The 144,179-nt window shown below is 47.8% G+C and overlaps 1 protein-coding gene, 1 long non-coding RNA gene and 1 pseudogene across 4 annotated transcripts; all 3 read right to left on the reverse strand.

Moving 5' to 3' along the window:
* Nucleotides 1-10,646: 10,646 nt before the first annotated feature.
* Nucleotides 10,647-76,280, reverse strand: LOC146041660 (protein TFG pseudogene; annotated as a pseudogene).
* A 2,655-nt stretch (nucleotides 76,281-78,935) lies between these two features.
* On the reverse strand, nucleotides 78,936-85,011 carry LOC146043146 (uncharacterized). The gene is made up of 3 exons (XR_014464141.1): nucleotides 84,835-85,011; nucleotides 82,062-82,204; nucleotides 78,936-80,905 (listed from the first exon to the last, which is right to left on the reverse strand). It is a non-coding gene; the product is annotated as an uncharacterized LOC146043146 (long non-coding RNA).
* Nucleotides 85,012-138,682: 53,671 nt separating this feature from the next.
* Nucleotides 138,683-143,737, reverse strand: LOC146043147 (uncharacterized). 3 transcript variants are annotated; one of them, XM_083163591.1, is made up of 5 exons: nucleotides 143,543-143,737; nucleotides 140,394-140,509; nucleotides 139,727-139,797; nucleotides 139,043-139,187; nucleotides 138,683-138,963 (listed from the first exon to the last, which is right to left on the reverse strand). In XM_083163591.1, the coding sequence occupies exons 3-5, from the start codon at nucleotides 139,745-139,747 to the stop codon at nucleotides 138,764-138,766; spliced, it is 366 nt and encodes a 121-aa protein (XP_083019717.1). In that variant the 5' UTR covers nucleotides 139,748-139,797; nucleotides 140,394-140,509; nucleotides 143,543-143,737; the 3' UTR covers nucleotides 138,683-138,763. The 3 variants fall into 3 exon arrangements, with proteins under 3 accessions (XP_083019717.1, XP_083019715.1, XP_083019716.1); XM_083163589.1 differs by having other exon boundaries at nucleotides 139,727-139,918; XM_083163590.1 differs by lacking the exons at nucleotides 140,394-140,509; nucleotides 143,543-143,737 and adding an exon at nucleotides 140,163-140,355 and having other exon boundaries at nucleotides 139,727-139,918.
* Between the last annotated feature and the right edge of the window lie 442 nt (nucleotides 143,738-144,179).

Genomic DNA, 144,179 nt, shown 5'->3' on the forward strand with positions numbered 1-144,179 from the left:
ACTTGTGCAGAAAGAATTAGATTTGGGTGGGGTTTTACTTCAAAGTGACATCTATATTGCAGTGTAAGAATAAAGCAGTCAGTATTTACCCTGCACAGAAACAAAATAACTCACCCAAATCGAATTCTCTCTTCACATGTTACATCTGCCCCCCTGCAGTGCACATGGTTTTGTCCATTTGAGAAGGAATTTGCCTTTGCAAGTATACCAGAATAAGGGCCTATAGCCCAATAAAACGTGTTAACAATTTAAGCCTCTGGGGGGTACATTTAAAGATGGGATGTTGCCCATAGTAATCAATCTTATTCTATCTACTATCTTCTAGATGGTGCTAAATAAATAAATAGAATCTGATTGGTTGCCATAAACAACATCCCATCTTCAATAGAAACTCCCATCTTAGTAAAGAGAGGAATAGGTTGAGATGGGGAGGCATAGGGTGATAGGGGGAGACAGGGAGGAATAGGTGGAGATGGGGAGGCATAGGGTGATAGGGGGAGACAGGGAGGAATAGGTGGAGATGGGGAGGCATAGGGTGATAGGGGGAGACAGGGAGGAATAGGTGGAGATGGGGAGGCATAGGGTGATAGGGGGAGACAGGGAGGAATAGGTGGAGATGGGGAGGCATAAGGTGATAGGGGGAGACAGGGAGGAATAGGTGGAGATGGGGAGGCATAGGGTGATAGGGGGAGTCAGGGAGGAATAGGTGGAGATGGGGAGGCATAAGGTGATAGGGGGAGACAGGGAGGAATAGGTGGAGATGGGGAGGCATAAGGTGATAGGGGGAGTAATAGTGGAGACAGGGAGGAATAGGTGGAGATGAGGAGGCATAGGGTGATAGGGGGAGACAGGGAGGAATAGGTGGAGATGGGGAGGCATAGGGTGATAGGGAGAGACAGGGAGGAATAGGTGGAGATGGGGAGGCATAGGGTGATAGGGGGAGACAGGGAGGAATCGGTGGAGATGGGGAGGCATAGGGTGATAGGGGGAGACAGGGAGGAATAGGTGGAGATGGGGAGGCATAGGGTGATAGGGGGAGACAGGGAGGAATAGGTGGAGATGGGGAGGCATAAGGTGATAGGGGGAGACAGGGAGGAATAGGTGGAGATGGGGAGGCATAAGGTGATAGGGGGAGTAATAGGGGAGACAGGGAGGAATAGGTGGAGATGAGGAGGCATAGGGTGATAGGGGGAGACAGGGAGGAATAGGTGGAGATGGGGAGGCATAGGGTGATAGGGGGAGACAGGGAGGAATAGGTGGAGATGGGGAGGCATAGGGTGATAGGGGGAGACAGGGAGGAATCGGTGGAGATGGGGAGGCATAGGGTGTTAGGGGGAGACAGGGAGGAATAGGTGGAGATGGGGAGGCATAGGGTGATAGGGGGAGACAGGGAGGAATAGGTGGAGATGGGGAGGCATAAGGTGATAGGGGGAGACAGGGAGGAATAGGTGGAGATGGGGAGGCATAAGGTGATAGGGGGAGTAATAGGGGAGATAGGGAGGAATAGGTGGAGATGAGGAGGCATAGGGTGATAGGGGGAGACAGGGAGGAATAGGTGGAGATGGGGAGGCATAGGGTGAAAGGGGGAGACAGGGAGGAATAGGTGGAGATGGGGAGGCATAGGGTGATAGGGGGAGACAGGGAGGAATAGGTGGAGATTCGGAGGCATAGGGTGATAGGGGGAGACAGGGAGGAATAGGTGGAGATGGGGAGGCATAGGGTGATAGGGGGAGATAGGGAGGAATAGGTGGAGATGGGGAGGCATAAGGTGATAGGGGGAGTAATAGGGGGAAACAGGAAGGAATAGGTGGAGATGGGGAGGCATAGGGTGATAGGGGGAGTAATAGGGGAGACAGGGAGGAATAGGTGGAGATGAGGAGGCATTGGGTGATAGGGGGAGACAGGGAGGAATAGGTGGAGATGGGGAGGCATAGGGTGATAGGGGGAGACAGGGAGGAATAGGTGGAGATGGGGAGGCATAGGGTGATAGGGGGAGTAATAAGGGGAGACAGGGAGGAATGGGTGGAGATGGGGAGGCATAGGGGGAGAGAGGGATGAATAGGTGGAGATGGGGAAGCATAGCTTGATAGGGGGAGTAATGGGGGGAGACATGGAAGAATAGGTGGAGAAGGGGAGGCATAGAGTGATAGGGGAGTAATAAGTGGAGACAGGGAGGAATAGGTGGAGATGGGGAAGCATAGAGTGATTGGGGGAGTAATAGGGGGAGAGAGGGAGGAATAGGTGGAGATGGGGAAGCATAGGGTGATAGGGGGAGTAATAGGGGGAAACAGGAAGGAATAGGTGGAGATGGGGAGGCATAGGGTGATAGTGGGAGTAATAGGGGAGACAGGGAGGAATAGGTGGAGATGGGGAGGCATAGGGTGATAGGAGGAGTAATAGTCTCCTAACTGGTCTTCCCAAGAACAGACTCTCACCACTGCAATCCATGCTAAATGCTGCTGCTAGGCTGATCTTCCTTGCAAGACGCTCATCGTCTGCTGATCCGCTCTGCCAGTCCCTCCATTGGTTGCCTGTATCTTACCGTATTCAATATAAAACACTTCTACTCGCATATAAAGCTATTAATCATACTGCACCAGCATATATCTCTGCACTTATCACAAAATATCTCCCATCTGGACCACTCCGCTCTGCACAAGATCTGCGTCTCTCTTCTGCACGGATCACTTGCTCCCATTCACTATTACAGGACTTTCATTGGGCTGCTCCCATCCTATGGAATGCCCTTCCATGCACAATAAGACTCTCCGCTAGCCGCCAAACTTTCAAGTGTTCCCTGAAAACTCACCTCTTCGGGCAAGCCTAATATGTCAGGACTCCTGGGTTTTGTGAGTCCGCTTGCGGGCCAGGAGCTAACTGGCACTGGGTTAGAAGGTAGCAGGTTTAATATAAGTCTTACGCATAGGCCAAGATGAATAATACCTCATTATTGAAGTAACACAGTCTCAGGTATTAATACTTAGAAACATGGAATAAGTCTATGAACAGTAGTACACACTGGGAGATCACTGGAGCATCCAACCTGGAGATACACGGGTGCTGGGAAACATGATACAGGTACACACTGAGAGATCACTGGAATGTCCAACCTGAAGATACAAGGGTACTGTGAAGCTGGTACAGGTATACACTGGGAGATCACTGAAGAAGCAGACCAGAGGCAGAGGAGCTGATGTCCGAACACACTGGAGGACCAGGTGATCAGCAGGGCTGGAGACTCACGTATACGGCAGCGCCGGTGCAGGTACACACTGGGAGATCAGCGGAACAACAGAGCTGGAGACACACGGATGCGGCAGCGCCGGTGCAGGTGCACACTGGGAGATCAGCGGAGCAGCAGAGCTGGAGACACACGGATGCGGCAGCGCCGGTGAAGGTACACACTGGGAGATCAGCGCAACAGCAGAGCTGGAGACAAACGGATGCGGCAGCGCCGGTGCAGGTACACACTGGGAGATCAGCAGAGCGGGCAGGCTTGGAAGCACACAGGTATAGGGCTCTAGTGCAGGTGCTCACTGGGAGATAGTTAGAGCACAATCTTGGAAGCACACAGGTGCGGAGACGCTGGTGCAGGTACTCACAGGGAGATCTTGGAAGCAGGGGCTCAGAAGCACACAGGTGTGGAAACGCCTGTGTCGGTACACACTGGAAGATCTTGGATGTAGGAGCTCAGAAGCACACAGGTGTGGAAACGCTGGTGCTGGTGCACACTGGGAGATCTTGGAAGCAGGAGCTCAGAAGCACAGGTCGCAGGTAACCTCCTGGGAGAGATAGCGAAGCACTGGCGTCTGCTGAGTGTCAGGTGAGGGATTAAATCCCCCGGGCTTGCTCCTGGCCTGGACAGAGAGAAAGCCATTGGGCAGCCACGGAAAGATGGCGGCACACTATGAGACACAGGGCCAAGCCAACATGGCGCCCGGGAATGGAGACCCATGATACTAGGCAGGAGATGAGAGGCACGGCCACTAGGACACACCAGCAGAACTCCTCTGGCTGGTACCAACATGAAGGGACCAAAGACCCCGATGGTGGGCCCTGACCGGTAAGCGCCGCTTGTGTCCAGTGGTCGTGACATATCATATTTAAGTTCTACACACATAACCCTCTGAGGCACTTATGTATTATTTAGCTTCCCTTCTGGACTTGTAACTTGGTGGGACTGCTATGATATTACTGGTGCCTGTCCTTGTGTTTCCCTCCTATATCCCTATAGATTGTAAGCTTGCATCAGGGCTCTCCTACCTCCAAATCTATCTGTTGTTACACAGTTTGTTTTATCACTGTCTACTATTGTAGAGCGCAACTGAATCTGCTGTGCTATATAAGAAACTAAATAAATAAATAATAGGGGGAGACAGGGATGAATAGGTGGAGATGGGGACGCATAGGGTGATAGGGGGGATACTAGGGGGAGACATGGAGGAATAGGTGGAGATGGGGAGGCATAGGGTGATAGGGGGAGTAATAAGGGGAGACAGGGAAGAATGGGTGGAGAAGGGGAGGCATAGGGTGATAGTGGGAGACAGGGACGAATAGGTGGAGATGGGGAAGCATAGGGTGATAGGGGGAATAATAGGGGGAGACATGGAGGAATAGGTGGAGATGGGGAGGCATAGGGTGATAGGGGGAGTAATAAGGGGAGACAGGGAGGAATAGGTGGAGATGGGATGGCATAAGGTAATAGGGGGAGACAGGGAAGAATATGTGGAGATGAGGAGGCATAGGGTGATAGGGGAGTAATAAGTGGAGACAGGGAGGAATAGGTGGAGATGGGGAGGCATAGGGTGATAGGGGGAGTAATAGGAGAGACAGGGAGGAATAGGTGGAGATGGGGAGGCATAGGGTAATAGAGGGAGACAGGGACGAATAGGTGGAGATGGTGAAGCATAGGGTGATAGGGGAGATATGGAGGAATAGGTGGAGATGGGGAGGCATAAGGTGATAGGGGGAGTAATAAGGGGAGACAGGGAAGAATAGGTGGAGATGGGGAGGCAAAGGGTGATAGGGGGGGTAATAAGGTGGAGATGGGGAGAAATTAGGTGATGGGGGGAGTAATAAGGGGATATATGGAGGAATAGGTGGAGATGGGGAGGCATAGGGGGATTATTAAGGGGAAACAGGATTAGGGAAGCCAATCCTGGGGCATTTATAAATTCCCGGGATCCAGTGATTGACCTTAATAAAAACTAAAAGGTTATACGTATGTAGCAGAGGGGTGGGGACACAGGCTATAGGACACCTGGCAGTGATGCAGCAGCTCCAGTGTCCTGATCGCTAATAACAACAGCGGTATCCTGGCTGCCACACACAGGCAGAGGAAGCAACAGCAGCAGCAGGGGCGGGCTGGGCCGGGGGGCAGAGTGCCATATGCCCCCCGGGCCGCTTACCCACCCACTGGCTGCGGGCCGTGCTGCGGCTGGATCAGCTTCTCCAGCCCTCCTGCACTGGCCGCGGCTTACAGAACACGGCCGCGGCTACAGGAAAATGGCCGCCGGCCCCCTGCACTGAGGACATGTTCTCAGTGCAGGAGGCCGGCGGCCATTTTCCTGTAGCCGCGGCCGTGTTCTGGAAGCCGCGGCCAGCGCAGGAGGGCTGGAGAAGCTGATCCAGCCGCAGCACGGCCCGCAGCTAGCGAGTGGGTAAGCGCTCTCCCCCCCCCCCTCCCTCACCCCAGCATATGTGTTTCTGTCACTGTGGGGGCATATCTGGCACTGTGTGGGGGCATATCTGGCACTGTGTGGGGGCATATCTGGCACTGTGTGGGGGCATATCTGGCACTGTGTGGGGGCATATCTGGCACTGTGGGGGGCATATCTGGTACTGTGGGGGCATATATGTATTTGGCACTGTGGGGGCATATGTGTATCTGGCACAGTGGGGCATATGTGTATTTGGCACTGTGGGGGCATATGTGTATCTGGCACTGTGGGGGCATATGTGTATTTGGCACTGTGGGGGCATATGTGTATCTGGCACTGTGGGGGCATATGTGTATTTGGCACTGTGGGGGCATATGTGTATCTGGCACTGTGGGGCATATGTGTATTTGGCACTGTGGGGGCATATCTGGCACTGTGGGGGCATATGTGTATCTGGCACTGTGGGGGCATATGTGTATCTGGCACTGTGGGGACATATGTGTATCTGGCACTGTGGGGGCATATGTGTCTGGCACTGTGGGGGCATATGTGTATTTGGCACTGTGGGGGCATATGTGTCTCTGGCACTGTGGGGGCATATCTGGCACTGTGGGGGCATATGTGTCTTTGGCACTGTGGGGGAATATGTGTCTCTGGCACTGAGGGGGCATATGTGTCTGGCACTGTGGGGGCATATGTGTCTCTGGCACTGTGGGGGCATATGTGTCTTTGGCACTGTGGGGGCATATGTGTCTTTGGCACTGTGGGGGAATATGTGTCTCTGGCACTGTGGGGGCATATGTGTCTCTGGCACTGTGGGGGCATATGTGTCTCTGGCACTGTGGGGGCATATGTGTCTCTGGCACTCTGGGGGCATATCTGGCACTGTGGAGGAATATGCGTATTTGGCACTGTGGCAGAATATCTGGCACTGTGGCGGCATTTGTGTCTGGCACTGTGGGGGCATATGTGTATTTGGTACTGTGGCGGAATATCTTGCACTGTGGGGGCATATCTGGCACTGTGGACATCACATTGTGCGGTGTAATGGGCATCATGGTATGGGGCGTAATGGACATTACGGTGTGGGGAGCATTGGGTAATTGCCATCACAGTATGGGGTGTAATGGGCATCAAGGTGTGCAGCATAATGTGTAATTAGCATCACAGTGTGCGGTGTATTGAGTAATTAGCATCGCAGTGTTGGGCGTAATGTGTAACTGGCATCATGGTGTTCAGCATAATGTGTAATTGGCATTACGGCATGTGGCTTTATGTGTAATGGGTATTACAAGGTTCGCTAAAATGTGCAATCTGCAGGTACACAATACAATCATGGTACAGGCAACGCCCCTTATGATAGGCCACGCCCCTAATTTTTCGGCGCGCCTACGGCGCGCAAAAGCATTCCTTCCGACGGTGACTTGGCTGATTATGGGCCAGTGCTCTGGACTTGCCCCCTAGGCTAAAAGTTGCCAGCCAGCCCCTGAGCAGCAGGCTGGGGAGATAGAGCAGGAGGAGGAGAGAGCCCTAACCTGGCTACTGGCAGGCGAGTTTCCAGCGGTGGCAGAGCCGTCAGAAGTTGAGAGTGGTGGCGTGGACACTAGGCTGCGCAGCATGACCTCTGACCGTAGAGCCGCTGGGCGGGTATTGGGAATAGCCAGGCAGCATCTGAGTGAGTGCTCAGATGCTGCCTGGCATTTGACTGCGCATGCGCAGTCTAATCCCGAAGTCACGGGATTGGAAACTTCAATCCTGGGATTCAAATACCGGCACTTTGGGGGCCAAATCCCAGGATCTCGCCAATCCTGGGATTGTCCACCCTAGACAGGAGTATTATGGGAAGACATGACGAGGTGGAGATGGGGAGGCACAGGGTGATAGGGGGAGTATTAAGGGGAGACAGAAGGATTAGGGGAAGACAGGTAGGATGAGGTGGAGATGTGAGGTGATAGTGGGAATAATAGGAGAGACAGGAGGAATAGGGGAAGACAGGGAGGAATAGGTGGGGAGACATAGAGTGATAGGGGGAGTAATAGAGGAGATCAGAGGGGGAGACAATCTGAGACTGTCTACGCAGTGATAGTAGAGACAGACAATCACTGTCCCTGCCGCTCTATAACACATAGGCCTGCTCTCCTGTAAGACACAACCAGGGCAAGCTCTCCTGTAGGACACCCATGGCCTGCTCTCCTGTAGGACACAACCAGGGCCTGCTCTCCTGTAGGACACAACCAGGGCCTACTCTCCTGTAGGACACCATCAGGGCCTGCTCTCCTGTAGGACACAACCAGGGCCTGCTCTCCTGTAGGACACAACCAGGGACTGCTCTCTTGTAGGACACAACTAGGGCCTGCACCCCTGTAGGACACAACCGCGGCCTACTCTGCTGTAGGAAACAACCGCGGCCTGCTCTCCTGTAGGACACAACCAGGGCCTGCTCTCCTGCAGGACAAAACCAGGGTCGTCTCTCCTGCAGGACACAACCAGGGCCTGCTCTCCTGCAGAGAATAACCGTGGCCTGCTCTCCTGTAGGACACAACCAGGGCCTGCTCTCCTGTAGGACACAACCAGGGACAAGGAATAAATATTCCCGGCTTTGTGAAGTGGCCATTGTGCCTGCCGATGACTAAAAACGCTGCATTGTCCCGAGGCTGAATCACAATGAGCTGGATCATTTACATGTGAAGGATAAGCCTTGTGAGCCCACTGCTGAATTCCCATCCAGCCTCGCTAATTGCTCCTTACATGAATCTTCTCAATGGAAACTCCTTAACTTGTCCTCAGATTCCTCCTAATTAAGCACATATTCATCCTGCCGGGAGCACAGGTGCACAGCGGCCACTTTACATACAAGTTCCGCCTTCCCGAGCACATAGGCACTCATGTGTACCGGCATGCATAGATATTAGGACACATTAACCCTGGTGCTGCCTGAGGGGATATGGAGACCAGTAATGTGGCTGCAGGAATAAATGTTATTATATGCAAGTGTTGTTTCAGGCCTGGATTCTCCTTATCTTCTACCTTCCTGGCAGCCATCATTGAAGGTCATATTTATAGCCCCCACTACCACCTGGCAGAGCACAGAATAGATTAGGTATACCTCAGAGAAGGGGGTCAAGCTGTGCTGAGGTCATGGCTGTGTTGTGGGGCCAGGACTGGCGGAATAGGCAGAACCCCCAGCGAGGCATATTATGGTTCCTGTCACCCATAATGAGTGTTTTCACTATCTGACTCTATAGGTGACAAAGGTGGAAATGTACTAAGATGGGAGTTCTATGTCACATGTGATGTTGCTATGGGCAACCAATCAGATACTTTCTATTATCTTCTAGAAGGTGCTAAATAGGATACAAGCTAGGGGCTCTATTGCCAATGCAAAAAGGGCTGGGGAAAATGGACACCCCTGTTAAGTTCCTCTTGAGAGAGGAAATGATGAAGATACAAAGCCGTTAACTGACAACCTAGCAGTAGGGGAAAAATGTAAAAGTTGTACCCATCTTACATATTATGGTCCAAAACCCATAGATCTCATGACCTCCCACAGATACATCCACTCAACAGAATCAAATGCCTTCCTAGCATCAAGCGAAACAATAACTGAATAAGTTTCACATTCATACAAAGCCTGAAGGTGCATATATAGTTTCCTAAGCTTAATACTAGTCGATCTTCCTGCTATAAAGTCAGATTGATCTGAATGCACAATAGAGGAAATTGCTGCATTCAATCGCATAGCCAGCACCTTGGCCAGATTTTTTGCATTTAGTTCATACTTGCCTACCCTCCCGCATTTAGCGGGAGTCTCCTGGTTTTGCAATCCTCCTCCCGCTCCCCCGCAAATCCCTCGCTTCCTCCCGGTTTTTGGCCGATCCACCCCAAGAAATTGACTGCGCATGCGCGAACATGTTTCCGGGGGGGGGGGGGGGGCCTGAATGCGCGACGTCATAACATCATTGATTAACCCGGCTACCGCGGGGCTGTGTGGGTAGCCGTGGTGCGTGCGGCTGAAACGAGCGGCAGCAGCAGCGTGAGCCGGGAAGCGCACGGAGAGGAGCAGCAGCATTAGACTTTGGCAGTGATTGAGCCGGGCAGCGGGGGCCGGGAGCAGCAGTAAGTATAACTGTCTGACTCCATAGTCTCTCTCCCCCACCCAGGGCTGTCCTCCCTCTCCTCCGCGCTGCCCTGTCATCGTACTGTAGTTTAATTATAGACAGGCAGCGGCGTCTTCCTGGACCCCCCCTCCTATCAGTGTGTGTGACTGCTGTGAGCACCAATGCCACCCCCTGCCCTGTCTCCCCTGCTACAGGAAGTTCAAGTCACATGTCATGCAATGGAGGAGCCCAGCAGAGGAGAGCAGTAACCACACACCGCAGGAGCACAGACTCGGTCAGCACTCAGCAGGGGCTCAGGTAAGGTGTCAGTAATGTTTGCTGTGGGAAATGGGGGTCAGTAATGTTTGCTGTGGGAAGGGGGGGTCAGTAATGTTTGATTGGGGGGGGGGGTTGTCAATAATGTTTACTGGGGGGGTTGTCAGCAATGTTTACTTGGAGGGGTTGTCAGCAATGTTTACTGGGGGGGGGGGGGGGTTTGTCAGCAATGTTTACTTGGGGGGGGTTTGTCAGCAATGTTTACTGGGGGGGGTTGTCAGCAATGTTTACTGGGAGGGGTTGTCAGCAATGTTTACTGGGGGGGTTGTCAGCAATGTTTACTGGGGGGGTTGTCAGCAATGTTTATTTGGGGGGGTTGTCAGCAATGTTTACTTGGGGGGGTTGTCAGCAATGTTTACTTGGGGGGGGTTGTCAGCAATGTTTACTTGGGGGGGTTGTCAGCAATGTTTACTTGGGGGGGTTGTCAGCAATGTTTACTTGGGGGGGTTGTCGGTAATGTTTGCTGGGGGGGGGGGTTGTCAGTAATGTTTGCTGGGGGGTTTCAGTAAAGTTTGCTGAGGGGGGGGTTGTCAGTAATGTTTGATTGGGGGGCAGTAAATCTTGCTGGGGAAGAGGGATCAGTAATGTTTGCTGGTGGGTTGTAAGTAGTGTTTGCTGGGGGTTTCAGTAAAATTTGCTTGGGGGGGGGGGGGGGTTTGTCAGTAATGTTTGCCAGAGGGGTTGGTAATGTTTGCTAGCGGGGCCTGTCAGTTATGTAAATCCAAATGCACACACCACCTCTCCTCCTCTGCACTCATGTGTATGTAGTCAGCAGGGTCTGCATGGCACTGGTGGTTGTGGCGGTGTCACACTGAGCCTGGGCACACTTCCCTGTGCTGCTGCTTGCACTGGAGAAGTTGTGATGAACTTTTGCTATGGGCGGAATGTATTAAAATACATCGCCTTACCACCGCAGCGATGCTATGGCATATGTATTAACATATGTGATTAGCATCGCAATGCGGGTCTCTGTCACCTCCCTGGGCTCTCCTCACTCCCCCCATGGCTGGAAGCCTAAGCAGGCTGTCCCTGGTGCCTCCTTCTCCCCCCTGCAGCCAGAAGGACCTCTGGCTGCGTTGTTAGGGGGAGGAGGAGTTTACCTTCCGGGTCCAGGATTCCTGGAGGAAGGTACGCCAGAGGGAGGGGGGTCGACATATGCAGCAGAGGGCGGCGGGTTGCGACTGGCGGCAATAAGAAGCCCATAGGCTTCTATAGGGTATCGCCACCCAAAGGTGGCAATACCTTGGCCGGCGAGAACACAAGTCTTTTTTTTAAATATTTTATTAGGTTTCAAAGATCAGATCATTAAAACAAGCCAAAAAAGTGGGGCTGCAATTAGCTTTGTTCACTTCTCTAACAAGGCTGGCTAGTGTCACACATTTTTTTTTACTTTCTCCAGTTATACAGCATTAAAAAGCAAAGACTGCTCTTTAGCTGCTCCCTGAAGTAGCATTAATTGTAAGCTTAATATTAGTGTCTGTTGGGAAGGAAATATATCTAGCAGCCTATGCCTTGGCAATGATATTGGATTTATCAGTATCCAGGTCCTGGTTAGGCATATTCCTGACCAAATGGATGACAATTACGGGCATATGGGTTAGGCCCACTTGGAGGGAGAGTTACAGTGCTACCAAGGGGTGGAGTATGCCTAGGCTGATAGTTCCCTGGCTGGCTTTGTGCCATGCCAGGTTGGAAAGCAGGTGGGACGTTATGACTGGCAGGCTGAAAGGCTTGTGTAGTGTAAGTCTGTGGTGGGTAGTAGTAGTTTATGTATAAGGTGCCACAAAGTGTCCTCAGCGCCGTACATAGCAATAGTACATAGTGGGTAGGAACCAGATGGGTACTGTTGAGACGTTTGTGAAGGTAGTTGCTGTAACTGGCCTTGAAATCCAAAGGCAGGAGCCTGTGCAGCCTGCTGACTATAGCCCTGAAAATGCTGATTGTAACAGGATACTGCATGTCCATACTGCTGCTGGGGCTGAGCTTGAGGCTGGGGTTGACCTTGAACTGATGGATATACAGGCTGCTGTGGATACTGTTGATACATTTGGCCTTCCATCTGACCTGGCTGCTGAGCTCCAGGCTATGGCTGTTGCTGAGGCTGGACCCCTGGAGGATGAGCAGAGGAGGAGGAGGCAATACGATCAGGTGTGCTTGAGCGTTCCTCTACTGGAGCGCTGGGAGGCCCAGTAACTTGGTCCTCTGTTAGTCCAAAAGCAGACATGACATTTTTATTGATTTACTATATTCTTGAGGGGATCAAAAGCAGACCTGCTGGTAGCCATAACCTGATTAGACGGCTTAACAGAGGAGTCTGGAGCAGTGGGTTCACAACCATCCACAGATTCAGTGTCCTGCAAGCTGCTTGGAATCCCAGGTTCCATAGGAGGCGCTAAACAATCCAGCAGATGGTTGACTTTGTTACGCAGTTCTATGAGATCTCGGCATAGATACTTCACCTGACTGGATTCTAAAGGACGTGGTTGTCCATTAACAAATAGAGTCAGTTTCAATATCCTACTACACTGTATAGCAAATGATAAGTCAGAGCTGACTTGTGTGTGTATGTATGTAATGTATGTATGTGTGTATATATATATATACATACATACATATACATACACTCTGCAATGTACTTTAAAAAGCAACCTGCCCTGGTGCCTTCTGAAAGGCCCACAGACATGCAATATGGCGAAGGCGGCACTCAGAGACTTCTTTAATGCAAATTCCGTACCGCCTTCGCCATATTGTGTATATATATATATATGTGTGTGTATGTGTGTATATATATATATATATATATATATATATATATATATATATCTATATCTCTATTACCAACCACTGCAGGACACACCCCTGGGTGGAAATAGACACGCTCATGTGTCACTAGACACGCCCTTTGGTTGAAACATGACACACCCCTTCAATGGTGCAACGTTGCGCTCGGTGCATTTTGCTAGCATCTAAAATCTCCCTCATTTTGATTTTGAAAAGTAGGCAAGTATGATTTAGTTGGAATAAGGGATATTGGCCTGTAAGAATCTGGGAGGACAGGATCCGTTCCTGGTTTAGGTATTACAATAACTAGGTGATTCATCGAGCCCTGCGGGCGCTCTTCACACCGGCGTAAGGGGCTGCTCCTCCTTAATTTGTGAATGTTTGTATTGTGTGATATATGGTTAGAATTGTATGAAAGATGCCTGTATTGCAACTTGAGTTATAGGTGAAATGTGTTACATAGAGCATATGATGTGGAAGGGGGTGTGTATTGTTTTGTTTAATTAAAAAGCGGTTGTTTAGGTGTGTGTGTGTGTGTGTGTGCAATAGTATAGTAGGGTGTTTTTGGGTCAGCGGCTCCCCACTGGCGGAGGTCACGACACAGGAAAACAGGAGGCTGGGTAGTGATAGGGGTATGTGGGTATAAGGGGGACTTTCCAACTGCTTTGGGGCTCATTTACATTTGGGTATAAGTAATTTTACAAGATTCCTCTCAAATGCAGCAGTACACACCCACGATTCTAGGTGCCACGTTCACAATCTCTTTTCACAATCTCTCCTTATATGGAACTAGACACACCCTTTGGGTGGAGCCTGACACGCCCCCTCAATGGGGCGCTGTGCAAAATTGTCCTGCTAACTATAATCTCCCTGAAATTAGTTTTCAAAAGTAGGCAAGTATGTTTTGAGTCAGCGGCTCCCCACTGGCGGAGGTCACGACACAGGAAAACAGGAGGCTGGGTAGTGATAGGGGTGTGTGGGCATAAGGGGGACTAAAGAGGAGGGTGGGGGACACTGTGCAGCTTCTGCCAGTGGGTGAGGGTCCAGCGTGGCTGCACAGGAGTACAGGACGGTGGCCCTGAGTCAGTGTCTGACTGAATAGGCCGTGGGTCAATCAGAACTCGGTGGCGGGACTTCCGGGTGTGGGGGCGGAGCTATGCTCCGTGTCCCGGCACCTTAAAAAAATGTGAAACTTGATCGGTTCTCCTTTGTCATTGATGTAGGGAAACCATCTGGTCCTCTCACATCACTGGCAAAAGTATTCAACATCGGCCCTAAACCATCGATGATTTGAAATCATTGATGGTCGATGGGCATCCCTAGAACTGGTGGGGGACAGTATGCAGCTCCCGACAGTGGGTTAGCATCTCCTCATTGATAAAAGTTGTGGTGCTGGTGCAGAGGACCGGGGGACACTTCTGGCAGTGGGGGAACCTGCAGCTCGGCAGCTAGGGCCGGATTTCCCACCTAGGGGCGGCACCTGCTTGTGGCGGTACAGGATTCCCCATTCTCACGGGGGTATGTGAAATGATGGAGCGGGGTTCCGCTGGGGGGGAATTGCTGGAAGGGGGTCTGCAAATTGCGGGAAGGGGGGGTCCGCAAATTGCGGGAGGGGGGCTGTGGGGGTCAGTGAATTGTGGGATGGGGGGTTGTGGGGGTCCGTGAATCGCGGGAGGGGAGCGGGGTGGCGTGAATCAAGGGAGGGGGGGCGTGGGGGTCCGCGAATCGCAGGAGGGGGGCGCGATGGGTCATGAATCGCGGGAGGGGGATCGTGGGGGGGTCGCGAATCGCGGGAGGGGGGCACAGGAGGTGCCGGGGGGGTCCGTGAATTGCGGGAAGGTGTCAGCAAATCGTGGGAGGAGGGTGTGGGGGTGCCACGGGGGGTGCCGTGAATCACGGGAGGGGGCGGGGGTCCGCAAATCACGCGGGGGGGCTAGAATCGCATGAGGGGGCGCGAATCTCGAGAGGGGGGCCGCAAATCGCAGGAGGGGGGGGTGCCGCGAATCACGGGGGGGGGGGGGGGCGCGGGGGGGCCCCGCGGATCGCGGGAGGGGGGGGTCGCTGGGGGTGCCGCAAATCGCGGGAGGGGGGGAGTTGTGGGGGGCAAATCGCAGGAGGTCGCGGGGGCTCCGCAAATTGCGGGAGGGGTGGGGTCGCGGGGGTCCAGAGAATCGCGGGATCAGGGGGTCATGGCTGGGCGGGGGGGGGGAGGTGATGTGAAGGGGTTGGGGTGAGTAGAACACTGGTCTTTTCCTTAGGGGGGGGGGGGGGGGCGGGTTTGTGTATAACGCTGGGCGGGAACGTTATACACATAGAACATTAGTCTTTTCCCTAGGGGGGCGGGTTTGTGTATCCCGCTGGGCGGGAACATTATATACACAGGGGATGAGTGACAGATCTGGCTAAATATATAAGAGATGATTGCCTCTGCCATTGAGGAAGGAAAAATGTCATTCGCAAATATACCATTGAACAATTTGGTACTTGTGTATTAGCACGGCGTCCGATTTTACTACGTACGCAAACGTAGTGAAATCGCATCACATGCCGTTATGGTATGGCATGCGATACGATGCGATTTTGACGCTTATAATGGCATTTAATGTAGTATAGCATAAAATGACATATTGGGTGAGATTTAATAGGATGAGAGATTCAAAAAGTGAGAGATTTGGTAAGAAATCTCCAGTTTTTCTAAAACAGCAATCATTTACACTGCAAAACCAGTTTGATTTTGCAGCAAATGCAGTAAATGATTGTCGTTTTGAAAAAAACTGGAGATTTCTTACCAAATCTCTCACTTTCTGAATCTCTCATCCTATTAAATCTCACCCAGAATGTCATTTATTAAGGCCCCCTTCCCAGTACTGACGTGATCCCAAAGCATGGCGAGCGCAGCGAGCCCCACGAGGGGCGACGGTAGGCGTCCGACCGACCGACCTTTTCATACCCTCACTATCCACGTCGGCGTGGAGTTGATTTTATATAGTGTGGCGAGCGCAGCGAGCCACTGAGCCTGAAGCGTGACGAGCGCAGCGAGCCCCGCGAGGGGACGTGCATTATGTTACATGTATTACGCGTCCCCTCACAGGGCTCACTGCGCTCGCCACGCTTCGGGCTCGGTGGCTCTCTACGCTCACCACACTATATAAAATCAACTCCATGCCGACGTGGATAGTGGGGGTATGAAAAGGTCGGTCGGACGCGTACCGCCGCCCCTCGCGGGGCTCGCTGCGCTCGCCACGCTTCAGGATGACGTGGATAGTGGGGGGGGGGAAATAAATGACATTATACAGTATGTCATTTTACCATAGGGTGATAGGGGGAGTAATAGAGGGAGACATGGAGGAATAGATGGAGAAGGGGAGGCATAGAGTGATAGAGGGAGTCATAAGGGGAGATGGGGAGGCATAGGGTTATAGGGGAGTAATAAGTGGAGACAGGGAGGAATAGGTGGAGATGGGGAGGCATAGGGTGATAGGTGGATTAATAAGGGGAGACAGGGAGGAATAGGTGGAGATGGGGAGGCATAGGGTGATTGGGGGAGTAATAGGGGGAGAGAGGGAGGAATAGGTGGAGATGGGGAGGCATAGGGTGATTGGGGGAGTAATAGGGGGAGAGAGGGAGGAATATGTGGAGATGGGGAAGCATAGGGTGATAGGGGGAGTAATAGTCTCCTAACTGGTCTTCCCAAGAACAGACTCTCACCACTACAATCCATGCTAAATGCTGCTGCTAGGCTGATCTTCCTTGCAAGACGCTCATCGTCTGCTGATCCGCTCTGCCAGTCCCTCCATTGGTTGCCTGTATCTTACCGTATTCAATATAAAACACTTCTACTCGCATATAAAGCTATTACCATACTGCACTAGCATATATCTCCTTACTTATCACAAAATATCTCCCATCTCGACCACTCAGCTCTGCCCAAGATCTGCGTCTCTCTTCTGCACGGATCACTAGCTCCCATTCACTATTACAGGACTTTCATTGGGCTGCTCCCATGCTATGAAATGCCTTTCAATGCACAGTAAGACTCTCCACTAGCCTCCAAACTTTCATGGGTTCCCTGAAATCTCACCTCTTCAGGCAAGCCTATCATATTTAAGTTCTACACGCATAACCCTCTGAGGCACTTATGTATTATTTAGCTTCCCTTCTGGACTTGTAACTTGGTGGGACTGCTATGCTATTACTGGTGCCTGTCCTTGTGTTTGCCTCCTATATCCCTATAGATTGTAAGCTTGCAGCAGGGCCCTCCTACCTCCAAGTCTGTCTGTTGTTACCCAGTTTATTTTATCACTGTCTACTATTGTAAAGCGCAACGGAATCTGCTGCGCTATATAAGACGCTGTAACGGAATCTGCTGCGCTATATAAGACGCTGTAACGGAATCTGCTGCGCTATATAAGATGCTGTAATAGAATCTGCTGCGCTATATAAGACACTGTAACGGAATCTGCTGCGCTATATAAGACGCTGTAACGGAATCTGCTGCGCTATATAAGACGCTGTAACGGAATCTGCTGCGCTATATAAGACGCTGTAATGGAATCTGCTGCGCTATATAAGATGCTGTAATAGAATCTGCTGCGCTATATAAGACACTGTAACGGAATCTGCTGCGCTATATAAGACACTAACGGAATCTGCTGCGCTATATATGACGCTGTAACGGAATCTGCTGCGCTATATATGACGCTGTAACGGAATCTGCTGCGCTATATAAGATGCTGTAACGGAATCTGCTGCGCTATATAAGACACTGTAACGGAATCTGCTGCGCTATATAAGACGCTGTAAAGGAATCTGCTGCGTTATATAAGACACTGTAACGGAATCTGCTGCGCTATATAAGTCACTAACGGAATCTGCTGCGCTATATAAGACACTGTAACGGAATTTGCTGCGCTATATAAGACACTGTAATGGAATCTGCTGCACTATACTGTATAAGACACTGTAACGGAATCTGCTGCGCTATATAAGACACTGTAACGGAATCTGCTGTGCTATGTAAGACACTGTAACGGAATCTGCTGTGCTATATAAGATGCTGTAACGGAATCTGCTGCGCTATATAAATCACTGTAACGGAATCTGCTGCACTATATAAGACACTGTAACGGAATCTGCTGCGCTATATAATACACTGTAATGGGATCTGCTGCGCTATATAAGACGCTGTAACGGAATCTGCTGCGCTATATAAGACACTGTAACGGAATCTGCTGCGCTATATAAGACACTGTAACGGAATCTGCTGCGCTATATAAGACGCTGTAACGGAATCTGCTGTGCTATATAAGATGCTGTAACGGAATCTGCTGCGCTATATAAGACACTGTAACGGAATCTGCTGCACTATATAAGACACTGTAACGGAATCTGCTGCGCTATATAATACACTGTAATGGGATCTGCTGCGCTATATAAGACGCTGTAACGGAATCTGCTGCGCTATTTAAGACACTGTAACGGAATCTGCTGCGCTATATAAGACACTGTAACGGATTCTGCTGCGCTATATAAGAAACTGTAAATAAATAAATAAAAAATAGGGGGAGACAGGGAGGAATAGGTGGAGATGGGGAAGCATAGGGTGATAGGGGGAGTAAAAAGGGGAGACAGGGAGGAATAGGTGGAGATGGGGAGGCATAGGGTGATAGGGGGAATAATAGGGGGAGACAGGGAGGAATAGGTGGAGATGGGGAGGCATAGGGTGATAGGGGGAGTAATAAGGGGAGACAGGGAGGAATGGGTGGAGATGGGGAAGCATAGGGTGATATTGGGAGACAGGGAAGAATTTGTGGAGATGAGGAGGCATAGGGTGATAGGGGAGTAATAAGTGGAGACATGGAGGATTAGGTGGAGATGGTGAAGCATAGGGTGATAGGGGGTAGTAATAGGGGGAGACATGGAGGAATAGGTGGAGATGAGGATGCATAGAGTGATATGGGGAGACAGGGACGAATAGGTGGAGATGGGGAGGCATAGGGTGATTGGGGGAGTAATAGGGGGAGAGAGGGAAGAATAGGTGGAGATGGGGAGGCATAGGGGGATTATTAAGGGGAGACAGGAGTAGGGAAGCCAATCCTGGGGCATTTATAAATTCCCAGGATCCAGTGATTGGCCTTAATAAAAACAAAAAGGTTATACGTATGTAGCAGAGGGGTGGGGACACAGGCTGTAGGACACCTGGCAGCGATGCAGCAGCTCCAGTGTCCTGATCGCTAATAACAACAGCGGTATCCTGGCTCCCACACACAGGCAGAGGAAGCAACAGCAGCAGGCTGGGGAGATAGAGCAGGAGGAGGAGAGAGCCCTAACCTGGCTACTGGCAGGCGAGTCTCCAGCGGTGGCAGAGCCGTCAGAAGTTGAGAGTGGTGGCGCGGACACTAGGCTGCGCAGCATGACCTCTGACCGTAGAGCTGCTGGGAGGGCATTGGGAATAGCCAGGCAGCATCTGAGTGAGTGCTCAGATGCTGCCCGGCATTAGACTGCGCATGCGCAGTCTAATCCCGAAATCACGGGATTGGAAACTTTGATCCTGGGATTCAAATACTGGCACTTTGGGGGCCAAATCCCAGGATAACGCCAATCCTGGGATTGCCCACCCTAGACAGGAGTATTAGGGGAAGACATGACGAGGTGGAGATGGGGAGGCACAGGGTGATAGGAGGAGTATTAAGGGGAGACAAAAGGATTAGGGGAAGACAGGGAGGATGAGGTGGAGATGGGGAGGCAAAGGGTGATAGTGGGAATAATAGGAGAGACAGGAGGAATAGGGGAAGACAGGGAGGAATAGGTGGGGAGACATAGAGTGATAGGGGGAGTAATAGAGGAGATCAGAGGGGGATACACTCTGAGACTGTCTACGCAGTGATAGTAGAGACAGACAATCACTGACCCTGCTGCTCTATAACACATAGGCCTGCTCTCCTGTAGGACACAACCAGGGCCTGCTCTACTGTAGGAAACAACCAGGGCCTGCTCTCCTGTTGGACACAATCAGGGCCTACTCTTCTGTAGGACACCATCAGGGCCTGCTCTCCTGTAGGACACAACCAGGGCCTGCTCTCCTGTAGGACACAACCACGGCCTGCTCTCCTGTAGGACACAACCAGGGCCTGCTCTCCTGTAGGAAACAACCGCGGCCTGCTCTCCTGTAAGACACAACCAGGGCCTGCTCTCCTGCAGAGAATAACCGCGGCATGCTCTCCTGTAGGACACAACCAGGGCCTGCTCTCCTGTAGGACACAACCAGGGCCTGCTCTCCTGCAGCGAATAACCGTGGCCTGCTCACCTGTAGGACACAACCAGGGCCTGCTCTCCTGTAGGACACCATCAGGGCCTGCTCTCCTGTAGGACACAACCAGGGCCTGCTCTCCTGTAGGAAACAACCGCAGCCTGCTCTCCTGTAGGACACAACCGGGGCCTGCTCTCCTGCAGGACACAACCAGGGCCTGCTCTCCTGTAGGACACCATCAGGGCCTGCTCTCCTGTAGGACACAACCAGGGCCTGCTCTCCTGTAGGAAACAACCGCGGCCTGCTCTCCTGTAGGACACAACCAGGGCCTGCTCTCCTGTAGGACACAACCAGGGCCTGCTCTCCTGCAGGACACAACCGCGGCCTGCTCTCCTGTAGGAAACAACCAGGGCCTGCTCTGATTTGATTGGTTGCCCATAGCAACATCCCATGTTAGTAAATTTCTCATAGTGTGTTTTATGAATAGCATCTAGCATATATTAAGAATTATGGGCCTGATTCAGCTTTGTTAGCCAAGCAAAAATGCACTCACATAGGCAAGCAAGTGTAGAGAGAGTTAGATTTGGGTGGTGTGTGTTCAAGTTGAAATCTAAATTGCAGTGTAAAGGCGCTGTACTGGCAAAGTATACTTCAACGATTTTGCACAATTTCATTAAATTTCAAACTTTTGGGCTCATATATCATTTGTAAAGTGGCATTTTGTATGTGTTTTTTATCCGATATGGTCCGTGAGTGTTGGATCGGAGCCCCTAGATCAATTATACTGCATCAGTGATTTATCAAAATTGCATGGAATCGGATGGAAAATGGACCGCATATTTGTTCTACCGATGTATCACCTGCTGGACACAGCCATCAGTGGAAGCAGCGGCAGCATGAGGCATCAAGACGCACAGCTGGAGAGAAGACAGCGCTAGATATATCGGATTGTGCCCCGCAAAAAGTATGTATTTATTAACACAGGCCTCCAATATACATAAGCACATCGGCCACCAATGTACATAAGCACACCGGCCACCAATGTACATAAGCACACCGGCCACCAATGTACATAAGCACACCGGCCACCAATGTACATAAGCACACCAGCCACCAATGTTCATAAGCACATTGGGCACCAATGTACATAAGCACACCGGTCACCAATGTACATAAGCACACCGGCCACCAATGTACATAAATCACAACGGCCACCAATGTACATAAATCACACCGGCCACCAATGTACATAAATCACACCGGCCACCAATGTACATAAGCACACCAGCCACCACTGTACATAAGCACACCGGGCCACCAACGTACATAAATCACACCAGCCACCAATGTACATAAGCACACCGGCCACCAATGTACATTAATCACACCGGCCACCAATGTACATAAATCACACCGGCCACCAATGGACATAAATCACACCGGCCACCAATGGACATAAATCACACTGGCCACCAATGAACATAAATCACACCGGCCACCAATGTACATAAATCACACCGGCCACCAATGTACATAATCACACCGGCCACCAATGTACATAAGCACACCGGCCACCAATGTACATAATCACACCGGCCACCAATGTACATAAGCACACCGGCCACCAATGTACGTAAGCACACCGTCCACTAATGTACGTAAGCACACCGGCCACCAATGTACGTAAGCACACCGGCCACCAATGTACATAAGCACACCGGCCACCAATGTACATAAGCACACCGGTCACCAATGTACATAAGCACACCGGCCACCAATGTACATAAGCACACCGGCCACCAATGTACATAAGCACACCGGCCACCAATGTACATAAGGACACCGGTCACCAATGTACATAAGCACACCGGCCACCAATGTTCATAAGCACACCGGCCACCAATGTACATAATCACACCGGCCACCAATGTACATAAATCACACCGGCCACCAATGTACATAAATCACACTGGCCACCAATGTACATAAGCACACCGCCCACCAATGTACATAAGCACACCGCCCACCAACAGATACTGTACATATTACAGATACAAATTATATTACAGATACAAATTATATTACAGATACATATTACAGATACATATTATACTGTATGTACAGTATCTGTACATTTTTACAGATACATTATTACAGATGCATTGTTACAGATGGATTATTACACATACATTACAGATGCATTATTACAGATACAGATACATTATTACAGATGCATTATTACAGATACTGTACATTATTACAGATACATTATTACAGATGCATTATTCCAGATGGATTATTACAGATACATTATTACAGATTCATTATTACAGATGCATTATTACAGATGCATTATTACAGATACAGATACATAATTACAGATAAATTATTCCAGATGCATTATTACGGATGCATTATTACAGATAGAGATATATTACTACAGATACATTATTACAGATACTGTACATTATTACAGATGCATTATAACAGATACAGATACATTATTACAGATGCATTATTCCAGATGGATTATTACACATACATTACAGATGCATTATTACAGATACAGATACATTATTACAGATGCATTATTACAGATACTGTACATTATTACAGATACTGTACATTATTTACAGATGCATTATTACAGATACATTATTACAGATACATTATTACAGATGCATTATTACAGATACTGTACATTATTACAGATACTGTACATTATTACAGATGGATTATTACAGATACATTATTACAGATACATTATTACAGATGCATTATTACAGATACTGTACATTATTACAGATACTGTACATTATTACAGATGGATTATTACAGATAAATTATTACAGATACATTATTACAGATACTGTACATTATTACAGATGCATTATTACAGATGCATTATTACAGATACTGTACATTATCACAGATAAATTATTCCAGATGCATTATTCCAGATGCATTATTACAGATAGAGATATATTACTACAGATACATTATTACAGATGCATTATTACAGATACTGTACATTATTACAGATGCATTATTCCAGATGCATTATTCCAGATACATTATTCCAGATGCGTTATTCCAGATGCATTATTACAAATACATTATTACAGATACCTTATTACAGATACAGATACATTGGGGGAAATTTACTAAGAATACGAATACAAATAATTGTATTCGTATTCTTGCTATGAATGAATACGACTGCATTCCTCGTATGCAAAGTCCTGTTCCGGAGGGGGATATACAAAGCAGTCATATACGACTGCTTTGTAACCCTCCGATGTCGTATTAATTCGTATTTGCTGGCCGTATACACGGCCGCTAATACGAATTAGTGGAGGTAGTCTGCACGGATCAGTCAGATCCGTGCAGGCTGCAAGGTGTAAAAAAAATAGAAACAAACATAAATAAATTTAAAAAACAGCGTGGGGTCCCCCCACAGCCATAACCAGCACCAGGCTGAAAGAGCCAGGGCCGTTAATTAAAAATCAGGGAACCCGACAAATAGGGGTTCCCCGACTTTTAACAACCAGCCCCAGGCTCCAGGTCCGGGGCAGGTTCCCAATATACGGGGGACAAAATTAGTAGGGGTCCCCCGTATTTTAAGAACCAGCCCAGGCACAACCAGCCAGCAGGGTAATGCCACAGCCGGGGGACACTTATTATATAAGGTACCGCGGCCAAAGCATTAACCCCCTGACCAGTCAGCCTGGCCAGGGGTCCTGGGGGAGTGGGGACCCCCCCCCCAATAAAGCCCCCACCCCTCCAGGACTTACCTGACCAGGCTGAAGCCTGGTGCTGTCCCCGGTGGCCCTGTGCGGTGGCCACCGGGCTGATAAAATGGTGTAAAAAAAAAGATTAAAAACTAATGTCTTATATCGTGGAACTATGAGTCCCAGCAAGCCTCCCCCACATGCTGGGACTTGGAGAACCACAAGTCCCAGCAGCGGGCCCATTAAAGGGCCCGTTGTGTCTTGTAGATCCACAGTATAAGAAATAGTTAAATAAACACACTGACACCCCAATCTTTCTCGGTTCCTGATTGGCCGCTAGGCGGCCAATAGAAATCATTCTGAGTAGTGGCGGGGAAATATGAATATCTCTGCGTCTCTGAGTGTCCGAGCGGAGCGGGTACCACTTGTGACGGAACAGGGCCACGCCCCTGTCCGCTATGTGTTTTTCTTCCGCCTCTTTCTGCGCTTCAGCAAGAGGATTGTAAAAATATCACTGACTGTATTTGCTTCTGGGCTTTATTCCCCAGGCTTCTGTATACCGGGGTCATCACAAGACTGTGTTCTCTATAGCAATAGAATGTGACTTATTATATACCAGATGTATCGGGAAATAGTCCCTTGTTTTTATAAGTGTTGCGCCTATCAGGGCATATACCCCTGAGCCTGATAGGTGTCTGGCATAGTATGTACGGGTTATTGCATGTGTGTGATTTCTTCCTGTCCCCCCATGGCCACAAACCCCCCTGCATAGGAAACAGCAGTCAGCTGAGGGGGCTGTGACATCACAAATGACTACAAGGGGTTAACATGATTCATTATACGACCAGAAGGTGGACCTCCCCCTTATCAGCATAATTACCTGGCCTTTGTTCTAAGGGGAATCATTGCAGAATACATGTCTCCAAAACCACAGGGGGGCTCCATATAGCTCTGAGACACGTTCTAAAGAGCAGGATTGAAATCCCTCCAATCAGGACACTCCGTGAGGTCACCAGGGGAACGGAGCATTCTGGGAGGGCGGAAGTTTTGAAGAGGGCACGCACCAGGGTTGGAGGTTGTTGTTGAGCTGAGAAACTGCAGAGGACACAGGTGGCTGCCAGGACTCAAGCCTGTCCACCTGGGAGATGGGAACACAGCCAAGCATATTGCCCCACCAGAGCAATCACATGCCCCGGGCTTAGGTGTTCTACTTTCTGCATCCATCCAGGATCCCTGACCCGGCGAGGCAGGATCCCAGGGGAGGAAACTGAGGTCCCTCCAGACCCCACCAGAACATCAGCAGTGGGCAGTCGGCCCTGGCGCAGTGGATCCCATACCACAGCCAGCGGTTGCATCCAGCGTGCCAGCACCCCGACGGCACCAACAGGCCAAGTGGCTGGGATTCATCACCTGCAGGACCGGCAGCGGGCATCGGCCCTGGCTCAGTGGAGCCCATACATCCGCCGGGGTTTTGCATCCCCCTCACCGAGGCTCCACCAGCCTCAGCTCAGAGACTGCCCAAGGTGACTATTGACTGTGGAAGGGAAGGGGAAGTGTTCATCTTTGTGTGGTTCTGATATAGTTAGTGTGTGCTGTGTATATTGTAGGCTACTTGTATTGTATAGTATTAGTGGTGGGGTTATGGTTTTCATATGTATTGATAATATGAAATAAAGGTGCGTTTTGTACCTTCGCTTTTGTGGCCTTACTGTGTGATCCACGAACCGAGGTCCTCCCGGGACTGTGCACTGCTGTAAACAATGCCTTTCTCAAGGCAGATATGAGCGCTAGGTCCCTACGTGCACCCATGAGCCCGGGAGTCCTCACACCACTGCAGCCGGGAGCAGCGCGACTTGAAGAGAAGATGCCAGGATGGTCGCCAGAGGACCAGGTGATTAGGATTTCCTTCCACGGGTACCCCTTTGGATTACAACGGATCCTGGACCCCGGACTCTTCAGCCCTGGAGCCCCGGACCCAGACCAGCCCCGGAGCCAAGGCCCCGGAACCAAGCCACCAGACCGGACTCAGGGACCTACTGACGGGCTCAAGATAGGTAAGTATCAGTATGTGTGTAATGTATGTATTAAACTTTTATTTTTCTGAGGTGTCAGTGTGTTTATTTAACTATTTATTGTACTGTGGAACTACAAGACCCAGCGGGCCCTTTAATGCCCCGCATGCTGGAACTTGTGGTTCTCCAAGTCCCAGCATGCGGGGGAGGCTTGCTGGGACTCATAGTTCCACGGTATAAGACATTAGTCTTTAATTTTTTTTTTACACCATTTTATCAGCCCGGTGGCCACCGCACAGGGCCACTGGGGACAGCACCAGGCTTCAGCCTGGTCAGGTAAGTTCTGGAGGGGGGGACCCCTTTATTGGGGGGTCCCCACTCCCCCAGGACCCCTGGCCAGGCTGACCGGTCAGGGGGTTAATGCTTTGGCCGCGGGACCTTATATAATAAGTGTCCCCCGGCTGTGGCATTACCCTGCTGGCTGGTTGTGCCTGGGGCTGGTTCTTAAAATACGGGGGACCCCTACTCATTTTGTCCCCCGTATTTTGGGAACCAGCCCCGGACCTGGAGCCTGGGACTGGTTGTTAAAAGTCGGGGAACACCTATTTGTCGGGTTCCCTGATTTTTAATTACCGGCCCCGGCTCTTTCAGCCTGGTGCTGGTTACAGCTGTGGGAGGACCCCACGCTGATTTTTTTCATTTATTTTTTTTTATATTTTTTTTACACTGAAGTTGCACGGATCTGACTGATCCGTGCAGGCTTCTGCCAAATACGACAGGAAAATAAAGTGTATTTTCCTGCCGTATATTCGTGGCAGTTTTACACTAATTAGCAGCCGTATTTTCAATACGGCTGCTTAGTAAATCAGGAACCACCATTCTTTTGAATGGTGATTCCTGTCGTATTCTATCGAAGGTGTAGACATTCGTATTTGTAAATACAAATATGAATGTCCCATCAATATGAATACGAATATTTGTATTTTTGGCATAGTAAATGCCAAAAATACGAATACACCTAAAAAAATCGTATTTTCGTAGGAAAATACCATTTTTTTCTACTAAGTCATCTTAGTAAATTTCCCCCATTATTCCAGATGCATTATTCCAGATGCATTATTCCAGATACATTATTCCAGATACATTATTACAGATACATTATTACAGATACATCATTCCAGATAGAGATACGTTACAGATGCATTATTACATATACTGTAAATTATTACAGATACATTATTACAGATACATTATTACAGATAGAGATATATTATTACAGATACATTATTACAGATAGAGATATATTGCAGATACATTATTACAGATGCATTATTACATATACATTATTACAGATGATTTATTACAGCTACTGTACATTATTACAGATACTTTATTCCAGATGCATTATTACAGATACATTATTCCAGATGCATTATTACAGATAGAGATGCATTATTACAGATACATTATTCCAGATGCATTATTACAGATGCATTGTTACAGATACATTATTATGGATAGAGATACATTACTCCAGATGCATTATTCCAGATGCATTATTCCAGATGCATGGTTACAGATGCATTATTTCGGATGCATTATTACAGATGCATTATTACAGATACAGATACATTATTACAGATGCATTATTACAGATGGATTATGACACATACATTATTACAGATACATTATTACAGATACTGATACATTATTACAGATACATTATTACAGATACTGTACATTATTACAGATACATTATTACAGATGCTTTATTCCAGATACATTATTACAGATGCATTATTACAGATACTGTACATTATTACAGATGCATTATTACAGATACTGTACATTATTCCAGATGCATTATTACAGATACATTTTAATACAGATGCAGATACATTATTCCAGATGCATTATTCCAGATGGATTATTACAGATACATTATTACAGATACATTATTATGGATGCATTATTACAGATACAAATACATTATTACAGATACAGATACATTATTACAGATGCATTATTACAGATGGATTATGACACATACATTATTACAGATACATTATTACAGATACTGATACATTATTACAGATACATTATTACAGATACTGTACATTATTACAGATACATTATTACAGATGCTTTATTCCAGATACATTATTACAGATGCATTATTACAGATACTGTACATTATTACAGATGCATTATTACAGATACTGTACATTATTCCAGATGCATTATTACAGATACATTTTAATACAGATGCAGATACATTATTCCAGATGCATTATTCCAGATGGATTATTACAGATACATTATTACAGATACATTATTATGGATGCATTATTACAGATACAAATACATTATTACAGATGCAGATACATTATTACAGATGCATTATTCCAGATGGATTATTACAAGTACATTATTACAGATACATTATTCTGGATGCATTATTACAGATACTGTACATTTTTACAGATACATTATTACAGATGCATTATTACAGATACAGATACATTATTACAGATGGATTATTACAGATACATTATTACAGATGCATTATTACAGATACTGTACATTATTACAGATACATTATTACAGATACTGTACATTATTACAGATACAGATACATTATTACAGATACATTATTACAGATGCATTATTACAGATACTGTACATTATTACAGATGCATTATTACAGATACATTATTACAGATGCATTATTCCAGATACAGATACATTATTCCAGATGCATTATTACAGATACAGATACATTATTACAGATGCATTATTCCAGATGGATTATTACAGATACATTATTACAGATACATTATTATGGATGCATTATTACAGATAGAGATGCATTATTACAGATACATTATTACAGATGCATTATTACAGATGCAGATACATTATTACAGATGCATTATTACAGATGGATTATTACAGATACATTATTATGGATGCATTATTACAGATAGAGATGCATTATTACAGATACATTATTACAGATGCATTATTACAGATACAGATACATTTTAATACAGATGCAGATACATTATTACAGATGCATTATTACAGATGCATTATGACAGATACATTATTACAGATGCATTATGACAGATACATTATTACAGATGCATTATTACAGATACATTATTACAGATGCATTATGACAGATACATTATTACAGATGCATTATGACAGATACATTATTACAGATACATTATTACAGATACATTATTACAGATACTGTACATTATTACAGATACGTTATTCCAGATGCATTATTACAGATACATTATTACAGATGCATTATTACAGGTTTATTTCCCAGTCCTGAGCTGTTTGACAGCGTCTCGTACAATGCTATTGAGAATTCAGTATCTCACCCAGTGCCGTCTCCGTCAGAGAGATGTACGGTATGAATAATAAATATCCCAACATCATTACCCGTAATGTGTGTGGGACTCACACTGCTCCATCCACTCTTCATTAAATCAAACATGGAAATTAGCTTCAACCTGTAAACCCGCCTGCCTGTCTGCCAACAGCTCCAATCAGTGGCCAAGACAAAACCGTTTGGATAAATAGATGGAAAGATAGATAGACCTCTTCAGGCAAGCCTATCATATTTATATTCTACATGCATAACCCTCCGAGGCACTTATGTATTATATAGCTTCCCTTCTGGACTTGTTACTGCTATGCTATTACTGGTGCCTGTCCTTGTGTTTCCCTCCTATATCCATATAGATTGTAAGCTTGCAGCAGGGCCCTCCTACCTCCAAGTCTGTCTGTTGTTGCCCAGTTTGTCTTATCACTGTCTACTATTGTAAAGCGCAAGGGAATCTGCTGCGCTATATAAGAACCTGTAATGGAATCTGCTGCGCTATATAAGGCGCTGTAACGGAATCTCCTGCGCTATATAAGACGCTGTAACGGAATCTGCTGCGCTATATAAGACGCTGTAATGGAATCTGCTGCGCTATATAAGATGCTGTAATAGAATCTGCTGCGCTATATAAGACACTGTAACGGAATCTGCCGCGCTATATAAGACGCTGTAATGGAATCTGCTACGCTATATAAGACGCTGTAACGGAATCTGCTGCGCTATATAAGACGCTGTAACGGAATCTGCTGCACTATATAAGACGCTGTAACAGAATCTGCTGCGCTATATAAGACGCTGTAACGGAATCTGCCGCGCTATATAAGATGCTGTAACGGAATCTGCTGCGCTATATAAGACACTGTAACGGAATCTGCTGCGCTATATAAGACACTGTAACGGAATCTGCTGCGCTATATAAGACACTGTAACTGAATCTGCTGCGCTATACAAGACACTGTAACGGAATCTGCTGCGCTATATAAGACACTGTAACGGAATCTGCTGCGCTATATAAGACACTGTAACGGAATCTGCTGCGCTATATAAGACACTGTAACGGAATCTGCTGCGCTATATAAGACACTGTAACGGAATCTGCAGCACTATATAAGACACTGCTGTAACGGAATCTGCTGCGCTATATAAGACACTGCTGTAACGGAATCTGCTGCGCTATATAAGATGCTGTAACGGAATCTGCTGCGCTATATAAGACGCTGTAACAGAATGTGCTGCGCTATATAAGACGCTGTAACGTAATATGCTGCGCTATATAAGACACTGTAACGGAATCTGCTGCGCTATATAAGACGCTGTAACGGAATCTGCTGCGCTATATAAGACGCTGTAACGGAATCTGCTGCGCTATATAAGACGCTGTAACGGAATCTGCTGCGCTATATAAGACGCTGTAACGGAATCTGCTGCGCTATATAATACACTGTAACAGAATCTGCTGCGCTATATAAGACGCTGTAACAGAATCTGCTGCGCTATATAATACACTGTAACGGAATCTGCTGCACTATATAAGACACTGTAACAGAATCTGCTGCGCTATATAAGTTACTGTAATGTAATACTGTATGCTGCGCTATATAAGACGCTGTAACGGAATCTGCTGCGCTATATAAGACGCTGTAAATAAATAAATAATAAATAAATAGATAGATCGTTAGAGAGATAGATTCTAGAGGATAAAAGCTACAATCTGATTGGTTGATATGGATAACATCAAATAAAATAATGTGTCTGCACTAATAAATTAAGAGAAGAACCAGGACTGACAAGAAAGGAATCTCTCACACTGTATTAAATATATAAATAATATTTATTTCACACAATATAATAAACGATATAATAGATTGTGTGCATAATGCTAGTATAACTTAGATGTATCAAGCTTCAACAAGTGATAAAATGGAGAGTGATAAAGTAGCAGCCAATCAGCCCCTAACTGTAATTTTTCAAACCCAGCCTGTGACATGGCAGTTAGAAGCTGATTGGCTGGTTGTTTATCACTCTCCATTTTATCACTTTTTGAATCTTGATATAGAGGTGGATCAAAATATAAAAAGTTATTTGCACACTTCATCAATTATATACTATACTATTTCTGAAAGTGCCCAAATATCTCATCCGATCTGAACAACAGCCAGTGTCCTTAATAGTAGCTAATCTCGCTCTCCTCTTCCGTAAGCCAGGAGTGTCCAGGCGGACTTTACTTCTCCCAGGAATGTGTTGGAAATACAAAGTGCCACCGCCACCAGGCTGCAGAGCGTCATGCGGCTGCTTTGCAACAGTTCTGTGCGACTTTCTCTGGATCTCCGTATGTCCGTGCGTGCTGCTGCAGATATTAGTCCAGGCTCCGCCCACAGGGGTGCAGAAACAATAGATAAGTCCACAGTATCAATACTGACGTGTTTAACCCCCGATTGAAGCTTTATGAAAGGGTACCAGCCTCCTCCATTTGAACCCTTTTTATACCTTTAAGTATTCATCTATTGGTTGAATCATTACTTTCATTAGTCAATGTAGCTGTTGCAGTTAATCCTTGTATTGGATTTTATCCACATCTTATCAGGGCAGCCAGTACCAGGAGATTGTGGAGGGGCCAGCAGCCATGCCGCAAAATGGGGTGGAGCCAAGGTGGGATCATCAAGGCCGTGCCCCTTACTGTGTAATGCTGGTATTACAGGCATTGCAAAGCAGGGAAGGGGGGTTGGGAGGGCAGGGACACGATGACACAGTTTGCGTCAGCTGATCACAGAGGACCCCCCACCGAGGGGGGGTTGCGGGAGGCTGCCGCCATTGCAGAGGATTTTTATTACCTTTTTGAGGGGCTGGGAGGTGGATCTGATCTCGGGAGCCTCCCGGCCATTCTAGGAGGGTAGACAATCCTGCTCTTTTAGATCCACTAACTGTATAAGAGATGTACTTATTGGGTTTAGCAAGAATTTAGTGCTATGGATAACATGTCTTCCTTCCAAAAACTCACACTTTAGTAAATTAGTTTACAAGAAGACTGGGGACAACTGCCACCTTAGTGACTGGGATTCTAGTTTCTTAGTGTATAACTAGTCCGCGCGGTGGTAGTGGGGAGCATTGTGACATACGCCCTGGCAATAAGCAGGTAAACCCCTTGACAATGAGCATGTTACCCCTGGAAATTATCATGAAACCCTCTGGCAACAAGCATGTAACCCCCTGCCAACAAGCAAGAAACCCTTGACAACGAGCATGTATCCCCTGGCAACAAGCATGTAACCCTCTGGCAACAAGAAACCCTTGACAAGGAGCATGTAACCCCTGTAAATTAGCAAGAAACCCCTGTCAATGAGCATGTAACCCCTGGCAATGAGCTTGTTACTCCTGTTAATGAGTGAGTAACCTCTGGCAATGAACATGTAACCACTGGCAATTAGCAGGTAACCCTCTGTCATCATGCATGTTACCTCCTGGCAACAAGCAAGAAACCCTTGACAATGAGCATGTAACCCCTGGCAATGAGCATGTAACCCCTGGCAACGAGCATGTAACCACTGGAAATGAGCAAGAAACCCCTGTCAATAAGCATGTAATCCCTGTCGATGAGCATGTAACCCTATGGCAATGAGCATGTGACCCCATGGCAACGAGCTTGTAACTCCTGATAACCCCTGACAATGAGCATGCAGGTAAAAAACATAAGTAATATGTGAGGGGGGGGGGTGGGTTTGCATCATAAAGTTTTCTGGCTGCAGGTTGCAAAATATATAGTTACGTCACTGCATACATAAGCAAACAGATATATGGAAAAAGAATTGCTAAGTGAGATATGAAATGAATCAGTGTTTCCCCAAACTTGTCACCTTACCGTATAATAGAGCATTTCAGTGATATCGCTAGTAGTAACACATCCTCCTTATTCTTCTCCCCAGTGTTTCCTCCATGGGTGGAGAGTGATGATGTTATCGCTGAGTTGTGCTTGTGCCTCCATTGAACTGATAGACTCTCATGAGCAGGGGAGGTCTACTATTCCGGGAGTCTCCCTGACGATCGTACAAAATAAATGAATGCTACCAAGGTAGACATTGGCAGCCATTGATTACGGAAATGGTCCCTTGGTCCTTCATGAGGAGAGTCTCCATTACCTCTCCGACCTCTTTCTCCTGCATTGGACTCTAAGCTCTCATCCACAATTTCTTTTACAGTTTAGATAAAGCGAGGGCTGCCTAAGCCAGAGCGTACTTAAGAGGATTACATTTTTTGGGTTGGCAGGAAAGAGTTAATGACTGCTAGTTGCCTAAAGTTAGTTTCAGTTTTGTGGTTAGACTATGGGAGAGCTTAGGGGCGTGAGCTTAGGAGAGGGGTATATAGGCAGGTCCTTACAGGAAATGCTTCCTCTTGGAAAAGTTCTTCAGCCAGCAGCATGCATGCAGACACAGCCCAGCAGCATGCAGTCACAGCCCAGCAGCATGCAGTCATGCCCAGCAGCATGCAGTCAGATCCCAGCAGCATGCAGTCACAGCCCAGCAGCTTCTCCTCAAAGCTAAGTGCCTGCCTGTGCAGCTGATATTTATCCCCCGTGGCCATGCAGTCAGAGCCCAGCAGCAGGCAGTCAGAGCCCAGCAGCATGCAGTCAGAGCCCAGCAGCATGCAGTCAGAGCCCAGCAGCATGCAGTCAGAGCCCAGCAGCAATCAGTCACAGCCCAGCAGCATGCAGTCACAGCCCAGCAGCTTCTCCTCAAAGCTAAGTGCCTGCCTGTGCAGCTGATATTTATCCCCGTGGCCAAGCAGTGCTGTTATCCAGCGTGTCCCATCCCCAGCACTCAGGCCCCCTCCCTGCCTGTTTTCTGGATACCACCTTCCCTTCCAGGGATAGTGTGCCTCCTCCCCCCCCCCCCCACCTCATTACAGCATGTCCCGTCTCCCCCCAAATCCGCACCCTTTCCCTAGCCCACAGCATGCTGCCCCCCCCCCCCCCCCCCTGCCGGATACTACCAGGGCCCGATCCGGGCACCCGGATCCGGCACAGCCACTGCTGCCTCCCGTCGGCGCCATCCCCCCACCCCTTCCCTTGTGCCTCTCGCGGGCCCTCTCTTACCGCCCGCCACTTTCCTCGGTCCCCCTACCTCGTCCCCGCCTGGCGCCGGCATCCACGTGTGGCTGGCGCCCCTGTACAGCCAGTCAGCACTGGGCTATGACGCGACGGGCGGCATTTCCGCCCGCGCGTCTATGCCCGACCCCGGCACCACCCGACCCCGGCAACCCCATCCCACCGCACTCCGCACATCTCCCACCCGGTGCCAAGTCAGGGGGGGCGCAGCGTTTAACGCCGCCACGCAAGATGGCGGCTCCCGGGTGCACGGTCACCCACAGGTACCCCCGTTCCAGGCCCGCCCCCACCCCCATCTGCCGCCATAAAATAAGGGGCCTCATTCAGCCCTGGTTGGGGCCGTGCCGGGTCAGCCATCCAGCACCCCCTTTCACCCCAGCAGCGAATTCCCTGTGGTACAGGCCCCTCCCGGGCCTGGGGTCGGGTATCCCCACCCGTCCTTCCCACAAAGGGGACCGCTTATCTCACCGGTGCCTGCGAGCACCGGTGACCGCTCCACCACTGCCCGCGGGGTCCAGGGGGTGGCGGACTTTGCGGCCCCCTACCTCGCGCCCTGGCCCCCTGCCGGGCAACCGTGGTGCCAGCCCCCACTCCACGCCAGGCCCCAGCGGGCTTGGCGCGGGATACCTCTGGCTCCCGGATTGCTCAGGCTGGTGTCCGCCCAGTCCCAGTGCTTGCCAATTTTGCCACACCCCTGGGCCATACCCGGCCCAGGGATACGGGCAGGGGGACTGGTCCCAATCCAGCCCTTCCTCCTGGCGGGCCTTACCCTCCCAGCAGCATACGCTCCCGGTGGCCAGGACACCTATTTCGCCCGTCCAATTTCCCGCGCTTCCCCACTCCCCACCCCCTCCCCTCCCCAGCCCACATGGACATTCAATTCCCACCTGTGACCATGCTATAAAAGGGCAGGGTAGGCCACCGTCGCCCTTGCCACCATTGGGGAAATGGCAACCGACCATCGATGGTGGATGACAGCCGATGGGTGTTACATATCGATGGTCGGCCATTGCCACGTAGACGGAATGCAGTGCGGGCTTCACAGGTGCCTGCTCGGAGCTTCCCTCCGCAGCCAAGGCAAAGGCCGGTACAAAAACTATTTTATGCTTGACATCGATGGGGGGGAAGCCATCTGGCTCTTCCACATCGTGTCCAAACTAGTTGACATCGGCCATAAACCATCTATGTTTTTCCAAACTTCAAAGACCATCCATATGGGGCCCCACCAGGCCTTGGCAACGCCCAAAATATTGGTGACAGCCCCATCGGCCGGCCTATAACCTCTCTCCTGGAAATAGCTCAGATCGAGGGCGCGTTAGCTTAGCATGAGGGGGTAGCGGGGCCGGCGCTTGCATTTTCAATATTGGTATGGGTTGGTCCTCATGGCCAGGGGGTTCCTCCCCTCGTTGTCAGTGTATAGTGTTGTTGGCCAGCTGTGCCACGCATACATTACTGTGGCAACACCCCCCCCCCCTTCATTAGTCGCGCGCATCCCCGTTTGTGGGAACCTGGTTCGTTACTTTAGCAGGGTTTAACATTTTCTTTTGTTTACTCCGAGGTGTTACCCAGGATCCGGTGGAGTCTCTGGATCCCTGCCGTCAGCCGGGTTGGATGCAGTCCCGACGCCCCCCCACCACGTGCTGTCAAGAGAGAAACTGGTTTCCGTGCAGGCTTCACTCACGCATCGGCCAGGGGGAAGCGGAATTCCTCCTCTAGGTATTCAGACAGTGCCAGCTCTTCAAAAAAGGCCCTGGATATTATCCTGGGTTTTTGGTGCTGATCCACTTTTGGCGTCGCCGCCGCAAGCATTGCGGCGGCTGCAGTATTTAGTGCTGAAATTGCCTGTGCGGGCAGCTACCTGCGCAGCGGCCAGCAGGCTTCCTGACTCTTCCGTTCAGGCAATGGGGACGATGGAAGTCCGCTGCAATTAGGATTTATTTAAGGTAGATAAGATTTGGATGTAGTGCGCCTGTGGCGCTGACCCAAAAACGCTGTTTACCCGCTGGTTTTGGAACAGCTAGTGTTCCGGAATCAGGGGTGTGAAGGACTTTCTTGCATTTTTTACCTCCGTGGGTCCTTATTAATTTCAATTCGGCCCACCTCCCCTTCCGGGACACACGAGAGGTTTTTATCAAGTTTTCGACTTCACTTGGGTCCATTGTACTAACTTACCTTGTCATACTAATCAATGCAATGTATATTTCTAACGGTTAGGAACTTTTTCTTTCAGACTCCCCTTCAATAAGGATAGGGGGTTTTGTTGAGGTATAGTTCAGTTTTAGTTTAGGATAATGGACACTTAGGTAGGTCTTCGTGGGTGGCATGCGGCGGCTCTTAGAGCTCATCTAGTTAATCTCTTAAGAGCCTGGCGGTGGCGGTAGGGCGTCACGGTCCAGCGGTCACTTGTGGCATGAGAGGGCGCTGGGAGGCACTACCCCCGGAAAAGACGGCGGGGTGTCCTGCCTTTGCGGGGGGGCGCTGTGGGCACTTCGTCAGCGGAGTGTCCACACCAGCCAGAGAAGGGGTGGTGAGACTTCCCAGCGTTAGGTTGTGCCTTAGTCGGATGGGGCCGTCTCAGTCGTCCCCATGTTAATATCAGTCAGTTGGGGCGTTTAAGTCGCCGCCATTTTTGATGTGACTAGAGCTGGGCGCCGTGACGCCTTATTGCCAGCCCTTTACGAAGAAGGGTCATACCACATAATAAATATACTATGCCCTTTAAATCTAATTGCTTTGGTGTCCGTGTCATTATTGTGTCAGAGTCAGTTATTCTTTAGTTAAGCTAGCTTAAAGTGTATGCTAAGGTTCAAGCCAAATAAATGTATAGACGCCTTAGATAAAGCGAGGGCTGCCTAAGCCAGAGCGTACTTAAGAGGATTACATTTTTTGGGTTGGCAGGAAAGAGTTAATGACTGCTAGTTGCCTAAAGTTAGTTTCAGTTTTGTGGTTAGACTATGGGAGAGCTTAGGGGCGTGAGCTTAGGAGAGGGGTAAATAGGCAGGTCCTTACAGGAAATGCTTCCTCTTGGAAAAGTTCTTCAGCCACACCCACCCTCCCTTGCCTTTGGCATTTCAAATTTATAGTCAATTCATTGGTACATTTACCATTATCAGAACTGGGGCGGTAGGGCGTCACGGTCCAGCGGTCACTTGTGGCATGAGAGGGCGCTGGGAGGCACTACCCCCGGAAAAGACGGCGGGGTGTCCTGCCTTTGCGGGGGGGCGCTGTGGGCACTTCGTCAGCGGAGTGTCCACACCAGCCAGAGAAGGGGTGGTGAGACTTCCCAGCGTTAGGTTGTGCCTTAGTCGGATGGGGCCGTCTCAGTCGTCCCCATGTTAATATCAGTCAGTTGGGGCGTTTAAGTCGCCGCCATTTTTGATGTGACTAGAGCTGGGCGCCGTGACGCCTTATTGCCAGCCCTTTACGAAGAAGGGTCATACCACATAATAAATATACTATGCCCTTTAAATCTAATTGCTTTGGTGTCCGTGTCATTATTGTGTCAGAGTCAGTTATTCTTTAGTTAAGCTAGCTTAAAGTGTATGCTAAGGTTCAAGCCAAATAAATGTATAGACGCCTTATTAAAATCCCAAACTTAGATGTCCAACGTCACTGGAATTACATTTATATATAGATATTGATGTTGACGAGGAGTCCTACTGTACATTCAGGGGATATTTAATAAAATAAGGAAAAACAATTCACATAAAAGAGATTATTTGAGTTCAGTAAAACCAAATAACTTCTGACACAGCGACCCCTAAAGTCTTACTGTGACTATGACAATAGAGAATGATATTGGAGCTGTTTTCTAGACTATAATAACATTGTAGAATACGCAATTAGTATGTACTTGGAGAGTGGTTGGTACATCCCGTTCTGGCTCTGTACACGGGAACAGAAAAGCTGCATCTGCTACAGTACATTGTAGCGCTTCATGAACAGATCAGAGACATAAGCCCTGTACACACTGGGCGACTTTCATGTGAAAGCCATCTGCATGAAATCCTCCCAGTGTGTATGGGACAGCGATGAGCGGTGATGAGGTTGGCTTTGCAGAGCGCTGCCCCCAAGCTGGCAGCGCCGTACAGGGGTAAAGCGGCTCAGTGTGTATGAGTGGCTTTCCCCCCAGCGATGATAGCGTTCATTGCTGTCCATACACGCTGGGCATAATAGCCCACTGTGTATGAACGGGATGCAGTTCAAATCCCGGTGGTCGGAATCTCAGTGTTCAAAATCCCGAAGCCAGAATCCCGACCGCCGAAATCCTGACACTTCCTCCCTCCGTGGGTGTCCACGACACCCATAGAGGGAAAACAAATTAGTGTGCCCGCTGCAAGCCCGCAAAGGGGGGGCATCCACGTCCCCCCCTTGTCGGGATTTCGGCATTCGGGATTCCGGCATCGGGATTTTGAACGCCGGGATTACGACTGCTGGGATTTCATATCAATCCCGTATGAACCTTTAGGGGTAATGATGATTGTAAGCCTGTGAGCAGGGCCCTCCTACCTCTATATGAGATGGTTTCTGCATCCCATCAGGACTGTGCTGTAATCTGGAGGGACTGCCATGCTATGGAATCCTATCCTTATGTATCCCTCCTATTATCCCTATAGACTGTAAGCCTGTGAGCAGGGCCCTCCTACCTCTATATGAGATGGTTTCTGCATCCCATCAGGACTGTCCTGTAATCTAGTGGGACTGCCATGCTATGGAATCCTATCCTTATGTATCCCTCCTATTATCCCTATAGACTGTAAGCCTGCGAGCAGGGCCACTCCTACCTCTATATGAGATGGTTTCTGTATCCCATCAGGACTGTCCTGTAATCTGCTGGGACTGCCATGCTATGGAATCCTATCCTTATGTATCCCTCATATTATCCCTATAGACTGTAAGCCTGTGAGCAGGGCCCTCCTACCTCTATATGAGATGGTTTCTGCATCCCATCAGGACTGTCCTGTAATCTGGTGGGACTGCCATGCTATGGAATCCTATCCTTATGTATCCTCCTATTATCCCTATAGACTGTAAGCTTGTGAGCAGGGCCCTCCTACCTCTATATCAGATGGTTCCTGCATCCCATCAGGACTGTCCTGTAATCTGGTGGGACTGCCATGCTATGGAATCCTATCCTTATGTATCCCTCCTATTATCCCTATAGACTGTAAGCCTGCGAGCAGGGCCCTCCTACCTCTATATGAGATGGTTTCTGCATCCCATCAGGACTGTCCTGTAATCTGGTGGGACTGCCGTGCTATGGAATCCTATCCTTATGTATCCCTCTTATTATCCCTATAGACTGTAAGCCTGCGAGCAGGGCCCTCCTACCTCTATATGAGATGGCTTCTGCATCCCATCAGGACTGTCCTGTAATCTGGTGGGACTGCCATGCTATGGAATCCTATCCTTAAGTATCCCTCCTATTATCCCTATAGACTGTAAGCCTGTGAGCAGGACCCTCCTACCTCTATATGAGATGGTTTCTGCATCCCATCAGGACTGTGCTGTAATCTGGAGGGACTGCCATGCTATGGAATCCTATCCTTATGTATCCCTCCTATTATCCCTATAGACTGTAAGCCTGCGAGCAGGGCCCTCCTACCTCTATATGAGATGGTTTCTGCATCCCATCAGGACTGTCCTGTAATCTGGTGGGACTGCCATGCTATGGAATCCTATCCTTAAGTATCCCTCCTATTATCCCTATAGACTGTAAGCCTGTGAGCAGGACCCTCCTACCTCTATATGAGATGGTTTCTGCATCCCATCAGGACTGTCCTGTAATCTGTGGGACTGCCGTGCTATGGAATCCTATCCTATGTATCCCTCCTATTATCCCTATAGACTGTAAGCCTGTGAGCAGGGCCCTCCTTCCTCTATATGAGATGGTTTCTGCATCCCATCAGGACTGTCCTGTAATCTGCTGGGACTGCCATGCTATGGAATCCTATCCTTATGTATCCCTCCTATTATCCCTATAGACTGTAAGCCTGTGAGCAGGGCCCTCCTACCTCTATATGAGATGGTTTCTGTATCCATCAGGACTGTCCTGTAATCTGGTGGGACTGCCATGCTATGGGAATCCTATCCTTATGTATCCCTCCTATTATCCCTGAAGACTGTAAGCCTGCGAGCAGGGCCCTCCCTACCTCTATATGAGATGGTTTCTGTATCCCATCAGGACTGTCCTGTAATCTGGTGGGACTGCCATGCTATGGAATCCTATCCTTATGTATCCATCCTATTATCCCTATAGACTGTAAGCCTGCGAGCAGGGCCCTCCTACCTCTATATGAGATGGTTTCTGCATCCCATCAGGACTGTCCTGTAATCTGTGGACTGCCATGCTATGGAATCCTATCCTTATGTATCCCTCCTATTATCTCTATAGACTGTAAACCTGCGAGCAGGGCCCTCCTTCCTCTATATGAGATGGTTTCTGCATCCCATCAGGACTGTCCTGTAATCTGGTGGGACTGCCGTGCTATGGAATCCTATCCTTATGTATCCCTCCTATTATCCCTATAGACTGTAAGCCTGTGAGCAGGGCCCTCCTACCTCTATATGAGATGGTTTCTGCATCCCATCAGGACTGTCCTGTAATTCTGTGGGACTGCCATGCTATGGAATCCTATCCTTATGTATCCCTCCTATTATCCCTATAGACTGTAAACCTGCGAGCAGGGCCCTCCTTCCTCTATATGAGATGGTTTCTGCATCCCATCAGGACTGTCCTGTAATCTGGTGGGACTGCCGTGCTATGGAATCCTATCCTTATGTATCCCTCCTATTATCCCTATAGACTGTAAGCTTGTGAGCAGGCCCTCCTACCTCTATATGAGATGGTTTCTGCATCCCATCAGGACTGTCCTGTAATCTGGTGGGACTGCCATGCTATGGAATCCTATCCTTATGTATCCCTCCTATTATCACTATAGACTGTAAGCCTGCGAGCAGGGCCCTCCTACCTCTATATGAGATGGTTTCTGCATCCCATCAGGACTGTCCTGTAATCTGGTGGGACTGCCATGCTATGGAATCCTATCCTTATGTATCCATCCTATTATCCCTATAGACTGTAAGCCTGTGAGCAGGGCCCACCTACCTCTATATGAGATGGTTTCTGCATCCATCAGGACTGTCCTGTAATCTGGTGGGACTGCCATGCTATGGAATCCTATCCTTATGTATCCCTCCTATTATCCCTATAGACTGTAAACCTGTGAGCAGGGCCCTCCTACCTCTATATGAGATGGTTTCTGTATCCCATCAGGACTGTCTGTAATCTGCTGGACTGCCATGCTATGGAATCCTATCCTTATGTATCCCTCCTATTATCCCTATAGACTGTAAGCCTGCGAGGCAGGGCCCTCCTACCTCTATATGAGATGGTTTCTGCATCCCATCAGGACTGTCCTGTAATCTGGTGGACTGCCATGCTATGGAATCCTATCCTTATGTATCCCTCCTATTATCCCTATAGACTGTAAGCCTGCGAGCAGGGCCCTCCTACCTCTATATGAGATGGTTTCTTCATCCCATCATGACTGTCCTGTAATCTGTGGGACTGCCATGCTATGGAATCCTATCCTTATGCATCCCTCCTATTATCCCTATAGACTGTAAGCTTGCGAGCAGGGCCCTCCTTCCTCCTATGTCAGTTTGTTACTACCCAGTTTGTTTAAACACTGTTGTCTTCAATTGTAAATGGAATTTGCTGTGCTATAAAGAAAATGTACATAAATAAATTAATTAATAAATAAAAGCTATATTAATGGAGAGATAGATAGAGTAGCTTTATATAATCTAATAGGTAGCCACCTATTTCTATAATTAATATAATTCTATTATTTATTTATTTATTATGTAATATATACCAGACAACACACAATCACCCATCACCCCCTTACAATCTGCCCCAACCTTTATCCAATTCCCCCGTCATCATCCTATGCTGCTTTCAGACCTCATAACTGGCTTTGACCCTGTATTTGAAAAAATGGGTCTGCCAGGTAAAACCCCTTTTACACCGCATCTCTTAAACGGTATATTACCGTGTAAGTGGCGTTTTTTTGACACTGGCAGACCCGTTTTTGGAAGCTTTCCAAATACAGGGTCAAAGCCAGTGCGGTGTTCAGCGCCCCCCCCCCCCCCCCCCCCGCGGTTTAACACACACACACAAACGCCCCCCCCCGCGGGTTAACACACACACAAACCCCCCCCCTGCAGCCCCCCCCCGTGCAGCCGGTACCTCCTGCGATGCGACGCGTTGAGGATCCCGGAAGTATGGACGGATGCCTTGCACTTGTAAAAAAAAGTGTCTTTCGGAAAATGGCTGCCCCATAGAATAACCTGTTTAAAAAAACTGTCTTGTCGTATGGGGGCAGCCATTTTCCGAAAGTCACTTTTCTTATAAGAGGGGGGTGTTAACCGCGCGCGGCAGGGGGGGGGGGGATTTTACCGGCTCAGGGGGCGAAGCGGGGGCGAAGCACAGTGAATATTTAATGAGCACTCATTAAATATTCACTGCGCTGGGTCCTCTCATTGGCTGGGTCACAAATACCGTTTCAGACCTGATTTTGATGCCAAAATACAGGGTCTGAAACGGGTAGGACCCTCCATTTTAACCGTTTTAAAAAACCTGCTTTTTTAAAACGGTAAAGTGGTTGTGCACCTTTCAGACCACACAGATTACCATTTTAAAACGGCTAAATACCGTTTTTTAAGTGCGGTCTGAAAGGGGCACTACTGTCCCATAATCCAGGTTACCCTCATTCTCCTTATTAACACCCACAAGTCATTGTTAACCTCTCATCTTGATGGATCCCTCAATCATTCGGAATCCTTCCTGCTTAAATCACTGTTAACCCCTCCGCCATTACTACTGAATAAGTGCCTGCATTGTGCTGCATTGTTATAGTATCTGGTTCTCATTAACCTGTCATCCTACTGATAATGGTGCATTCTTCATGTCTAGCAACTCCTCCATTATCTCATAATGACAGTGGCTTTCCTGCCGCCTAGACGGATCCATCGCACTATGTATGTGTATGTGATTGGAGATAATTGTGTATCGTGACACAGCGAGGTAACAAGAACATACAGTATTATGTATACATGTGTGGCACCCTGCAGCGGGTCCCACTAAAATGGTCCTATGAAGGGGACTCATCCACAGAGAGGGGGTTAATTAAACTCCCCATCACTGCGGGCGCCGGAGGAAAAGATGCGGGACTTACCGAAGCGGAAGGAGAGAAGGAGACCGGCGGGGATGGGAATAAGCTGCGGCGCAAGAAGGCTGGAGAGACTGGAAGCAGAGGAGTTCAGGGGTCGCAAGGAGGCGAGTGAGAGAGCCACACGAGGAGTCGGAGACCGGCACTGTCCGGCGGGACAGAGGGGAGAGACTGGAGGCGTATGTGGGCGTCCAAGGCGACTTGCGTCGCGGCGGGTACAGTGTGTCCTTGGCGCCGCCTGATCAGCGCAGCTGGAGAGGGGGCAAAGAGCGCAGCAGACCCGGCACCTGGAGGGGTTGATCGTGGCTGCATCCCCAGGGGCAGGATAGCCCCGGCACCAGATTGAGCCACAGCACAGCGGGAGAGGGCTGCGAGGGAGGACAGCGGTGATCGGCAGCAGGGGGCTGTGTGAAGTGGCAGCTGAGCCGCATGAAGGAGAGGAGAGGACTCTGTGGCGCAGCAGAGAGACAGCTTGTGCCGGAGATCGGAGAGGGAAGAACAGAGACCAGCGTTGAGAGAAAAGAGCAGCTGCACAGAGTCGGCTGGCCGGGTTTCAGAGGCGGGATCGTGACGGGCGGGAGCCTGCAACTGGCTCCAGACGAGCAGGTACCATTCCGGACACTCTCCCTCAAACAGACTCCCACTATCCCTGCCAACGCAGGCAGGCCCTCGCCCCGCCAGGTATAGTAGAATACCCACGAGATGGTGTTGGGACTGATTTACTGTTCCTAACACCTGAAGGGGGCAGTACTTCCTTACCCCCGCCAAGTGGTTAATGCACCCCTCAAGCCCCAGCGCATCATCAGGCACAACCACAGCTCCATCAGGAGTGGAGCACCACGTATCCTCTGGTGTAGGGGACGGACACAGAGGGGCAATAGGGACTCCCAGGTCCCGTGTATATATTGAAGACATTTGGGATTACTCCCATCAGGGTGAGGTGGGCTACCTACTGCCCCCCTTAGTGCCTGTAAGTACAGCATTAACGTGTAGCCACAGGGTTTTCCCGGTTACTGAAGACCTTTTCCTCCGTACTACACTCCCAGACTCAGGCTATTGATCCGTAGGAAGGCCTGCGCAAAGCAAGACTCAGGCTATTGAAGGCCGGGGTTCTCCCTGAGAGACACTTTCCCCGGGGAGTGGAACATTTATCCCTGTGCATAGGCCGAGTCCTAGACTCGGGTTCAGAACAGTCAACGGGCATCGATACCTTTAGCTACATTTGGTAGATCCTGCATACGTTGGTGCCATTAGGATAAGTTGTTGACTGTTTGAGATGTTAGTGATAATGACGGTGTTAGTTTACCCTGTATTAGTTGCAAGCTAAGTATTGTCAGATGCATGTGTCAATATCCTGACTTATGTTCCAGTATTTGAGTAATGTCCGATATATGGAATTGTGTCCAGTGAGTAGCCGTCACATTTCTTCTGTTAAACTGCAAAAAAATAAAAGCAGCTTCCTTCAACCGCATCCGACGCTATCTCTAATTATTGCCTTCCCAATACCCCGGATAAAGATCCGAACCTGACCGTGCACTTCACACATGTATACAGTATATATATATCTATACAAACTAAGGTGTATGGATCTGGCACGGTGCCTCACTGGACTTGGCACACCACTTTATTCTCCCATTATGGTGGATGGTATGGCATGACATGATGCCTGTCGGCATATGTCGGCTTAAAAACATGAGCATTTTATGTTGACATTTTGACTGTCGACCATCCCATTGTCTATCTAATGCTTGTGTCGACCTTCCGACCCTGTAGTTCTTAGTCATGTTGACCTATCTCAGGTCTTGACCCTAGGCCTGTTGACCTTCAGTGGTCGACACAATGCATGTCGTCCCAAATCAGGTCGACCAAGTGACCATATCCCAATTTTAGATAGGTATTAAACAAATCGGTACTTGTTTCCTAGCACGGCACCCATCGCATCGTATACAATAAGACTAAATATGGTATACAATGCGATGCGATATTGTACAATAAAATATCGTATCGTATCGTATGCCATAAAATGGCATACAATGCGATGGTATATGTTTTTTTATTGTACAACCACCCTGATGGGTCCTTACAATGTTAAATGCCCCCCCCCCCCCATTGTCAATGCCACCCCCAGGATCAACGGCAACCCGAAGCGTGGCGAGCGCAGTGAGTCTGCGAGGGGTGGCGGTACGTGTCCTCTGACCTTTTCATACCCCACTATCCACGTCGGCGTTGAATTGATTTTAGATAGTGTGGGGAGCGCAGCGAGCCACCGAGCCCGAAGTGTGGCGAGTGCAGCGTGCCCCGTGAGGGCACGCGCAATACATCTAAAGTAATATGCGTCCCCTTGTGGGGCTCGCTGCGCTCGCCACGCTTCGGGTTGGCGTTGATCCTGGGGGTGGCGTTGACAATGGGGGGTATTCAACATTGTAAGGACCCATCAGGGTGGTTGTACTATAAAAAATCGTATACCATCGCATCGCATGCATCGTATCATACCTCCCAACAGTCCCGATTTTATCGGGACAGTCCCGATTGTCAGGGCCTGTCCCGATGTCCCACCCGCGGGCGGCAGTGTCCCGCGGTGTGGGGGGGCTGTTGGGAGTCCCCCCTGTCAGCTGCTAAGCAGCGGGGAATAAACGCTGTGCGCATGCGCACAGCGTCTATTCCCGCAGCCAGGGGACTGGGGGCATGGCTAGAGGCTCACAGAGCCTCTGGGTCATGCCCCCATAGCGGCAAAATGGGGGCGTGGCCACGCGGAAGAGCCGCAAGTATAGGCCACGCCCCCAAATTAGGCCACACCCCCGAAAATTTCGGCGCGCCTCCGGCTTCCAAAACATCGAAAGTTGGGAGGTATGTCGTATGCGGCAATATGGCATGCGATGCGATCGCATAAGATGCCATAAGATGAAAATATTGGGCACCGTGCTAGGAAACAAGTTCCGACAAATCTGAAATAATAATATACAGTATTCAAAGGCCTCTTGATTGGTTATACCAGTACTCCTGCTCATTAATGCTAATTCATCCTCAGCCAATCAACCTTTCACATAAACACCATATAGACGTGGTCAAGAGGTTCAGATCAAATACCAGCATGGGGAAGAAATGTGATCTAAGTAAACTTTGAATATCTCAGAGACTGCTGATGTCAGAGCGCAAAACCAAAAACATTAATTTACAAAGTAAAACACTTGGTGAATGAGAGATCTGTGGAGAATGAGAAGACAGATGGATGGTAATCATGTGTTATACCTAGGGTTGCCACCTCTCCAGGATATCCGGGATTCTCCCGGATCCGGTGGCAACCCTCAAGGAGGCTTTTTCAGTTTCCCTGATTCCGGGATTCTCCCGGAATTCGGGTACTTGAAAAAGCCTCCATGCTCTCCTCCGCCACTCGCCGCCGACAGCATGCTGCGTAGAGACAGTTCCGCGCGAGATGATGTCATCATCATCTCACAAGCCTGTCTGCAGGCCTGCCGCCTTCCACCCACCGCAATCCGCCCTCCGCTCACCGCTGGTGTCGTCTGCCAGCCCAGCCAGCAAGCCAGCCCAGCCAGCCAACCAACAAGCCAGCCCAGCCAGCAAGCCAGCCCAGCCAGCCTTAGGTAATTTTTTTAACATCCAGCATGTTTTATATATATATATATATATATATATATATATATATATATATATATATATATATATATATATATATATATATATTATTTATATATAGATTATGGGAGTGTATTGCAGCTGTCGCTGAAGTAGTTGCAATAGACATAGGGGTCTATTCTATGTACCCTGGAGAGAGATAAGGTGAAAGAGACAAAGTCTCAGCCAACTGCCATGTTGCAGTCTGTGTTTGGAAAATAGCAGCTAAACTAGAAGCTGGTTGGCTGGTACTTTATCACTCTCCAAGTCTTAGTACATAGACCCCTTAATCTCTCACACTTCCCAACTTAATCACTCATACTTCCCAACAGACACTCGCGCTTCAGGCTGTGCAGACTCCCAACTGCCACCCCCTGCCCCGGGCAGGACACTAGAACATGCCCTAAAACTGGGACGTTCCCGTGGAAAAAGGGACAGTTGGGTGGTATGCTTTAGGCCAGAGGTTCTCAAACTGTGGGTCCTGACCCCAAAGTGGGTCCCAACCTTCTCAGCATGGGGTCGCGACTCCATGTTGCTGACCATCAGGCTGATGACTTTTCTAATCTCAGTCAGTGATTCAAGGAGTCTCAAAAATCTGTAGAATTGTCTGTTATGTTAGACTCCTCCCATCATTTTGTGTCTCCACAATGCTGCCATGTATGTGCTGTCTGCTGACCACACATGTGATGTGATGACCTTCTGCAGTAACTTGCTGGGGTCGCATAATTATTTTTATTGTCTGATGGGGTCCCTGAGCAAAATAGTTTGAGGACCCCTGCTTTAGGCCATACACAGATGTAGGACCTACCATGGGTACTTGTGCGTGCCTTCTTGGTGGTGGTAGTCTAAGTGGTATTACACCATCTGTGGGTGTCTCTGTCCTCGGACAACAGGAGACAGGCATTGACAGTCTAAGCATATAGGCCCTTATTCTGGTTGGAGTGGTAATGTCCGCGTGCGTTCGTGCCGCCGATGTTTTGTGTCTGCGCATGTGCAGAGGCGTCTCTGCGCATGTGCGAATGGAACGCACGTCCAAATTCCGCATGAAATGTGTACACTACGAACAGGGGGTGGAGAGGGGCGTGAAGGGCTGTTTGGGCTCATTACCATATGTTTACACCCCGCGTTTCATGGGCGTTCCCATGCAAATGCTGGGCGTACATATGGTAATGTGGCCGTGACTCACGTGTAGGGGGCGGACATATGACAGTGTCGGATGTCAGCTGCCCGCCCAGATCCCTGCTTTTGCACGGAGAAATGCCTGTGTGGTCTTAGGTTGCAGGAGCTGGTGGACCACTCGGTCCTGCATTCGATGGTCTGCGACCATCGAATGATGGGGGAGGTTCCAAGAGATGGAGGAGGTGTATCCGTGAGAAATCCACTCGTGCTCCGTGCGGTCAGCGGCTTACCGCATTCGGACGGAGTGAGCGATCCGTGCGAAAGGCGGGGTTTAGGAAGCACGGTCTTGCCCGCATAGTCGGCTCCGTCCGCACCGACCAGAATAAGGCCCATAGTCACTGGCGCTACAACAGCAAAGGATGCTAACCAGGTGTTTCTGGAGAAGAGTGATTGAAAGTGATAATGCCAATCAGCTCCTAACTGTCTTGTTATTATTTATTATTATTACTTATTAACAGTTTCTTATATAGCGCACACATATTCCGCACAGAGAATATTTGAACTATCACATCAGTCCCTGCCCCAGTGGAGCTTACAATCTATATTCCCTACCACATGTACACGCACACACAGACATTCTAGGGTTAATTTTGTTGGGAGCCAATTAGCCTACCAGTATATTTTTGGAGTGTGGGAGGAAACCAGAGTTCCCAGAGGAAACCCACGCAAGTACGGGGAGAATATACAAACTCTGCACAGTTAGGGCCATGGTGGGGATAGAACCCATGACCTCAGTGCTGTGAGGCAGTAACCATTACACCGTCCGTACTGCCCCAGATATATAAAACATGGTGGGGATAGAAAGTATTGAACCCATGACCTCAGCTCAGTGAGGCAGTAATGCTTACCATTACACCATCCGTACTGCCCCGTATATATAACACATGGTGGGGATAGAACCCATGACCTCAGTGCTGTGAGGCAGTAATGTAACCATTACACTGTCCGTACTGCCCCGTATATATAACACATGGTGGGAATATAACCCATGACCTCAGTGCTGTGAGGCAGTAATATAACCATTACACCATCCGTACTGCCCCGTATATATAACACATGGTGGGAATAGAACCCATGACCTCAGTGCTGTGAGGCAGTAATATAACCATTACACCATCCGTACTGCCCCGTATATATAACACATGGTGGGGATAGAACCCATGACCTCAGCGCTGTGAGGCAGTAATGCTAACCATTACACCATCCGTACTGCCCGTATATATAACATATGGTGGGGATAGAACCCATGACCTCAGTGCTGTAAGGCAGTAATGTAACCATTACACCATCCGTACTGCCCCGTATATATAACACATGGTGGGAATAGAACCCATGACCTCAGCACTGTGAGGCAGTAATGTAACCATTACACTGTCCGTACTGCCCCGTATATATATAACACATGGTGGGAATAGAACCCATGACCTCAGTGTTGTGAGGCAGTAATGTAACCATTACACTGTCCGTACTGCCCCGTTTATATACTGTAACACATGGTGGGAATAGAACCCATGACCTCAGTGCTGTGAGGCAGTAATGTAACCATTACACCATCCGTACTGCCCCGTATATATAACACATGGTGGGAATAGAACCCATGACCTCAGCGCTGTGATGCAGTAATGTAACCATTGCACCATCCGTACTGCCCCGTATATATAACACATGGTGGGGATAGAACCCATGACCTCATTGCTTTCGAGGCAGTAATGCTGACCATTACACCATCCGTACTGCCCCGTATATATAACACATGGTGGGAATAGAACCCATGACCTCAGTGCTGTGAGGCAGTAATGCTAACCATTACACCGTCCGTACTGCCCAGTATATATAACACATGGTGGGGATAGAACCCATGACCTCAGCACTGTGAGGCAGTAATGTAACCATTACACCGTCCGTACTGCCCAGTATATATAACACATGGTGGGGATAGAACCCATGACCTCAGCACTGTGATGCAGTAATGTAACCATTACACCGTCCGTACTGCCCAGTATATATAACACATGGTGGGGATAGAACCCATGACCTCAGCACTGTGAGGCAGTAATGTAACCATTACACCATCCGTACTGCCCGTATATATAACACATGGTGGGGATAGAACCCATGACCTCAGTGCTGTGACGAAGTAATGTAACCATTACACCATCCGTACTGCCCCGTATATATAACACATGGTGGGAATAGAACCCATGACCTCATTGCTTTCGAGGCAGTAATGCTAACCATTACACCGTCCGTACTGCTCCGTATATATAACACATGGTGGGGATAGAACCCATGACCTCAGCACTGTGATGCAGTAATGTAACCATTGCACCATCCGTACTGCCCCATATGTATAACACATGGTGGGAATAGAACCCATGACCTCAGTGCTGTGACGCAGTAATGTAACCATTACACCATCCGTACTTCCCCATATATATAACACATGGTGAGGATAGAACCCATGACCTCAGTGCTGTGAGGCAGTAATGTAACCATTACACCATCCGTACTGCCCCGTATATATATAACACATGGTGGGAATAGAACCCATGACCTCAGTGCTGTGAGGCAGTAATGCTATAACCATTACACCATCCGTACTGCCCCGTATATATAACACATGGTGGGGATAGAACCCATGACCTCAGTGCTGTGACGCAGTAATGTAACCATTACACCATCCGTACTGCCCCATATATATAACACATGGTGAGGATAGAACCCATGACCTCAGTGCTGTGAGGCAGTAATGTAACCATTACACCATCCGTACTGCCCTGTATATATAACACATGGTGGGAATAGAACCCATGACCTCAGCGCTGTGAGGCAGTAATGTAACCATTACACCATCCGTACTGCCCTGTATATATAACACATGGTGGGGATAGAACCCATGACCTCAGTGCTGTGAGGCAGTTATGCTAACCATTACACCGTCCGTACTGCCCCGTATATATAAATACATGGTGGGGATAGAACCCATCACCTCAGTGCTGTGAGGCAGTAATACTAACCATTACACCGTCCGTACTGCCCCGTATATATAACACATGGTGGGGATAGAACCCATGACCTCAGCGCTGTGAGGCAGTAATGCTAACCATTACACCATCCGTACTGCCCCGTATATATAACACATGGTGGGAATAGAACCCATGACCTCAGTGCTGTGAGGTAGTAATGTAACCATTACACCGTCCGTACTGCCCTGTATATATAACACATGGTGGGGATAGAACCCATGACCTCAGTGCTGTGAGGCAGTAATGCTAACTATTACACCATCTTTACTGCCCCGTATATATAACACATGGTGGGAATAGAACCCATGACCTCAGTGCTGTGAGACAGTAATGCTAACCATTACACCGTCCGTACTGCCCCGTATATATAACACATGGTGGGGATAGAACCCATGACCTCAGCGCTGTGAGGCAGTAATGCTAACCATTACACCATCCGTACTGCCCCGTATATATAACACATGGTGGGAATAGAACCCATGACCTCAGTGCTGTGAGGTAGTAATGTAACCATTACACCGTCCGTACTGCCCTGTATATATAACACATGGTGGGGATAGAACCCATTACCTCAGTGCTGTGAGGCAGTAATGCTAACTATTACACCATCTTTACTGCCCCGTATATATAACACATGGTGGGAATAGAACCCATGACCTCAGTGCTGTGAGACAGTAATGCTAACCATTACACCGTCCGTACTGCCCCGTATATATAACACATGGTGGGGATAGAACCCATGACGTCAGCGCTGTGATGCAGTAATGTAACCATTACACCATCCGTACTGCCCCGTATATATAACACATGGTGGGAATAGAACCCATGACCTCAGTGCTGTGAGACAGTAATGCTAACCATTACACCGTCCGTACTGCCCCGTATATATAACACATGGTGGGGATAGAACCCATGACCTCAGCGCTGTGATGCAGTAATGTAACCATTACACCATCCGTACTGCCCCGTATATATAACACATGGTGGGAATAGAACCCATGACCTCAGCGCTGTGAGGCAGTAATGCTGACCATTACACCGTCCGTACTGCCCCGTATATATAACACATGGTGGAATAGAACCCTTGAGGCAGTAATGCTAACCATTACACCATGTAACCATTACACCATGTAACCTAACCGTTACAGGTTGGGTTTGAAAAATGACAGTTAGCAGCTAATTGGCTGGTGCATTATCACTGTTGATTTTATCTCTCCTCCAGGCTTAATACATCTGCCCCAGTATTAGCTATCTAATGGCCACTCATTGCCTCTAGCTCTTCTTGACCTCTGCGGAATTGAACAAATATATTCTGAGACAATGGACCCCCTAGTTCTTCACCACAGCGACCGAGCCTGTTTTTCCTCCTACCAATCAAACCACAGATTTTGCTTCTCTAATTCTACTTTCTGTATCTATGCATGGGGCTCAGTTCTAGGCCTGATGTCCTCCTCTATCACTTCTCTTCCCTTGGGTTTCAGTATCACCGCTATGTGGATGATACCCAAATGTATCTATCCTCCCTGGATCTTCGTCTTCTGCGTTGGCTCATGTTACTGTTTTTCTGACATTTAATCCTGGATGTCCTCTCACCACCTCAAACAATCTTTCAGAAACTGTGCTGTTAATGTTTCCAGAGGCAAACAGAACGTACTTATTTAACCACACTATTTCTGTCCATAACACGACAGCGCACCCCAACCAAGCTCATCACTAGACATCAGTCTAGTATCCATACTTGCCTACTTTTTAAAACTAGTTTCAAGGAGATTATAGTTGGTAATAGAATTTTGGGTACTTGTGTATTATCAGGGCGCCCAAGATTTCCATCGTAGGGCATCCTATTGATCGTATCGCGTACTGCCGCCCCTCGCGGGCTCGCTATGCTCGCCACGCTCGGGTTGGCGTTGATAGTGGGGGTGGCATTAACAATGGGGGTGCATTTGACATAGTAGTCACCCATCAGGGTGCAATGCGATATTTTATTGTACAGTGCGGGTGTTTGGACCCAAAAATCGGGTCCCTTTGCATCCCATGGCATACCTTAATTAGTGGTATGCGATGCGATGGGCGCCCTGATAATACACAAGTACCGGATTTTGCAAAGGGCTTCATTGTGGGGGCGTGTCATGCTCCTCCCAAAGGGCGTGTCTAGTTCCATATATGGAGTGATTGGGAAACGAGATTGTGAACGTGGCACCTAGAAGCGTGGCTGTGTACTGCTACATCTGAGAGGAATCTTTTATTATGACTTATATACAAATGTAGATGAGCCCCAAAAGCAGTTAGTAAGAGATTCTATACTTGGTAATGTGCTGGGAAATGGTGCTGATGATTCAATGTAAATTTATCTGTCTCTCATTCCTTTTTCCCCCCCAAAAATGTAACAGTGTAATGTGCTCTAGAATGCACACATAGGTCACAGAAGTTACTGCAATAAACCCTATGTTATTTGTCAAAATAAACCATTTCTGCCATATTCCAAGGTCTGAGGGAGACCTTAAGTGACAACCCAAAGTCAGCCTGAGGAAGAGCGCAGGACAAGGGGTACTCAAAATCTACCTTGCAATAAACCCTGTTTATGCAGCTGAGTATTACCCTTACAATCCAGATTAAGGAGCATACACCCTGGGTGACTTTGAGCTGAAAGCCGCCCAGTGTGTATGCCCCAGAGGTGAGCTGTGAGCATTGTTGCCCAATCCCGCATCATCGCCGGGAAAGCCGTTCATCTGCTGGTTATACCTTTCAGGACGGCTTTGCATAGCTCTGCGCTATGTAACGCCATCCTCCCCCCACCATCAGTGCCGGGCAGGGTGTATGCACTTATTTAATCCACATGCAACGCTGCGAAATTGGCAGCATTGCATGTGGACCAGAATAAGGTCTACAGAGCATAAAATCAGAGAGTAACACCCCAGGCAGGGAATAGGTACTGCAGGGGTGCAGGGTGCTAGAATGGTCACTACCACTTTGCACCCCGTGACAGGACAAATGATCCTTTTTTCTGTGGCTGTTCCACTCTACATGTTAGTTGTCTGCACTATACCGGGTCCATTACAAAATACTGTACTTCTACTAATTTACAAAGCTATAGAATTATCTACCAACGCAGTACATCAATCCTTTGATAAAGCAGCGTGAATGAAACGCGTCAGTAGGCAACCAATGCGACCTTACCCTTCTTTTACATTGTCTCACTATCATCACTGTGACCCGGAGCAGTCACCACCACCTAGAAGTTACCAGCGAAAGAACTTGGATGTTACGATGGAAGATCACATTTGAGGAACAAAAAGCAAACTGAACTTTCCGACTTGGATACATAGCGATTCCACTGTGGTAAATATACCTTAAAGGGACTGGTGGCCTTACTATTAATGGGCAACGTTATAGGAATGGATTATTGATAAGTGTACAGAGACTTTTAATGCATACCTTATGTTTGGGGGATTTTACATTTTATTGTTATCTTGAACATTCATTAAATAATTGTTATTTGAAACAATTGGGTTGGGTTATCGCCACTTTATCGTCTGCTTGGTGTTTCTGTTTATGTGGGACTGACACCCCCCCCCCCCCCCAGTTCAGTTCCATTAGCTGCTCCAATGCTCCAGCTGCCTGCGGAACACCCTCCCTTGTACTAGGATACATTTCCTGATGCCTCCGGACCTTCCGTGGACAAGCGGCACCTGCTCAGCCTTCCTGAGACCCAGTGTCCCCCATGTGCACAGCTTCATGATGGGAGACTGTACATTTATTACTACAGTATAGCTTCTAAATATTAAATGAGGTGATGTTGCCCATAGCAACCAAGCGGATCCTGTTTATCATTTTATAGGATGAGATTAAGAAATTGATTGCTATGGCAACATCACCTCTTTTCATTTTGGAAATCTATAGTAAATATACCCGAATGACCCCCAGAACCATACTGCAACACGACTGGATCATCCCATAGCCCCACTCCCCATCCAGTTCTATTGAAGATGGGTTGTTGCCCCTAGCAATGTATCAGATTCTACAGCTTATTTATTAAGCACCAAGATCATAGATACAATCTGATTGGTTGCTATGGGCAACATCCCATCTTCAGTAAAACTCCCATTTTAGTAAATTTACCTCTAAGGGTATTTACTAAGATGGCAGTTCTATTTCACATTGGATGTTGCTATGGGCAACCAATCAGAATCTACTTCTTATTTATTTAGCGCCTTCTAGAAGATAATAGTATCTGACTGGTTGCCCATAGCGACAGCTCATCTCCCATTTTAGTAAATTTCCCCCTATGTCTCTGCCCAAGGACTAGCTATCCTTTGGTGCCGATCCAAACCTGCGCGTAGATTTTGGCCCCCTGCGTTCGATGGGTGGCGCTGCTCACTAGGCTCCAATTAAACGCAGCCTAGTGAGCAGGGCTGAATTACCTCTTTGTCACCAGCCAATCAGCTCCTACCTGACATTTCACAGACTGGGTTTGAAAAATGTCAGGTAGGAGCTGATTGGTTGGTGGTTTATCACTCTCCATGGCGCAGTAGATCTCGGCCCATGCCCTATTGTATGAATAATATATATTAGCGTATAGTGATAGATACATTGATCACCAGATATTCAGTACAGATCATGTATACAGCACTCATTCCCTCTATATACAATAATAGTATCGGCATAGACAGGTTGTATGGCTGCACAGATCGGCGATGGAACCCATGATTTATCATAGCTGCAAGGCAATCCATTCACATGCGCCAATTGTGCATATAAAGCAGGATCAGCCAATGTACACTGCTGTCTAGACACTTCCCAGTCTCCTCAATAGGGACAGGAGCCATATTGGGTTCCCTGCATTAATCTGGATTATTCATTGTAAAATTGTATATGATCAGGAATGGATACAAATTAGGTAATAGAACATTAACACATTTGCAGATTTTTTTTCTCCTTAGACTTATACTGTATATAAATGATGGGGGGTTATTGGAAAAATGGACAGACAGACAATTTCATTTGTATCTTCAAAAAGACTGACAGCAGAATACACAAATCTCACTGGGTCTATAACCAGATGTGGCGGTTCTGTAATTATTCAATGGTACCGTCCCCAATTTCTATAATAAATATATATATATATATATATATATATATATATATATATATATATATATATATATATAATATATATATATATATATATCTCAATCAATAAGTAAAATTTTAAATTAGTTACATTTCTCCAACACCTGAAACACTAATATAAAATTTGGGTACTTGTGTATTTTGGCGGCGCCCATCGCATCGCATACCATAACGCATGCGATGGTATGCGATGTGACGCAATTTCGTTGGTTAGTGTACGATGGCATACAATTTTCAAATTGTATGCCATTGTACATGGCATACAATGCCATACGATGCGATGCGATTAAACATTGTATAAGCACCCTAGTGGGTGCTTATACAATGTTAAGCACCCTAATGGGTGCTTACAATGTTAAATGCACCCCCACGCCACCCCCCCACTATAAACGTGAACCCGAAGCTTGGCGAGCGCAGAGATCCCGCGAGGGGCGGCGGTACGCGTCCTACGACCTTTTCATACCCCCACTATCCACGTCGGCGTGGAGTTGAGAATAGATTAGCGTGGCGAGCGCAGCGAGCCACCGAGCCCGAAGCGTGGCGAGCGGACGCGGATACCTGTGAAGCCCGCGAAGGGACGCGTTTACCTGTGAAGGTATCCGCGTCCCCTCGCGGGGCTCGCTGCGCTCGCCACGCTTCGGGCTCGGTGGACACACAATCTATTCTCGACTCCACGCCGACGTGGATAGTGGGGGTATGAAAAGGTCATAGGATGCGTACCGACGCCCCTCGCGGGCTCGCTACGCTCGCCACGCTTCGGGTTCACGTTTATAGTGGGGGGGTGGCGTGGGGGTGCATTTAACATTGTAAGCACCCATTAGGGTGCTTATACGATTTTTCATCGTATAGGGGGTCAAAATTGTGTCGCATCGCATGCCATCGGGTACATGGCATGCGATGCGACGCGTTCATCGAACGATGCTGAAATCGGGCGCCGCCAAAATACACAAGTACCAAAATTTGCAATCTGTATTTGTATCTGTCATAGGATAATAGGGTAATATTGCACATTGCCAGACAAATATATATATATATATATATATATATATATATATATATGTATGTATTAAATATAGGTATAGTATATACAGTGTATATATATATATATATATATATATATACATACACACACACACACACACACACACACACACACATACAGTATATAGTATTTTATTTTCATTCCCAATCTTTATCACATGGTTGAGTTTTTGAAACTGGAGGTGCGAGGCATGCTGGGAATTGCGATGAGATATTATGAGGTCAGGCTGCAATGTACCGAGCTGGTATTTTTGTATACGCCCCAGGGGTACTTTGCGCAGCTCTCTCTCTCTCTCTCAAAAAAAAAAGGAAACAGTGGAATATATTCCCTGGAACCATTGTATGCATGTGTTTCTTCCCTAATTGCCGGGATAAATGATTCACATTAACTCTGCCCCTTTAATTGCCTGAAAAGGGGGTGGAGCTCCAGCAAGTACCATGCAAATCAATGCAAGTATTAATCATCTGCAAAGTGCACAGGAGGCTACATGCTGCTGGTAGGATAGTCACATAAGCAGCCGGCAAATCCCAGGTCCGAAACTTCCTGTCCATGGAGCTGACTGTATCCTATCACGGTTGTGTCTATATGCCCTTCGTGGAAAGGAGGTGATCCTTTTGGTGAAGGGAAAATAGCTAAATCACTACAGAGCAGGCTTATTCCCCTTCACCGTAAGGACTTTTATGCCCCTAGTGGTCAGATCCTGCATACGAAGGGAAATTAGCCACCTCTATAAAGAAAATGCTATATTCCCTTCGCCATAAGGATATTATGAGCCAAAAGGTGTTAAGACCTTATGGTGAAGGGCATATAGCCAGCTTTACAGTGATAATGCTATATTCCCTTCGCCATAAGGATATTATGGACCAAAGGATTTTAAAACCTTATTGTGAAGGGCATATAGCCAGCTTTACAGTGATAATGCTATATTCCCTTCGCCATAAGGATATTATGGACCAAAGGATGTTAAGACCTTATGGTGAAGGGCATATAGCCAGCTTTACAGTGATAATGCTATATTCCCTTCGCCATAAGGATATTATGGACCAAAGGATTTTAAAACCTTATTGTGAAGGGCATATAGCCAGCTTTACAGTGATAATGCTATATTCCCTTCGCCATAAGGATATTATGGACCAAAGGATGTTAAGACCTTATGGTGAAGGGCATATAGCCAGCTGTACAGTGATAATGCTATATTCCCTTCGCCATAAGGATATTATGGACCAAAGGATTTTAAGACCTTATGGTGAAGGGCATATAGCCAGCTTTACAGTGATAATGCTATATTCCCTTCGCCATAAGAATATTATGGACCAAAGGATGTTAAGACCTTATGGTGAAGGGCATATAGCCAGCTTTACAGTGATAATGATATATTCCCTTCGCCATAAGGATATTATGGACCAAAGGATGTTAAGACCTTATGGTGAAGGGCATATAGCCAGCTGTACAGTGATAATGCTATATTCCCTTCGCCATAAGGATATTATGGACCAAAAGATGTTAAGACCTTATGGTGAAGGGCATATAGCCAGCTTTACAGTGATAATGCTATATTCCCTTCGCCATAAGGATATTATGGACCAAAGGATGTTAAGACCTTATGGTGAAGGGCATATAGCCAGCTTTACAGTGATAATGCTATATTCCCTTCACCATAAGGATATTATGAGCCAAAAGATGTTAAGACCTTATGGTGAAGGGCATATAGCCAGCTTTACAGTGATAATGCTATATTCCCTTCGCCATAAGGATATTATGGACCAAAAGATGTTAAGACCTTATGGTGAAGGGCATATAGCCAGCTTTACAGTGATAATGCTATATTCCCTTCACCATAAGAACATTATGGACCAAAGGATGTTAAGACCTTATGGTGAAGGGCATATAGCCAGCATTACAGTGATAATGCTATATTCCCTTCGCCATAAGGATATTATGGACCAAAGGATGTTAAGACCTTATGGTGAAGGATATATAGCCAGCATTACAGTGATAATGCTATATTCCCTTCGCCATAAGGATATTATGGACCAAAGGATGTTAAGACCTTATGGTGAAGGGCATATAGCCAGCTTTTCAGTGATAATGCTATATTCCCTTCACCATAAGAACATTATGGACCAAAGGATGTTAAGACCTTATGGTGAAGGGCATATAGCCAGCTTTACGGTGATAATGCTATATTCCCTTCGCCATAAGGATATTATGGACCAAAGGATGTTAAGACCTTATGGTGAAGGGCATATAGCCAGCTTTACAGTGATAATGCTATATTCCCTTCGCCATAAGGATATTATGGACCAAAGGATTTTAAAACCTTATTGTGAAGGGCATATAGCCAGCTTTACAGTGATAATGCTATATTCCCTTCGCCATAAGGATATTATGGACCAAAGGATGTTAAGACCTTATGGTGAAGGGCATATAGCCAGCTTTACAGTGATAATGCTATATTCCCTTCGCCATAAGGATATTATGGACCAAAGGATGTTAAGACCTTATGGTGAAGGGCATATAGCCAGCTTTACAGTGATAATGCTATATTCCCTTCGCCATAAGGATATTATGGACCAAAAGATGTTAAGACCTTATGGTGAAGGGCATATAGCCAGCTTTACAGTGATAATGCTATATTCCCTTCGCCATAAGGATATTATGGACCAAAGGATTTTAAAACCTTATTGTGAAGGGCATATAGCCAGCTTTACAGTGATAATGCTATATTCCCTTCGCCATAAGGATATTATGGACCAAAAGATGTTAAGACCTTATGGTGAAGGGCATATAGCCAGCTTTACAGTGATAATGCTATATTCCCTTCGCCATAAGGATATTATGGACCAAAGGATGTTAAGACCTTATGGTGAAGGGCATATAGCCAGCTGTACAGTGATAATGCTATATTCCCTTCGCCATAAGGATATTATGGACCAAAGGATTTTAAGACCTTATGGTGAAGGGCATATAGCCAGCTTTACAGTGATAATGCTATATTCCCTTCGCCATAAGGATATTATGGACCAAAGGATGTTAAGACCTTATGGTGAAGGGCATATAGCCAGCTTTACAGTGATAATGATATATTCCCTTCGCCATAAGGATATTATGGACCAAAGGATGTTAAGACCTTATGGTGAAGGGCATATAGCCAGCTGTACAGTGATAATGCTATATTCCCTTCGCCATAAGGATATTATGGACCAAAAGATGTTAAGACCTTATGGTGAAGGGCATATAGCCAGCTTTACAGTGATAATGCTATATTCCCTTCGCCATAAGGACATTATGGACCAAAAGATGTTAAGACCTTATGGTGAAGGGCATATAGTCAGCTTTACAGTGATAATGCTATATTCCCTTCGCCATAAGGATATTATGGACCAAAGGATGTTAAGACCTTATGGTGAAGGGCATATAGCCAGCTTTACAGTGATAATGCTATATTCCCTTCACCATAAGGATATTATGAGCCAAAAGATGTTAAGACCTTATGGTGAAGGGCATATAGCCAGCTTTACAGTGATAATGCTATATTCCCTTCGCCATAAGGATATTATGGACCAAAAGATGTTAAGACCTTATGGTGAAGGGCATATAGCCAGCTTTACAGTGATAATGCTATATTCCCTTCACCATAAGAACATTATGGACCAAAGGATGTTAAGACCTTATGGTGAAGGGCATATAGCCAGCATTACAGTGATAATGCTATATTCCCTTCGCCATAAGGATATTATGGACCAAAGGATGTTAAGACCTTATGGTGAAGGATATATAGCCAGCATTACAGTGATAATGCTATATTCCCTTCGCCATAAGGATATTATGGACCAAAGGATGTTAAGACCTTATGGTGAAGGGCATATAGCCAGCTTTACAGTGATAATGCTATATTCCCTTCACCATAAGAACATTATGGACCAAAGGATGTTAAGACCTTATGGTGAAGGGCATATAGCCAGCTTTACGGTGATAATGCTATATTCCCTTCGCCATAAGGATATTATGGACCAAAGGATGTTAAGACCTTATGGTGAAGGGCATATAGCCAGCTTTACAGTGATAATGCTATATTCCCTTCACCATAAGGATATTATGGACCAAAGGATGTTAAGACCTTATGGTGAAGGGCATATAGCCAGCTTTACAGTGATAATGCTATATTCCCTTCGCCATAAGGACATTATGGACCAAAAGATGTTAAGACCTTATGGTGAAGGGCATATAGCCAGCTTTACAGTGATAATGCTATATTCCCTTCGCCATAAGGATATTATGGACCAAAGGATGTTAAGACCTTATGGTGAAGGGCATATAGCCAGCTTTACAGTGATAATGCTATTTTTCCTTCACCGTAAGGACCTTTATGGTCCCATAGATGTAATGTGCTTATGGTGAAGGGAAATAGGCCAGCTTTCTAGTAATAATGCTATTTTATGGTGAAGGGTATTTAGCCAGCCTTACTTTGTGTATGCTATTTCCCTTCACCATAAGGACCCATAGATGTAAGGTCTTTATGGTGATGGGGAATAGGCCACCTTTATAGTGATACTGCTATTTTCCCTACACCATAAGGTAGGGCTCGACAAATTTCTCTAAAATCTAGGAGCCAGCATGAAAGTGTAGGAGCCAGACACACTAAAACACTAAATCACCCCCCCCCCCCAAAAAATGTGCTTCATTCTAGAAATCATTTATAGCTTATCTCAATAATTTAGTTGACATTGCCTATTCTGTTACCGACATTAATAAATGCTTGTTTGACTACTAGGGAGTATTGGCCAGGGGAGGATTTAAAAGGCAGACCGCCATACAGCGTACTCATGGAGGCTGTTGTGATGGCGCTGGGTTCCACAGCTGTGACTGCCGCACTGTGAGGGTGGCATATGAGGGCTGGTAGTGGCCGCAGCCAGGAGAATGACAGCAGCAGCGCATGATGGACTCCGGCTACTAACACCGGCTGTGCACAGGGCGATCACCCCGACTCCGGCGGCAGACAGGGCGCAGCTACAGATGACCCACTGCCAGGAAACCAGCCACGGTGGGACCAAATCTCCCGAACTATACATCACTTCCCCATCACTGCATTGCTGACATCCAGTTGTGCCAGAGGGACGCTGCCACACTGCATCCATTGCCCAAATAACTTTCCTTACTTTCTGGACTCTCTCCTGCACCTGATCCCTCTTTCTGTGTTCCCTGCATACATTGTTAAATGATTGTCCCTACTTTTTGGATACTCTGGTCGGTCTTCCCTAATGGTTATCCCTACTTTCTGGGTACCCTTCTACAACCTGATCCCTTTCTCACATTGTCCCTTAATAATTATCCCCTTTCTGGGCACCCTCCTTCCACCCTGCCCCCTGTGGGCAGCTTCTGCCTGGTCACCCCTTGCCCTCCAGGGTCTCATTGGCCGATGCATTGTGCACAGAGCAGGGGCAGCATCTGCCATGACACAAGCAGATAAAAGCCAGGGATGGGACAACCTCAACGGCACGCATTGTGTCTCTCCCCGCTCACCTTCTCCAGTAGGGGTGCAGGAGGAGAGAGCCTCCCACCGCCGATGCCCGGCACACATTCATTTTCTGCAACCTTATCTGGCAAGCTCCCTGGGATTACTGGGCTACCCGGCCCCTCCATCTACGGTGCTCATCTTCCATGCAGAGCACCAGCCTTCCATACTGCGAGACGAGCGCTACCTCTACTGCCCGGCCCCTCCGCCAGCACGGTCATGGATGACACATCACCGCTTGATGCTATTCGCCAGCAGCAGGGACCTCCGCAATAGCGAGCCGCCTGCCCTTGCACCTCGTCATCATCCTCCGGGTGCTTCTGCAGGAGAGTGTGCTGGCTGGAGGTTCAGAAGAGCCGCGCCAAGACATCATCGGCTTACGGAAATTGGGGGGGGGCTTCACAGCGTGTGGCAGACCCCAGCATCTGAGTGCAGAATGTTGCTCAGAAGGATCTCCTACCCACATACATGCCAGGAGGAGTTCACCTACGAAGGGGCTACTATTGTCCGCTGGACCAGTAACAATGGGTATGTGGTCTACAATGTTATAAAAGGAGCGTAGAGGCACTGCCACGTCATATGACCTATCTCATCAGCAGGCCACAGCACCCACAGGATCTGGTCGCCGGGAAGGAAAATCTGGTCACCATGGCGACCTGGCTCCCGGAGTTTGTCGAGCCCAGCCTTAAGGACCTTTACGGTCTCATAGATGTTAGGTCCTTATGGATGGGCCCAGGAAATGCAGACAGGCACTTGCCTTCTGGGGGTGGGCAGCTGATGTCACATACATTAGCCACCTCCCCATTCTCGGACCCAAATGCCGCAAGTCTAGGTCAGTCCAGATTGACTTTGGTTTGCGAGCAGGGGAAAAAGTAATTAGATGGTTGGCAGCCATGGTAGTTAAGCTACCCTACGAATGGATGTTAATGCAAAACATCCATTCGCAAAGCGGCGGGGATGAGTGGATTGTGGCAGTCAGCGTTGGAAGACTCGCCATGCAGCGAATTCTCACTGCTTAGCGAGTCAATCAGAATCATTTCATTTTAAAAGTTACATTTTATTTAGTACTAGGTGATTCATTGCGCCCTACGGGCGCTCTTCACACCGTCGTTAGGGGCTGCTCCCCCTTAATTTGTGAACATTTGTATATGAGAAAGATGGTTAGAATTGTATGACAGATGGCCTGTATTGCAACTTGACTTATAGGTGAAATGTGTTACATAGAGAGTATATGATGTGGAAGGGGGGGTGTATTGTTTTGTTTCATTAAAAAGCGGTTACAGAGTAAGATGTACATTGATAGTGTGGATAGTACATTAACATTTGTGGGTGTGGGGGGGGGGGGCTTACGGTTCAGGAGAGCAGGAAGCTGGGTAGTGATAGGGGTGTGTGAGTATACGGGGGACTAAAGAGGGGCTTAGGGGTGCCGTGAATTGCGGGAGGGGCGCGGGGGTGCCATGAATCAAGGGAGGGAGGGGGTGCAGGTGTCCGCGAATCGCGGCAGAGGGCGGGGGTCCGCAAAGCGTGGGAGGGGGCGTGAATCGCGCGAGGGGGGGTTGCGAATTGCGGGAGGGGGGTGACATGAATCGCGCGAGGGGGGGGGTGCGCGAGGGGTCCGTGAATTGCGGGAGGGGGGGGCAGGGGTGGCGCGATGAATCACCTAGTTGGTTATATATTCTTGTAGAAGGATGGTAGGATGTTACTGTCATTCAGAATGCATTTACATAAACAGTAATAGTAGCAGTAAAAGATTTGACTTAAAAAAACCTACAGTAAAACAGAACAGGTGTTATATATTATACAAAGAATTGGTTGATGATGTGTAGGTTGACGTGCACATAGTTGTCACTGGAAAAAAATTGCTACAAGAAAAAATCAACACAGAAAGGTTAACACATGTAAATGTTGACATAAGTGTGGCACTTCATTGTTGTCCATGTCGACACATGGGAATAAATATGAAAACATTAAAAAAAGAAAAATAAATCTTCAAAAACTCATGTCAACCTTTTTCATTGTCGACCATAGCCGTGTCAGTGTTTTGCATGTGCCATTTAATCCTGGGGTTGCCGTGAATCGCACACGGGGGGGAGGGAGGAGGTGAGGGGTGTCCGCGAATCACGGGAGGAGGGGTCGTGGGTGGATGCCGTGAATTGCGGGAGGGGGGGGTCGTGGGGGGGGGGTGTGGGTGCCGCAAATTGTGGGAGTTGCAGTTAATCGTGGGAGGGTGGGTTGCGGGGGCGGGGGGTTGCCGCAATGACAGGAGGGGGGGTCAGGGGGGGGAATCACGGTAGGGGGGGTTGCGGGGGGTACCGCGAACTGCGGGAGGGGGGGTCCCGGGGGGTTGGCGCGAATCGTGGGAGGAGGGGTCGCGGGGTGCCGCGAATCGCAGGAGGGGGGTGTCACCGGGTGGGGCTGCAAATCGCGGGAGTCGCGTGGGGTGCCACGAATTGCGGGGGTGTGCTGCGAATCGCGGGAGGGGGGTCACGGGGGGGTGCCGCGAATCGCTACAAGAAAAAATCAACACAGAAAGGTCAACAAATGTAAATGTTGACATAAGTGTGGCACTTCATTGGTGTCCATGTTGAGACATGAGAATGAATAAGAAAACATTCAAAAAGTGAAAAATAAATCTTCAAAAACTCATGTCAACCTTTTTCATTGTCGACCATAGCCAAGTCAGTGTTTTGCATGTTCTATTTAATCGTGGGGTTGCCGTGAATGGAGGGGGGGAAGGAGGTGGAGGGTGTCCGCGAATTGCGTGGGGGGTGCCGCGAATTGCGGGAGGGGGGGTCGTGGGGGTTGGGTGATGCGAATTGCGGGAGGGGGGGTACCGCGAATTGCAAGAGGGGGTCGCTGGGGTGCCGCAAATCGCCACAAGAAAAAATCAACACAGAAAGGTCAAATGTTGACATAAGTGTGGCACTTCATTGGTGTCCATGTCGACACATGAGAATGAATATGAAAACATTGAAAAAGTGAAAAATAAATCTTGTCAACCTTTTTCATTGTCGACCATAGCCATGTCAGTGTTTTGCATGTGCCATTTAATCGTGGGGATGCCGGGGGGGGGGGGGGGGCGCTCACCTGGTGTGTCTGGTGAGTAGCTGTGTCTTTGCTGTGTAACATGGAGAGGCAGAGGGTGTCTGGCACTGTCTGTGGGCTCGCTGGGCTGGTTCTGTCATGTGAGTCAGTCATGTGAGTCAGAGGCTCCACCCAGCGTTATAGCTCCAGACACACTTTGAGTGACAGATGTAGCCAAATATATAAGAGATTACAGGACTTTCAGTGCACCCATATCTCTACTTACTATTCTTGTATGGGTATTTTAGGACAGTGGGTAGCACTTTTAAATTAAATTATAAGGCATTGCTCCTTCGAATATATATTGCGCAACGGAATATGCTGCGCTATATAAGAAACTGTAAATAAATTATATATATATATATATATATAATGTGGAGTGAAGAGGGTCTCTTGTATGATAAATTTTAAACTTTAAAACTGGAGCAGGATTCATTCTTGTATCGGTGTCTTTTGCAGCCTGCCTGTACACCCAGCACCATGCGCCAATACATCTGCTGCCTGTACACCCAGCACCATGCGCCAATACATCTGCTGCCTGTACACCCAGCACAATGCGCCAATACATCTGCTGCCTGTACACCCAGCACCATGCGCCAATACATCTGCTGCCTGTACACCCAGCACAATGCGCCAATACATCTGCTGCCTGTACACCCAGCACCATGCGCCAATACATCTGCTGCCTGTACACCCAGCACCATGCGCCAATACATCTGCTGCCTGTACACCCAGCACAATGCGCCAATACATCTGCTGCCTGTACACCCAGCACCATGCGCCAATACATCTGCTGCCTGTACACCCAGCACAATGCGCCAATACATCTGCTGCCTGTACACCCAGCACCATGCGCCAATACATCTGCTGCCTGTACACCCAGCACCATGCGCCAATACATCTGCTGCCTGTACACCCAGCACAATGCGCCAATACATCTGCTGCCTGTACACCCAGCACCATGCGCCAATACATCTGCTGCCTGTACACCCAGCACCATGCGCCAATACATCTGCTGCCTGTACACCCAGCACAATGCGCCAATACATCTGCTGCCTGTACACCCAGCACCATGCGCCAATACATCTGCTGCCTGTACACCCAGCACCATGCGCCAATACATCTGCTGCCTGTACACCCAGCACAATGCGCCAATACATCTGCTGCCTGTACACCCAGCACAATGAGCCAATACATCTGCTGCCTGTACACCCAGCACAATGCACCAATACATCTGCTGCCTGTACACCCAGCACAATGAGCCAATACATCTGCTGCCTGTACACCCAGCACAATGCGCCAATACATCTGCTGCCTGTACACCCAGCACCATGCGCCAATACATCTGCTGCCTGTACACCCAGCACAATGCGCCAATACATCTGCTGCCTGTACACCCAGCACCATGCGCCAATACATCTGCTGCCTGTACACCCAGCACCATGCGCCAATACATCTGCTGCCTGTACACCCAGCACAATGCGCCAATACATCTGCTGCCTGTACACCCAGCACAATGAGCCAATACATCTGCTGCCTGTACACCCAGCACAATGCACCAATACATCTGCTGCCTGTACACCCAGCACAATGCGCCAATACATCTGCTGCCTGTACACCCAGCACAATGCGCCAATACATCTGCTGCCTGTACACCCAGCACCAATACATCTGCTGCCTGCACACCCATCACAATGCACCAATACAACTGCTGCCTGTACACCCAGCACCAATACATCTGCTGCCTGTACACCCAGCACCAATACATCTGCTGCCTGCACACCCAGCACCAATACATCTGCTGCCTGCACACCCATCACAATGCACCAATACATCTGCTGCCTGTACACCCAGCGCCAATACATCTGCTGCCTGTACACCCAGCACCATGCGCCAATACATCTGCTGCCTGTACACCCAGCACAATGCACCAATACATCTGCTGCCTGTACACCCAGCACGATGCGCCAACACATAGGCTGCCTGTAGACCCAGCACCAATACATAGGCTGCCTGTAGACCCAGCACCATGCACCAATACATCTGCTGCCTGTACACCCAGCACGATGCGCCAACACATAGGCTGCCTGTAGACCCAGCACCAATACATAGGCTGCCTGTAGACCCAGCACCATGCACCAATACATCTGCTGCCTGTACACCCAGCACCAATACATAGGCTGCCTGTACACCCAGCACCATGCGCCAATACATCTGCAGATGGGAGTCCTATGATTTAGCGCCCTTCAAGATGCCTGTTATCAATTTAAAGACAACAGCATTCCGGCCAGCAGAATTCCGGCATCATGCAAGCGCAGCAAAATACAGGAGCTGGAATCCACGGCTGGCGGAAGGCAACAGCTGAAGCAGCCGCATGCTACCAATGCTCATAGCCAACAGCAATATGCACGGCCTCCGTGATCCCCCCCTCTGCATCTGTACAATTGGCAAGTAATTGTAAAGTTTTCATCCCAGACTTACGTGCTGAGACCAATCACCCCAAAGCCTGTGCACATGTGGGTTCTACCAGAGCAGGGCCATGGCCAAGTCCCTTAATGCAACACAAGACCTGGTGTGACAGTCCAAGCACAATGACCCAGTATCAAACTGTCCACAATAACTTTCTATTACATTGGCCACATGTAGAAAAACCCATCATACTATCCCAGAGTTCTCTCTAAAGGGCCCTACACACGGAGAGATTTGTGCCAGAGATTCATAATGGGAGAGTCTGTGAGAGATTTAAAACCTGTCACAGAAAGTGTTTAGGCAACATCAGGGGAATAAACAAAGTCTTCAAATTTAAATGGGTTTGAATAATGCATGGGGGATATCTATAATACAAAAATAAATAATGTAAAAAAAATTGGTGTGGGGTCCCCCTCATGTGCATTACCGCTCTGAGCTCTCTGAGCCAGACCTGGATTCTCTAATACCAAAGTCCGCCTATACTCAAGAAACCGACTCTTGAGCCGGCCCTGGTTCCCAAAATATGGGGACAAAATGAGTGAGGGTCACACATATTTTGGGGACTAGCATCCGGCTCCACAAGCAGGTGTAATGCCATAGCCAGGAGATAAGTTTGATGGGGTCCCCTGGCACAAAACATTACCCACCCTAACTAGTCAGCCCAGGCCAGGAGTTTTGGGGGAGGTGGAGTCCCCTTCTCCAGGGCACCCCAGACCTGAAGCCTGGGACTATCCCTTGCAGGGTTGATAGCTGTTTTTTTTACAGTAGGACTACAGGTCCCAGCAAGCCTGCCCCACATGCTGGTACTTGGGAGAACCACAGGCACCAGCATGTGGGGCATTAAAGGCCCACCAGCACCTATAGCCCCCTGTAAAGGAAATATTCAAATAAAAACACAAACACAGGTTTTAAAATATTTTATGAAACTGCACATTGTCTACACCCAGGGGAACCTATGCCCCCCAGGTCTTCTGCAGAGTCTTCACCTGGAGCAGCAGCCTTTTAAGCTCTTTTGCATGGCTGCTGCTTCCCAGGGCTTCAGCTTCTTCATCTGTGTTCTTCACCTGGGTGCTGCGGCCTTTTGAGCTCTTTTGCACGGCTGCCACCTCCCAGGGCTTGTTCTTCTGGAGCTCTTCTCTGCTCCTCCGCTGTCGGACTGGCTGCCTCCTGTCTGGGGCAGGCTAATACAGCCAGCTCTAGGGGGCGTGGCAATGACACAGCAAGCTGTGATTGGCTAGCCACGGCCACAACCAGGGTGAGTTTAATGAGGGTAAGGGATCTGGGTGCCGCGAGTGGGGGAGGGGGGTCTACACGAAGCGGTTTACATGCATTTTCTGAGTGATTTAGTAAAATTGCTCAGAAAATGCCTGAATGTCACCCTGCGTGTGGGGCCCATTAGACATTATCACAGACTGCTGTGGTGCAGATTATAGTTTACTAGCCAAGACCAAGCAGCCCTGTACACACGCTTAGATTTTCCCAGTTTTTGATCAATTCGATGCACGCTCCCGTTTTCTCAAAATCGAATAGAAAAATCTACTGTGCAGCCAAGGAAATCTCAAATTCGATCCAGTAAATCAAATGAGTACATTGTGCCTACATTGTGAAATCGAATCGAATGCAAAAGTACAGATCTAATGCCAAATCGAATGGGATGATCTAATGCCAGATCTAATAGGAAATCGAATCTAACATCAAATCTAAGCGTGTGTACAGGGCTTGAGACTGAGGACTGTTTCTGCGCATTATAGCAACTTACACATAAGCCAGGGCTTGACAAATTTTTCTAAAATTTAGGATCCAGGACAAAAATTTAGGAGCCAAAGTAAATAATATGCAGATGGGGAGGCAGGGGCACTTGAATAAAGACACAGGCAGATTTACCAACGTTTCGAGACAGCTAGGTCCCTTTATCAAGGTGCATGTTTCACAATCGAGTGCCGCCGCCTCCCCATCTGTGTATATTTCTGGCTGCTAGCATAGCTAGCACGGAGCGCACCGGTTCCCGTCTTACTCCCTAGGGGGGAGAGCTTGCCTGCATTCATCTGGGGAGTGCCGTCCCAGGACATTATATATAGTAAAAAGTATTTAAAACCCGGCGACTATAGCAATAAATATAAAAAGAGTAGTATAAATATATACAGATTAAAAAATATTTATTTTATATAAATGGACACTATAAAAATACAATACAATAAATGGGATCAATCCTCTTAAGTATTAAAGTTGGAATTGTTGTACAAAGGAGGAGGAAGGAAGGAAAGGAAAAAAAATTCAGATATTAGCAGCAAAGAGGATATAAAAAGATTGCTCGTAAATGCAGAAGAGATACAAACATGTACAGTTAAAAGCAAGGTATTAGTGACATATAAAATGATGAATATGAAGAATAAATGGAGTGGCTTAGCATTTATTCTTCATATTCGTTGTTTTACCTCAGAGGCAGACACCCAGAGCCAGCAGCCGCCGATGTGCAGGAGGAAGCGCACATAGCTGCAGCAAATAGTGGAGCAGCCGCTGTACATATAACTTCCCACGGCGTCCCCACCGCCGGGTAGAGCAAAGGATCTCCGGCAGGTGCGGGAAGGGAGGAAGCGGCAAGGAGCTGGGCTTACCTCACGCGGCTGCAGTGTCAAGTCTCACTGTCGAGACCCGGGCACAGCGAAGCCGCACACAGCGACAGCTCCATGAGACAGGTCAGCAGTGGATCCCCAGCAACCGGTCCGCAGGTGAAGGGAGAAAGATATCTCTGATATATATGCTGAGAGGAGGTGGCTTAGGCAGGCAAGAGACGAGCTAGGACACGCCGCTGTGTCCTATCTCCCTCCTGAGCAGACGGCAGGTCAGAATTTAGTCACCAGACAGGAAAGACCTATTTGAGCAATTTCATAACTTATCCTGAGAGGAAGCTTGTCAATCAGCCATCATTAATTCATTTCATGTGTATGTTTTAAACAATTTTTCGGTACTTGTTTCCTAGCACGGCCACACCGATTTACATCGGGGTGGTCGTGTCGGAAAAATCGGGTCGATCGCATCGCATGCGATTTGGTCGCATGCGATGCGATCGTCACGACCGACCGATTTTGGACCCGATTTTTTTTTTTTAATTAAATGTAAATCGGGTCCCTGGGACCCGATTTTACATTGGATTCAATGTAAAATATTCCCAACCCCCCCAAATGTCACGACGTACACCCCACCCCACGATAGACGCCAACCCGAAGCGTGGCGAGCGCAGCGAGCCCGCGAGGGGCGGCGGTGCGCGTCCTCCGACCTTTTTATTCCCCTACTATCCACGTCGGCGTGGAGTTGAGAATAGAATAGTGTGGCGAGCGCAGCGAGCCACCGAGACCGAAGCGTGCCCCGCGAGGGGACGCGGATACCTTCACAGGTAAACGCGTCCCTTCGCGGACTTCACAGGTGTCCGCGTCGCCACGGACACCTGTGAAGCCCGCGAGGGGACGCGTTTACCTGTGAAGGTATCCGCGTCCCCTCGCTGCGCTCGCCACACTATTCTATTCTCAACTCCACGCCGACGTGGATAGTAGGGGAATGAAAAGGTCGGAGGACGCGCACCGCCGCCGCTCGCCACGCTTCGGGTTGGCGTCTATCGTGGGGTGACGACGGGGACATCTAAAATGTGAAATGGGTCATATTGGCCCATTTCACATTTTTTCAGGATTTCAATGTTCAAAAAATCTTTTAACATTGAAGCCTATGTAAAAATCGGGGGCATCGCGTCGGGACCTATGTTAATGGTCCCGACCGACGCGATGCCCCCGATATTTTACCTTTCCCGACACGATTTCAATGTTAAAATATTTTTTAACATTGAAGCCTATGGGGAAATCGCGGGCATCGCGTCGGGACCATTGTTAACGGTCCCGACCGACGCGATGCCCCCGATATTTTGTCCTAGCCGGCCAAATGGACCTGATTTCAAAGGAAATCGGGTCCATCTTATGGATCGTGTACCTTAACTAAAGGTACACGATCCATAAGATATGTGGCCGTGCTAGGAAACAAGTACCAATTTTTCTTACATAAAATTTTCATTATACTTGTTGTGTAGTTTGTATGCATTGTAGCTAAGCGCTGCTATCATTATATATTTTTCCATGTTTTATCTCATAGGGATTGACTATCCCCATAACCTAGCAGCTGCTTTTGAGGACCAACCTATATCACAGGCGCCGTTATCTTTTTCTTCAATAGATTAAGATCCTTTTTCCTTGTGCTCATTACAAACATGGGGTCCTATTCCACTCGTTCTGGATTGGGACATATTATGCTTCTGATAAGATTGAGAGACAAAGAGGGTGTCGGGGAAAGAGAGTTAGAGGGGTGGTTAGAGAGGGCTTCCAGTGATCGTGAAAACCCAAAAAAATAGTGGGTCCCTGGGAACCCTCACTTAGAAAAATTGGGGTCCTACCTGACCTTTTCTGAGTCCCAATGGAATAAAACCTCCTCTCCCATTATCCCCAGCATGGCACATGTGGGTCTGGGAAGGAAGGGGGGGGGGGGGGGGGGGGGGGAAAGAAGGAGTATCAATTGGCCCACTCACAAAGAAAGGTACATATAATTTAGGGCATGGCTTTGTGGGGAAGGGGTGTGGCCACATAATAGTACCAATTCACTTTACACCACACACCGTAGTGCCCAATACATATCATGCCTATTATATTATGCTACACAAGTGCTCCTTACCTACAGTGCTATAGCAGCCTATTCTCTTTCATCTCCTGTATGGCACATCCGCCTCCTCTCCCCTTCCCTGCCAGCATGGCACATACCTTACACCAGCTGCCTTCCCTCCTCAGACATTAGAAGTCCCGGAGAGTGAGCCTCAGTGACCCCCCCACAGCACTGCATTCTGTACCACAGGGATCCTCTTTAGATGTAGCAGGCATCAAGCACCCCTAGATTGGCCAGCCCGCACCAGGCCTCCAGGAAGTGGGGCCTATTCTACAGAAGCAGCTCTGCTGTGTACACGGGGCTGAGTCCGGCTGGGGAGAGCGCAGGGCGGCTGCGGGGTTGCAGTGTGCAAGGAGAGGCAGGTCAAGATTTAGAGGTCAGGCCATCCCTAGGCACAATATTTTTGCCCCCCCCTCCTCCCTTTTCAGAGTCAGTTATAGGGCACATTGAGTAATAGAGAGCGAAGGAGGAGTGAAAGAGAGTTGGCCCGAGGAGACAGTCAGAAGAAAAGTTTTTTTGTAAAAACTTTCCATTCGAATCCTTTTCTCTGATATTGTCCTGGTGACATAGCTCACATTGGGATGTAACAGGGTCCATCGGAGCCAGGCACCCACGCTAAAACTTTGAGAGGTAGGCTCCTCCCATCGGAATCCCACAATGCTCAACTTCAAGAGCACACTAGGATACATAAACTCAGTACAACGCCTGAACATCTTTTATGCACAATAACATTTTAAACATAACCAATATAACATGACAACACATGAAATGGTCTTACTTACTGAGCGTAAGGGAGGGATCGCGGTGTCACCAGGACAATATCAGAGAAAAGGATTCGAACAGTAAGTTCTTACAAAAATCCCTTTTTTCTCTTCAATTGTCCTGGTGACAGCTCACATTGGGACGTTCAAGAGCAGGTCCTTTGGGAGGGTACGCTCAGGTTTGCAGTTCTCATCACTGCGTGATGAGACGCAAACTCATGGAACCTGTAGAATTTGGTAAAAGTGTGAAGAGATGACCAAGTGGCCACCCTGCATACTTGCTCCGCTGTAGCTCCATGGTGCACCGCCCAAGGGGCTGCAACCGACCTGGTGGTATGAGTGTTTATCCTAGGAGGAACTGGTCTTCCAAATTTAATGTATGCAAATGCAATAACTGACCTCAACCACGTAGCAATGGTCTGTTTCGAAGCAGGCCAGCCTCTTTTGTGTACATCAAACAAGACCAACAAAGAATACATCTAACGGAAATCCTTCACCCTGTCCACATAAATGCGCAAAGCGCAAACATCGAAATTCCTTCGTTTGTCCCTTTTCCTAGAATCCTCCGGAGGACTGAATACCGGAAGGACAATTTCTTGGTTTAAATGAAGAGAGACAACTTTAGGCAAAAATTTAGGGACTGTACTCAATACAACCCTATCCGCATGAAAAATCAAAAATTGAGTCTTACAAGATGATGCTCCCAACTCTGAAACTAGCCTAGCCGAGGTGAAAGCCAGTAAGAAAACTAATTTCCACGTGAGAAATTTTTAAATCAGCCGACCTCAACAGTTCAAAAGGATGTTTTTAAAAAACCGCCAGCACCAGAGACAAATCCCATGGAGCCACCGGCTGTTTATAAGGGGGTTTTAATCTCATGACCCCTTGAAGAAAAGTCAGTAATGCCACCTTCTTTTGAAAGAAAATGGACAATGCCGAACTCTGCACTTTACACAACTGTAGACTCAGTCCAGAAGAAAATCCATCCTGCAAAAATTACAGTAACCTGGAAATCTTAAACCTGGAAGTGTGAGCTCTTTGTCTCTCACACCACCTAATGTATGTTTTCCATACCCTATAGTAATTGGCCAAAGACACCGGCTTCCTTGCCTTAATCATAGTTTTAATAACGGCATCCGAAAACCCCTTCTTCCTTTTTTTTTTATTATTAAAGTTTGTTATTGAGGACTGAACATAACATGGATATTGACAGTTTACAAAATAGTCATGCAGAGATGGAAACAAAAGTATTGAAAATCAATTTGGCTCAAGAACAATTGAATATGGTTTTAACAGGTATTTGACCTGTTGCTTTTGTCTATAGGTCTTTTTGGATGGATGCAACTGGAGGACCGTGCACAATCGGTTCTAGAGTCAGTTAACCTGAAGAGCAATTGGTGGATTACCTGAAAAAATTTGGGGCTCATACCATTGCGTTGAACTAAAACATTTCAATATTTGTGCCTTGAGCACAGTTGATAGTCAATAAATCCCCCCCAAATCTGAAAGAATTGTTCCGTGCGTTCTTCCTTCTGCAGAGAGGCCTCCACCCACTCCATGTGGAAAAGCTTCACCCTAAACAACTGAACCTTGGGGGGCTCTGTTTGGATACATTGGTGGAGGATACATTTACCCCTTCTTCCTTAAGATGGAGGTTTCAAAAGCCAAGCCGTCAAATTCAGCCGACCTAGGTCCTGATGAAAGAACGGGCCTTGTCTAACAGATCTGGACGTAGAGGAAGACGCAATGATGTTATCGACAACCTCAGAATGCTGGAGTACCAGGATCTCCTTGGCCAATCTGGAGCTATCATGATGACTTGAGTCCCCCGGGCAATCATTTGGAATGGCGGAAAAACGTAAGCCAACTGGACATTCCAAGGCACTGTCATCGCATCCACCGCCCACGATAGTGGATCCCTGGTCCTGGAATAGAACCTGGGTACCTGGCAATTGAACCGTGATGCCATCAAATCCACCTCTGGCAGGCCCCAGAGGTCCACAATCTCCTGGAATACTTGAGGATGCAGCACCCATTCGCCTTCTAGCAGCTCCTCCCTGCTCAGGAAGTCCGCTTCCACATTCTTTACTCCCGGGATAAACACTGCTGACAGGATCCGAGTCACTTCCAACATCGCCATCTTGCTGTGTGTGCCTCCCTGATGATTCAAATATGCCACCGCCGTGGCATTGTCTGACTTAATATGGATGGGAGAACCCTTCAACTTCTCCTCCGCCTGTGACAAGGTCTTCCATACTGCCCTTAACGCCAAGATAGTTATTGGAAGTACAGACTCCTCTCTGGACCACAGACCCTGTAATCTCAAATCCAGAGCCACCGCACCCCAGCCCCCGAGACTGGCATCGGTGGTAACCAGCAGCCACTCCCAAGTCCGTAGGGATCGGCCCCACTGGAAAGAATCCACATCCATCCACCACCTCAGAGCAGATCGTGTTTCCGGTGTCAAAACTACTTTTTCTGTCTTCATGGTTTGGTGTTTCCTGACTAAACTGCCAGAATGTTCCACTGAAACGTTCGAGAATGAAACCTGGCATATTGCAGGGTCTCGAATGTGGCCACCATCTTTTCTAATAACTTTAGGCAACCCCAAACAGAAGGATCTGGCGGCCCCAGAATTTGCCACACCAGTTGACAAATGTCCCTTGCCTTAGACTCTGGCAGAAACACCCGATGTAAATGGGTATCCAATATAACTCCCAAGAATTGGAGTCTCTGAGTGGGACACAGCTGAGATTTCTGTAGGTTTAGAATCCAGCCGTGATTTAGCAAAGACTGAATAGTGTCTGAGAGGTCCTGACGCAACCTTTCTGCAGACTCCACTTTGAACAAGAGATCGTCCAAATACGGGACAACCACAATTCCCTTTTGTCGGAGAACTGCCGTCATTACTGCCATCATTTTTGTAAATACCCTTGGGGCAGTAGCTAAACCGACAGGTAGTGCTTGAAACTGTAGGTGAAGATCCCCTATCACAAATCGCAGTAGAGACTGATGATCTGCATATATAGGCACGTGTAAAAATGCGTCTTGAATGTCCACCGACACTAGAAATTCTCCTGGTTCCAGGCTCAACAGTACCGACCTTAGAGATTACATCTTGAAATGATCTACCCATAAATGCAGATTTAAGGAGTTCAAGTTCAGAATTGGTCTGAACGTATTGTCTGGTTTGGGTACTAAGAACAGAATGGAGTAGAAATCCTTCTTTCTGTCCTCTCGCAGTACCGAGATCACCACGCCCTTTTGCAGGAGAGACTGTGCCGCCCCCAAAAGGGCTGTTCTGAGACGTACCTCCCTGGGCAATGGTGTACGCAGGAACCGCCTTGGAGGGAATCCCTTTAGGTTTATCGAAAACTTATTTTCAAAGAAGTTTCAAGCGCTGTGCAGAGAGACCAGACAGTGTTTCTCTGCACACAGGGAGCTGACAGGACGCGCTTCTGTCAGCCCCTACTGCGCTCTTAGTGTGCGGATTTATGTAGAATCCTCACACTGGGCCTTATTCTAATTCACTCTGACAAAATCCTTCTTAGATGGGCAAAACCATGTGCACTGCATGTGGGGCAGATGTTACTTGTGCAGAGAGAATTAGACTTGGGTGGGGTTTTACTTCAAAGTGAGATCTATATTGCAGTGTAAAAATAAAGCAGCCAGTATTTACCCTGCACAGAAACAAAATAACTCCCCAAATCTAATTCTCTCTGCACATTTTACATCTGCCCCCCTACAGTGCACATGGTTTTGTCCATCTAAGGATTCGGTCAGAAAGAGTGAACTAGAATAAGGCCCACTGTGCCTACCTAAACGAAGTGTAAAATTAAGAAAACAAACAAACACCTAGATACTCTAATAAAGGCTGCTCCAGCAGCCCTTTTCAGCATTGCACCCACTCCTGTGGGCACCTAAAACGAACTGTAGCATTGTGGGATTCCGATGGGAGGAGCCTACCTCTCTAAAAGCTTTAGGATAGGTGCCTGGCTCCGATGGACCCTCCTATATCCCAATGTGAGCTGTGTCACCAGGACAATTGAAGAGAAAGAAAGGACAGTGTGTATATATACTTGCTGGCTCTGCTTGTCCTCTGTCCTGTTCAGCCTCTTACCAGCGTGCAGCTCTGGCCTCCTGCAAGAGGTAGCAGGCAGGTCCTGTCGGTGCATGTCTCTGGTCTCCCATGGGGAGATGGCAAGTGGGTCCCAGCGGTGCTCGGCTGAGGGCTCCCACAAGAGGTGGCAGGTGGGTCCCGGCGGTGCATGGCTCCGGTCTTTCTCAAGAGGTCGCAGATACGAACCCTAGCTTCATGGAAAAAGAGCGATTGAGAGAAAAAGAGAGGGAGAGAAGGGGAGAGAGGTGATTCATAGAGAGGGGTGACATGAGAGGGAGGAAGATGGTGAGCTTAGAGTGGACAGGCTAAGAGGGGGTGCAGTGACAGTGGGTAAGTTGATATGGTGAGATGGTAAGTTGACAAGTGGAGACCAGAGGGAAACGGGGAAAGGAAGAAAGCAAAAAAAATAATAGGAAAGATGGGGTGGGTGGGTGAGATGACTGGGTGGAGCGACAGGGGGTCAGGTGACAAGAGAAAAGGGGTGGGAAGAGTGAAAGAGAGGAAATATATGGGACAGGAAGTGAAATGAGAGGGGGGAAGGTGACAAGGTGAGGTAACACGGCAAGAAGGCGTAAGAAGAGAGATGGTGGGCTAATGGGTGTGAGGCGAGACAGGGTGAGCTTACGGGGGTGAGGCTGACGGGGCTAAAGGGAGTGAGGCAAGAGAGAGGGGGGGTGGAGTGAAGGGGAGCTGGCGGGGTGGAGGCAAGAGGGGGAGAGCTGGCAAGAGGGTGAGCTAGTGGGTGTGAGGTTTTTGGCTAGAAGGGATGAGGCGAGAGGGTGAGGTGACGGGGCTAGAAGGGGTGAGGCGAGAGTGGGTGAGGTGACGGAGAGTTGATGGGGAGCAAGAAAGAGTGAGGTGTGGAGAGCAAAAAAGAGAAAAGAGTTGTGGTAGGGGGGGGGGTGAGAGGGCGTGAGTTGAGGTGTTGGAGTGATAGGGTTGGGAGACGGGGGCAGCCGCAGGTGAGAATTGGGGTGGGGGGTGCACAGTGCAGCCGTGGGTGAGAAGGGAGGGTGGGGGTGCAGCTGCCAGGTGGGTGAGAGAGAGGGGAAGGGGTGCAGCTGTGGGGGGAGAACCGGGGACAGGAGGGTTTAGCTGTCGGGTGGGTGACGTGGAGCGTGTGTGGTGCGGGTAAGGGCACAGGGGGGTAAATGTGTACCTGCACACTGCCAGTAATCCCCGCGCTTGAAAACATCTCTAGTCACATGGGTGTGACATCTGAGGACAGCAAGTCACATGGGGAGGACGTCATCAAAGATCCTTTCCACGAAGGGAAGCTAGACGCTACCATGATGATATGGCAGCTTTGGTGTATTGTGCTCGGGCTGAGTGCTGAAGTGTTGGGGGGGGGGCTGTCCGGGGCGCAATGCATGGGGGGAGGTCGGAGAGATGCTGGGGGAAATAGGGCACACTGAGGGAGCACAGGGGAATAACACTGCAGGGGGGGGCAGGTCAGAGAGACACTGGGGCAATAGGGCACACTGAGGGAGCATGTGAAGAGTCAGGCTGCGCGGGGGCAGGTCAGGGAGATAAAGTGTACCTGCACAGCCAGTAATCCCCACGCTTCTGCTGCTTGAAAACGTCTCTAGTCACATGGGTGTGACGTCATCTGAGGACAGTGGGTCACATGGGGAGGACGTCAAAGATTCTTTCCACGAAGGGAAACTAGCTGCTACCATTCCTGCTGGCACCAAACAAAAACTGAGGAGCTGAGCATGGAGGCAGGGTTATAGGGGAGAGGGACCAGGCATCCTGAGAAACTTTCAAAGCTTTGCTGATTGGTGCCACGGTCCTCTAGATCCACCTACAACCCCAAGGTCACCCTGTGGGAACCATGGAACCCGAAAAAGAAAAAAAGAAAAGGAGAGAAAAGGGGAATGAGCAGATGGAGTGAGGGGGTGAGATAAAGAGGGGGAGAGAGGAGAGTCAGAGAAAGGATTGAGATGAGAGGGAGGAAGGTGATGGCGAGCTTAGAGTGGATGAGGTGAGAGGGGACAGGCTAAGAGGGTCATAAGTTGAGGAGAGGGAAAAGGGGACAGGGAGAAAGTGAAAAAATAGGAAAGAAGAGGTGTGGTGAGATGAGAGGGGGTGAGCTGACGGGGGTGGAGAGACAGCAGGTAAATTGACAGAGGGTGGGTGACGGCGTGAGCTGGTGGGGAGCAAGAGAGGGCAAAAAAGAGTAAAGATATGGGGTGGGCGGAGAAGTGAAATGAGAGGGGGAAGGTGACAGGTCAAGAGGGGGATGAGGCTAGAGGGGGTGAGCTTACGGGGCTAGTGGGGGTGAGGAGACAGGGCTAGAAGGGGAGAGGGTGAGCTGACTATAGAAAAGGAGTGGGGAGAGTGAAAAAGAGGAAAGAGATGGGGTGGCTCTCTATTAAGAGTGGGCGATAGGGCACAGTGAGTAACAGAGAGAGAGAGAAGAAAGAGTGGGGGAGGTATGGGACAGTCAGAAGAAAGAGGTGACTATATATATATGCTTGTCCTCCCCGTCCTCTGTCCTGTTCAACCTCCCAGCAGCTCCGAACTCCCATGGGATGTGGTAGGTGGGTCCAGGCGGTGCGTGGCACAAGCTCCCATGGGAGATGGCAGGTGGGCCCCAGCGGTCCGTGGCTCTGGTCTCCCGCAAGAGGTGGCAGGTGCGAACCCTGGAATCATAAAAAAGATGGAATGAGAGAAAAAAAGACAGCAGGGTAGAGATGAGGCGACAGAAAAAGAAGGAATGATTGAAAAAAAAAAAAAAAAAAAGGAGAAAAGGTGAAGGAGCATAAAAGAGGACAGATTGGGGGGGGGGGGCAAGTCAGAAAGTATTGAGATGAGAGCACGGGGTGAGCCGGCGGAAGGGGTGGACAGACACGGGGTGAGCCGACGGAAGGGGTGGACAGACACGGGGTGAGCCGGCGGAAGGGGTGGACAGACACGGGGTGAGCCGGCGGAAGGGGTGGACAGACACGGGGTGAGCCGGCGGAAGGGGTGGACAGACACGGGGTGAGCCGGCGGAAGGGGTGGACAGACACGGGGTGAGCCGGCGGAAGGGGTGGACAGACACGGGGTGAGCCGGCGGAAGGGGTGGACAGACACGGGGTGAGCCGGCGGAAGGGGTGGACAGACACGGGGTGAGCCGGCGGAAGGGGTGGACAGACACGGGGTGAGCCGGCGGAAGGGGTGGACAGACACGGGGTGAGCCGACGGAAGGGGTGGACAGACACGGGGTGAGCCGACGGAAGGGGTGGACAGACACGGGGTGAGCCGACGGAAGGGGTGGACAGACACGGGGTGAGCCGACGGAAGGGGTGGACAGACACGGGGTGAGCCGACGGAAGGGGTGGACAGACACGGGGTGAGCCGACGGAAGGGGTGGACAGACACGGGGTGAGCCGGCGGAAGGGGTGGACAGACACGGGGTGAGCCGACGGAAGGGGTGGACAGACACGGGGTGAGCCGACGGAAGGGGTGGACAGACACGGGGTGAGCCGACGGAAGGGGTGGACAGACACGGGGTGAGCCGCGGCTGAGATAGTGGTGCGCAGGTGAAGCCATGGACGAGAACCGGGGGCAGCCTGGGTGGATGAGCCTGGGTGAGGAGGCGTGGCGGGAGCAGCCGCGGGTGGATGAGATTGAGAACTGAGCGGGGGGGGGGGGGGGGGGGGGGGTATGCAGCCATTGGGCGGATGAGATGGAGAAGGGGGGCACGGGTGAGAACTGATGGGGGAGGCAGGGCCAATGGCGGGTGTTGTGCGCGGCCGCCGGGCGTGTGGTGGAGGTGCAGCCGTGAGTGTGAAATGCACCCCGTAAAATGTGTACCTGCAGTGCACAGCACACAGCAATCCCCGCGCTCCTGTCGCTTCAAAGCTTCTTAGTCACATGGGTGTGACGTCATCTGAGGGCAGCGGGTCACATTGCGGACGACGTCATCAAGGATCCTTTCCACGAAGGGAAACTAGTCGCTACAGGGCAAGAGGAGAGAGAGGGTGGGCTAGTGGGTGAGCCTACTGGGCTAGAGGGGCTGAGGCGAGAGAGGGTGGGTGATGGGGCGAGTTGAACCAGGGGTGGGGGGGTGCAGTTGACAGGTGGGCGAGATAGAGGAGAAGGAGGCTGGGGTGCACAGTGCAGCCGTGGGTGAGAATGGTGAAGTTTTCAGGTGGGTGAGATGGAGAGGGGAAGGGGGGTGCACAGTGTAGCCATGGGTGAGAAGGGGTGGGTTGGGGTGCAGCCGTGGGGGAGAACCGAGGGGTGGGGGGGGGGTGCAGTTTCCAGGTGGGTGAGATGGAGAGGGGATGCTCAGTGCACCATGGGAGAGAAGGGGGGGTGCAGGCACCGATGAGAATCGGGAAGAAGGGGGGGTGCAGGCATCGGGTGGGTGACATGGAGCGCGCGTGGTGCGGGCATGCGTGGTGCGCAGCCGTCCGGTGGATGAGATAACGGGGCAGGCCCTAATTTCCCAAAGCCAGCGGCAATGCACCCCTCCCCCATACCCAGCAGGACACCCCCCCCACCCCCACCAGGACCCACCCCCCATACCCAGCGGCGGCAGGACACCCCCCACCCCCCATACCCAGCAGCAGCAGGACACCCCCCATAACCGGCAGGACACCCCCCACCATACCCAGAGGCGGCAGGACACCACCCCCCCCCAGCGGCGGCAGGACACCCCCCACCCCATTCCCAGCGGCGGCAGACACCCCATACCCCATACCCAGCAGGACACCCCATACCCATCGGCGGCAGGACACCCCCCACCCCCTCCCATACCCAGCAGGACACCCCCCACCCCCTCCCATACCCAGCAGGACACCCCCCACCCCTCCCATACCCAGCAGGACACCCCCCCCATACCCAGCGGCGGCAGGACACCCCCCACCCCCATACCCTGTGGCGGCAGGACAACCCCCCCACCAGTGTTCCCTCTAAGCTGTGCGCACGTGCGCGCGCACACACCTTGAGGAGCATGCGCACAGACATTACAACTGAGCGCACAAAGCAGAAGTGGTCCCTTTTTGTAGTTGTGGACTCAATTAATGTGTGTTTCACCCATTAACTACATTGTATACTGTATTTTGAATGTTTCAATGTTTAATATCATTTTGAAGTAAAGATAACACAAATGCTGAATGTCATTTTCCAGTTATATATAAGTGACGCACAAAAATTTTAATTTCATTCCAAAGTTGCACAGCCAAAATCTTTAGCCGCACACAGCCTTCGTAAAATTAGAGGGAACATTGCCCCCCACCCCCAGCGGCGACAGGACACCCCCCACCCCCATACCCTGTGGCGGCAGGGCACCCACTCCATACCCGGTGGCGGCAGGACACCCCCCACCCCCATACCCGGCGGCGGCAGGACCCCCCCCCCCATACCCAGCAGGACAACCCCCCCCCCCATACCCAGCAGGACACCCCCCCCCATACCCAGCAGGACACCCCCCCCCATACCCAGCAGGACACCCCCCCCCCATACCCAGCAGGACACCCCATACCCAGCAGGACACCCCATACCCAGAGGTGGCAGGACACCCCCCACCCCCCCATACCCAGCAGGACACCCCCCCCCCCACCCCCAGCGGCGACAGGACACCCCCCACCCCCAGCGGCGACAGGACACCCCACACCCCCCATACCCGGCGGCAGTACACCCCCCCATACCCAGCGGCATCAGTATACCCCTACCCTAGCGGCGGCAGGAAATCCGGGGCCTGTGCACTCTCTCCCCACCCCCATACCCGGCAGGACACCCCCCACCCCCATACCCGGCGGCGGCAGGACACTCCCCACCCCATTCCCGGCGGCGGCAGGACACCCCCTACCCCCATACCTGGCGGCGGCAGGACACCCCCCACCCCCATGCCCGGCGGCGGCAGGACACCCCCCACCCCCGGCAGGACACCCCCCACCCCCATGCCCGGCGGCGGCAGGACACCCCCCATGCCCGGCGGCGGCAGGACACCCCCCATCCCCGGCAGGACACCCCCCACCCCCATGCCCGGCGGCGGCAGGACACCCCCCACCCCCATACCCGGCGGCGGCAGGACACCCCCCACCCCCATACCCAGCGGCGGCAGGACACCCCCCACCCCCATACCCTGTGGCGGCAGGACACCCCCCACCCCCAGCGGCGAGAGGACACCCCCCACCCCCATACCCTGTGGCGGCAGGACACCCACTCCATACCCGTTGGCGGCAGGACACCCCCCACCCCCATACCCGCGCGGCGGCAGGACACCCCCCACCCCCATACCCAGCAGGATACCCCCCCCATACCAAGCAGGACACCTCCCCCCCCATACCAAGCAGGACACCACCCCCCCCCCCCCCCGCCATACCCAGCAGGACACCCCATACCCAGAGGTGGCAGGACACCCCCCACACCCAGCAGGACACCCCCCACACCCGGCGGCAGTACACCCCCCCCCCCCCCATACCCAGCGGCACCAGTATACCCCTACCCTAGCGACGGCAGGAAAGCCGGGGCCTGTGCACTCTCTCCCCCTCCACCCATGTAACACACCAGGGACATAGACGGGGGGAGGGTGTAAACGTGGGGTGCCCCAACTGTGATAAATACACTCCCAGTGTACCTGATGCCGCCGTGGGACTGAAGAAAACGCACGTGCTCTTTCCTGCAGTGCACGACGTACTCCGAGTCCTGCAGCGCCGGGAAAACTGGGCTGCGTGCTGACTCCTCCCCCTGATGACGACAGCAGTCACATGGAAGTGACGTCTTCAAACCTCCTTTCCACGAAGGGAATCTAGCCGCTACCTTAGTATATGCATCAGTAGTAAAGGGATAAGGTCATTGGGTCACCACCAAGTAGGTCAACAAGCATTAGGTTGACACCACTAGGTCGACATGCAGTAAGGTCGACAAGGTCATTAGGTCGACAGTTTTTTTTTTTTTTACTGTTTTTTTTTTAAGCGGACGTGCTGACAGGCGGGATTTCATGCCCTACCATCCACTAGGACATAAGGGTAAAAAATATGTATTTTAAAATTACAAAAAAAAAATGTCGACTTTTCACTGTCGGCCATACCCATGTCAACCTAATGATCCTGTTGACCTTGCCCATGTCGACCTAATGACCCTGTCGACCTTATGACCTAATACATGTCTACCTAGACTCATGTCGACTTTCCTGCATGTCGACCTATACACAAGTCGACATAAATGCATGTCGACCTAATGACTGTCTAACAACTTGCTGGTGACCAACTGATCCACACCCATAGTAAATGGGTATGTGGCCATTAAGTTGACAGTCAAAAGGTTGACCACTGTTTGTTAGGGATGGACTATCAAATAAAGACTGGGAATCCGCTATCAAATCTTTCGATGTGAAGGTCACTGACCATTGCATTAAAAGAATTCATTAGGGAAGACAGTTCATATGATTGGCGCATGCGCAAAAAAAAAAACCTTTTTCTTTTGCACATACAAAACAATCTTCAGCCTGGCCACGGATGCGCAGGTACTTGTGTATTATCACAGCGCCCACTACTCTATTTGCATATTGTATGGCATGCGATGCGATTTTCCTATGTAATGTATTCATTGCTCTGTGTCAGTGAATCCATTAAAAAGATAGGATGCGATAAAAAATCGCATCGCATGCCATTATTGTATGGCATGTGATGAGATATCGGTTCTGATGGAACCTAGAATAATGCCATTTAATGGTACAATGAAATATAATGTCATTTATTTAGCCCCCCCCCCCCCTATCCACGTCATCCCGAAGCGTGGCTATACTCGTCCGACCGACCTTTTCATACCCCCACTATCCACGTCAGCGTGGAGTTGATTTTATATAGTGCGGCGAGCGCAGAGAGCCACTGAGCCCCGCGAGGGGACGCGTAATACATGTAACATAAAACACGTCTGCTCGCCACACTATATAAAATCAACTCCACGCTGACGTGGATAGTGGGGGAATGAAAAGGTCGGTCGGAAGCGTACCGCCGCCGCTCGCCACGCTTCGGGATCACGTCGATACGGGGGGGCATTAATAAATGACATTATATGTCATTTAATGCTATAGTACATTAAATACCATTATAAGCGTAAAAATGCGGCATGGAGTTGAGAATAGAAAGTGTGGCGAGCGCAGCGAGGGGACGCGGATACCTGTGAAGCCCGCGAGGGGACACGGATACCTGTGAAGGTATCCGCGTCCCCTCGCGGGGCTCGCCACACTCTCTATTCTCAACTCCACGCCGACATGGATAGTGGGGGTATGAAAAGGTCGTAGGACGCGTACCACCGCCGCCCCTCGCGGGCTCGCTACGCTTCGGGTTGGCGTTGATAGTGGGGGTGATACAGTGTGAAAAATGCCATTTGGGGTGCATTTCACATGATTTGAACACATGTCCATGATTTTTGTGAAAAATGGCATCGCATCGTATGCGATCTTTTCACAAATGCATTAAAAACCCGGTAAAATCGCATCGCATGCCATTACATATGGCATGCGATGGGAGCCGTGATAGTATACAAGTACCGGGAACAATACTGTGGGCATTTGGCAACACATTTATTGGCGCATGCAGAAGAGGGTTGTATGGGTTTGGTATTGACCATTTCGACATTGACAAAAGGTTGACACATGAAACGTTTGTTACTTGGATAAGTTGACATGAGTTGTTCAGGTTTTTTTTTTGTCAATGTTGACACCTGAGCACATGAACCCCCATTAGTGTAGTGTGTACCCTCACTTCCCTCGCCATGCTTCAGGCCACTTTGCCATTCCCAATTGTAGTCTTCCTGGATGTAAAAGTATGAAACAGTAAAAGTATGAAACAGTAAAAGTATGAAACAGTAAAAGTATGAAACAGTCCAAACACTGGGAAAATCTTGAAAAACTCATGTTGACATTTTCATGTCAAGTTGACCTAGTGCATGTTAACCTGTTGTCAATGTCGACCTTGTGCATGTCGACCTTTGGTGTCAACCTATTAACTATCTATCATGCCATAGGCTTTGGGAGTGCGTCAGGGTTATAGTGCACAGGCAGAGCCGGATTAACAATGGGCCTGATGGAGCTATAGCTCCAGGCCCACTCTCCAAATAGGCCCATTTTGTAGCTGAGGGTCAGGGCTTTCCAACGCGACCAGCCCCGTGTCGCTAGCCCCTCGGGAACCTGAGATACCGCCAGGCAAAGCTGGAACGTTTTCCCCCATAGGATAACATGGGACCCGATAATTCCGACCTCCACAAGGTTCCAACGGCTGCCAGTTCCCCCTCCGTCATCACAGAAACTCGAGGTTGATCTCAGTCAAGCCCAAATCGCTGGGCCTTTAATCTGATACCTGGTCTATATGGGTTCATGGGTTCTAGAGATATTGCGGGTAAAACTTTTTTTTTTTTTTTTTCATTTCTGAAATGTAATTTCATGGCTGTTCATGTTGTTTGAGGACAGATTTCTCTGGAACCAAACGGCCCAGTTTCACGAGACCAAAATTATTTGAAGGCTACATGTAAATGGGTCAGTTGGTTCCGAAGATATAGCTGGTTGTTTAAAGGGGCGGGGTGGTTTTCTCTCCCCCTCAGACCAGAAAATGCAGGGACTAGGCTGGTGTAAAAGGGGTCAGTCCGAGAATGTCCCTGCATGATCCTGGGACCATATTCCCTGCATTTTCTGGTATGAAAGGGGTATTATTTGAAATAGCCGGGACATGCAGTGCTCTGAATACAGCCGGGCAGCCCCCTGCTCTCTGCCCGGCTGTTAATAGGTGTCATTTCTGCCCGTGGCGACTGTCCCCCAGTTACCGCGAGCATGTATTCCCACATGGCAACGAGCATGGAACCCGTGGCAATGAACATGGAACCCCTGGCAATGAACATGTAGGTAAGCAACACTGTGTAGCATAATTTTTAATAGACATTATGGTGTTTGGCATAATACGTAATGGAGATTATGGTTTGAGGCTTAACATGTAATGGGCATCATGGTGTAAATTTTTAATGTGCACCTTTGGCGTGCAATGCCCCTATTTATGAAGCATATTGTGCATTATTGCTCAATCTGTTTGGTATAGTGCAGGCATGGTGTGGTAAACTTAGGTTACCATATAAAAGGTGCTGACATATTGTCTACCAAGTTTTGGTTTTCAGTATTTTTTTATGACTGGAGTGCCGCCTCACCCCGCAAATATTTTAGGACATCAGTGTCCTGTGGGTGCACCTTTGGAGTGCACCCGCCAATATATCTCCCTGCATTTCTCTTATGCCAGCCCCCTGCCTTTTTCCAGGCATATATAATTAGTTGAAAGTATTTACACAAATACAGACACACCCATGAGCAGACCACCCAAACAGAACACTGGCCACGCCCCCCACATTATTAGGTGCTGGCCACAACATCTATTATTGCGCATAATAGGTCCTTGATCATTTTCAGCTCCAGGCCCATTTAGACCTTAATCTGGCTCTGCGCACAGGCTGTGCACAAATCAATGTAATAGAATGCAGGCCGCTGGGTGATGGAGCAAATCAATGTAATAGAATGCAGGCCGCTGGGTGAGGGAGCGCATCAATGTAATAAAATACAGGCTGCAGGGTGAGGGAGCAAATCAATGTAATAGAATGCAGGCCGCAGGGTGAGGGAGCGCTTCGGTGTGATAAAACGCAGGCTGAGGGTCAGTGTGATAGAGCCAGGGCCGGATTAACAATGGGCCTGATGGAGCTACAGCTCCAGGCCCACTCTCCAAATAGGCCCATTTTGTAGCTGAGGGCCGGGGCTTTGCAACGAGCCCAGCCCAGCCCCGGGTTGCTATCCCCTGGGAACCGAAGATACCGCCAGATAATTTATGGATATATATATATATATATATATATATATGGAGAAATAGTATGTATGAGCAGCGCTATGAAACAATAAAGTCCACAATGGGTCCAGCAGAGTAGAGTAACCTTATAACAAGGTATCTTTCAAAGTCACCAGAGTCTGTTGTTAAAAGACTGCAGCTCCCTTTAGGCACAGAGACAGCATCCAGGGTCAGGATGAATTGAACATCTAAAATACACAGAAGAGAGAAAAGGGGCGCTCTATGGTGCATGTAAACGATATTTTATTTTGAGGAAAGCACTCAAATATCAGATAAAAGCTAGTGCTCGTACCAAGATAAAAACGGCTGTGGGCTGGTTACCACAAGATACAATCATAAATACCCGGGGCACACCGCTCCTGGAGTGAAGTCCACTTGCACAGGGATGAGGAGAACCGAGGGTGCTGGTTTGCACCGCCGGGAAACCGAACCAGGGCTTGGGGATACACGCCAGTCGGGGCAGCCGGGATCAGCAAGACGCGGGTATCACAGGCCACGCCCTAACGCGTTTCGTCAGAGACTTCGTCAGAGGGCGTGGCTCTGTGAATACCCGAGTAGAATATAACAGCGTGCTCCTCCAATGAGGTAGCCGCGCGTCATATGACAGATCCAGAGCAGTGTGCCTCAGGCTTACACTGAACAATACTAAAATTACATACAGATACAATCCACATGATACAATTTAATACAATGCTACTATTCATCCTGTAGCTAAAGAAATAAAACAATACATATGTACTAACAATAGATCATTCGGAGGCACACAGCTATAAACTAAAACTTTAAGAATTATATAACTTTGACCATGATTAATGCGTAAAGAATTTTTTGCCAGTGTCAAATACATCAAAGCAGCACTTATAGTAAATTCATAAAATTGTATATAAAAATATAAATATAAATTCATTAAAAGATATATATAAAGAGATATATATAAAAAATGTACAAAACATGTAAAAAACATATTTGACATATAAAGCAGAAATTGAGAACCAAGCATAGTGAGACTAACGTATACATAATCATTGGTTAATGAACGGTGTCACCTCATAACCCTCGTTCATTCCATGTGGTACCAATGTATTTAGAGTGAGTATCCAGTACGTCTCACGTCGTATAAGTAATTTGTCCCTATCTCCCCCACGAGCTGGGGGTGGTATATGCTCAATGGCTCTAATCAGAACTCCACTGGGATCTTTATTATGGAATTCATTAAAGTGTCTCGGGACACTGTGATTAGTGACCCCATTCTTGATATTTCGTAGATGCTCCAAAGCCCTGATCTTAAAGGGTCTTTTGGTCTTACCTACGTAATGCATATCACAAGTACAAGAAAGTACATACACAACGTAGGTGGAGTTACAATTCAAGAAATGATTAGTTTTAATTTTGAGCAATTTTGGATTCAGTAGGTCAGATCCACGTGGGATATGTTTACAAATCTTACAATGACTACATGGAAAACAGCCCTTTAATTCCATAAACGTGGCAGATGGTGGTTTTACCTTTATCTCCTGTAATTGACTTTTGGAAATAAGGTTCTTGAGAGTCTTGGCTTTTTTGAAAACAACATGAGGATTGGTGGGGAGCCACTCCTTCATTATCGGATCCAATTGTAGGATATGCCAATTTTTTTCAAGTATCTGCTTAATCTCTCGGTCACTGTCATTATATTGGGTGACAAAAAGACATTCCCCACTAAATTTCTTATTAGCCACAGGGTCAGGTTGTTTGTATTCCAAGAGATTAGAGCGATCTAGTGCTCTTGCTCTATCTCTGGCCCTAATCACAACATTATCAGGGTACCCTCTTTCGTTAAACCTCTGGGTATATACAGTGGCTTGGGAGTCAAAAAGGGAAACATCAGAACAATTACGTCTTAAACGGACAAATTGTGAGAATGGTATATTCTGTTTCCAATTCTTCAAATGACAGCTTTCAAACTGCAAGTAACTATTGCAATCAACAGGTTTAAAAAATGTTGAAGTTTCAATACATTTTTTATCGGGATAATTTTCCACACTCAAAAACAAGTCAAGGAACTCAATATGCTTTTCATTAAAATTTGATGTAAACTTCAAATTATAAGAGTTACTGTTTATATCTGACACAAAGGCATTGAATGATGATACATCGCCCCTCCATACTATAATGATATCATCGATGTATCTTTTAAACATCACGATGTTTCTCATGGACGGTGGTACGTCCCAAATACCGTAAAAAATCATATATGGGTAACCCAAAAAGACACTGGGATAGACCGGTGTTTGATGAGCCTCGTGGCTTTGTACACAATAACAGGTTTGAGCGATTACGCTCAAATAACGAGAATGTCGACCGTCGCTATAATCATTTTTTAGATCAGGGTCCAAAACAAGCCCCTATACAGGATACCCCGACCCGTACACCCATAAGACTAAAAAGAAGGCTAGGGGAGGGAGGGGATCCGGAATTAATAGGAAGGGAACCAAAGATTCGAGCAATGTGATGTCGACACAACTCGATCCTGTGGTTGACCTGGAAAAAATAGGGATTTATAATCTTTCAAAGAAAGTCCTTACTAATTATGAGAAATCCCTGCTTCAGAAGGGGTTGTCATTTGCCCCGTCGGCTTTACCTAACAAAGTCGACCTACAAGTAGATTTAAATTTATTTGTGAGGAAGATGACATTAAAACGTCATTTTCTTAAAAAAGACACTGCTGATTCTTCCCCTAATATAGTTGAGACCCAGGAACAAAACTCGGGCCTTAAACTAAAATCAACATTTTACCCTGTTGAATCCCGCGGACCTTATCTAGAGATGTTCTCAGAAATTGTGAGGAAGGACTTTGATAAAATTGATAAAAATAATATTACTCAAAAAAAGTGCTCTAATCTTACGTTTAAAGAGAGACATGCACTCAAAGGTCTCATGGAAGACACGTCTGTGGTAATTAAAAACGCAGACAAAGGGGGTGGCATAGCTATCTTAGATCGCGATGCTTATATTGAGGAGGCACACAATTTATTGTCTGACCATGTATCATATAAAAAACTTGCAGGAGATCCCACCGTAATGTACCTAAGGGAATTAGAGGTCCTGTTAAATCGAGGACTGATTGATAAATCTATAAACCTTGATGAGTATAGATATCTATACAATACAACACCCAATCTTGCCACATTCTACCATCTTCCGAAATTACATAAGGATAAGAATCGTCCACCAGGACGACCGATTGTGGCAGGAATTGGGTCTTTGACTTCTCGCTTATCGGAGTTTGTAGATTCTTATATTAAGCAGTTTGTCCCACTATTGAATACCTACGTTAAGGATTCCACACACATGTTACAAATACTTCGTGATGTGGAATGGGACGATGGTTTGTGCTTTGGCACCATCGATGTCTCATCGCTTTACACAGCCATTCCACACAAAGAAGGTGTGGAGGTTGTAGAGAAGGTACTAAGAGCCAATAGTACACTTTCAGAATTAAAAATTATTTTTATCTGCGATGTTTTGATGTTTGTGCTCAAGCATAATTATTTTGAATTCCTGGGTACCTGGTACCTCCAGACTTGGGGCACGGCGATGGGGACGATTTGTGCCCCAAGTCTGGCTAACCTCTATATGGGGGATTGGGAAATGAGTGCCCTCACCCCCGATGTTATGAGAAACATCGTGATGTTTAAAAGATACATCGATGATATCATTATAGTGTGGAGGGGCGATGTATCATCATTCAATGCCTTTGTGTCAGATATAAACAGTAACTCTTATAATTTGAAGTTTACATCAAATTTTAATGAAAAGCATATTGAGTTCCTTGACTTGTTTTTGAGTGTGGAAAATTATCCCGATAAAAAATGTATTGAAACTTCAACATTTTTTAAACCTGTTGATTGCAATAGTTACTTGCAGTTTGAAAGCTGTCATTTGAAGAATTGGAAACAGAATATACCATTCTCACAATTTGTCCGTTTAAGACGTAATTGTTCCGATGTTTCCCTTTTTGACTCCCAAGCCACTGTATATACCCAGAGGTTTAACGAAAGAGGGTACCCTGATAATGTTGTGATTAGGGCCAGAGATAGAGCAAGAGCACTAGATCGCTCTAATCTCTTGGAATACAAACAACCTGACCCTGTGGCTAATAAGAAATTTAGTGGGGAATGTCTTTTTGTCACCCAATATAATGACAGTGACCGAGAGATTAAGCAGATACTTGAAAAAAATTGGCATATCCTACAATTGGATCCGATAATGAAGGAGTGGCTCCCCACCAATCCTCATGTTGTTTTCAAAAAAGCCAAGACTCTCAAGAACCTTATTTCCAAAAGTCAATTACAGGAGATAAAGGTAAAACCACCATCTGCCACGTTTATGGAATTAAAGGGCTGTTTTCCATGTAGTCATTGTAAGATTTGTAAACATATCCCACGTGGATCTGACCTACTGAATCCAAAATTGCTCAAAATTAAAACTAATCATTTCTTGAATTGTAACTCCACCTACGTTGTGTATGTACTTTCTTGTACTTGTGATATGCATTACGTAGGTAAGACCAAAAGACCCTTTAAGATCAGGGCTTTGGAGCATCTACGAAATATCAAGAATGGGGTCACTAATCACAGTGTCCCGAGACACTTTAATGAATTCCATAATAAAGATCCCAGTGGAGTTCTGATTAGAGCCATTGAGCATATACCACCCCCAGCTCGTGGGGGAGATAGGGACAAATTACTTATACGACGTGAGACGTACTGGATACTCACTCTAAATACATTGGTACCACATGGAATGAACGAGGGTTATGAGGTGACACCGTTCATTAACCAATGATTATGTATACGTTAGTCTCACTATGCTTGGTTCTCAATTTCTGCTTTATATGTCAAATATGTTTTTTACATGTTTTGTACATTTTTTATATATATCTCTTTATATATATCTTTTAATGAATTTATATTTATATTTTTATATACAATTTTATGAATTTACTATAAGTGCTGCTTTGATGTATTTGACACTGGCAAAAAATTCTTTACGCATTAATCATGGTCAAAGTTATATAATTCTTAAAGTTTTAGTTTATAGCTGTGTGCCTCCGAATGATCTATTGTTAGTACATATGTATTGTTTTATTTCTTTAGCTACAGGATGAATAGTAGCATTGTATTAAATTGTATCATGTGGATTGTATCTGTATGTAATTTTAGTATTGTTCAGTGTAAGCCTGAGGCACACTGCTCTGGATCTGTCATATGACGCGCGGCTACCTCATTGGAGGAGCACGCTGTTATATTCTACTCGGGTATTCACAGAGCCACGCCCTCTGACGAAGTCTCTGACGAAACGCGTTAGGGCGTGGCCTGTGATACCCGCGTCTTGCTGATCCCGGCTGCCCCGACTGGCGTGTATCCCCAAGCCCTGGTTCGGTTTCCCGGCGGTGCAAACCAGCACCCTCGGTTCTCCTCATCCCTGTGCAAGTGGACTTCACTCCAGGAGCGGTGTGCCCCGGGTATTTATGATTGTATCTTGTGGTAACCAGCCCACAGCCGTTTTTATCTTGGTACGAGCACTAGCTTTTATCTGATATTTGAGTGCTTTCCTCAAAATAAAATATCGTTTACATGCACCATAGAGCGCCCCTTTTCTCTCTTCTGTGTATTTTAGATATATATATATATATATATATATATATAGATAGATAGAAAAAATGGTGGCACTGGCAGGCTTGATGAAAAAAGTTTAAAGTGCTTTAATTCACATCACAGCAAAGCAAAAAACATGCAAGGTGTCCGACGTTTCGGGGGTATCTCCCCGTTTTCAAGGTGCAGAAAAAACAACAGTAAATAGTGGGATGACTCTTACCTTTATACCGTAAGAGAGTTAGAGGTGGGAGCCCTTCCCCGCGGCGGCGTCCGGCGTATGATCGGAAGTGGTCAGTACTCAGCTTCCGGCTCTTCCGCCGGGAGCGCTCGACGCAGGTATCCAAGGCAACCTGTGTAAACATATGCCGGAAGTTAATATGCTCCCTGTGTGAGAGCAATATATTTGTGACAAAATACAAAACTGGTAAAGAAGGAAAAGTGCAAATTACATATCTGATTAGGGCGCTATTATATTGAATGACGGCAGTTACTGTGTCACTATTATTAGAAACACAGGATCTAAGTCCATTCTAAGTGGACTACAAGTTAAATATATACATGGTCGACAGCCGTGTCAACATTGTTTTAGCAGAATTAAATATTAAACATCGGGGATCACGCCAGATTTTGTATCGTGGTCATTGTTCCCACAGTCCTGTTATTACTGCTTGACTATCTATTTATTAGTCAAACTATTTATTAGTCAAACATTGGGGACCAGCTGATAAAGAGATGTTGTTTTTAGATATGGGGATGGTGTCCTCAAATAGCTCCAGTCGATTAGAATACACTCCAGGGCATCCTTTCGTTCATCCCATGGGGGAAGATAGTTTTTAGTCTGAAGATCCATCTGGCCTCGGATTGCAACAGTCTAGTGTCCCTGTCGCCCCCTCGGAGTTGTGCCGGTACATGTTGTATGATAATGTGTTTAAGATCAGTTAAAGAGTGATCCATCTCGGCAAAGTGTCTAGCCACTGGATGTTCCGATGTCTTCCCTTTGATCTTGTTGATTAGTGCGGCCTTGATAGTGGACCGGTGCATAGCTGCCCTTTCTTTAAAGGGCCTTATGGTTTTACCCACATATCCCTTATCGCACGGGCAGGTTAAAAGATAAACCACATAGGCAGTAGTGCATGAGACCACTTCATGAATTCTAAAGGTGCCTGGTGCTGATGTAATTGACAGCACACTCTATGAGGGAAGAGTGCCGGTCCGCTGTCACTGTGTACTAATTGGACCTAAAGGATTCCGCTTGGGACAAGGCACCCCGACTTACTTTCCATTTAACTACCTTTTCAATGCAGAGGACGGAGCAACGTTTTTAATTCTGAGCACCTGTTCACCATACGGATTGTCGACACCATCTGGGTCGACACACCAGCACCCACACTGCATTAGGAAGGCTTTACCTTCCCCTAAATCTTCATGGACACTTGCACTATTATCCAGTATCTGTGAGGCGCTTGACCAGAGCGACAGCCCTTTCTACAAGGTGTTTCTCAATCTTAACACACAAGAGACGACACACACTTGTGTCGACCAGAGTTTCGCTATCACAACATGCAGCAGGGAGATGAAGCACGTGGTTATTCCAACATCAACCTGTCTAAAGGCTATACATACACCTTTTCTGAAGATGAGGTATCGAGGGTGCTGGTTTCCGACAAACTAGCATCGCAAGAGGACAACAAAGGAGCGGATGACCTATTCCAGCAATTAATCAGGTTGAAGAAAAGGGAATCTGATTTTCAACTGCATGGCATAGCCCTGTCAGACTATTTCAGGGAAAAAATGATACCCCGAGGATTCAGGATTCGTAACGTCCCGACCATCGGACGTTACAATCCAGAGTTCTGTAGCAAGTGGGTGGGGATCCTCAATAGATGCAGCCTGGACCTGGTCTTACTGGTGATCGAGGAAGCCGGCCGTGAGCTAGCAATCACCAGGACCAAAATTGGCCAGATTGAACCCCTGTTCAGAGCGGCAGCACAGGAGGACACCAATCAACAATGGCTCACTAAGCTGCAGAGCCAGGTTGACAAATACCACCGTGACCTGGTAAAGTTCAAACGGTCCAAATACGCTGCAGTTGTGGAGGACTACGACACCAATAAAGTGTATCGCTGGGCCATGGGTGGCGAACAAACCACTCAACGTCCCTACAATGCCAGAACAAAGCATCATTGGCGACGCAGGCGAGAAGGACAGGGTCGGGAAACCGCCACGTCCAACAGTGACAGTGAGTTCGCCTATAACGATATGGACTCAGTCCCAGAACCATCCATGGCCGTCCCTTTAGGGAACCCACCCAGCGTACCCATCCCTCCAGCCAGAGGAAGAGGCAGGCCACCCGCAGGGGGGGACAAAACAAAAGGCACTCCGACAAGAACAACGCCGAGGATTCGGTAATTTATAACCTGTCGACCCATGTCCTGACCCCTGCTGAAAAAACTGCTTTAGAGAGAGGACTTTCCTTTATCCCGACTCATCGACACGATGAACTACAATGGGGCATCGACTCATACAAATTAGGGCGCAAACTCAGACTTGGGGAGCACTTTCAAAATTCCACAGGCCCTGCCTCCTTGGAGACGCACCAAGCATTCATTAACACACGCAAAAGTTCAAAATTTGATCCATTTTCCAACAACCCGTCTATAAAGACCTTCATGAGACTGCTGGACGATTCCGTCACGAAATATACCCAAGCAGCTACCTCCACTCATTCCAACATGTCCCGTGATGAGCAAATGGCCCTCCGGGAACTGGGCAACAACAAAAATATAGTGGTACGCCCGGCTGACAAAGGCGGGGGGATAGTCATCATGAACACCAGCGACTATCGGGCAGAGGCACTCACTCAACTAAGTGACTCCAACACATATTGTAAGCTCCCTGCAGATCCCACCGCAGAGTACAAAAAGGAGCTAGACCAAGTTCTTGATGATGCGTACAAGGATGGTAAAATTTCCATCAAATTATCCGGAGCCCTCAAACAGAATTTCCCCATTTGCCCGGTCTTCTTCACTGTGCCAAAAATGCATAAGAATAGTGAACATCCGCCTGGCAGGCCGATAATATCCGCCAGGAACGGCCTCTACCATCCAATTTCAGCATTTCTGGATGGCATCCTACAGCCGCTCATTCTGAAGCAGCCCAATCACATCAAAGACACCACAAGCTTCTTAAAGCGTCTCCAACAAAATAATGAAGTAGAGGAGAATGTCTTACTCTGCACCATGGACATCTGCAGCCTGTACACGGCTATACCACATCATGAAGGCCTGCAAGCAATGAGACGTTTTTTGACCAATGAAGACAGTGTACCGATAGACATCGATTTGTTCATGTGCCTCTTGGAACTGATCCTCAAAAGGAACTATTTCCTATTCGACGGAGAGTACTATCTTCAGACAAGTGGGTGTGCGATGGGGAGCAATGTCTCCCCATCGTACGCCAATGTCTTTATGCAGCAGGAGGAGCAATTGATGTACTTTTCTGACAACAGGTGGGCTGGCAACATATCCAACTACTGTCGTTATATAGATGACGTCTTCCTGCTGTGGCAGGGCAGGAAGGACGCATTGGAAAGTCTAATTGAGTACATCAATGAGAGGGACTCACCCATCCGAGTGACCTCGCAAATTGAGGAGAAGGCTATTAATTACCTTGATGTATTGGTAACACTAAGTGATGGCAGACTGACCACCACGGTGAATTGCAAACCATCCAGCAAAAACACCCTATTGAAAGCTTCTAGCCACCACCCAAAAGCCTTGAAACTGGGCCTTTCCAAGTCTCAACTGATTCGCAGTGCCAGGATCACCAGTGATCCAAAAATGGTGGAGGATGCCTTGGACAATGTGATACAGCGATTTATTAGCAGAGGCTATGACAGCAAAGTATTAGAGCGCCAGAAATTGGAAGTACTTGGGACACCTAGGCAGAGCCTCTTAGAAGGACAGCCACGCCCTAAAGACAAGGTCATAACCTGGACCAGCAGGTACTCACCCACCAGCCCAGTCATACCCAGGGCAACCCGGGCTTTATGGCCCATAGTTAGCACGGACAAAGGTTTGCCATGCTTTAAGAACAAACGACCAATGACCTGTTTCACTAGAAACAAAAACATCAAAGACATAGTGGTCCATACGGACATTACCGGCTATGCGGCAAGTATCAAACAAGCAAAGAGTGGTAGCACTTTCCTGACTAAAGCACCAGGGTGCTATAAGTGCATCCAATGCACGACTTGCCAGCATATGAGAACAGGTCCCTCCTTTTCAATTACATCAGCACCAGGCACCTTTAGAATTCATGAAGTGGTCTCATGCACTACTGCCTATGTGGTTTATCTTTTAACCTGCCCGTGCGATAAGGGATATGTGGGTAAAACCATAAGGCCCTTTAAAGAAAGGGCAGCTATGCACCGGTCCACTATCAAGGCCGCACTAATCAACAAGATCAAAGGGAAGACATCGGAACATCCAGTGGCTAGACACTTTGCCGAGATGGATCACTCTTTAACTGATCTTAAACACATTATCATACAACATGTACCGGCACAACTCCGAGGGGGCGACAGGGACACCAGACTGTTGCAATCCGAGGCCAGATGGATCTTCAGACTAAAAACTATCTTCCCCCATGGGATGAACGAAAGGATGCCCTGGAGTGTATTCTAATCGACTGGATCTATTTGAGGACACCATCCCCATATCTAAAAACAACATCTCTTTATCAGCTGGTCCCCAATGTTTGACTAATAAATAGTTTGACTAATAAATAGATAGTCAAGCAGTAATAACAGGACTGTGGGAACAATGACCACGATACAAAATCTGGCGTGATCCCCGATGTTTAATATTTAATTCTGCTAAAACAATGTTGACACGGCTGTCGACCATGTATATATTTAACTTGTAGTCCACTTAGAATGGACTTAGATCCTGTGTTTCTAATAATAGTGACACAGTAACTGCCGTCATTCAATATAATAGCGCCCTAATCAGATATGTAATTTGCACTTTTCCTTCTTTACCAGTTTTGTATTTTGTCACAAATATATTGCTCTCACACAGGGAGCATATTAACTTCCGGCATATGTTTACACAGGTTGCCTTGGATACCTGCGTCGAGCGCTCCCGGCGGAAGAGCCGGAAGCTGAGTACTGACCACTTCCGATCATACGCCGGACGCCGCCGCGGGGAACGGGCTCCCACCTCTAACTCTCTTACGGTATAAAGGTAAGAGTCATCCCACTATTTACTGTTGTTTTTTCTGCACCTTGAAAACGGGGAGATACCCCCGAAACGTCGGACACCTTGCATGTTTTTTGCTTTGCTGTGATGTGAATTAAAGCACTTTAAACTTTTTTCATCAAGCCTGCCAGTGCCACCATTTTTTCTATCTATCTAACTACTTGTATTGGAAGGCACGACAGCACACTCTATGAGGGAAGAGTGCCGGTCCGCTGTCACTGTGTATATATATATATATATATATATATATATATATATATATATATATATATATATATATATATATATATATATATATATATATATATATGAGAGAAAGAGAAATGGGAAGGAGCGCTTCCTGGTGCATTAAACGAGACTTTATTATGCAAAAAGGAGAAACAAACTCCACGGTACTTCAACAATGTGCTTGTACCTGTAAAAGCAACACTGTGGACTGGTTACCACATGGCTTGATAAAATACAATCAGGCAAATACAGCTCACTCGTGGATGCAGCTCCGTGTCGAGGACACCACCGGTAGAACAAACGCTGGCTTGCGCTGCAGAATCGGGATGATCCAGGGTCAGGAACGTCCAACAGGTGAGTAAAGCTGGTGAGCGTGGTAGGCGTTTCGTCACTGGGACTTCGTCAGAGGGCGAAGTCCCAGTGACGAAAGACTGGTGTACCAAGACCGACGAGGCCAGTCTGGAGCCACCAGCAGGGCCGTGACTCCCTCTCTCCGGATCCGCTGAAGTACCCGGGGTATCAGCGGAAATGGCGGGAATAGGTACACATACTGGAAGGGCCAAGGGGCCACCAGCGCGTCTACGCCCTCTGCCTGAGGATCTCGTGTTCTTGCGAAGAACCGGGGAAGTTGGAAATTGTGGCGGGACGCCATCAGGTCCACTTGGGGACAGCCCCAGCGAAGTACCAGCTTCTGAAAGACTTGAGGGTGCAAGCACCACTCTCCTTGATGAACGTCCCGCCGACTTAGAAAGTCGGCCTCCCAGTTCTCCACTCCTGGAATGAACACGGCTGACAGGGCTAGGGCATGGGTCTCTGCCCAGACCAGGATCCTGCTGACCTCCTTCATGGCTGCGCAACTGCGGGTTCCTCCCTGCTTGTTGATGTACGCAACAGTCGTGGAGTTGTCGGACTGCACACAAACAGCTTTTCCCTGGAGAAGAGGTCTGGCCTGGAGAAGAGCATAGTAGACAGCTCGTAGCTCCAGGATGTTGATGGAAAGCAGACTCTCCTGTTGCGTCCACAACCCCTGATACTGACGGTCCAGAGTGACCGCACCCCAACCCCGGAGGCTGGCGTCCGTGGAGATGAGGGTCCAATCCCAAATTGCGAACCTCCTCCCCTGTTGTAGGTTGGCGGTGTTCAGCCACCACAGCAGGGACAAACGAGCCCGTGGGGACAGGGTCACCCTTTGCTGCAGATGCAGGTGAGAGCCCGACCATGGAGGAGCGACAGCTGGAAGGGGCGAGAATGAAATCGGGCGTATTGCATCGCCTAGAATGAGGATACCATTCTCCCCAAAAGTCTGGTGCACAGGTGTACAGACACCTGTCTCCGTCTCAGGACAAGTCTGACCAAGGCCTGCAAGGACTGAATCTTGTCCGCTGGAAGGAACACCCACATCTGGCTGGTGTCCAGAATCATCCCTAGAAACAGGAGACGCTGAGTGGGATGAAGCTGGGACTTGGCAAAGTTAAGGATCCACCCGTGTGATGTGAAGATCTTCTGTGTGTGAAGAATGTGCTCCAACAGGGTGTCCTTTGAACGACTTTTCGGCAGAAGGTCGTCCAAATAGGGGATGATAGTAACCCCCTGCATGCGGAGGACCTCCATCATCACTGCCATCACCTTGGTGAAGACCCGAGGTGCGGACGAGAGGCCGAATGGAAGGGCCTGGAATTGCCAATGCCGGTCCTGCACTGCGAACCGCAGATATGCCTGGTGCGGGGCCCAAATGGGGATGTGCAAGTAAGCGTCCTTGATATCTATGGATACCAAGAACTCCCCTTCTTCCAAGCCCTGTATGACGGATTGAAGGGATTCCATCTTGAATCTGGCCACGTGCAAGTATGGGTTCAGATCCTTCAGGTTGAGTATGGGGCGTACCGAGCCGTCCGGCTTTGGTACTAGGAACAGGCTGGAGTAGTAGCCCCGGGACCGCTGTTCTGCGGGGACCGGAACCACTACTCCCATGTCCTGCAGCTTGGCGATGGCAGCCAGCAGCTGTTGTCCTTTCTCTGGAGGACGAGGAAGACCGGTCTTGAAAAACCGGTCTGGGGGAGAACTGCTGAAGCGAATCTTGTAACCGAGGGTCACAAGCTCTCTTACCCAGGCGTCCTGACAGGACTGGAGCCATACGGAGCCGAAGTTCCGTAACCGAGCTCCTACCCTGGGGTCCCCCAGTTGGGACGGAGGACCGTCATGCAGCAGGCTTGGTAGCCTTGGGGTCCAGAGTGGTAGTGGAAGCACCTCTTCCACGGCCTCTGGTTCCTCTCTGTGAAGGAGCACCTTCCCTGGATCTACCTCTGAACCTGCTGGAGGGACGAAAGGCACGAAAGGAAGGATTGTGGGCAGTTCTGCGAGATGGAGGTGGAGCTGCCGACGGAAGGAATTGTGACTTCCCACCTGTGGTCTGGGATATCCATCTATCTAGTTCCGGGCCGAACAGGAGCTCCCCATTAAAGGCCACGGATTCCACCGCCCTTTTTGATTCTGCATCAGCCTGCCACTGACGCAGCCAGAGACCTCTGCGGGCTGAGATGGAGAGAGCAGAAATTCTACCTGCCACCGCGCAAATGTCTGAGGACGCCTCTATTAAGAAGGTTGAAGCATCCTGGATTTGTTCAGACAGCTGCAGAATAGTGGCTGGATCTGAACCGTCATTCACCTCAGCAGAGAGTTGTGACGCCCAGACACCTATTGCCTTGTTCATCCAACAACCAATCTGCGCCGGACGCTGTAACACGCCAGCCGCTGAAAAGATGTTTTTCAAGGTCATCTCTAACCTACGGTCTGAGACATCCTTGAGGGTGGTAGCCCCAGGGACTGGGAGGACAGTCTTTTTGGACAGCCGGGATACAGATGAATCGACTCCCGGAGGAATTTCCACCTTCTTCCTGCCCTCCGGCAGCAGTGGATAGTTCTGAAAGAACCGTTTAGGAGCCTGAAAACGTTTGTCTGGGTTTTTCCAGGCGTCAGTTACCAGCTCATCTAATTCCTCAGCTACCGGGAAATTAGGGGACAATTTTGCCTTTTTCCCAAAAAGGGATGGACGGGAAGGTGTATCAACTCCCTCTGTCACATTGCAGGCTACTTTGACCATTTCTATAAGGTCCTCAATACCCTGTGAGGGTATGGCAGGTTCCTGTGTGTCATGGACTAACACATCCTGTGCATCATGTGCATCCTGCATGTCGTCCCCAGGGGGCGCAAATTCTCCCTCCTCCAGGTCTGGCATATCGTCAGAGTCAGGGGAGTGTAATGGAGAAGCTCTTCTCCTCAGCAAGGGAGGGGGCTGCCTTGAGGAGGACGGGCGAGGCTCAGCCTGCCGTGGAGCTAGGGCCCTAGTGAGGCTCTGAACTGCAGAAGTTAAATCAGTCTGCTGTGTCCTAGAGGTCTCTCTATCCCTCTGAGACTGAGTTAATTCAGAGGATAAACGGGACATAACCTCAGTTAGTTGTGAGGCCCAGAAAGGTGGGTCCACAGGGGTCTGTGAACCAGAGGGAGTAACCGTGCACTTCTCACAGTTAATCTCCCCAGAGGCTGAAGGGGCTGTTGTCCTTTCTCTGGAGGACGAGGAAGACCGGTCTTGAAAAACCGGTCTGGGGGAGAACTGCTGAAGTCTTACAGGCAATTTTCTTGGAGCTTCCCCCTGCCATTGTACAAATATGTCACAGAATCCACACACTACCACACACCCAAGGGAGAGTAGGTATAGATAAGTCCAGTAAGAAGGACTGACAGGAGAGATAGTGAAGGAAAGGAGCTGCCACAGGCTTTGTACTGCGCTATGGTCTATAACCAGATAGCGCTATAGCCTTGATTTTTTTTTTGCACAGCCCAACTATCTCTCTCTAAGCTCTCAACCCCCCACTGTAACTCACAGTACCGGGAGAGCTATAGCAGGACGGTCACCAGGATCTGCGATGTACTTGTAGCCTTTGGTGGGGCTGCAGCGGTACAGGAGCTTCCCACTGTCTGCTCTGCCGCGGCGCCAGTGTAAAAAAGATGGCCGCCGCGCGTGTTAGCGCTGGGGATAGCCGGGGCTGCTGGGAGTACCACGCGGTAGCTCCGCCCCCTCGCCCGACAGCTCTCGCGTCCTTGGCGCCAGGCTTGAAGCCCTCTGCTGCCGCCTTTTCTAATAAACCCTGACCACCGCCGCTAGCAGCGGTGGCAGGGAATACTCACTGTGCGCCTGCCGTCGGCGGTTGGCTGGGGGAGGACCGCGGCGTGATTTGGTGGGCAGCGCCCGTTGCCTCCTGAGACGGTGGTCTCAGCAACCAGGGAGGCAGGCGCGCTGTGTGATTAGGGCGGTCGGCTCCCTCGGCAGGCTCCCACGTAGCAGGCAGATAGTGTAACACTATCTGCCTGTTCCTCTGCGCAGAGTAAAAAACCCATGCTGCTTAAAAAATCTGAAGTGCTCTGAGAGCACCTAGTGTGTGTCCGCTCCCTTTCGGGCACAAACTAAGACTGACCTGGAGGGGAAGTAGAAGGGGAGGAGTTAGCCACCCTAATCTTTTATTTAAAGTGCCCATGCTCCCTGTGGTCGCCTTCTATTCCCCAGTGTAACTCCAGTGACACCTAGTGGATGAAGGAGAAAAAGATATTAAAAAGCACCGGTCCAAGTACAGATCCCTGGGGTACTCCACTTGTAACCTTTCCCTCCTTTGACTATACGCTATGCGTATGGAACTTAAATCTGAAAGGTGATTTTCAGGGAACACTTGAAAGAAATGTATTATTAAAGCCCCATACACACTAGGCCAAATTGGTCACAATATTGCTCAGAAAGGGCTTTCTGATCGATATTGTGACCAATATCCCCTAGTGTGTACACTGGACATCATTAACGACCATCTTCATTGTCTAAACATGCTCGGACAAGGGAGTCCTCATTAATGATGGTCATGCTACAGCACAACCGTCGATTCCACCTGCCATCGGTGTCAGGAGCCAGGTTCAATCTGTTTTGTTTTCTGTCAGTTTCTGTTTGGCATTTTGGCTCACTGGTGGCCTCCAGTGGCAGGTCTGTTGCCATTACAGCTTTGTGTTCTGGGAGCTAATTTATTCACTAGGCTGTGAGATAATTAAGCTAATCAAGCACTTGCTGGGAGAATGCCTGGAGATACACCAGGTGTTATCAATCACCTGAGGCCTTGATAAGGCATGCTCTTCTTTGGATCCCTGCCAGTTATAGCTTGCTGTTTTCTGTGCTGGTAGCTGCAGATCTACTGCTCTCTGGTCCTAGGTCCTGCTCCTGTTCCATTCAGTCTGGATTCTTTCGGAGTCCTTCTCACTTCAGTCTGGGTCCTGTTTACAGTCTTGTCCTGTGTCGTCTGGGTCCAGTCAAGTGTCCTATCCTGCTGCAGTCTGGATCAAATATCATTGTCCCCTTGCTGTCCTAGTCCAGGGACCTCCAGCTGTGGTGCAGCCATTGTCCAGCTGCCGTCTCACTGCGGTCACCGTGCAGCCGTAGTCCAGCCGCCCGATTGCTGCGGTCAGTGTCCAGTCTTGGGCCGGTCACGTAAGTGCTCCAGTGGAGCCTGGTTCCTTATTCTTTATTCCTATGGGCAAGCGGCCCTTCCTCCTTAGTTATAATCATTATTATCCTGGTTCTGCTCTCCGTGGTTCGGAGAGGCCCACAACTGTGGGTTTACGTCTGTTTTGGGGTACCGTCACTTTGAGTACTATTTTTATGTTGGCGTGTGTTTGGTGCCGCCCTATTGTTGCTTTGTTCTGGTGTTTGCGACTCGGTCGCGCTGTCCCGTCCTTGGCCTGGTGCCGGTTAGTCAGGTTTTTTTTCAGGTAGGCCCGTTAGTTAGATCTGCCTTTTGAGATACCCCCTGGCGATCGCTCACCCCTTGTCACCACATAACTCCTGGCTGCATCGGGGTCGGAGCAGGCTTAACCGGCTCCTTTGAACGCGGCGGCTACAGGCGAAGCCTAGCACTACCGCAGGGGTATTCCATCTGCCCGGGGGACTCAACAGAGTCAGTGTAGGGTTTCCTGGCTCAGCTGCGCTGCCGCAGCGGGCTGACCCAGAAAATTTCCGGGCATACCACTTTACATTAGGTGCGCGCCAGTGGTGCCTCCAGCAGAGCACTACTGGTGCTACCTTTAGGGCCCTCCCCCTCCGGCGATCATACCCGGAGCTCCCCTGCCACCAGCCGCCATTCACTGTGACGTAGGCAGCAGGCTCGGGCATGGTCGGCGCAGCTCGGGGGGGACTCGGGAGAGTTCAGGCACCGGAGTCCTCCCGAGCCGCCGCAAAACATCCCCTCGTGATGACTGTGTGATGACTGGCAGGGGGAAGCAGCGGCAGGGGAGCTAGCTCTGGCATACTAACCCCGAAGGGGAGGTGTGGGGGAGTTGAGCGGAGGTGGGGGGGGGGAAGAGCGGTGGCTTCCCAATATCTGTGGTGGGTTTTGCTGGGGCAGGACAAACCTGCCCTAGTAGGTTTGTCCTGCCCCAGCAAAACCCACCACTCAAGGGGTTAATTGCTATTGCAAATTTTTTTTCCTATGAATAAATAACTAACCTAGTTTGCTAGAGGAACACTGCAGGCAGACAGGTCACGGCTCATGCTGGCTCCTGCTCAGCGTGGATACATATCATTCACTACCTCTGCCAGGGCGTGTCACCATGGTGCTGGGCTGGCTCTCTGAGGCAGCACTGGAGGAGAGCGTGGGCAGGATGACAGGAGCGCGGCCAGGAGAACAGGAGTGTGGCCAGGACAACGGGTGTGCGCTGTGGCGTCACCACGTCATGCTAGCGTGTGACATCTATAGAGGCGGGGCCGGGGGGCTAACTTGAATGGAACCCACAGCCAGCTCTTCCTAGTCACCCGGCCACCGTGTTATTTTTGCACTGCGGGCTGGAGATCGGCGGCGGCAGCGGCAGGCAAGTAAGGCTGTCCTGATCGCCGCTGGCTAACAGTGCTGCTGCGCATTTTGTGTGTTATCGCGTGGGGGGTGCCGGCGGGCATTAGGAGGTGCCTGTGCACCCCCGGCACCCCCCGTGCGCACGCCTATGCTGGTAAGTGCATTATTACAATGCTGTATACCATTTGAAGTAATTACCAAACCCACAATATTAAATCACCTCCCTAACTGCAAAAAACCATAATGCCTTACACCATTTCAGTTTGAAGAAATCTATATTAGGATATAATAAACCACAGACACATTTGAATGTAAAATTCAGTCTTTACTAATTTTACTGGGCCATACATTTCTGACACAAAAAATCTGCAATCATACAAGTGTACAAGAAAAACAATATATATGTTCAGCCTCTTTGCCCCTGACCCCAGACCACCCGTGGTTCGCACACTCCGACGTGATCCACTCACTGGTATACTGGACACACTACTAATAGTGGCTGTTGCTGCCCCTAACAAATTTAACTCAAGATGATTTAACTGACCCTACATGGCCATTAAGGCATTGGTCGGTGCTGCTATAGCTTGTGTTTGGCCATGTACACTTTCAGTTAAGCTGGCAATATTATTATTATGGTCGGGTAGGGCCTGAGTCATTTCAGACATACGTGTGTCCAGGGTGGTAGCCATTCTGACTTGTGTCCCCACACCTACACGGACACTGCTTGTCAATTTTTTCACTTGCAGAAATATGTTTCTAATGTACCCTTGAATATTGACAATTTTATGGCTTTCCATTTCCATCAATTCAATCTGCATGCTTTTAAATGTGTGTAATGACTGTTCAACCTGTTCAGGGGTGGTTGGTGTGTGGAGTGATTGGGTGGGTGGGGGTTGCTGGGAGTCACCACAGTTGTTGCCCTTTCAGTCAGTGATGTTGCCCTGATTTCTTCATCAGGTGAAAACGATTTGACGGGCTGGAGGATGATATCCATATCTGCGTCCATCATTTCCACTGATTCTGTGGGTTGTGATGATCCTGTGTAAACAAACAAATGGGTAAGTATTCCACCATAATAGTGCAGTATGTGTAATTAAGTTTCTAAGGGGTCTTGTGGGTTATGCCACATAATAATGGGTACTGTTCAGTTACACATGTACCCCGTGACTTGATTAAATGCTTAGAATGGTAAGAGTGTTGGCTGTTTCACATTACATTAATTTCCGTTGCTACGTAGTGGCAGGATTGGAATGTAATGTAGGCTATTGTGCATGTAACATGAGTGTGTGTACTGTATGTGTAATGGTGCCACATTCATTTTGCTTACCTGCAGGCTCTGCATCAGGACCAATTCTTCTGGATCGTGGTGCGTTAGCACTTCGGGATGGCTGATCTGCAAAGAAAATGGTGGACAAGCGTTAGAGACCTTGCAAATACTTATGGATATTAGTGTGCCCAGGGGTCTGGGCTGGGCCAGGCCTTGCGGTGGACATACTGGCTGCCACACTGCTGCCTCTCCCTCTCACAGTGCTGCCTCTGCTGGCTCTCCCCCTGGCTCCTCTGCTAGTGCTGCCTCTGCCACCTGCGCTCCCAGACATACCTCGGCTCATTGACACTGCTCCTCTCCTATCCATGCTTTCAAAGGTCAAAATGTCACCTGTGCTCCTTTATATAGGCGGTGTGATGCATAATGTGGGGGACTTAGGTGAGCCAATATGTTAGGGGGTTATTTGGCATGCGGAGGCAGTGTTGTAATTCCGGTTGGACCTAAACTCACATGACCGTCAGTGGAAATCGCACATTTATGTGTCATAAAATCGGATCTCATCGCATCTCTTCACACATTTTTGGCACATTTTCGCATCCCATTAAATAATCGGTTTTGTAGGAAAAAAATGCAATTTAAAAAATTGCGATACTGTGCAATTTTGAAATGTTACTAAAAATCGCATCCTATTAAATGTCACCCTAAATACAGTACAGGTATGTGCAAGAAAATGCTTGCTTGCTATTCAAATCCAGTGCCTGAGATAGTACACAAACTTTGTTTCATGGTTCAAAAACCTTGTTTCATGCACAAATAAAATATATTTGTGTGTATTTTATGTGTTTGATGTGTTTGTACAACATAAATGCCAGATACCTCAATCAAATATAAAAATATTTCAAAATACGGAATAATCCATTACCCAAAATGGTACTTGTTTCCTAGCACGGGGCTCACTAAGCTATTTGCTTAGTGGGCTATTCTGCGTAGTAAAATCGCATTGCATCGCATGGGCCATGCGATTTTCCTATGTCAATTATTCACTGCTCTCTCAGCCCCGGGCCATCGCATCTGCCGCAAAATCGCATGCGATTTTTAATCGCATGTGATTTTATAGGGTGTGTGATGCCATGACATTAAATATACAATTATACGATTGTATGTCCCAAAAAAATATGTTTAACGCACCCCCCACTATCCACGCCACCCCGAAGCGTGGTGTGCCCCGCGAGGGGCGGCGGAACGCATATTTTATAAAGTGTGGCGAGCGCAGCAAGCCACCAAGCCCGAAGCGTGTCGAGCCCCACGAGGGGATGCGGAATACATGTAAAGTGTGCGTTAAATCTCTTTTTTGGACATACAATCATATTATTGTATACCTAATGTAATGGCATCGCACACCCTATTAAATCGCATGCGATCGCAAAGCAATGCGATATAGTGGTGAAAAATTACATTAAGAAAAATCGCATTGCATGCCGCTATAATGGCCATGCGATGCACCCCCAAAATACTTCTGGTCCCAGGTATTTTTGGATAAGGTATATTCTTACTGTATAACTAGATAGTTATGAGAGACAGAGATATTTCATTTAATAGTTGGCCATACTTATGCACAAATCAATTGAGGAGTTCAAAAATAAGTCTATTTGCAGGAAGGGGACAGAGAGGGCGATGGACTAAATGCACAGCCACTGTTACCCCTGTGCAACAAAGCACTTGGATCATCAGACAGCATCCCAGTAGTGTACCTGGGGGCATGGCTGCTCAGTGCTGACATAACAGGTTCTCCAATTCACCACCCTCATGTCATCAGATTCTCAGTAGCTGAGAATGAGATGACGAGTGAGGTGCAGAAGGACTGTCAAGATGGGGTGGAAGAATTTAGGCACCCATTTATCATTCAATTTATGAACATCGGGCACACCTGCCCACAGCAGCACCCTGCAGATCTAAGTCCAGATTTCAGCTAACTGTGCAGCACGCCTAGCCCAGGCCCTGTCTCAGAGGAGGAGGTAAGAGACAGCTCAGGGCACAGTGAACATATTGGAGATGAGGACAACAGAGAATGATGAAGGGGGGGAGTGCGGTTTTAAATGGGGATGTACAAAATAGGTTTGGCTTTTATTTGTCATTGACTGGGTTTGTAAACCATGCCCCCAAATTTTGGGTGCATGCATATGGCGCGTGTTGATGTCCCTCCTGCTGTGAATTAGAAGTTGGGAGGTATGGGTTTCTGGGGGCCCAAAGCATATGCTTGCACCTGGGCCTATGAGTCGATAGTTCCGCCACTGCCCACCCTGCTTGTCTACTTAGGTTTTCTCATTGTTTCTGTTATTTACAATATTTCTTCTATTTATTTAAGTCCTCCTTTTCATTGTAAAAAAGGTGGCCACCTTAGGTATAACCCTCTTTAGGGCCAAATTAATGGAGATGGGGTCATTTTGTGTATGTGTGGGGGTTGCCCCAGGGCTCTCACACGACGGCACCTCCTGCACAGTTCCCAGTCAACAGCTAGCAGAGGACTTGAATAGCTTCTACTGTAGGTTTAAAAACCAGTGCACCCAGCAACACCTCCCTCCATACTGCAATAGCTGGGGCTGCTCTGACAACAAGCCCTTCTCCCCATCAGCGCTCCCTGCTTCCCCTACGGTGTAGGTCACTACACTATTTAAGGTCATGAAATCAAGGAAGGCACCAGGGCCAGAGGGTGTAGCTTCATCCATCCTAAAAAAAATGCTCTGCCCAGCTAGCACCAATTTTCACAACAATCATCAATAGATCACTCACAACGGGTAGTCCCAGTCTGCTTCAAGAGCTCACTTATTATCCCTGTGCCAAAGAAACCTTCCCCCTCTGGTGACCTCAACAATTACAGACCTTTTGCACTAACATCGGTGGTGATGGAGCGTTTGGTTCTGTCCTACCTGAAAGCCACAGTAGGCCCCCTTCTAGACCCTATGCAGTTTGCCTACAGAGCTAACAGATTGGTGGAGGATGCTGTGAATCTTGGCCTATACTTTCTCATGCAAAGGAAAAGGGAGGAGTATATAGTAGCGCTAATGACAAAAATTAATCAACCCAATTCAACCCAGCTGCTAACTAGTAGGGATTATAACTCCCAGTGGATATGGACAACAATATAGACAAGAAAGAAAGTGCTCAGGTTATAGATAAAGACAATAGCCAGTTTTGAAAATTAAAACACACACAATATTTATAAACACAGGAAAAAACAATAAATCAATATACACAAATCAATTAGTAAAACTCATAAGGTACCGGCCGATACCAATCATTAATAATAAAGGATAAAAGAGTTAGTAAGTAATAAAATTGCTCTTTCTAGAGGTTAGTTGCAACTCCAATAAAGTCCCACTTAATCATCCAGGTATAGCAAACTTTCAAATAATTAGTGGGGATCTAGCCAATTATCAGTATTGTATTAGCAGATAGTCCCGCGATATGGATATGGATTGTTATTGTTAAGCCAAGCAGTTCGTAAAAGGCAATATTTACCAGTTCTCCAATTGCTGGTTTTGCATGGCATGCAGATAAAGGGAGAGAAGGTGCTCCCAACAACTGTAATCCCCAAAATGCTTCTGGATTGCTAGAGACAAACCAACCTCCAAATCGGGGATGTAGTTAGAGATCTAGGAGAAGGCTGGCCGGAAATTCCTTCTGGGTAGAGAATGAAGATTAAGGGTCGACACGTTTCCCCGCCTACTTGTAATGGCAGCTTCTTCAAAGATCAAGTGTGACTTTCTCATGCAGCATTTGGACTCTCCAGGAGGCTATGCGAGGGACCTATTTGTGGACTTTAGTTCCGCCTTCAACACTATCATCCCGGATCTTCTGCATTCAAAAATGCATAGCTTAGACATCCCAGAATGGTTGCACTCATGGGTGACAAACTTCCTAACGAACAGAGTACAGAAAGTCAATGTGGGAAAATTCATCTTGGCAGCCAGGACAACCAATAAAGGGGCACCTCAGTTGTGCGTTCTGTCTCCCTTTCTCTTTTCTATCTATACCGATGACTGCACCTCGGTGGACACCTCAGTGAAGCGCCTCGAAGTCACGGATGACGCCACATTGATAGGTCTTATCAAAGAAGGAAACGAGTCTGCCTACAGGATGGAGGTCAAGATGCTGACCTCCTGGTGCAGCAAGTACAATCTACAGCTAAATAAAAAAAATGGTTGAAATGATCGTTGATTTCAGGAAGACCCCATTCTCTCATCTACCACTTGCTATTGAGGACATCGTAGTAACTACGGACGATTCCTTCAAATTCTTGGGTTCCACCATTCCCAGGGATCTAAGATGGGGACCTAACATCGAGAGTAAAGTAGGTAAGGCCCAACAGAGGCTATACTTTCTCTGTCAATAAAGGAAGCTTAAACTGCTGCAGGAGCTTCTCACACTCTTCTACACGGCGATCATCCAATCAGTTCTCTGTTCCTCAATCTTTGTCTGGTTCGGCTCAGCCTCAGCTCATGACCGACACAGACTACAACGTATCGTGAAAACAGAGAAAATCATAGGCACAAGGATCATTGAGGACAAGTCCCACCCTGCACATATCCTGTTCAGGAGGCTACCATCTGGCAGACGGTACAGCTTAAGGCCTACAAGGACTACTAGACACAGAAATATTTTCTTTCCCCAGACAGCCATCCTAGTCAAAGGCCAGTATTCAATGCTCTTGATTCAATGCTTTTTTTGGTGAACTATTCACTGTATTCAATGTTCACTGTTCGCCGAAAGCGCACAGTGAATAATGGCCAGTTCTCCATTTCATGATCGCTGCAATTCGCTGGTGTATTTCAATGGGGTTTTCACTATAATTCGTCAAGAGTGTATTTAGTGCTACAATGGAGAACTGCTTTCATCATGAGTTTCACCCTTTTGCATTCAAAATCTTTTTTTAGGTGAACTGTAAAGTGTGCTTTTAAAATAAATATTTCCTTATTTATTTGTTTTGGGTAAAAAAAAAAATCATTTTTTTATTCTATGAAGGGTCATACTATTTTTAGTTAAAAACATGCAGCACATAAATGTATTTTTATTTTTTATATGATGTAAGCAGGGGGGCTGGGCCCTGCTCATTAATATTCACTGCGCTTGGTCCCGCTCATTACATATTCATCTAGTGAGACCAGCTCCCTGCACCTCCCTGCCTGCCCTATCTCCTCTCCACTGCAGAAGACTCCCTGCCAGCCCCCCTCCTCCCTGCTGTCCCCCCTGCTGCTGTGTGCAGCGCTGGCAGGGAGGCTGCCAGCCCCCTGCCTTCCGCCATTCGCCGGGAAGATTGATTTTCGCGGGAAGGGGCAGCGAGCACCTGACCAGTTGAATAGGGTGGAAGAGGGGCTGGCGGTGAAACAGGGACCCTGGAGAATCACGGCGAGCGCATGGCGAATCCAAAATGCTGTGCGCTTGCCGAAGCATTGAATATGGGCCAATGCCTCCCAATCATATAGTCAACTGTCTGTAATTGCCCCTTCCCTATGTCGTGTAAAGTATGATGTGTACTGTTTTTGTTGTATTGTTAGAAACTGCGGTGCGCGTTCGCATCAACGCATCCGTCTGTGTTCTTTACCCGCTTGCTGGTGTGTCATGCCTGTCCTGTGCTGTCTCCAGGTACTCTCCATGGCAGGATCTAAGTGGCTTTTCCCTGAACTATTGCCAGCGTCCCACGCTGTTCCCTGGCCGGGCCCATGCCACATGGGTGCCGCCATGACACCTGCAATCACATGACACTGTTATCCAGTGATTTCCCTGTGACCTTGTTGCTCTGACCTGTGCACTCTTGTGGCTAAAGGTGTGCACAGGTACTTCCTGGATTTAATTGCTGCCTCAGCTTGCAGCCAATCACAGACCAGCTGGGGGGATATAGATAAGGCCTCCGGCCCATTACCCCTGCCTTGAACAACTTGCCTGATTCCTGTATGTATCCAGTCCTCAGCATTCCAAGGCTTCAGGATCCTGTCCAGAGTCCCTGTGGTTACCATGTGCAAAACCCTGTGTAAACTGCTGCTGTCATCTGCTGCTGATATTAAAGCTCCCTGGCTCTCTTCACCTGCCAGGTTACCTTCTTTGCTGTCTACCATCTCCAGCTCCCAAGGGAAGAGGACAGAGCACTACAGCATCCCTCAGCAGAGTTTGCTGTTGCCCTTAAAGGGCCATACCACCTTTCGACTCCCACGTCGGCTCCCAGGCCATCAACAAGCTCCTGTCGACTCCTAGGTCATCAAGATCCCTCTAGATGTCACACCCCGGATGGAGGCACAAGAGGCTGCACAGCAGTGGGTGATAGGGATGTGCACCGGCCACTTTTCGGGTTTTGGGTTCTGATTACCTTGAGGTTTTGGGTTCTAATGGGTTTTGCCAAAACACATCCTAAGTGTTTTGTGTTTGGATTTCTTGGGTTTTGGGTTCTGATTTTTTTGTTAATGTTTGCAGAATTTTGGGTTTTTTTTTTTTGCTCCTATGCTATATTAACCTCAATAACATTCATTTACACTCATTTCCAGTCTATTCTGAACACCTCACACTATTGTTTTTAGGACAAAAGGTTGCACCGAGGTAGCTGAACTATGCTAAGCCACACAAGTGTGCGGCACAAACATGTGGCTCATGTAAGAGTGGCACTGCAGCGGTAGATACGGCAGTACTAGGCACCAGACAGGTAGATACATCAGCAATACTAGTATTGTGCACCAGCAGAATTTATAATAATTAATTTTATTATTAGGTACTGCTTGGCAGTGGCACTCAGTGGCACACGTCAGTGCACCAGCAGCATGGAATTATTTTTTACAGTCACACACAGCACAAGTATTATTTTTTAATTAAATTAGATATAGCAGCCTAGTATGTACTAGGTAGGTACACTAGGTAGGCAGTAGCACTGCCAGTGGCAACAGTGGACTGAGCAACTAAATAATACTGGCAGATTCAGTGCAGGCAGCACTAGTGGACTATATATAATATAATTAATTATTCATATAATATATATTACAGCACAGCACCAGAGGTAGGCCCCAGCACAGAGGAGACAGTGGTACTACAAGTACACAGTTAGACTGTCCTCCATGCTAGGGAGAGCCCACCCTAAGCAGAGTGGAGAACAGAGTACACAGCAGCACTGAGGGAGACAGCCCCAGCAAATAAAATAATTACAGCACAGCACACCAGAGGTAGATCACACAGAGGAGACAGTAGTACTACAAGTACACAGTTAGACTACACAGCAGCACTGAGAGACAGCACCAGCGAATAAAAAATATTGCGCTCAAGCTCGTTTAAGCCCCAGCAGCAGCACCAACACACCCTCTCCCAACCCATTACTAGACTGGAGTGAAGATGGCGGGCGCAGCAGCCGCTATTTAAAGCCTCACGAAATCTGGCGCCGGGAGATGACGTTCTGACCACGCGGACGGACCGGAGTCAGGAGGGAATCTCCGAGCACTGCTCGGAACCGGGCTCGGAATGATGACGTTCGTGGGGGCTCGGATCTCTGGAATCCGAGTCTGCACATCTCTAGTGGGCGATTACTGATATCCGGGAAGTGTCAACCCGCCTGGACAGTCTACAGCAGTATCTCATCCAACCTGCTCCTGCAGTGGCAGTACCTCCCACTCTGCTTCCTGTCTACTCCCCAGAAGTATGATGGGAACCAAAAGTATTGCCGGGGCTTCATCAACCAGTGTGAAGTCAAGTTTGAGTTGCTGTCTCAGAACTTTCCTACAACACCCTGAACCAAGGTGCCATACATCATCTCGTTGCTGATTGGTTCTGCCCTAGAGTGGGTTTCTCCCTTGTGGGAGAGGTCTGACCCACTCTTGGCCGGTTATGATCTCTTCATTGCCTCCTTCCGAAAAAAATTTGATGAGCCAGGTTGTCCTGTTTCTGCCACTATGGAGATCTTCCACATAAAGCAGAGATCCAGGACAATGGGTGACTATGTCATTTAGTTCCAGACCCTGGCATTTGAACTCCAGTGGAACAATGAAGCGTTATCAGCAGCCTTCTGGTTGGGTGTTTCCGATTCCAAGCTGGAAGAATTGATCTCTGTGTGTCAAAATGGATCTGCGTCTCCGAGAACGTAACTTACAAAAGATTAAAAAAGGGCCTCCCAAGGTCTCTTCGCCTTCCATGCCCCAGTCTCTGCCACGTCTGGTGTCTCACTGGGTGATGCTTACTTCTTACTCTGTAGGAGTAAAAACCCTCCTATGACTAGGTTGCTGCTGCTTTCCATGGGCCTGAGAAGCATGTAATGAGCTCCACCAATCAGAGCTCAGCACAAACATCTCAGCCTCTGCCCTCTGGTGCAAAGTGTCATGGGACTTAGTCAACTCCCAGTAATGCACTGCACACTTGGCTCCCGATGCTCAGCACCATTAATCATTGTCACATTGGCAGATAGGTGAAGCTGCAGCAGCACTTTTTTTTTTAAATACATGCCAACCACAGGGGGGCCCTTGTTAGAGGGGGGCCCAGGGGTACTGACCCCTTGTGCCCCCATTATAATCCGGCCCTGGTATCATATTGGAGGGATCTTGTTGGGCTGCAGGGAAGTTTGGTCTCAATTTAAAAATACATAAACATATGACCCAAAGTAGGTGCTGCTATCATGCAGCATAGACCACCAGAGCATAGACAACTTGCCTGACTGGTGGCTTACCATTATTATATACTGTAGGATGTTAATCACCTTGCCAGCAACACTGTTGTGGGTTATTACCATGGCCTTGGTGTATAACAGTACATTTATCTAATTAGATGTCATCTGCCATGTGACAGTCTAAGTGTCATCAGCAAGGTCATTATTCATATTAATAACCTTTGCAAGGTCATAAGTAAGAATATTAAATAAGACAGGGCTCACTAATTTCTCTGGTACACCATTAGTAACGTTATCAAGAATATGGGGGTTATTCTGGTTGATTTGCAAGGCTGAGAATTCCACCAAACCCATACCCTCCAACATGACCAATTCCATTAGGTACAAAATGCTCTATTCCTGGTCTTCCCAGAGGTGGTTACAGAGGCGAGACTCCAGCACAGTCCAAAATTCAAAGAGGGGGGTCACATCAACTGAGAGCGAGTCCAGGACAATGAAGTGTGAGGTGGCAGTAAGTGTGGCTCCCCTTTTTGAATATTGGACAGTGGTGCAGTCCCACCTCTTTAACTGTCACTGGCAGGGAGGTCCAGAAAAAGAGCATTTTGTACCTAATGGAATGGGTCATGTTGGAGGGTATGCAAACCTCGGCTTGTGAATGGTGGCTTGGCGGCCAACCATTCGCAAGGGCGACTCACTTGCAGGGTCTGCAAATGGATGTTACGCAGTAACATCCATTAGCAGCCTAGTGGGATCCACCCGCATCATTTGATGGTCGGCAACCATCGAATGATGACGAATGTGCACATATATAATAGTGACTCTGAAGTCACTTAAATATGCGTGGACAGACTTCCGGTGGGCGGAGCATCGCGATGGCCGCATTTTAACAGAGGTCCGTTTCACTGAAAACAAATCTAACTCCATCTTCACCAAATTTCACCTCATCCAGAGTGAAAACGACGACATCGGGTGAAGGAAAGCTTCTCCTACCAGGAGAACCGTCTATAGTGTGAAACGGCCACACAACTCCACCCCACTGAAATCGGGGCCTAAACGCCACGTGAACGGCGTGCTATGCTGCAGCCAACTGAACTCCTGCTTCACCCAACAGCCCAAACAACACCTCCGGGGCTTCCCCTACAGAGACCCACCGCTACCTTATCTATAAGGTGAAACCCCAGAACCAGACAAAAACCAACGGCAGAGGGAAACCCACCTGACGGGACCCTGCTGGGCGGACGTGGAGGGCGGGCGTGCACCGGGTAGAGACCTGCAGTGGAGACCCTCCTGGGACACACGTCTCGACGAAGGAGTCGCGGGAGCCTGCTTGTCGTCGGAGCCCTGCTGCTGCCGGCGTGGAAGGAATCCCGCGGAGAAGGAAAGAGACCAGGTGAACGACTGGCGGCTGAGACCCCCCGGGAGATAGCCCATCGAGGATCATCTGGCCCCGGCTACCCGCACCTTCTCGGGAACTGTAAGTGCCGTGCTGGAGACAGAACCTGGACCCGCTGGCAACACGCTACTGACCCCCCGACACCTTGAACGTGTAGCGACGCGACGCGGAGAGGAGATCGTGGCTGGCGCTGACACTGCAGAGACTCAGCCCCGGCGCGACACCGCCGCAGACGAACAGATACCTGGACACACGTCGGCACCGGACCTGAGGTGAGGAGGAGGCTTAGAGACTGCCACCGAGACGTGCTGGCGACCTGGGTGAGATCTCCCCCCCCCCCCTCCTGTAACTGACTTAGAACGGAGACGATTGGGGTAGTGGGACTGTGAATTGCACGAGGCTGGTGACGGCTAACCGACTCACCCCTAGCTAACCCAGTGCTCCTACTCAAACGTGGAGAAAACCCCCAATACCTGCCCTGACACCTCACCCCTACACTGAAGCCCAACATTACTATCTGCCTACTGTCTGAACAACAGAGTGCTGTACTATAAACACTGCCCCATTGACTTCCACCTACCAACGCCCCATACCTGCAAGTGGATTGGAAAAGCCTCATTAAGACCTGACAAAGCCACGCTGGGCCTACACACAGGACAGAGCAGTGCACTTAGCACACAAACTTACTTCTGTTGCCAATTAACCCTCTGTGGGTAATAACTCACACACTGTGAACTGACCCAGCTATATCCACACAATTCGCCTAGGAAACAGTGACACTTGCCGATCTCAAAATATCTGAAGTTCGACGATTGAACCCTGATTGTATGTGCTTTATCTGTAAGATCCACATATTCCCATATTTGTATCCAAGCTTATACAGTCTATGTTCATTGATATCATAATTGTTCTCAGGTTAAGATAGATATATCAAGCTCTGTATAATATAACAGCTATCTACTGCCACCCTGTGGCGATTGCTAGAAGACAGCTTAAACTGATAATATCATCCTCTTACTAATATCTTATCCACAGGTTCAAGGTATTCTAGTGTACTTCTCAAAACTAACAAATCTTGTTGGGATTGTGATCACACTTAAAATAACCTCTATTCAAAGTTACGAGACCCTTACTTAATATAAATGTAGTCCCTCAATTCACTGGGTCACTGAACTATTAACACTATGTAAAATCCTTCAACCCTATTCTGGGGCCATACGCAATTTCTGACCTAAACTAACCATCCATAGTATGAAAAGATTCTTAAACGCATCCCAAACACCAAATATGGGAAAGAAAACCAAACCCACTCCAGCCTCCAATCCCAATGAACCAGTTCCTGAAACCTCATCCCCCTCATTTACCCCCCCAGACAGCCCAGTACTGGATAATACAAATGACTCCTCACGATCTCTAAACCCAGCGCAAACCTCCCAAATAGAGCAAAAATTAGATGCCGTTCAAGCCTCTATCAACACTATATTAACCCATTTGGAAACAAACACAAAAAGGCTGGTTGAGGTTGAACAACGTACCAGCGACAATGAGGACGCTATCCTTGAACTCAAACAATTCGCTGAGGAACAGGTTCAGCTTAATGCTAAACTAGAATCCAAATTAGAAGATTTGGAGAACAGATCTAGAAGAAGTAATTTGCGATTCATTGGCATTCCAGAATCGATAAAAGGAACAGACCTAATCCGTACCGACATTGTTTCCATACTAAACGTCCCCACAACATCAGGCACAATCATGATCGAGAGAGCACACCGCATAGGGCCTGATAGAGAAACTCGAGACAGGAGACCCCGCCCAGTTATCGCAAAATTTCTAAACTATAGGGACAAAGAAAACATGCTGATAGCATACCGTAAAAAACGTTCTCTCCAGATTCATGTATTTCAAGTCCTCATATTCCAAGACTTTTCTACCTCTGTTACTCAAAAACGCAGAGAATTTAACCCTGTTTGCAAACACCTCATCGACAACAATATAAAATTTGCCCTACTGTACCCGGCAAAATTGAAGGTCACTACGGATGGCCACACACAAATATTTGATGACCCCATTCAGGCCAGAAATCATTTTAAAATCACACAATCCGCCCCAGATAACAATCCACCACCAAATGGATGAAAGCTCATACTAATTCCAAAATGACAAGCATGGTTGGTGATACCACCTTAGGTGGTTTTGACTTCATTGTATTTCTATGTACTTTACCTAGTTATAAGTGACTCTATGAAAATGTTCTAACTAATGTTTAAAATGTTTGAAATTTGGTTGTACTCTCTTCTATGTATGCCCTCCTTTTTCCCCTTTCCCCCCTCCTTTTCTCCCTCAGTACCCGCTTCCAATCCTAGAACATGCGCGTCCGGACGACATCCACCTACCACCTTGAACTACACCACGTGCTCTGCTGGCTGGGACAGAGCAGGTGAGATACATGTTTACACCTATTTACACACTGTTTTTTCCAGAGATGGTATAGGATGACGACAAACCACCCATCACCCTCAAAAATCCCACAAATTTCATCCAACTCATTTAGATTCCTGTCATGGAATGTGGCCGGTCTAAATACCACTATCAAAAGACGTAAAGTTCTCACATACTTAACCCCTTCCTGACAGAGCCAGTTTTTGCCTTCCTGACAGAGCCCTTTTTTTCAAATCTGACATGTATCACTTAAGTGGGGATAACTTTTTTTTGCTTTTACTTATCCCAGTGATTTTGAGATTGTTTTTTCGTGACACATTGTACTTCAAATTAGTGGTAAATTTGGGTCAATACAGTCTGTGGTTTTTTGTGAAAAATACCAAAATGTCGTAAAAAAATGGAAAATTTAGCAATTTGCAAAATGTTAAATTTTCTGCTTGTGAGACAAATAATCATACCACTCAAAATAGTTATTAACTAACATAGACCATATGTCTACTTTATGTTTCCATCATTATTTCAACTTCCTTTTAATTTTTTTGGACACTAGGAGGCTTACAATATGAATAGCAAATTCTCAAATTTTCAAGAAAATTTCAAACACTGATTTTTTTAGGGACCAGTTCAGTTCTGATGTGACTTTGAGGGACTTGTATGTGAGACACCCCCATAAATGATGCCATTTCAAAAACTGCACCCCTCACAGTATTCAAAACAGCATTTTGGAAGTTTGTTAACCCTTTAGGTGTTTCACAGGAATTAAAACAAAGTGTAGGTGAAATTTCAAAATTTCATTTTTTTTTGCAGATTTTCAATTTTAATACATTTTTCTAAGGAACACAGTAGATTTTACTAGAGAAATGTGACTAAAAATTGATTCCCCCAATTCTTTTGTTTTCATAAATATCCTATATGTGGCCCTAGTGTGCACGTTGACCAAACCACAGGCTTCATAATAGAAGGAGCACCTACTTGATTTTGGAGCCTCCTTTTTATGAGATTATTTTTTAGGCACCATGTAGGTTTCTAGGCACCATAAGATGCTAAAATTTAGGAACCCCCCCACAAGTGACCCCATTTTGCAAACTACACCCCTCAGGGAATTCATCTAGGGGTATAGTGTACATTTCAAACCCCCAGGGGTTTCACCAATTTTGGTACAACTGGGCTGTGAAAATTAAAAATTAAATTTTTTACACAAAAATGCAGTTCTGGCTCAAAATTTTTCATTTTCAGAAGGTATGAAGGAGAAAAAGCACCCCAAAATCTGTGCCCCAATTTCTCCCGAGTACGGCAATGCCTCACATGTGACCAAAAAATACCATTTGGGTGCATGGCAGGACTCAGAAGGGAAGGAGTGATTTTTGGATTTTGCAGCTCAGATTCTGGTGGAATGTTGGTGGGTGCTATGTCGCATTAGCAAGACCCCCCAAGCACCAATACAGTGGAACCCCCCCCACAAGTGACCCCATTTTGCAAACTACACCCCTCAGGGAATTCATCTAGCGGTATAGTGTACATTTCAAACCCCCAGGGGTTTCACCAATTTTGATACAACTGGGCAGTGAAAATGAAAAATTACATTTTTTTACACAAAAATGCAGTTCTGGCTCAAAATTTTTCATTTTCAGAAGGTATGAAGGAGAAAAAGCACCCCAAAATCTGTGCCCCAATTTCTCCCGAGTATGGCAATGCCTCATATGTGACCAAAAAATACCAGTTGGGTGCATGGCAGGACTCAGAAGGGAAGGAGTGATTTTTGGATTTTGCAGCTCAGATTCTGGTGGAATGTTGGTGGGTGCTATGTGGCATTAGCAAGACCCCCGAAGCACGGTGAAATGATGAACCTAATAATCATAGGCGTGCGCAGCCCATTTACTTAGGGGGTGCACCATTGGAGGGCGTGTCCATCACCGCCTACTGGGCGTGTCTATCAAAGCCTATTGGGCATCAATGCAAACTAAACAGAAGGTGACTTTTTTATGTATATGCACTTCAGAATGAATCATTTCCCCCCCCCCCCCCCCCCACACACACACACACACACACACACACACACACACAAACACACCAGAAATAGGGACAGTGCATGAAAGTTGCTTGAAATTGAGTGGTATGCATTGTCATTACTAAGATTACAGGAGAAGGACCCGTGGCGTGCTGGTCATATCGTGTGTATGTATGAAACTTTTTTCTGACAAGGCACCCCACCACGGAACATAGGAGCGTGAGTGCCGGCACATCAGTTTTCCTCTAGACCACTAATCCAAGGCCCCCCTGCAAGTATCCGTTTCGGGGTTCATAAACCCCTTTTTCAAGATGAACCCCGAAATGTTGGTTTCACAAATACAAGATTATTTTTTGTAATAATATGGGTCGATCCTATTAACCCCGAAGGGTGCGAGTTGCCGTTCATTTGCCGTTTTCACGCTGAAAACAGCACCCGAATTCACCCTAACTCGCACCCTTTGCAATGCCGAATTCACTGAAATTTACTCACACCCCTAAGGAGGTGCGAGTATTTTTCAGCGAATTCAGCTTGCCTAAAGTGCGCCCGGTGTCGTGATGATTCGCACTCTGCAAATCATCCGCAGCCTTCGGGGTTAATAGGATCAACCCGACAAACACATACATACATATATATATGTGTGTGTATACACACACATATACAAATAGACTGTGAGATGTATGTATATATGTATATATATACACACATATTCAGTATATACACATATACTTATTTTAAATATATTTCTTTATAAAGGTGCTAATATAAACGCACCTGTGTTCCTTACAAGTCACTGTCAGGTGTGTGAAGACTGGGGGAGAGACCCTCCCTGCTCAGCTTCAGTTCCCGGCTCCTCTCCTCAGTCTCTGGCCTCTCCAGACTCCAGCGTGTGACGTTGTGACGTCACACGCATAGGAGAAGCAGAGACAGTAACCTGCTTCCCCCTGACACTCCGTCCCAGGCCGCGCCCCCGCCCTCCCTCCCTTCAGCCCTCCCATACGACAGCCCACCTGCCCATCAAGTAAGGGCAGTGAGACAGTGAGACTGTCATGGCGGCGCCCGTGCGTGAGCGGCAGGCGGCACGCCAGCAGCCGCAAATGTATGTATTGCAATTCACATACTGATCTACTTTGTCATTCAGTGACCTGGCGCCCGGCCGTCCACGCTCCCAGGTATATACAGCTGACCGCTGCCCAGATAAAAATAATGTGTGTCTGGATCCTTACGCATCTGACAGGCTGCCGTCCATTAGGAGGTGCCTGTGCACCCCTGGCACCCCCTGTGCGCACGCCTATGCTAATAATCCATAGATGTGTGGTATATTTTAAAACACTCCTTTTTACATAGGCCGGGTTTGTCGGGGCAAGTGTCACAGTGGAAATTAGTTTCCTTTCTTATTCCCTTTTTATAGCAAACTTTGCACCTTTTTTGTGTCCTGCCCTTTCTTGCAGTGGAGGGGATTTCGTTCGGAAAATGCTGCCCTGGTACAATACGGGGGCCAGTACTAGAAGTACTGGGGCCCTCTGCCTGCTGGTTCCCAAATACTAGGCCCTTTATGACTTCCTCTTGAAAGTGCATAAATGTCCCCCTCTGGCCGGTAGAACGGAATAGCACGTAAGCGTTATACAGTGCCATCTGGATGATATACACGGCCAGCTTCTTGTACCAGATTTTTGTTTTCCGCAGGGCACTGTACGGCTTCAGTACCTGATCTGAAAGATCCACTCCGCCCATGTACCTATTGTAATCCAGGATACAATTAGGTTTTGAGGTGTGGGTACTGGTACCTCGTACAGGGACGGAGGTGGTACTGTCTCCGTGAATTGTTGTCAGTATAAGGACATCCCTCTTGTCCTTATATTTGACCAACAACATATTTTCGGTGCATATTCCCCTGCTTTCACCCCTTCTCAGTACTTGGGCAATGTGCGTTTTTGGGAGGCCTCTTTGGTTCTTGCGCACAGTACCGCAAGCTGCTGTACCTCTTGAACCAAGGGCCTTAAACAGGGGGATGCTAGTGTAAAAGTTATCCACATAGAGGTGATAACCTTTATCCAGGAAGGGGTGCACTAAATCCCAGACAATTTTTCCACTAACACCTACGAGGGAGGGGGGGGCATTCTGGCGGTTCAATTCTTGAATCCTTCCCTTCATATACCCTAAACCTGTGAGTGTACCCTGAGGTGCTTTCACACAGCTTATACATTTTTATGCCATACCTTGCCCTCTTACTGGGAAGGTACTGGCGGAATTTAACCCTTCCTTTAAAATGTATAAGGGACTCGTCTATGCAAATGAATTTATCTGGGATGTACATCTCTTCAAATTTGGCACTGAAATGATCAATGACCGGCCTGACTTTGAATAGCCGGTCAAAGGTGGGATCATCTCTGGGTGGGCACTGTGCATTATCGTTGTAATGCAAAAATTTAAGGATCGTCTCAAATCGAGCCCGGGGCATGTTCATACGGTAAAATGGGGTGCTGTACAGAACATCTGTACTCCAATATTGCCTAATTTCTGGCTTTTTTTACTATGCCCATATGAAACACCAGACCCCAAAACGTCATCATCTCTACTGCATCTACAGGGGTCCACCTAGCAAATGATGACGTGGGGTTTTGAGCAATAAACTGCTGGGCATATAAATTAGTTTGGTCCACCATTAAATTTATAAAATCATCAGAGAAAAATAATTTGAAAAAGTCAATTTCTCTGAGACCTGTGGAATCAAATTGGATTCCTGGCATGGCCAAAAACTCAGGAACCTGGGGCTCAAAATTGTCTGGTGGTGGGGTCCATACGGGATTAATCATTTGGGGGGGTCTCAGCTGCTCTACGGGGGCGTCTTTGAGGGGGTCCCTCATCACCAGAGGAGGAAGAGGAGCTTAAGACGAATCCTTCAAATTCCCCGCTTGCATCACTGGCTGTGTCAGAGTCAGAGGCAAGCATGGCATATGCCTCCTCCGCTGAATACATTCTTCTGGATGACTGGGATGACATTTGGGATGACATTTGGGATGCCATTTGGGATGCCATTTTTATTTTTGTGTTACTGGTAGTGAAATGTTTCAACACGTGTATAGTGTAGGGGGGGATACAAACTTTATTTCAACCCGGGGGGTATGTAGTGTGTAGTGTGTATGTAGTGCAGAAAAAAAAAATACTTTATACAAAAAAAAAAAATTGAAGGGGTTAAAAAAATAAAAAAATTGAAGGGGTTAAAAAAAAAAATTGAAGGGGTTCAAAAAAAAAAAAAAAAAAAAAGGTCCTGCACCAAAAATTGAGCACAGATGTTGGTCAGTAACGTCCGTCACTGAACAGCGCTCAAAGGCAACAGGAATTTGATAAAAAAAAAAAAAAAATAGATCAGCCCTGTGCCGAAAAAGCTGATCAGTGATGTACGTCACTGATCAGCGCACAGTGGCCACAGGACACCCACAAAATCACAGTGTGTGTAAAAAAAAAAATTAAAAAAAGACCCCACAGCACCCACAAAAAAAAAAAAAGGTGATCAGTGATGCGACACTGATTACCAGTGAGGGGCAGCAGGTGCACAACCTTTGGTGCAACTGACAGTGCAACTGGCAGCAACTGACAGGTATATATATAAAAAAAAAAAACCTCTGCACCCCCAAAAAGTTGCTGATCACCTCAGATATAGTGATCAGCACAAAAGGCGGGGGCAGCAGACACAAAATTTAGCACTCTCTGTCACTATCTCTCTCTATCTCTCACTATCTATCACTCTATGACACTGCAGCAGCAGCAGCACTGACAGTTATATATATGAAAAATAACCCCTGCACCCCCAAAAAGTTGCTGGGGGTGCACAAAAGGGGGGCAGCAGACACAAAATATAGCAGTCTATCACTCTGTCACTATCTCTCTCTATCTCTCACTATCTATCACTCTATGACACTGCAGCAGCAGCACTGACAGGTATATATATATATATATATATATATATATATATATATATATATATATATATATATAAAAAAAACCTGCGCCCCCAAAAAGTTGCTGATCAGTTAATTTATACTGATCAGCACAAAAGGGGGGCAGCAGTCAGTTATATAAAAAATATATAGCACAATCTGTCACTATCTCTCTATCTCTCTCTCTCTCTATCTATAACTCTATTACACTGCAGCAGCACAAAATATAGCACTCTCTGTCACTAGGCCTCTCTATCTCTCTCTCTCTATCTCTCTCTCTAATAACTCGCAGCAGCACAACACAGCACAACACAGCACAGGATGTCTCAAGAAGAAGCAAGATCCAGGCAGTGATCAGGTAAGTATTTAGCAAGGTTCTGGTCAGTATATGGCGGCAGCTGGGCACGGTGACCGCACTGCACGCAATTCCAGACCGGAATGGCGTCTGCAGTGCAGTCACCGTTAGTTTAAACCCCCCTCCATCGCTGTGATTGGTCCGTCGGTCCGACGAACCAATCACGGCCTTTGGGGGCGGGCGGGGTGACACCAGTGTCACCCTTACACCCCGCGGTGATTGGTGCTGTACTTTACAGCACCAATCACCTCCGATCGCGTGTCACCGGCGAACGTTATTCGCCGGTGACACAGAAAACGCTGTGAATGGCTGTTCACACTGAACAGCCAATCACAGCGATCGCCGACGGGGGGGCGGCATCGCAGCCCCCCCTGGGCATGCAGGGACATGTCTGCTGTCAGGGACAGCAGACATCGTCCCTCTGTCACTGCGTCTCTAGACGCAGTGACAGTTTGAAGTCATGACGTATATATACGTCATGTGTCGGGAAGTACTTCCCGGCCATGACGTATATATACGTCAAATGTCGGGAAGGGGTTAAGGGCAGATGTATTAACCAGCATTAAGTGCATACACTGGTAAACTGTGGGGATTAAGTTTTTTAAATGTATGAACAGTGCACCTAATATGCACTAGGGACAGCTTGCCAAGTAACACCTGGTGGGGCTGTACCCTGCAACCCCCCCCAGTAATTAGCGGCCGGGGCGATGTACTACAAGACATTAAATCGCCCCATCCGTTTTGCCAGCTCAGGTCTAGGGACTGCAGGGACAACGCTAGCCTTATGAAAAGGATGTTAGACAACAAAGTTATCTGCTGGAGGCGCAGAGGTTGGAGTTTCTGTGTCAAGCTGCAGCACAATAACTGGGAGTCACTCCCCAAAGTAAACATAAAGGAAAAGGGAGGAATGACTGTGCTAATATACAATATAATAAACAGTGAAGTAATTGTACAATGCCAGTACCAATAAAAGTTAATTTTTAATCTTGATAATTAATAAATAGTAAAAGAAAAACCATACAAACGCCACACTAATAAAAGCCAGAATTGGCCATTAAATAAGGAATTTGGTACTCACCGTTAATTCCCTTTCTCCTAGGCAGCAGGGGACACTGCAGTCATCACGTATGGGATAGAGTTGGTGTACTGGAGGAGTCGGCACTTTAAGAAACTTTAGATGTGGCTGGCTCCTCCCCCCTCTATCCCCACCCAGACCTCAGTCTTAGAAAAACTGTGTCCGAGAGAGGAAGATGATACGGCAAGAACCCGACAGGAGGAGGATATGCTCAACTGGAACATGTTTTGAAAAACAAACAAATAGAGACAGAAAAAAGTCCCCAACAATGCATACAACAGGCATGCTATGTTTAACGAGTAATATAACCAGGTAAGTTACATATATATATATATATATATATATATATATATATATATATATATCTATCTATATCTATATGGCAGGAAGACTAGCACTGGGAGGGCGTGCAGTGTCCCCTGCTGCCTAGGAGAAAGGGAATTAACGGTGAGTACCAAATTCCTTATTTCTCCCACGGCCAGCAGGGGACACTGCAGTCATCACGTATGGGATCGATACCAAAGCACTACTCCCGTGTGGGAGAGCACTCGGATTCCTGCAATACTGCTCGTCCAAAAGAAGCTTCGGATCTTGCAAAGGTATCGAACTTATAAAACCGAGCAAACGTGATGGTGTAATGGTTAGCATTACTGCCTCACAGCACTGAGGTCATGGGTTCGATCCCCACCATGGCCCTAACTGTGCGGAGTTTGTATATTCTCCCTGTGCTTGCGTGGGTTTACTCCGGGTACTCCGGTTTCCTCCCACAATCCAAAAATATACAGGTAGGTTAATTGGCTTCCAACAAAAATTAATCCTAGAATGTCTGTGTGTGCGTGTAAATGTGGTAGGGAATATAGATTGTAAGCTCCACTGGGGCAGGGACTGATGTGAATGTTCAAATATTCTCTGTAAAGCGCTGCGGAATTTGTATGCGCTATATAAGAAACTGTTAATAAATAATAACGTATTTGTTCCTGACCAAGTAGCCGCTCGGCACACCTGTGAAAGGGAAACACCTCTAGCCAGAGCCCAGGAAGTGCTGACTGACCGGGTAGAGTGAGCTGAAATCCCAGCTGGGGCCTGTTTTTGAGCCTGCCTATAAGCCTCCTTTATGGTAAGGCAAATCCAGCGGGCCAGCGTTTGTTTAGATGCCGGCCAACCTCTTTTTTCAGCCCCATAAAGAACGAAGAGGTTGTCTGTCCTTCTTAAGGCAGCCGTTTTTGACAAATAAATTTGTAAAGCTCTCACTGCATCTAGTGAGCTTGAATCTCCTGACAGAACTGGAATGACTATAGGCTGATTCACATGAAAAGCCGAGACAACTTTAGGCAAAAATTCCCTGTTGGTTCTTAATTCAGCTCTGTCTTTATGAAGGATTAGAAAAGGAGTCCGGCAGGACAGTGCTCCCAATTCCGAAACTCTTCTTGCAGAGGCTAATGCTATAAGCATGACTGTTTTCCACGTGATGTATTTCAGATCTACTGAGTCTAAGGGTTCAAACAGATCTGATTTTAAGAAGTTCAGGACCAGAGATAACACCCAGGGTTCTGTAGGAGCAACGAAGGGGGGTTGAAGTCTCAGAACACCCTTGAGGAAAGTTTGGACCTCAGGTATAAGGGCTAATCTACGATGGAAAAAGATTGAAAGGGCAGAGACTTGCACCTTTAGAGATCCTAGCCTGAGACCCAAGTCCAATCCTGTTTGTAGGAACTGTAAGAGCCTAGACAACTGAAAAACCGCCTTAGGGAATTTCTTGGATTCGCACCAACGTATGTATGCTCGCCATATTCGGTGGTAATGGGCAGATGTGACCCCTTTTCTAGCCCTAAGCATAGTTGGAATGACTGTTAATGGTATTCCTCTTCTTTTTAGCAGGTCGGCCTCAACAGCCAGGCCGTTAAATGAAGATGACTTAAGTTTGGGTAGGCGAATGGTCCTTGTTGGAGCAGGTCTTGTCGCAATGGGAGACGCCAAGGGACGTCTGCCAACAGAAGCTTGAGGTCGGAGTACCACGACCTCCTTGGCCAATCTGGCGCTATTAGAATTACTGACGTGGCTTCCCTCTATTTTCTTGAGTACCCTTGGGAGAAGGGGAAAAGGAGGGAAGATGTATACGAGTCTGTACGGCCACGGAACGGACAAAGCATCCACTGCCACTGCTGCTGGATCCAAGGACCTGGCACAATACAGGGGTAACTGATGGTTTAGTCTGGAGGCCATCAGATCTATCTGCGGTGTTCCCCACCGCCTGGTAATCTGGAGAAAAACCTCTGGATTCAGAGTCCACTCCCCGGGGTGGAAGTCCTGGCGACTGAGATAATCTGCCTGCCAGTTCTCCACCCCTGGAATAAAAATTGCTGAGAAATCCACGGCGTGTGCCTCTGCCCATTCCAGAATGGGTCGTACTTCCCGCATGGCTGCACGGCTCCTCGTGCCTCCCTGCTGATTTATGTAAGCCACTGCTGTCATGTTGTCGGACTGAATTCTAATGTGACGGCCTCTGAGAAGGTCGTGGCCCTGTAACAGAGTTAGTCTGATAGCCCGCAGCTCCAGAATGTTGATGGGGAGCTTTGACTCTTGCAGAGACCATCGCCCCTGGAACCTGTGATTCAGGGCCACCGCTCCCCAGCCTCTGAGGCTGGCGTCGGTTGTGACTATGGTCCATGTGCAGGGTCTGAAGCTGCGGCCCTGCTGTAGATTCGGAGTATGGAGCCACCATTGAAGGGAAGCTCTGGCTAACCGAGACAGTGTGATCCTTTTGTGGATCTGGAGATGTGATCCCGACCACTGGGTCAAGAGGTTTTCCTGGAATGTCCTGGAGTGAAAACGTCCTTATGGGAGAGCCTCGAATGAGGCTACCATCAGCCCCAACAGGCGGGTGCAAAGGTGAGCCGAGACTCTGTGGGGAAGTAGAACCTGGCGCACCCTTTTCTGCAAAGTCAGGATCTTGTCCATCGGAAGATATACTCTTTCTTCGACTGTCTAGGATGAGGCCTAGAAACTGAAGTCGCTGGGACGGAATCAATTGTGATTTTTTGAAATTCACTACCCAACCGTTTTGAACCAGAAACTGACAGGTCAGGGAAGCGTCCCTTATCAACTTTTCTTGAGAAGGTGACTTTAAGAGGAGGTCGTCTAAGTATGGTATGATGGTTACACCCTGTAGACGAAGAGCCGTGATCATGCAGGCTAGCACCTTTGTAAATACCCGAGGGGCGGAGGAGAGGCCAAAGGGGAGACCTCTGAACTGATAATGTTTGTCCTGTATGGCGAACCTGAGGAATCTCTGGTGAGGTTCCCAAATGGGAATGTGTAGATATGCGTCTTTGATATCTAAGGAAAGGAGGAATTCTCCTTTTTCCAAAGACGCCACCACCGATCGTATAGACTCCATTTTGAACTTGTGGTAGAACACAAATTCGTTTAGTTGTTTTAGGTTTAAGATTGGGCGGACAGTGCCATCTGGTTTTGGCACTACGAAGATGCTGGAATAGTAACCGGTGCCCCTTTGGTGGGCCGGTACCGGGACAATTACCTTTGACCTTAGGAGGGACTGGATGGAGCCGCACAGGGCCTCTGCAGTCTCCACCGAAGATGGAAGTCCTATTTTGAAAAACTGAGGTGGAGGGGGTGTGGCAAATTCTAATTTGTAACCCTGAGCCACTATCTGGAGCACCCAGGCATCTCTGCAGTGGCCTCTCCAGGCGTCTGCGAAGAGTAAAAGCCTGGCGCCCACCTCGGGATCCCCCAGGTGAGCTGGGAGACCGTCATGCCACTGGTTTGTCAGTGGTCTTTGGGTCTCTGTGAGTTGTAGTACTGGAGGACTGTGTGGCTCTGGCGCCACGACCTCTGCGTCCTCTGTATGAGGAGAAACCTCCTCTAGATCGCCCCCTGAACCCTGCTTGACCTCGAAAGGAACGAAAAGTGGGGGCTGTAAATGGCCTTTTTGGGGCTGGAGTAGAGGAAGGGAGAAATGCTGACTTTCCCCCCGTGGCCTGAGAAATAAGCTTATCCAGGTCAGGGCCAAAGAGCATATCTCCGCCATAAGGGAGGGCTTCCACCGCTTTTTTAATTTCTGGTTCGGCCTGACAGGATCATAGCCAAATTGACCTTCTGGCCACCACTGCAGAGGCTGAAGCCTTAGCGGCTAAGATAGAGATATCAGAGGCAGCCTCACCCACATAAGAAGAGGCGTCTCTGATGCACTCTGCCAATGGGAGCAACTCTGCTCTGGGAGTGTTCTGCTCTAGGCCAGTGACAAGATCGGAGGCCCACTTTTCCATGGCTCTGGCCACCCAGGCTGATGCCAGAGCTGGGCGTAAGGAAACTCCCACCGTTGTATAAATATTTTTAAGCAAACTGTCTAGACGCCTGTCCTGAGATTCTTTTAATGACACCGCACCTGGAATAGGGAGAGTTGTCTTTTTGGATAGTCGGGATAAGGAAACATCTGGAGTGGGAGGAGTCTCCCATTTTTCCCTGGAAGTTTCTGAAAAGGGGTAAAGGATTTTGAATCTTCTGGACATCTGGAATTTCTTGTCAGGGGACCTCCAGACTTTTAGCAGAGGATCATCCAATTCCTCTGAATCAGGGAAATTTAAAGTCTGCTTTTGAACACATCCAAAAATAGACACTTGAGGGGGAACGGAAGTATCCGCAATATTTAAAGTCTCGCGGACTTTTCTGATAAGACCCTCAATACCCTGTGCCTCAGTCTGCGGGGTCATCTCCTGCAGGGTCCTGAATAAGGTCCGGGGGAAATTCCCCCTCCTCTAGAGGAACATAGTTGTCTGTGTCATCAGTGGTTAACATGGGAGGCATAGCCCTTCTTTTAGCTGGCACTGGGGAAGCAGGCCTGACCTGAGAGCAGGCAGCTACAGATTGTTTTAGTGAGTCCACAGACTGTATGAGGGATGATGCCCATGATGGCTCAGATGTAGCAAGCTGAGACAGCTGGGAGTGAAACACTTCCCTATCTTTTCTAGACGCCGCCATTTCAGCAGTGAAGCTGGATAGGAGGGTCTGTAGAACATCCCCCGGGTTTTGGGGTGCAGGCAAGGGTACTGGAGACCTAGGTGTAGAAGGAGCCTGTACCTTGGCATAACAGGGTTCACATAAGGAAACGCCCTTTATGTGTTGTGTGTACTGATCCCCACAGCTTTTGCAGGTGTACACCTTTTGTGCAGCCTTGGAGGATGTAGCCCTTCCTGCCATACTGTAACCCCTGTATACAGAGAAAGTACAGAAAACAGAGAAGAATCTTTTATCAGCGTTATAAAAGCCCACACACACTTACACAGGCACTCCCCAAACAGCTATCAGGGTAGCCTGAGGTCTGAGTATCGACAGGGAGAGAGGAGCCAACCCCCTCCCAATGTGTGTGCTAACAGGGTTTTATCCCCCTTTGACTCACAGTGTCCTTTCTGCGGTCCCAAGGGAAGCGCTGTCAATCAGGCAGGGTCCGGTGCACCGGGTCTGCAGGATACCGCTGTAGCGCTGAGCTCTGCACGAGTGCTCCGGACAATGGTGTCTGGCTGTGAAGACGCTGGCTGAAGCTCCGCCTCCCGCTTGAGACGCTTCCCGTGCCGTACTGGAGGCGGGAAGTTTTGAACCTGCAGCCTCGTCCGTGCTGCTGGCAGTGTATGCCGCAGGCTGACGTCTTAGTCAGTGTCCCCCTTCTTGAACTGTCCTGGAGAACGGGGGAAGACTGCCGTGGACCCGGAATGCTAGCTGCGTGCAGCTGCGGCGGGTCCCCGGAGTGAAAACTCCGGTGGCACGGGTATCAGAGGAAACACTGTGTGCAGTGTCGACTGAACCCCTCCAGGCTCCCGCGTCATCGGCAGACCTCGATCAGTCTGCCTGTAGTAAAAAAATAATGAGAAAAAGAATAAATTCAAATAAAAACCTAATCTCCCTTAGGAGATCCTTGCCCAGGAGACCGACTCCTCCGGGCACTTTTTCTAAGACTGAGGTCTGGGTGGGGATAGAGGAGGGAGGAGCCAGCCACATCTAAAGTTTCTTAAAGTGCCGACTCCTCCAGTACACCAACTCTATCCCATACGTGATGACTGCAGTGTCCCCTGCTGGCCGTGGGAGAAAAATACAAAAAAAAAAGGGGGGAGGGGGAAGAAATGGAGAGGAAGGTAAGAATTTTATCCAGGTGGATTCATTTTTGGCTGACTTTACAAAACTCCATCCAGTGACGCCATACACCACAAGATAACCATCTTGAACCTCTGAAGATTTTCCACACTAGACTCCTGGGACCTTCCATCACCCAGAGGTACCCCTCAATATCAACTTGGCTACTACACTGCAGGAGCTTCTGCACCTTCCACATAAAGCTGCCATTGGGGTACTTTGCTCTTGTCCCTAGAACAATACCACCAGTGAAGTTAACCAAGAGACGGACTCCGTGCCTATAAAAAAAAAAAAAAAAACCAGCTGGTTCATATGGACTTATTTTTTCACCCCGCCAACCGAAAATTATTACCTTCCTCTCCATTCCCCCCCCCTCCCCCTTTATTTAAAGGTATTTTTAATGGCCAATTCTGGCCTTTATTAATGTGGCGTATATATGGTTTTTCTTGTAATATTAACAATGTACTTTTATTTGTATGGGCATTGTTCAATTACTTCATTGTTTATTCCATTGTATATTAGCACAGTCATTACAATGCTAGCCCTGCTGCTGGTTACGGGCTGCGCTGGAGATCTGCCCAATTACAGCCGGCTGGGGGGAAGGGAGATCGCGCATACATAGGGATTGGGGGTGCCGATACAGAGATGTAGACACAGGACAGAATGGCTCTTCTTATCGTCTTAGGGGGAGGTTGATACATAAGTATGTAACGGGTGCCTGCTTCCCCTGGTTATGCAGGAGACGCAGGACCCATTCTTTTTTAAACGTTATGGGTGCAATTGTACTTCTGCCCCTTAATTATTTATTTTTTAAAATACTGAAAAGAACATCATAAAAATCCTACAACAAATACTGGCCTAATAACAAACCACTCAGGGTGATTTCATCATCTATGGTTTAATTACCTACCTAAAGCTTCATGTGAAGTACATTCAATAGTAAAACCAGTAAGTCACCATAGAGATAGCTCCCCAAACCAGATTTTTTTCAACTTCTAATTAATAGGATTTTTAAAATTGTAAATTAACATAGACAGACATGCGTGAGCATGACAGCTATCGTGGGCACTATATTCACACAACACTGATTACCTGGTATTTCAAAGCCTATACATCAGTGTTTTTCAACCACTGTGCCGTGGCACACTAGTGTGCCTTGAGCTGTTCTCAAGTGTGCCCCCAGATCTAGAGATGCCCAAACCAGTTTACAGCCACCACCAGTTCAACTGTTATTTACTGGTCTCTTCTGTTCATGTGAGGGCCAATGTGTTTTATTTTTGTTACCTGTGGGACCAGTGTGATGGTTTTGTTTTATATGGGGGCCAATAGGCTTGTTTTTTTCCTGTGAGGATCTCACGGTGCGCCTTGGCAATTTTAAAATCTTATTTAGTGTGTCGCAAGGTAAAAAGGTTGAAAATCCCTGCTATACATACTATAATAACACTCTAAAGGCCAGATGTATCAAGCTTCGAAAGTGATATAATTGAGTGATAAACAACCAGCTACTCCGTACACCTGTCACTTTTCAAACCCAGCCTGTGACATGTCAGGTAGGCGCTGATTGGCTGGTTGTTTGTCACTCTTCATTTGATCACTTTTGAAGCTTGATACATCTGGCCCTAAGGCTGTGTAGAACAATGATGGTCGCATGAAACATGTTTTTTCTTATACAATTAAAAATAAGTGCAAGTTATCCTGGAAACAGGTTTCCATTGTTATGCATATTTTTCTGATAGCTGAGAGATGCAATAGATTTTGTGAACAGCTATCGCAACTGAGCAGTAGTAATTCTATTGGGATTTTAACCAAAACTGTTTTCACAAGAATTGTATCCTTCCATATCCCTCTAATCAATTTCTTTACTAACTGGGGGCCTGCCTAAAAGGAACTTATTCTCTCTCCTTTTCCTATGTATTTCACACAGACTTCAGAGTTTAAGATTAATTATTACAGTGCAACCCAGCATTTTTTTAGAATATGTACTCTTCTTGAATTTACAGATATGTACACTTTTATTTGTCATTTCTATGTTCTATGAGCTTAGATCTAGGTTGTGGGGGGCGGGTGGAATTAATCTGCGGGGAGGGAGAGGAATTTAGAAGAGGGGGTATGGGTTTGGCAGTGGGGTAGAGGGTTAGGTACTAACAAATTGTTTGGGTTTTTGGTGGAGTAACGTGGCGCTTATTCGTGGGGGATCGGCCTGGTCTATTCCAAAAGGATATCTCAAATTAACAATTGTGAAAGGTGTGAGGCACTCCTTTTAGGTACTAACCGTTTGGGAGGGTTAGCCTTCAAGGTGGAGGGATTGGGTTAAGCTCCTGGGAAGGATGGTTAGGGAGAAGGTGAGTATACTTACCTGACCCCTTTCTGGATTCTCTCCTTCAGGATGCCTGCATCAGGACTATGAACGTCGTTCCCATCACGACCATTCATCTTTTAAATAAATAAATATATATTTATTATATATTATATCTGGTGTGCTGATTAACGCGTTATTATCACGTTAAAGTAGAAATCCAATAACACTGCTAATATCTTTAACGCATTAACGCGTAAGGCACGTGACCCGGCAGATCGCAGACCCAGAAGCAGGAAAAACAGCGCATTTTCGTGCCAAGACACAGCAGCTGAGGTCCACGTGCATCGGCACTTGGAGGACGCGGCTGCCGTGGTCCTCAAGAATGTGCTGCAGCACTTAGAAGATGCCAGGCTAACGCTACTGACATCAGCATGCATGTGCTGTCGCACTTGGCAGTTGCCAGGATACCCCTGCAGAGGTCCCCATGCATGTAACAGCAGAGGGGCTGCCAGATAGGAGGAGAGAGGAGATCCCCGGGTGCATAAGGAAGATGCTGAACATCCAAAAGGGCTACATCACATCATACTACCGTGAGTTTACCTCAAGAAAGGTTGTATTTACAACTAGCACATGACTGGTATAAAGGGGGTCATTATGAATGTGAGCAAGGACACTGAGGGGAGGATGTCACCGCAAACCCATACCATAGGGGTACATGAGGGGAGGACTAGGGCTGGGGTAATAGGGTGGGTACTGTATGTCACTGGGGATCGGGTGAGTACACAATAAGCAGGTCTATAAAGGTTGCATGTCAGTGCCCAATCCCTACCTTAACATTCCAGCAAACTTGAGTAGAATGAGAAAGTGGCAGTACTAAAGAAGGGACAGAGTGCAATTCCCCAACTACTGACCAGCAGCAAAGGGAGCACCGTGCAAAACTACCAGAGATTGTCTGAGGTTACGGTATGGAAAGGGGGTCATGAAAGTTGTAGCCTGCGGCAGCATACTATAGGCCATTTATTTATTAACAGTTTATTATATAGCACAGCATATTCCATTGTGCTTTACAATGAAGTCAGTGATAGAACAAACTGGGTATTTACAGACAAATCAAACATTAGGAGGGCCCTGCTCGCAAGACATTAATCATTAATCAGTGGCACAGCAAAACTGGGGTGTAAAGTCTACTTTTTTTTTTCTATATGATACAGTAACAGTGGTCTTATGTCACTTTTTTTCTGTCCGTCCCCCCTCACAGAAATGACTAAATGGAGAAAGAAACAGAAATATTAAATGGACATTTTCATTTTAAATCTTCCAGATGGCAGAGTTGATAAAACCAAAGTTATTTGTGAACATGGCAACGTTGAATTGTCTTATCACCGGAGTACTTTGAGTTTAAAGTATCATTTTAATCAATACACAGCGTTGATTCCAGAAAACCACCCAACGAAACAAACAGTGCAGTGAGGCTTGGGCAGACTATGTTGGATACAACATATGGGAGAAATATAGATAAACAAAAGCAAACATAACTTAGCTAAGTGGATAGCTACAAGCCGCAGGCCGATTAGAATTGTGGAAGATGTCGGTCTCAAGAACATTCTTAGGATCGCAATGAATGACAGCATATATGTGCCTCCCTCAAGACGCACCATCACAAGGATATATGAAAAGGAGAAGACTACAAAAGCTACAGCTTTGTGGCGCATGAAAACAGTTTGCAACGTGATGTTGAGCCCTGGCCGTGTCAGTGAGAGGGAGGAGAGCTAAGGCTGGATTAGCCAGACAAGCTCCTCCCCATTCATGGTCCAAACCAAAGGCCACGACCAGGTCCACACCCACCCCGCAAGAAGCGGGTCTGCCATGAAACCCCAACCCCATCAAGCAGCGGCTCTGCACGCATAAACCACCCCCTCCCCCCCGGCCCCCCAGGATCAGCGGGTCTACCCACACCCCAGAGAGCAGCAACCACACAATTAAAATCCCAATAATACAGAGTTATGATCATTATGCCTTGTGGGAACTGTACAATTAATTCCAAACATGTGAGGACCACCATAATTTAATTTGTATTGTCAACACAGGCGGAAATAGAACAAATAAACATTATTTATAAACGACGCTCCTTTAAAGCAGCGATACAGTTATTTGCATAAAACTTGACTGCAAGCCAGTCCCGATTCTTAAGTGCACTTGTTTCTGCATTAAGGCAGGCAATATAGTCTTTTTTCCTGAGACATTTAAGTAGTGAAAGAATCGCAACAGGTGCCTCTCGATGGCTTTCACTTCCACTGTGGTCCAAGATCGTTTTTTATTCTTCCGATGACCTAAGCATTAGAGAAACAATTTAATCAACTTGTAAAAATACCACCAATCACGCTGCAAGATGGGTTGGGTCATACATACTTTTGGAAGGTATGGGTTGGCTTTCATCCACATCCCTGCCACCACCATGATCATTGTTCTGCTCCATGACATATGTGCTTGCTTGTCTGACTGCCCCACAGGATGGCTCATCCTCAATACTCCTCGGTATGAAGCTATAGTGCTTCTGGGGTAAAGGGGAACAATAGTACATTAATACATATGAACAGGAACACCCTGGAGGTAAATTTTGGGCAAGAAGCTGCTGCCAAGACTAAAATGTTAGGATGCACTACAGATTGTTGTGGGGAGGCGGAAAACTGGTTAAACTCCTAATTTAAAAATATTAGTGTTTTAAATAAAGAATAGATTAAAAGGAGGTGGAACGTTAGGAATGGAACCATACGGCACAACATAATGCTCTACTGATGGTTGTGGGGAGAAAGAAATCTGGTTTAACCCAGAATTTCAAAATATTAGGGTTTTAAATAAAGGATAGATGGAAAGGAGGTGGAACGTTAGGAATGGAACCATACAGCAAAATGCCATGTCGCACGGCACCATGCGGCACAGCATAATGCTCTACTGATGGTTGTGGGGAGGGGGGGAAATCTGGTTTAACCCAGAATTTCAGAAAATTAGATTTTAAATGAAAGCAAACTAAAAAGGACCGAGTACGGAGGAAAAGGAAATCTAGATAAGTAAAATGTAGAAAAGATAATTTACCTGTGCATTGAAGTCAAACATCTCTTCCGTCAGCTTCAGACTCAATAGTCTGCAGCAATGCACCCAGATGTCTGTAATGTCCACCAAAAAGCCATTGTTAAGGTTTGTATACATTGCCATCCTCTTGTAACTTCGCCAATGAATTAAGCCATTTTCTTTGAGTGACACAAATTTAGATTTTCAATTGAGTAGCTGCAATAGTGAGAAGAGGAAAGTTTAATATCGATTAGAGAGTTTACTAGTACTGAAAATGTTTATTGGCTTATCACAATTTATAAATGACACCAGGAAAGCAACATACTGCAAAGGGAAACTAAGCACACCACATACTTTTAGAAAGGAAAAATATGAAAATTGGGATTATAGAAGGGAGGCAAGCAGTGAAAAGTCTAGAAAATAATCACATGGCACCAAAAAGCACAACACGATTGCTTACTGATTGCTGAAGAGATAGTGAAAACTGGCTAACCCACAAACTTTAAACTATTAGGATATTGTTGAAAAGTAAGCTGGATGTTGGAAGAACAACCTCATGAAGGCACAATGCCACACCATAGTTTTAGAGACATTACATTCTGAAATACATACAAGATTTGAAATGTAACCGAGCAGGAAATGGGATTACAATATATAAGGAAGACTGTAATGTTTAATATTCTATATTTACCTATGCATTGTACAGAATCAGAGACATCTGCAGCACTGATTCCTTAAACACGCTTGTAATATCCACCACCATGATATTCATGATTTCCACAGTGATTGAAGACATTGGCTCTCTTGCTGCAATGGATGAAGCAAACCATTATCTTTCAGGTACCCATAAGAGTAACTGTCCTAAGTAAGAAGCGGTAACAATAATAGTTCACGCTAAACAAAATAGTTATATGTAAAATCCCTTAAAGGATGTCAACATGCAGAACTGGATAAAAAGTGATTCTAACTTTAAAGACCAAGGAAGGCAATTTACAGCATAGCATTGGAAAGCACGATGCCATAAAGTACTTCTGGTTTTATGATCAAAATGTTCATAAAAACCTTTGGATTCGAAGGAAATACAAGCTGAACATAGGACGGAAAACACCAGGAACAATAAAGCACAATGCCGCACCTTACGGCACAGAACGATGCTACGGTTTAAGGGACACTCAAAATAGCTTGTATGGCTGGGTGTTTTCTATTAGGAGATCAAGGAAAACGCAGCCGGATTGGGTACCAACATCAGTAAGCACATAACTGTCAATACCAAGTTGTACGGTGCCATACGCCAAAGCATCTGCCGCCATACTAACGGAATTAGTGATGCTGATAATAGATTACACCCAAAAATACAAGCTATTTGCATATTAGAGGAACGCAGATTCCAGGACTGAAATCGCCAGGAAAGCAGATTTCAGCATAGCATCACAAAGCATGATTCCATACTTGTGAGTTTATGACCAAAATAGTCATGGAAACCTTTATATATTGAGGAAAAACAAGCTGCACATAGGACTGAAACTGCCAGGAAGGCAACTTCCAGTATAGCATCACAAAGCATGATGCCATACTTGTGAGTTTATGACCAAAATAGTCATGGAAACCTTTATATATTGAGGAAAAACAAGCTGCACATAGGACTGAAACTGCCAGGAAGGCAACTTCCAGTATAGCATCACAAAGCATGATGCCAAACTTGTGAGTTTATGACCAAAATAGTCATAGAAACCTTTATATATTGAGGAAAAACAAGCTGCACATAGGACTGAAACTGCCACGAAGGCAGCATACCGCATAGCATCACAAAGCATGATGCCATACTTGCTTTTTTGACTGAAATATTCGTAGAAACCTTTGCATATTGAGGAAAAACAAGCTGCACATAGGACTGAAACTGCCAGGAGGGCAATTTAAAGCATAGCATCACAAAGCATGATGCCATACAGTTCTTCTGGTTTTATGATCAAAATGTTCATAAAAACCTTTGGATTCGAAGGAAATACAAGCTGAATATAGGACGGAATACACCAGGAACAATAAAGCACAATGCCGCACCTTACGGCACAGAACGATGCTACGGTTTAAGGGACACTGAAAATAGTTTGTATGGTTGGGTGTTCTCTATTAGGAGATCAAGGAAAACGCAGCCGGATCGGGTACCAACATCAGTAAGCACATAACTGTCAATACCAAGTTGTACGGTGCCATACGCCAAAGCATCAGACAGTCTGCCGCCATACTAACGGAATTAGGGATGCTGATAATAGATTACACCCAAAAATACAAGCTGTTCGCATATTAGAGGAACGCAGATTCCAGGACTGAAATCGCCAGGAAGGCAGATTCCAGCATAGCATCACAAAGCATGATGCCATACTTGTGAGTTTATGACCAAAATAGTCATAGAAACCTTTATATATTGAGGAAAAACAAGATGCACATAGGACAGAAACTGCCAGGAAGGCCGCTTACAGTATAGCATCACAAAGCATGATGCCATACAGTACTTCTGGTTTTATGATCAAAATGTTCAGAAAAACCTTTGGATTCTAAGAAAATACAAGCTGGACATAGGACACTGAAAATAGTTTGTATGGCTGGGTGTTCTCTATTAGGAGATCAAGGAAAATGCAGCCGGATCGGGTACCAACATCAGTAAGCACATAACTGTTAATACCAAGTTGTACGGTGCCATACACCAAAGCATCAGACAGTCTGCCGCCATACTAACGGAATTAGTGATGCTGATAATAGATTACACCCAAAAATACAAGCTATTCGCATATTAGAGGAACGCAGATTCCAGGACTGAAATCGCCAGGAAGGCAGATTCCAGCATAGCATCACAAAGCATGATGCCATACTTGTGAGTTTATGACCAAAATAGTCATGGAAACCTTTATATATTGAGGAAAAACAAGCTGCACATAGGACTGAAACTGCCAGGAAGGCAGCTTCCAGTATAGCATCACAAAGCATGATGCCACATGGACTGAACATTTGGAAATTAACAAAATGCCATGATGCATGGCACAGCAGTATGCTCTACTGATGGATGAAAGGATTCTAAAAACTGGTTACACCCAACAATACAAACTATTACAACGAGAAGAAATGCTGTAGAAAAATAGAAGGCGTGGTGAAAAAAATCTGGCGGCCGGTTGGGCGGCACTCATGACATAAAGTGGCTTGTCATCTACATGGGTCAAAGGATGCTAAGAGCTGGCACCTGAAGCAGAACGCAGAAATGGAATCCAAAGCTAAGAACTCATAAATGGAATCTGCAGCTCAGCACTCAGTACTTGAAGCACTGAGAACCTTGACGAGCTACAAAAACTCATAAATGGAACCAACCTTGGAAACTCATAACTGGAACCAGCTGCAGAACTGGAATCTGGGGCCAAGAACGCAGCGCTGAGTAGTATAACTGAAGGCGCAAAACTGGAACCTGTAAACTGAGAACTCAGAAACTGACACCTGACAAAGTGCCCCCGGCCGGGTAGTACCTGGAACCAGCCACAGGCACTCCAGCCTGCATGATCAAGCATCAGAAATGGGGCGCTGGACCAGCCCCAGAGACTCAGAACTGTCCCCAGTCTGCAGAATTGGAATCTGAGGCAGAGCACAGTTCCGAGGTGTCAAGCTCAGAACTGGCCCACCCCCAGGAGACTCAGAACTGGCTCCAGATGCAGACCGCTCCATACTAACATGTGGTACTGTGCCAAACAGCATAGCACAAAATAAGCAAGGATGCCATACTAACAATTTTAGGGACGAAGAACAGTTTGTATTGTTGAGTGTAATCGACTACAATATTTAATATATGTCTATAGTTACCTATGCATAGAGGTCAGATAATATCTTGCCCGGCAGCTTCAGAGAAAAGTCCACTGCACTGGATTCTGATGACCGATTTTAATGTCCACCACAGTAGAAGATCCGGACTTTAACTTCTTCTTTCGACTTTGCCAAAGGATGAAGCAAACCATTTTCTTTCAGGTATCCAAAGATCTCATTATTTAATATAGAAGCTGCCCTAGGGTAAAGTAGAAAAACTAGTAAACATAATACTTGCATGCAAAATTGGTGAAAACCCAAGACATGAGGTCAACATACCTTTGGATATTAAGCTAAACCAGCATGATGCTCTACTGACGGTTGTAGGGGGATGGGACAGGACGGGAAGCAGTGAAGGTTTTAGGGGGTACGGGACGCACCAAAGATTTTAGGGGGTACGGGAGGCAATGAAGGTTTTAGAGGGAAGGGACGCAATGAAGGTTTTAGATGGGCATTGAAATCTGGTTTAACCTACAAGTATAAACGAAGGATTTGAAATGAACGCAAGCTGTAAATAGAGATGGAATAGAAGGAAACGACCATACAGCAAAATACTATGTCGCACGGCACCACACGACACAGCATAATGCTCTCCTGATGGTTGTAGGGGGATGGGACGGGACACGCTGAAGGTTTT

Source organism: Crinia signifera, chromosome 19 (genome assembly GCF_055691185.1).
Source record: "Crinia signifera chromosome 19, ASM5569118v1, whole genome shotgun sequence".
Taxonomy (NCBI): domain Eukaryota; kingdom Metazoa; phylum Chordata; class Amphibia; order Anura; family Myobatrachidae; genus Crinia; species Crinia signifera.

What these genes read in the sequence shown, in the direction of transcription:
- LOC146043147 (XM_083163589.1), bottom strand. Translation starts at nt 139,846, where the DNA reads ATGGCAATGTATACAAACCTTAACAATGGCTTTTTGGTGGACATTACA. An exon ending in TGTTTGACTTCAATGCACAG is followed by an intron (nt 139,188 to 139,726) that starts GTAAATTATCTT and finishes CCTTTACCCCAG; the next exon opens with AAGCACTATAGCTTCATACC. An exon ending in CCAACCCATACCTTCCAAAA is followed by an intron (nt 138,964 to 139,042) that starts GTATGTATGACC and finishes TCTAATGCTTAG; the next exon opens with GTCATCGGAAGAATAAAAAA.